The sequence below is a fragment of the Notolabrus celidotus genome, chromosome 13 (assembly GCF_009762535.1).
Source record: "Notolabrus celidotus isolate fNotCel1 chromosome 13, fNotCel1.pri, whole genome shotgun sequence".
Lineage (NCBI taxonomy): Eukaryota > Metazoa > Chordata > Actinopteri > Labriformes > Labridae > Notolabrus > Notolabrus celidotus.
This window is the reverse complement of record NC_048284.1, coordinates 22214846-22347210: the sequence shown is the minus strand read 5'-3', so window position 1 is coordinate 22347210 and position 132365 is coordinate 22214846. Positions and strand designations below refer to the sequence as shown.

Below are 132365 nucleotides of genomic sequence, written 5' to 3'. Positions count from 1 at the left end.
CTTGAGCATGAACAATAAAAATCTCAATGATGTTTAATCCTAAAGTGTTCATTTTCATGACTGTCGTTTGCTTCTTTCCATTGTTAAAGCTCCTCTGGGGAACTCTTCATTAATCTTTGCATGAACAAAGTGGTAGCTCTTACCTCATTGCTGACTTTGTCCTATACATATGGAAGTGGTGTTGTTTCTTAACAAAATATATAACATCCTAATGTCTTCCAAAACATATCTCTAGCTCCTGAAAATGTAAAGGAAGCAGGTTGCAGGTACTCACTTTGTCTGACACGTACCTCATGGCAGCCGTTTCAGGCTTGAAAAATGACCATATAGAAATAATAAATCTTGTTGCTGATTGACTCTGAGTGCGTTTCATAACCAGCTAAAACTCCTATCAGGAGCTTTAAACCAATTTGGTAACATTTTTCTTTTACCTTGTAGCAAAATTAAAACAATATAATTTATTTGGACCCTTTACACATCAAACTTTTTGATGTGTAAAGGGTCAATTGGCCACAAAATTATGGAAATTGTAATACTAGCAGTGATGAACCTACACATAATCCTCAGCCGACAGGAGTTGCCGGCCTGTGTGAAGAGTTTTAGCATCTTTCTGCTAATTGTTTTTGCTTGAAAGCCCCTCTATGAGGATTCTTTCAAATAGTCAGCAGTCCCTGCAAAAAGGCTCAAGTGTCAGTAGGCTACCTGACGAGTGACAGAGAACACATTTAGTAAGTAAATGACAACAAAACAGATATGTTCCAGTCCAAAGCCCAGCATAAAGCAGATTCAAGATTAGATTTTACTTCTTCAGGGCATGAGCATGACCCAAGAGGACGTGAAGGTTGTTCTGCTTGCTTATTAGGCAGCTTTCTCCTGACATGTTTGACATTCGTCCATGTTGTGTAACTAAAAAAAAACAATGTGTCCTGGATATATATTCAGAATTAATGTGAGAGTGCAAACAATATCAAAGACCTCTGAAGAAAAGAGGACATTTTGTCATTTTTCATACTGAAAAAAATGGCCAAAAATGTGTTTTCGTGAAAACTTTATCCTGACTATTTTTAGTTTTGTTTGTGTACAAAAACATCCTGCAGTCATCACTGAGTTTGAGCCTTTGCAGTGTGTCACTTTTCTCTGAACCTGCTGTTTGAAGTTTGAGGCAGAAGGACTTTTCTCTGGCTGCTGCTGTGAGGTGGCTGCGCAGCTCCTGTGGGACAGTGAAATGACAGAATGGCAGATAAGACGTGACATTTGTGAAATCATGTGTTTCCTCTCTGTCCCTTTAGGCAGATGATGGAGCAGCAGCAGCAGATGCAGGCACATATGGAGCGGGAGCGGCGGTCGTCCAACTCAGGTACTCGAGCCAAAGACCCATTTCTTCTTACAGGAAAGATTTTGTTTTAAATAAAGATCACCTGAACCAAAAATAGATGATTATAATTTACAGATCACCTCACACTCTCCCTTCAGGTTCTCCTTTCCAAGGCCACCCTGCTGTTCTCTCAGTGGCGCCCCCTGTAGTACCTCCTCCTATGAACATGAACATGGGTGGTCCTCCTCCGCCTCCACCTCCGCCGGGACCTCCACCACCCTCAGTAATGGCACCCCAGCCTCCTCTCCCTCCTCCTCTTCCCCTCGGTGGAGGGAGTTTCGGGGATGAGCCTCCGGCAGCGACAGGTCTTGCTGCTATGATTGCAGGAGCCAAACTGCGGCGCGTTCAAAGAGTGAGACACAGTTTATCTTTGATGTGTTGATGAATCTCCTTCAAGTCAGACAAGATGTAACAGCATTATGAGCCACCTGACATAGCTCACATATTTGATCAGTTAACCATTCTATATTTGAAAGTAATGCATAGAGCTAAATGAGGTTCCTCTCCTCTCCTCAGTCTGAAGACAGCTCTTCAAGCGCCAAAAACGATGCCAACCGGACGAGTGGAGGAAGCGGAGGACTGATGGAGGAGATGAACGCTCTGTTAGCACGAAGGTCAGAGTGATGAGTCCAGAAACCACATTACTGATTTGCATCAATACATAAGTAGTCTCTGAAGCCTTAAAATCAATGTGTGGTTAAGGATTCATTTTATTTAAACTCAATGAAACCCTGACATTGACTGTTCTTACTTGAGGCTTCTTCTTTCTCCCAGAAGGAAAGCAGCTTCAGAGAAGCCTGACGACAGCCAAAATGTGAGTGATTTAAAAACTGTAATGATTTTCATGTGATGTTCAGTATTTAAGATGATAATAATATGTTAATATGATGTTATTACACAAATGAATGCTTATTAATCCTTGTAACTTCCTTTAGGATGACCCAAATTCTGCGTCACCCAGCACCCGCGGACAGAATGCTACAGGTAGGAAAACTGAGCACAACAAACCAAACGTTCAGTGGATGTTTAATGATTTGTCCTTAGCTTTAATGTATCCAAAAGTGGGGAATCCCTGAGTTGGACTACAGCTCTCTGCCTTTTGGTGTATGTTAATTTCACTCTCTTTCCCTGTATCTTATGTCTCTATCCACTGTCCTATCTAAAAAAAAAAAGCAAATGCTACAAAAATAATCTAAAAAAGAGAACATAAAATAAACACGCAGTGCCCGACTGACAGTGAAAAAGAGACTTTTTTATGTTCAGCAGTCAACCTCTGCATACATTATTTATTTGCTCTGGGTAATAAGTCATGAAAGATGTTATGATGCCTCTTGATATGACTAAGGTTTCCTTAAAAATGAAATGCTTATCTTCCCAGTGAGAGCCTCACTCTCAAACTAAAGGCAGTATAAAACATAGAGAGAATAACACATCATACACTGTGGTGATGCAGAGGAAGAGAAAAGTGCATTCACTCAAATACTTGAGTGGGATGTTGAGGGTTTTGAATTTTGACTGTTTACTGCTTCACAATACTAGGATTCACTTATAGACTCTTTACATACGATAATACATTTTGTTTAATTGCTTTAGTTAATAGTTACATATGAGGATTTTACATTTGAATTATAAAACAAGCTTATAAAATATAAAGCATTTATGTAGGAATACCTTCTTAAATGTAAAGTAATTAATGGGACGCTGATGGCCTAGTTTTTTCAGTGTCAGTGCACCCCATGTACAGAGGCTGTAGTCCTCATTGCAGCAGTCGCTGGTTAATATCCTGGTTCTCTTCAGCTGTCCTATCAATTAAAGGTGAAAATGCCCATAAATACAACTTTTAAAATAATAATGATAATAATTAAAATAATCTCCACTTTGGCGCACTGGTTCAGCTAAGCGGTTAAACCACATGCCCCATGTACAGAGGCTACTGTCCTCATCCCTGTTTTCTGACTGTATCTCCTGTTCTATCCTCTCTACAAATGCATGAAAAGGCCTCTTAACTTTAAATTAAGCTTCATTTATTTCATTAAATAAGTGAATGAATAAGTAATAATCCCTCTCATGATGATCTCATTTTTAGTAAAATGTAAGTAAAAAATATCTCTTATAGCAGCACTTTTTCCCCATTATGGATACTTTTACAGATTTTAAGCTTCTTTTTGTCAAAATACTGTTCTGTAAATTTTAGACATGTCAGATTCAAAGGCAGGATTTTTACACATTAACAAAGGGGCACTACATAAACTTAATTATGAATCTAATTAGGGCCCTGGTTGGCCTTGCAATTTAAGCCTGCACCCTAAGTTCAGATGTTATCATTCCCCACATTTCCTGCCGTTCTATCTAATTAAGGTAAAAATGCCCCAAAACAAAGAACCAAAAAAAGAAGTATGAATATGATGACTTCACAGATGTAAGGTACATCTTGAGGATACTCTGCTAAATGCAGGAATTTGATATCCAAAGTGTCACTGCATATTTGTACTGTACTGTACTCGGGATAAGAATCTGCTCTGTTGAAATGTCAGTACGTCCCTGCAGATTTCTCAGTCTAACCTCCTCTCCTGTTTTCCAGACGGTGCAAAGAAGCCGTGGGACCGAGCCAACTCTGCAGACAGGGCGATGGCTTCAAGGTAGGAGCTTGGAGCAACACAGCTTATTTGGTACAACAGTGGAGCAGAGACACAACAGTTCATCTAACAGAGGATGATTGTTTTTGTGTGCAGGGTACGGGCCGGGGCCGGTGGCGGCGACACAGACTCGTTAGACCTTGATAGAATGAAACAGGTAATAACTTTCACAGCTTTCAGTTGAACCACCAAACAAAATATGAGTTTTTCCTTTTGGTCTTTTGGTGTACACGTTTTTACAGGAAATACAAAACAAGCAATGTATCAATTCTGATGTTGTCATTATTTTCATTAGGAAATCTTGGAAGAAGTGTTTCGTGAATTGCACAAAGTGAAGGATGAAATCATTGATGGTATGTTTGATTTTCCTCTCTCACACTCAAAGGGGGGATTAGTCAACATAGGAACACAGTCTCTCATCTAATTTATGTTGAATAACATTGAATTAGAAATCCCAACCCTGTGATGACGGGAATTGGACTGTTATGTGGAGCTCTGACCACTAGATTGCAGTAGAGTCCCAAAATTTGTCAATGGAAAATTCAAACATCAAATCCTACAATACAAAATAACTGCATTTAAAAACATGGATACACAAAAAAACCTTTGAGTCAGGCAGATAAAGTTAATAGAAACACTTTGGATAATAACATTCTTATTTGGATATGATTGTTAATGAAATATGTGTTCAATAATGTTAAAGGAATGTGTATAACAGCCAGGAGAGTCATCAATGTCATACTGAAATCATTAAATAATAAGACTTTTTAGGATGTACAATGCAGTGACAGAAACATTATTATTGTAAAACATTGTTATTTTAACCAAAGAGATACATACAGTGAAATATGGTTCATTACAAAGCATTACTTATAAGTAAACAAATATTTCTTCATGATATGGAAACTGTGTTTTGGTACGATGGTATGCAAAATTCTTGTTATACAGGACTATTTTGAAAATATTATAGTATTAATACATTTTAGATTCCAAAGTTGAAAAGTATAGATATTAATAACAAGAATATACTGATCACATTTTTTAAATCTCACCTCTTTGACATTGAACCCTCATTGAATCATTTTGTTTAAGACACTATATATATATATTTTTTTTTTTTTATTACTCACTACATTTTTATTCTGGAAATCACACTTCACATTTTCTTAAAAGGCACACAGCAGTAAGAAATACATACACAAAAAATGAACAACGAATACTGAGATATTGCCAGGTTCGCCCACACGAAATGCTGGGCCCCTGGAAGGCCCCGTGAATGGACCCTCGCAGTTGTGATGTAATAACATCAAAAGATGCTTTGGCTCTCTCTCCTACACGAACACATAATCCAGTCCAGCCACGTGTTTTTGGTTCTGGCTACTTTTCACCCAGATGCTCCACTTCATGCCTCCTCTCATGGGCAGATGTCAGGTAGCTCTTTTCACTTACACTAGCTGATGCTCAGATCTGCTTTTGGGGCTGAGTGAAAAAAGTTTGTTTGAAAGACATTGTCGGGGTTAATTTCCCCAGCTAGCTCCTTTCTTGTGCTTCTCTTTTCTTTTCTGACATCCTGAGTTTTGTGCAGGTCCTGGCATGGGCATCAATGACATCATCAACCTTAGAAAAAAATGACTCATGCCTTTTTAGGCAAAGGGGGTTCACCTTTTAAAAACAGGGTACAACTTACTGTAGTAAACATTAATGAATATGAATTTATGTTGCTTTAATCAGTTACGGTGAGAATCTAGTTTCCGTTACATTTGGTTGTCATTGCTTTAATTCAGGATGGAGCGTGTTATTGCTAACCTCCATGACATCCCTTGGCTCAGAAAGTTTTCCCCTTTTTCCCCACCCTGGATATTACCACTTTTTCTGTCATTATAAAGGATCCTGTGTTTACCCTAATGTAATATAGCAGCATCTTTCATCAAGACATTCCCTGCTCTTTAAACCTGGAGCTTGTCATGCAGACTTTCTTACAAATATTTTAAGTCTCAAACTAATTTATTGCAATATGATGTAAACAGTGTCAGCAGAGATCATGTGAGTGTTTTATAGTGTTCCTGTGATATAATCAGTAAAGTAGAACTTTATGTAGTTAAGAGAGACCAGTTGAGACAGGCTGTTACATTATGTTATGAGGATGTGTAATCAACCTGACCTTTTCACTAAACCTAACGCAGTGTCATGTTTTCTCTCCTTTGCCTGCAGCCATTAGACATGAACTCAGTCGAGTTAGCACGACATAATCTTTCAGAACCATCCCCCGACATGAACCACCTTTTGGAAAAAACCATTGCCCCTGCAGCAGCTGCCGTGGCCCTGAGGAGGATGAGGAGGAGGTGGAGGAAGAAGTGGGAAAATCAGGAACAGAGGCCCAAACTGTGATATCTACTCATCCTGTTCAGCTCCGGTGTTGAAGCAACGCAGCCTCGTTGCTGTAACACCTCAGACATGTCTGTGTAGCGTTTGGTTTGTCTGTTTAGAGAAAAAGGACGTGGACGGGGCACACTCTCGCACTGATTCCTCTGATTTAAACATTTTCTGTCTGTTTGTCTGCCCAGTCCGCCCCTCTGTCCTCAGCCTGAAGGAAAACGGATAAAACTCATGATTTTTATTTGTTTCACTTTTTTTCTCAAGTTTGTTTAAACATAATTTTTTTTATCATTGCTATCATTTTCATTATTATGACCATCATTTTTATGATTGTCAATGTATTGTTGATATGATTAGTAGTAGTGTAGTAGGTACAATGGTAATAATGAGGAAATGATAATGAGGATCTGATAGTAATGGTAATGTTGATTATTATTATTATTGCACATCATTTTATGTTAGCCTTTTGTATTTTATATTGGTCATTTTCATTTGTTTTTGTTTAAAATACATTCAAACGTTAATCCAAAAAGGTTGTTTTTCCATAATCTAACCTGAATTTTTAAAGATTTTTTATCCTTTTCGCCAACACAGCTATGTGGCAGACAAAACACAGCCCTGACCTGAAACCGAGGGTGGAATAAACTTCTTTGGATATTGCAATCTTATGAACAAAAAAAAAACAAAAAAAAACTAATACACCAGAGTATTTGTGATCATGTTGTTAATAAAATGTTTATTGGCTGCAAGGATATGGTGAAGTATTGTTCATTTTATTCTCTCCTTTTATGACCAAGTGCTTCCTGGTTTGACAACGAAAAAAAAAAGAAACACACCAAGTTTAAAATGAATTCAAATAAAACTGTGACCAATGTCTTGGATAAATGAGGCCGTCTCTTTTCTGTTGTGCTCATTACAGTGCTGTTTCGGTGTCTGTGCTGCTTTTTTTTCTGACTGTAGTTTTTTCTCTCAACAGTTTTTTTTCATCATAAAAACCTATGCTTTTTGAATAGGTGCCATAACTGACAGCTGGTGCAGCACAGAGAAGTGTGAAACATGAGCTTCTTCTGAGCAACGGTATTGTTTATTAAGTGTTTCACACAATATACAATGTGATTAGTGTTCTACTACTAGCTTGATAGATTCAAAATGACCAATTTATGTTGCCGCGGTTTTATAGATTAGCTTGTTCCTATGCTAGATTTTCATTTAAGGTCTTATATATGGATGCTCAATTGCAGTTATAACACAACTCTTGGTGTTTTCTATTAGCCGTACAACACCAGATATTGCTTTAAGTTCAATTAAAGAAAGACAATAAATTGTGATTTTGAGGGTGGAAATTCACTATTCTATTCAGTATGTTTGTCAGTTTGAAGTACAAGCATGGCATCAAATGTAAAAACAGCTAAATAACCCCACATGCATCATACTACAGTAACTAATATCACAGCAGGTGTTTGTTAAAGGCTGTCCATGGTAAATCACATGCTTTGAAATCAGTGATTGAGGTGTGGTTACAGGTGCAGCAGACATGGAAGCCTGAGCAGTGCAGAAGAAGTGTTTCATTGCAATTGCCCACACTATAGCTTTACATTACATTATTGCAGTCACAGACATAAAGCTTGGGTTGATGATCCATTTTAAAAGATTGTTTCATAAAATGTCCTTTACATTCAGACATAATAATCAATTAAATACCAAAAAAAAACCTATGTTGCTTGCTCGTGTATGCAATACATCCTTCCTTGTGATTATTTAATTAGGTTAAAAGGTATGAATGCAAACCTGCCCATCTAACTACAGTACCTACAGACTTATAGCTGCCAAACTGTGTATCTCTCCCTTTAAAGATCTAGCTTAGTTGCATAGGTTTGTTGAAAAATGTAAAGCTTTAATCTAAGGCATTAAATGCATTAAACATTTATCTCAATGTTTTTCAAATGTCATGCTGACATAGCCCAAAATGATATTCAACACTTATCTTTGTGAAAAAAATGGTCAGGTTTTAACCTGTGCTGGACTATTAAAAAGCTGAGCCAGGGACCACCATCACTAACCTTTATTAATCCTTGAGAGACCTTTAGGTTTCCCACATTACTAATAATTACTACTAGTAATTTTGGTATACAACAATTAAAACAAACCACAACAGGCAATAGACTACTTTGGTGGGGAAATGAATGCACACTGAGATAAAGTGATTTTTGACTGTTAAAGAGAGATGAGTGTTGATCCTGTGTGTGAATAAGTCCACATGTTTGGGGCACAGAAACTAAAGACAGAAGTTCAGAATAAACCTGCTCAAAGCATTAGACAGCTGAAAGTGTCAGTTTTGTGAGGTGGTCCAGTTTAAAGTAGCTGTTATAAAGGGTGATGAACATCCAATAAGGAATCGAAAAGGATGAAATGATACGAGTGTTTATCTGGCCTCTGTGCAAGAGAAGACCTACCAACTTTGTTCAACAATGGTGAGTGTTGTAGGGATCTCCAGTTACCAATCTAAGAGCAGAGTCATACACTGAGGCTCTTGGATTTGAAAGTCCAAGCAGCTGCAAGATGATATCACCATGATCTAGGGGTGAAAGACAGGCTGCTTCCTTTACACTTTCCAAGAATCAAGATGGAAGGAATCATGATATCAATTAACAAAGGTCATTAAAAAAAGAACATTTGAGGGATATTCTGCGCAAACTTTTTCATATATTCCAATCATTTTAATCCTGGCTGTGGGTCTGGATTAACTATTTTTATTTCAAAATTTTGAGATTTGTTTTGTCTTTCTGCAGCCAGAGGACACATTTTTCAAGACCTCTGGTGTTCGCTCCTCTCCAGCCTTGGGGAGGGTCTCTAGAGGAAAACATTTAGTGCTGGATATGGATATGGTGGTATACAGATACGCATTGGTCTGTGGACCTTAAGTGCTATGTTGCTGTCTTTGTCTTGTCAAATGTTGTTGTGAAAGTCTGTACATGTGCTGCCTCACTTCAGAAAAATAAGGAAAGAAGGAAAAACAAAAATATTTGTATTAAAGGGCCGGTAGATGCAGTTCTTCTTGAAAAAGGACTAAGAAATATTAAAATATTAAAATACACATATTCTTGATGAAATTATTGCCGTTGTTGCAGTGAGGCATCTTTTGAGTTGTGAATGAACAATATGTGTTATTTTTATTTTCTATCAGCTTACTTTGCTTTAAAGAGCGCTTGTTTGTATGTGTTGCTTTTCCTGTTCTCTTTTGTTTAAATGTTTATTTATTTGTCTCATTTGTTCATATGTTATGGTGTATATATGTATAATGGAAAAACTAAATTAAAAAAAATAAAATGAGATTTGGTCACTTCTGAAGCTAACCTTAGTATAAAGGGAGGATCAAAATTAGCTGCTGAAATTCCTGCCATATAAAGCATTCTTCTTACTATGACAATAGATGGGTAATGACTAAAGTTTATTTTTATTTCTGTGCATTCAATCAATCAATCAATCAATCAATCAATCAATCAATCAATCAATCAATCAATCAATCAATCAATCAATCAATCAATCAGACTTTATTAATAAAGCACTTTTCATACAATGACATTGTAACACAAATTGCTGTACATAACTTCAAAATAGAATAAATTAAGAAAAAGATCCCACCCCCAGTCCCGACCCCAAACCCACCCCATAATCCTAAGGTTAACAACATAATATGCAACAATAGTAATAAAAACAATAAAAATAAAATAAATAAATAAAATAAAAAAGGAGTTGCTGAACGAACTGAGGAAACGCTCTCAAGATATCTTAATGAGAAAAAATTAAGATCACCAAAATTAAGATCAGGAAATTAAGATCACCAAAGTAAAATACATTTCTAAGATAATAAAAGACTAAAATATTAAACCATTAAAATAACTTAAGATGCTAGACTTAAAATAAATAAATAAGAGCATAAATAAATAAAGTAGAATAAAAGTGACTAAAATGGAAATAGATAATAAATAAATAAATAGAACTATTAAGAATAAAAATAAAACTCAGTTAAAAGCAAGACTAAAAAGGTAGGTCTTGAGTTTGCCTTTAAAAATATGTATGCTCTGGGCAGCCCTCAGATCCTCAGGCAGGGTGTTCCACAGGCGTGGGCCATGATAATAAAAAGCTGCCTCACCGTGAGTCTTAGTTTTTACTTTTGGTACAATTAAAAGTCCACTACCTGAAGACCTGAGGGCTCTCACTGGCTCATATGATAAAAGCAAATCTGATAAATAAGAAGGGCCAAGACCATTAAGAGATTTAAAAACCAATAAAATAATCTTAAAATCTATACTAAAAGATTCAAATGCAGTTCTGTCTGAGTGTTTTGTATAAATACTACTAAAAACCTCATGTGACTAGAGTTGGGGAACCCCCAGCACAACCAGTAGCACCAGAGGCACTGGTAACTGCTTGAACCCAAGTCTCGCGATGTTTCAGTGCTGGAGAGCATAGTGGCGACGAGAAGTGGCGTGGGACGGAGTGAAGAGAGTTGTTATCGAAGAAGAGGGATCGCAGACAGAGGCAGGAGCAGAGCAGGGGGTGTGTGAGTGTGTTTGTGAGGTCAAAAAAAGGAGCACAACACGGCGTGAATGAGAGAGGCAAGCTGGCGGAATTCAACATGGCATCCGGAGATACTCTGTACATTGAGACAGACGGCTCGGAGATGCCGGCCGAGATCGTTGAGCTCCACGAGATAGAGGTGGAAACGATCCCGGTGGAGACGATCGAGACCACGGTGGTCGGCGGGGACGACGACGACGACGACGAGGACGAAGACGACGACGACGACGACGGGCAGCCCATGATTGCTCTCCAGCCTCTGGTTACAGACGATCCTAACTCCATCCACCACCACCACCACCACCACCAGGAGGTGATCCTGGTCCAGACCCGGGAGGAGGTGGTCGGTGGGGATGACTCGGACCTGCATACGGACGGGGGCAGCGGGTTCGAGGACCAGATCCTCATCCCGGTGCCTGCCCCTGGAGTGGAGGACGAGTACATCGAACAGACTCTAGTGACTGTGGCCGGGAAGAGCTCCGTGGGTCGGGTGAAACGGGGAGGCGGCACAGGGGGCAAGAAAGCTGGCAAAAAGAGCTATTTAAGCGGTGCGGAGGCTGGAGGAAGAAAATGGGAACAGAAGCAGGTGCAAATAAAGACACTGGAGGGGGAATTCTCTGTTACAATGTGGGCATCGGGTGAGTAACGCTGGCCCAGCCGGGTCTGTTGTTAGCCCTTGCATGAGGCCTCGTTGCCAGGGCGTTGTCCTGCTGCACCAGACTAGTTCCTGGAGTGGTCCTATTGCAACGTTGTTAAAGCGTCAAATAATGCAAGATTTCGATGTGAAACACTTCTTTATGATGGCCAAATGTTTTTGTTTTGAAGGGAGGCCATGTTTTAGTGTTGCTGGGCGCCGCCATATTCCCCGAGACTAGTAAGTATGGCGGCGGCCCCGAAAAAATGGCGATAGTGTCGGCCAGGCAGAGATGGCGGCGGTGTGGAGAGGGAGCTAGACAGCTGAGTCTGGGATATTAACAGGCCTCAAAACGGAGCAGAATATGGGGCTTTAATGCACATAATGTAGCGTCGGATGGTTGTCCGAAGCATTGGACGGTGTAATATGCGTGTATTATCAATTCCGGGGCTTTTTTTTGCAAGCAGTGAGTCTTTAAGCAGTTAGCTGTGGTAGCTGCTGCTGGTAACATCATCAGACAGCTCTGCGTCTGCGTCAGGTCAGAGAGCTGCCTCATACCACACTGTTATGATTCGATATGATACCGATTACTTTCATGGCGATTTACTCGATATTCGATACCGATACTTTCAGGGATTTATTTTTATTTTTATATTTCAAGATTTTAATTGATTTTTCACATTTTAACAAAAGGGACAAGACATAAGATAAGATATTACTTTATTGATGCCCCGAGAGGGGAAATTCAGTTGTTACAGCAACCCAGACATAAGTACAATCAAGAAAGAAGTTTCAATAAGTAGTTAAAATAAGATAAATATAAGTAAAATAAAATAGATAAATAAAGGTAGAATACAATTTAGATATATACAGTGTTACAATGGAATTTAGATTAAATAGCAGTAATTACAGGCAGTATTAAAAAAAAAAAAAGCAGTAGTGACAGGTTGACATGGTGTGATTATGGTTGGTAATAACAAATTAAGCAATAAATAAAAATAATATTTGTATGTAATATGACCATGGGTTGCTGTTACAATAATAATGTAATATAACATAATATAATATAGCAAGATAATTATATAATACAGTATATTATGCATTATAATGCCAGCAGCAGTCAAGAGAGAGTTCGGGATGAGATGATGGAGTGTGACAGACAGAGCAGGGATGGTATGGATCTGTCCATGGAAAACAAGACAAAACAATAACCGCAAACAACCGGTGGTCAACCTTTCGGGCCAAGACATATAATATTCCAACATCCAAGCTAGGGCGTCCTCAAAAACATACAAGAGAACAACAAGCAACACTGACAACAAAGAAAGAGAAAATATTACTCAATTCCTGTGCTGTGTTACTCCAAAATCTAGAAATCTTGGGGCATTCCCAAAAGTAATGGAAGTGTCCCCCAACACTTTCTTTACATTTAATGCACAAAAGGGAGATCTGATTGTTTATTTTACTGAGTATAAGTGGAGTTATTCATTAGGGGGGATTTATTTTTTTTAATAAAGTGCAACCCTTGAAAGACAAGTCCCATGACAAATACTGTTAATTTAAAAACTTTAACATGTACATCCTTTGCTGGCCTTTTTTAAACAATGAAATACATTTAGAAAAACACATAAATAATCAACATCTTCTATTTACATTCTCTGAGTGGAAAGCTTAAAGCAGCCTCTTCACCATGACTACTAGCAATGCACCGATTCGATCCTGGTATCGGATATAGGCCAGATCGGACTTAAAAAGCTAGATCGGATATCGGTGACAAGGGGCCGATATATAGTGCCGATCCATATGGCAGATCTATTCATCTCAGTGGGAAACACTATGTTGACATATTTTTGATTTTCTCATTTGAAGCAGTTTTTTTATACAGAATATTTAATTCCTCTTATCCACTGCTGAGGTTTAAAGTTGAATTGTAATATCTGTTGGTTATGAAGATAAACTCACCAAACTGCTGGTACACATTTATAATCTCTTGAATAATGATACTATCAGTTTAAAAATGTTCATTTTATTTTGATTTACAAAGTCAGAGAAGCCTGAAGTTGCCAAAACATGATTCTATCCTCACATTAAGGAATAGAGATTTTTAAATCAATACCAGGATCGGATCGGCTAGTATCGGTAGATAACAAAGTCCAGGTATCGATATCAGTATCAGGACCTACAAAGTAGGACCAGTGCAGCCCTAGTTAAAATGACACTGTGATCATGATGTCTCTGAATTTTTCAGTACAAGGCTCTGGAGTAAGTTACCCTTAGACAATCAGAAGTGACACATGCGCATTTATTAACTAGTATCAATAATTTATTAGAGTTATCGATACTCAAATAAGTAGCGTGTAAATATCGATATATCGATACGCCCACCACTAGGCTCTGTGCATTGTGTTGGTACTAGGGTTGCAAAGGGGTGGAACATTTCCATGGGAAGTTAGGCTGGGGAATTTTGGAAATACTCCAAATTGGAAATTATGGGAATTAACTGGGAATTTAATGGAACGGTATCATATCCAAGCATAAATATTTGTTTTGTTATAAGCAGACATCCATCCAAAATAATACAATTAAAACAGATGTATTTGTAAGTATAGCTTTATCAAGTGACAAATATTTTATTGAACAATCAATTCTTTCATTGAAGAACAAAACATGACTGTTGAGTTAAATATTACTCATCCCCCCCCTGACCCAACCCATTCAAAAATCAACAAAAATGCAATCCCAACAAAGTCCCATTCAAAATGTTAAATGAAAAGAGCCCCTCTCACTCCAAAAAAAGTCCCATTCAACCATAGACTGTATAAACAAGCATTCAACATGCAAATCAAAGGGGCATGTAGGGGGCGGGGTCTCAATAGCCCTGCAGTAAGCAGTGTGCTATATGCATGTGATTTGAGAAATAGCATAGATATTCAACTGTACTTGCATGAAATCTGCTTGTTTTAGTCAGGATGATGCTAAAATATAATTTCCCCAAATTTATTTAAGTTTCCTATTAAGAGCCAACCTTCAATTTAGTAAATTCCTGGTTTATTCTTGTTAATTCACATGGAAAGTTTCCAACTTTGAAAAGTCTCAGAATTTTGCATCCCTAGTTTGTACTGAGTGCGATGTATTGATCAGGCAAATTATCACATTTGATAACATCCCATAATTAGGTCAGACTGGGCCTTACATTTCTGTGTTGTCTTTGACAGCGAGATACAAAAGGAAGTCTGTATACTGTTTAGGCAGAGGGTTCTGTTTCATGTTGCCCCTGAATACACAGAGCTGTATTATTTTTAGAGCACTCTGCTTTTGGGGTGTAATGGTCATATTAGGTTTGCACGTATTGTGCTTGGATGAACACAATAATTCAGTATTCAGAGTCAAGTCTCCAGAATTGGCTAAATTGTAGCTTTTATTGTCACATATTAAGCATTAATTTCTTTTAAGTTTGGTTTTAGTGCAATGACTGACTGTGCTGTTCTTGTTTATAACAGCTTTAGTCACGTTTAGTTTTATTTCTACTGGTAGGATGTTACAAGAATCAAACTAAGTAAATGTTCTTTCAAACTGTTTTCTTTTTTCTAATAAATGTTTGAACATTTACAATACACTAGGAGAAAGTCACTTGCAGCGTAGAGGAGTTGAATGTGTATTGTATTAAGGAACGGGTCATTTTCAGTTTCTGTTTTAAGGTTATTATGCAGCATGATGTGGCTGTTGGTTTAACTTGAAGGCAAGTGGAGATGCAGTTGTTTTACCTTTCCCCGCATTCAATGCCAGGGGAACTTTAGTATGTTATCCGTTCAGTCTCTGTAATTTGTGCCTAGGTGACCTTAAAGACATCGACCATGAGTCGGTGGTGGAGGAGCAGATCGTCGGGGATAACTCCCCTCCAGATTACTCGGAGTACATGACGGGCAAAAAGCTGCCCCCTGGTGGTATCCCGGGGATCGACCTCTCAGACCCAAAACAGCTGGCTGAGTTTGCCAGGTGAGTGTGTGCCTTTAGGCTCTGCATCCTGTTCCTAAATGTGTAAACACACCTGTTTCCTGAAAGACACACCAACTGTGAGCTAGTCTGAATGAATGAACAAAAAGTGACCGGACATGTTACACAGTCAGAAGATATATTGGTTATATATAAGATATATGAGATTCCTTTTTTGGTATACATTTTTAATGTACTTTTAGTCTGGTGATTTCATCTTTTTATGCAGAATTCAGAGATTTTGTTTGTCTCATGCTGAAACATGAGCAGTAAAATGCAGCATAGGATACATAGGACTCAGATTTAGGACTAATATGGAAGGAATAATAAGTATATGAAAAAATTTGCGGGAAAATAAAGTATCATATGAAAATAATTTAAAAATGACCTTCTTACATGTTTACATATTTGCATTTTTTCCATGAGTTAGCTTATGTATAGTTTTTTGGAATATCTTGACAACTTCAATGTGCATATGTAAGGTTTAAACAAAAAGTAAAAGAGTATAGAAATCTATAACATTACATTTTGTTACTAAAAAGCAAGAAAAATCTTGCATAAAAAAATCAAGTGCATATGGCCCTGCTCTCCTTATGCCAGGTTGTGTTGCGGTAAGCTGATAACACTTGGGAGACTGTGATATGTGATTGATTTATTCTGACTGTTTAAGTGCAGGTCAGCTAAATGATAATCAGACTCATTTATTGGTGAAGAAATACATTTTCCCAGTTCAGATTATGAAATAACCTTCTATACACTTACACAGGATCTTTTTACTTGTCTGTGACCATATGAGGTGAAATGTCAGGTAGGGATGTTCCTGCTGTATCAGACGGCTTCCATCAGAACAGATTCTGGTTATTGATTAACTGTAAAAATCAACATTAAATCTGGACCGGTAAATGACACTGGGGATTGTGTAAGAGAGGTGGCCATGCGCCAAGCATCTTATTTTCCCTTTTTTCTGTTTTTCAAAACAGAATGAAGCCCAGGAAAGTCAAAGAGGACGATGCCCCCCGGACGATAGCTTGTCCTCATAAAGTGAGTTAAACAATGTTTTCTGTAAAGGCATCTCGCCACCCCTCCCTTAAAATTCAAGTTAATTCTTCCTGATTGATCTAGTAGGTATTTATGCTGCTTTATTACTGTGGGTGTAATTGAAATTTTCTGTAAAGGTTATTTAAAAGTGGAGAAAGCACTTAAGTGTATTGATTTTCACATACTTACGAGCACAACCAAGCCCTATCCGACCTTTGCATGTTTAGCTAATGTGAAGGCCTTCATTGACTCTATGAGCCGTCTGCCATTAGAGCGTGAAGCAGGTAATAGTGCATGACCACCTCTGGAGAAAAGAGGCAGATTCATTTATTTTCAAACATGCCACTTGATTAAAAGAAACTGTACAAAAGGCGGAGAACACTTTTATAACTTTAATATTTGTGAACAAGAAAACCAAAACCCTTTATTGTGCACCACTTTAGAGTTTACAAGCCTGCTGCAAAGACCCGTCCGTTATTTGCTGTTTGTCAACATTGTGCTGCACTTACTTTGCTCCCCAGGGCTGCACAAAGATGTTCAGGGATAACTCAGCCATGAGGAAGCATCTCCACACCCACGGACCTCGCGTGCACGTCTGCGCAGAGTGCGGCAAGGCTTTTGTCGAGAGCTCCAAACTCAAACGTCACCAACTCGTTCACACAGGGGAGAAACCCTTCCAGGTTGGCAACAGGACGAACTTCACACTCCCACATGCAGAGACACACTTGCACTATATATATAATATTTTTCATCTTAAGCGTATTAGCCTATGACTATTTTAAGCCAAGCCAAGAAGAATGGGATCATAATTAAACGCTCACTCACAGAGTTCAAATAATCACCCACCAACTACCCAAGTCATTAAAACATAGTGTTTGGTGCATAAATCAAAGGTCCCTTATCTCTCACTGAGTCTGTAGGATATTGTACATTTAGATTACAGTCCAAAAATCTATCGTTAACTGAACACTCTCTTTGCGATAACTGACATATTATTAGCAACATTCTATTTTCACTGTTATTTTCCACATGTAAATCAGCGCTTTAGGTTGCCTGTTTGCCAAACCATGCTCTCTGAGCTACTGTTACCAAACCTGTAGGCTCTGTCTTTGGATAAAACACAGCCAACGGCTCACATTACAATGTTTCCAGTTGACTTGGAGCTGAAAACAAGGAACTTGTCAAACAATCTCTGTGTAGGCTGTATATCTGGTATCTACATACACAGTACTGCTTTTTAAGGCTGATGCTAAAGCTCCCTCCTGGCAGGGTCCTCACTTTCCTAGTGAAAAGAGAAACTGTTGTTTTTGTACCATAGTTTAGTTCTATTGATTGCTAGTTAGAGCAGGGAAATAGAAGATCACACTGCTATTTGTTTTAATATAACCCTGTTAGGCTGATTATTTTTTTTTTTAAATGTATGTATAACCAAAAAGTAAACGCTTAAACCGAAAAAGAAACAGGAGTTAGGCTAAACACAAACTTAATATTTTGGTATAAAGGGTATAAAGTACATGGTACCGTTTGATTTTACGTGAATTGGTACTCAGTAGTATTGACGGAATGCGGTCGGTACCTATGAAAGTACCAAATTCGGTACCCATCCCTAACCCCAAGCCTCCTAAAGAGGAATACAAGTAGCTTAAGTGTATGTAAACTAGTCAAACATCCCCAGTGACTTCCACACAGTGTGTAAATATGACACTGTGGGTCTGCTGGTCATAAATCAAGCTTGAGTTACAACTGTTTTTTATTATCACACACTAATGTGCCTTAAAATGAATGTTCATATACTGTCTAAGTTGGAGGGTAAATTAACCCTCGTACATTTTTAGCCTAAGTTAGAGGGGCTAAAGACATTGTTTGGCCTGCTCCATTAACATGCAGTGGTTTATTGCTAAGTGCTGCTAAATAATTGATCAGGAATGTGATTCTTCTGGATTCACCTGGACTGCTAGATTTTTGACCTGAAGAGGTAATCCAAGTGAATCATCATGATAAAAAAAAAACCTTTTTGAAGGCTGAAAAAACAGTCAGAGTCTGAAAATGTTTTGTTTTAACTCAATTCTCACTGACACCAGAGTTTTATAATTAACATGACAACTGACTCCCTCTCTTTCTTTCTTGTAGTGTACCTTTGAAGGCTGCGGGAAAAGGTTTTCTCTGGACTTCAACCTGCGCACACACGTGCGCATCCACACTGGAGACCGGCCCTACGTCTGTCCCTTTGACGGCTGCAATAAGAAGTTTGCACAGTCGACCAACCTCAAGTCTCACATCCTCACACACGCCAAAGCCAAAAATAACCAATGAGAACCCACCCACCACCAGCGTCAAAAACCTACAGAGAAGAAAAGAAAGCATCGGAATTCTCTTGAAGATGGAAAGAGAAAAAGACTTACTGATTTATATGAAAAAAATCTGACAGATAAAGAGACTTAAAAAACACTGAAATTCAGCTCGCTTTCCTGCGTCCCCTTTCTTCTGCTGTCACATCAGATGAGGAACACGGTGACTATTCCCCAAAGCCCAGACCAACACGGTCCCTTTTTTGTTCTTCAGTGGCACTCAGCTTCCAGAAGATGGAACTCACGGACAAACATCAGAGACTTATTTTTACCAGAGCGAGCTGAGGAAGCAGCAATCTATTAGTACTTTTATTTTCTCACATAGCTTTTATTTTCCTCGAGTGTGCATATTGTACACTTGTCTCAGGCTATGTTTAGTAAAATGTGATAATTATTTTTCCCCCTCCTGCATTATGAGATCGTACCTATGATACAAATGTTTCACATGTATGAGAAGTTTAAAACAGCTGTATGTTTGCATTTCCATACCTTTGGTTGTATTTTTCTCTAACCACAGAATAACCTTGTATACTTGTATTGTATGGCTGTATTGGAATTACGTAGACATAGATAGAGGTGTGATTTAAAGTGTTAACCAATTAAACTTTTAGTCATGAGTTGCTTTATATTTTCTATGAACTGACTTTACCCAGATGAATGAGAAGTGTACTCAGCTGAAGTATCTGAAGCAAACATGGAGTGGACTGCGAGACCATCACTTTCTTTGTTAGAATGTAATGTACAGACGTCAACCATTAACTTCCTTTGTTGATATTTACACTCATGTATCTCAGCTGCCCACAATAAAATGGGTCATTCCAACCCTGAAGAAATATAAAACAGCTTTTATTAGGTGTTCTTTTTTAAGTGACTACTATTCATTTGTCATTACAGACATGTTTCCATGGTCAAGTAAGTCTATTCTTTCTTTTGTTACACATTCGACCCATTGTTTTTTGAGTTTCAGCACAAAATTGACCTTTCAAATACATGGTTAACAAGCAAGTTCCACTCTGAAAATTGGGTGGATTTGCTGCTTTGTGCCATTTGTGATTATAAAATAATATTTCGTGATCTCATTAAATTAGGATACTTTCATTGTGTTTGGACATTAAATTACCCAGCAAGTCAATTAACTGAGGAAAATAATCATTAGTTGCAGTGTTTATGCTGTTGTACGAGCAAACATTTTTAGAAAGCTCAGTGCTCTGTTTAATTCTACTCGTGAGGAAGCTGTCATAACAACTTTTAGCAGTCATGCTTGGAGATCATTTTTCACACTAATAAAACCTGTGTAATAAAACAGGAACACTGTGAGCTGACAGTCAGTAACAGGTTTAATGCAAGATGCTGTCATCACTTACATAGAGTGTACTTTATAAATCTCCGAAGGGGGAAATTCAGGTGTCTGTCAGCTCATCTCCCATTGGCTAGAGAGTTATGAAGCCTAATGGCTGCAGGGATGAATGATTTTCTGTATTTCTCAGTCCTGCAGCGCACAGAGATGAGCCGTCCATATCATTGACTTCTATTGTTAGTTTTCTTTAGGTATGACTTTTCCACACATGAAGAGGTTGAGAGCAACTAATAACTCTAAAAGCTCCTGCGAGGAACTTTCAGTTTTTGTGATTTTGTGGACAAATCAGTGTCTTAATCCAAAGCTTGATCTGTAAGGCAACTGGACTGGTAGAAATTCTTGAAGCAAGTTCAAGAATTTCTACCAGTCCAGTTGCCTTACGGATCAAGCTTTGGATTACCATGACCTCGATGACTGAGAACCTTTTGGGTTTTAGACCTAAGAAAATAACTCTATCGGAATAAACAACCGTCATGCTGATGATCTTGTTTGCTTTTTGATCTCATGCGGATTCATTTACATTATTCTCACCCAGATTTTCATAAAATGCTAAATCTCCTGACAGGAGCTTCAACATAACTTACATACTGTATGTGATTCTGTATCTCACAATGATACTGCTGTTATGTTGCTATATCAAGGTCAGTGTCACTCCAATATATTTCTGAAAAAAGCGTATCTCTTTGACAACTCTGCAGGTTAAAACTTCAAGGGAAATCATATTTCAAAATATGATCTGCTACTTAAGTATGATTTGTTGCTTTGATTAATATGCAGGTACATAAAGCAGTTAAAATTAGCTCCCTCTCCAGTAGGCTGGCTGCAACATTAAAGCACTGCTGACATGGTAATGCATCAGGAGGAATGATCTAATGATATACTGAGCTGTTCTGCATAATAAGTGGATTTATTTTTAATTCTTGATCAAATGTATGCACTTTCATTCAAGTGCTTTATTCAGTGAAGGGCCATCATTTGAAACTGAGTATTTTTCCAGCATGTAAAGTAATTATCTGAACTGCTCATTCTGCATCTGTGTTGTTACATTGGTTTTTCAGAGGATCTTTCAGCCAAACCCTCCTCAAACAGAAACATTAACAGTCCAATCACACAGAGGCTTTGGCCACTGTCCTGTGTCTGTAGGCACATTTCAGTAATCCATCGATTACCGCACAATCTTTTTCACTAAGTGTTCCCAATGAAATCAAGAAATAGCTACAGGATGATAATAATACAGGATCACTTTTCACAGGATCTTTCTCAAACAACCCGTTCAATTTTTGGCCTGAGAAAAGTTAGAAAATGTTTTAAATTTCCTTGCAAAGGTGACAGTTTTACAGTGTGTTGCCTTTTGTATTCATGTTTTGTTTACCAAGTACACTGATACACTTTTGAGAAGCTTCAACCAGTAAAAGTATTTCTTAAAAACTGAAGCCAGCTTTACAGAATTCACCTTTGTGGCCTCTGTTTTGTGGCAAGTAAACACACCGCATGCTTCTCCAAGAGTATTTTGAAAGAGAAATTGAAAATAAATGAAAACCTCTCTGTCATTCTCCATTTATATTTGACTCAGGAGCAGTCTTTTCAAAAGCTGAATCAGCCAGTGGAATTTTACTTCTTCACTTCTTCCTTTCCTCCTGTCCTTATTTCTTTCCTTCCCTTCCTCAGGTCTCCACTTGCACTTTATTGAGTTTACCCATAAGTCCTTTCCTTTTTGTGCTCAGCCAGCAGGATTAGCACAACTGTCTGCCTCAGCTTCCTGCTCAGATCCTCAGGTCTTTAGGCCTCCTGATCCTGGCTGTCCTGCTGCAGACCGCCTCTCATTACTGCCCCCTTCTGGCTCTAATGACTTTATTCAGGTTACGGTGCTGTCCATGGTGCTGAACCCCAGGCTGTGCAGCTAACTATAGCCTCACAGAGCTTATTTGTGTGTTTGGAGACATCTCTTTGTATTTGATAACTCGTGTCCTCATTCTCAGTCACACAGGACGATTCAGAAGGAAGAGAAAAACAATAAGGGGCTGTGTTGTTTCTGCAAGAGAATCAATTGATTCAGCTCCAGGGCATTCTTGATGTCTTATTGGCTTTTTTAGCTTCCAAACAACCCAGACAGGCTGCTTGAAATTCAGAACCAGGCGTGTTTTATCTCTACCTGAGACCAACTTTGAGTGGAGGGATGTGCAGGTCCATCCCCTCTCTATGTATGTGTGTAGAGTCGGATTCAGGTATGATTCCACTTGGGGGTCTCAGCCTGCTTTTGTATTTTTTTTTCCTTCTAAGAGAGCATTTATTCACAGGATTGCTTGTTTTGATTGACAAAGGCAGGGGAGAGTAAATGCGCTACTTGTTATGCAGCTGAAGTCTGTCAAGCCTCCAACACCTGCTCTCTTTCAGATGCTTATTTCATTATGGCTGCTCTCTCCCAGGAGTCAATGCACTTGTGTTTTTTCCCTTCTATTTTTAATTCCTTGCTGCATGTTTACCTGAGTGTTATTCCTCTCGTTGCTTGTTTCCCCTTTCTCCAGCTTTGGACAAGTCTCAGCTTATTTTGAAGCCCGGGCTGATCTCACCTACAATCTTGAACGCCTGGATTTTCTTTCATTAGTTTGACTCCTGCTCTGTTGCAAGCAAACAAAGGTTTATCACACCGAAGCATAGCAGGCAGCCTCGGCAAAGTCAGATCCTCACAGTCGCAGCGCTAAAGCCCTTCATCTGTGAGTGGAAACTAAATCAGAAAAATCCTCACAGATCAACCCGCAGCCCTGCATGGTTTATTATTTATTTTACATTTCTTAATAAAACCTCTGCCAGGATCTTTCCCTCGCTTGTGCTCTGCTTGTCAAGAGCTGAATTTCAGAGTCGTTTGGATGTAAATAAAGCCTGAGGCAAGCTACCACCAGAGTAAACATTATTTTTTTGTAAGCTGTGTCGAGCAGTAATGCAGTGTATTCTACTTTAATCTTCATATAAGGAAGACAGATTTAAGCCTATTAAAGGAGACTTTATCTTGCAAATACAGAGTCATACAAATTGATTTAACTGTAGATTTATCTTCCCTCTGTGCATATAGTAACGGCCTGTCAGTGACTATTATACTTAGCTCCTCCATTGCTCCGTCAAACAGCCAATTGGATGGCAAGACATGCAGAACAGCACAACTCAATTCCATCCAATCTGCAGGTCAGATCTCTGAACTTAAAACTGTTCCAGACGTGTTTAAATCTCTTCAAGTGCCTCTTTTTGCGTTATGCACAGCCAGAGATGCTATTTCCATGCAGAAAATATGTTGCCTAGGTAACAGAGGAGAGAGAGAGAGAGAGAGAGAGAGAGATACCCCCTGAATACCAGGACTGCCGCTGCAGACATACAGCTCATCGCTCCACCCTGTCAGCATCGCTACAGCAGATTTTCTCTATGTGCAATCCTTTCAAATCTGAATCCTGTCTTTAAACGTATAAATGTCAAGACAGTTGTGTTTTTGTTTCGCCTCCATATTTGCTCAGCTGTCACACCAGAGAGCGTTACAGGTTGTAATTCATCTTCCAGTTCCCTGCTCTTCCTGCGTCTCACCCTCTTCCTCACCTCTGCTCTCCCTCTATCAGCCCTCTTTTATTCTGAGTCTGTCACTACCTATATATAGACCGCTTTTCTTTCTCTCCTCTGCCTTGGTTTCAGTCTCTCTCCATCCGAGTACACCTGTCTTTTTCCTTTTTTTTCTTGCTCGGTCTGTCAAACTCAAATTTTCTTCACTAAAGAGGCCATAATTGACTGCACTGTTGCCGAAGGAGGTTGTGCAATGTTTGCAAAGTCAGTATCATGATTCAGGAAGTAAAAATGGCCAAAAGTGGTTTGCACATTACACACTAACAACTTCACACCCAAAAAAATATTATTTATTATCTTTATTATAAAATTATCTTATCACCTCATATGCTGGTTGAGACTGTTTTCATTTTCTAGGTTGTTTCGGTGAAGTTTTAGTGTAACCCAGCTGCTCCAGCTGCTTGGTTAACAGTTGGGTTAGCCTTCAAATACACCCAGCCACTGGATCAACTGTGAGGCCTCTGCCAACTTTTAGCTCCCTTTCAACCAAAGAAGCAGTTAATCCCTCTCCTGGCATCTAAACTCAAAGTGAAGAAAAACAAAAGGTAAGAAAAAACTTTTATAACACCTTTAAAGCTGCTGTCTGTAGGAATGGTTTAAAAAACGTTACTTTTTTTCTGCTGGGTTTGGAGAAAAGGTCATAATACCCATCGGTACTCATCGGTAAGTGAAGTAATTTGAGACTGTCACGAAATCTTGTGTTTTCCAAAGCCTTTGTATAAAGCAGTGTTATTATTCCCCTTGTTCCCGTTATCACGGACCAATCAGAGCTACTCCCCACCCTCTGTCCTGATTAGTCGAGTGGCGACCCCACTACGTCATCCTGATTAGCTGAGAAGCCACTACTTCCTCATATAACGTGCACAACCATCTTTTGTGAGCAGGGTTACGAAAGCAGAGAGGGGAGGGGTAGTTTTGACATTCGAAATCTCTCTCCGAACTGATGTTTATATCACGACTACCAACAGCAGCTTTAAGTCATGCACAAATATTTTGTCTGTGTAACGTACTTCCGTGTTTTGGCAATAAGCTAACGCTAGCTAGTGTAACGTTGCCTTAGTGCGTGGTTCGCTATCCTTTGGTTTGCCTATTTTTGGCTAGGTAGCTAGCAATCCAAAAATAACTAAAGTACGGTTAACTGTTGAAAGGGTTCAGGAGATGAAACCAACAGAAAGCAGACTGATGAGATGTGAGTTCAGGGAAGCACTGAAACACTGAGGTTATCAAACAACACTGTGTTGTTGTGTTCTATTAAATGTTATCTTATATTATTGCCAGACACCTAATAGCTCAAATGACAGCTTATGTTATTTACATAATGATATAATTCAAAAGTGTGATTAGGTGATCAGATATATTGACGAGTAGTTTTTTGACTTTTTTTAGTGTGAAACTATTCGTCTCATGAACTGTTCAAGCCAACAGATTAATGTACTGATCATCTGAAAGGGAAACTCATATAGATTTGCTATCCCAACTGCACTCTTACTCTTTCCTACTTAATTCATTATCCAGAATCCCAAGAAATGTATTTCATGACCCTTGTGAGAGGGCCAAACCATGGTTCAAATACCATTTTACTAAACTACAACTTTATGAGGAACTGTAAGGCTTCATTTTGACCAGCAACAACGATACAAATTTGCTTGAGAATGTGATCATCAATAATCTTAGTAGTACTTCTGTACTTTGAAATGAGTCTTATTTTGTATGCAAGGTTTTTATTTATAGTACGCTGAGTTCATTGTCATCTTTAAGTTCTTCTCTGAAAGAACTTAAAGATGGATTAAGAAAACATTAAGAAAACTGTAAATGATGTCAGTAGTAATTAGTTGCAGCTTTACAGAGTTTTCTGTTATAATGAAAGAAGTGCTTTACAGTCTGAACGTGCAAGCTTCTGAGTAGCTGAGTTTTATTTTGATAACAAGCCTGGTTTGTCAGTCGTCCTACATGCTGTTGTGTAGCATTGATTGTTGCTCAGTCTCTACCTCTCATTCTTGGCAGACTGACTCAATCTCTCTTCTCTGGGTTGCCAGATTTGTCTGTGTCCACCCGTCTCAATGGCCAAATCGTGAACATCCTCTTTGTATTTGTTTTCTGGCTGTGATAAAACAATCAGCTTTCTCTTTAGGAGCTCTCTGTTTAATAGGTTTGAGTTAAAGTTGCGTTTTCTTATTGGATGCTCTTTATGGTCAAGATTGTGTGAATGTTGTACAATTCTGTTTCTCACTGCAGTTTCTATCACTTTCCTTGACTCTCCCCCATCTGACACCAAGTGTCAATCACAAATCAACCTTTATTTGATTAATGCCTCATTTAAGGATCCTCGTCACGTCTCCGCTTTGCTGCAACCAGTCACTAAAGGTGAAATCTCTTCAAAAGAGCACAGCCGTTACATCTACATTTCAAACCACTGACTGTACGCCTGTGCAGGGATGTGATGGGCCTGGGGGCTCTACATTACAAACGTGGTCACAGTCAGATCAAAAGACCTTTAAAGGCTTGTTTATGTGGAGCTACCTGACACTCTTGATTCTAGCCACAGTGGCTCTGTCCTGTCAGCTGCGGGGGGATGACAACAGATCAAACAATAACTGAAGGGCCACTGCTCTGTTATTCTCCATCCTTATTCCCCCATGTGTTGGCATATAGGCTTTATATGCCCAATTAGCGTGAGATTTGTGTTAAGTGTGACACCATGGTTTGATATCTTAACTGTACAAGCACACTTAGATGCCATCACTGAGTAACAAACAAGATTAGCTCTCAGGAACACAATTCATAATCTGAACTGTGAGCTGGTTAAGTAAGCCCCAAAGCCCTGCAGATGTATGCAGTGTGGCTGTACAAAATATTCAGCTGCTGCCAAGTAAAATGCAGGCATGCATGCAAGAACATGTTACAGTTTGGGACCTCTTGGTGTTTATGCCAAAAAAAGAAAAAAAAAAAGTGTCCCCGACCTCCCAGCAGCTTCCTATCCTCTATTACCAGCAGCCTAAAGAGATAACAAGATTAGCATAAGCACTTTTGGTAACTCACTGAGAATGGGATCCTTAAAGAGGCTTAAGCTGTCCCCCCTCTTCAGCAGCTGATAGATGGTTTGGGGCAGGGGTGTGTTCAGGAGGGGGCCCGGGGGTGGTATGGGCCCCTAATTGAAATCAAATTAGTCCTAAACTGCAATTCACCAGGTTTAATGTTTGGATTAATTAACTATTTTCTTTTAGCAATTGTTTATTGAAAGACCTACCTACTCCTATATCTTTTTGTAACTGTGATTGTTCGCTCATCCATTGTTATCATTGCGTATTTCTAATTCACTTTTTTAGCGTACAATCTCATCCCAAAAAAAACCCAACAACTAAAAGTCCCATTAGAGGTGGTACCTCAGTTTAAACCAACATACTGGACTGGGTTGCGACAGGCTGGTAGTAGTTTTAGCAGCACTTCAGTGTTGCAATTTTTCTTCTCTTGGTACTTTTTTTATTGTGAACTGTAAAGATACATCCTTTAAGTTTCAAACAATTAAGCTTTGAAGGTATACTTTGCTGTGTTATTTGTATACATAAGAGTGTACCAGTTGTAAAATACCCCAATGTTGCTTAATAAAGTGAAGTGGCAACCTCTGCTGCTAAAATATGAAGCCAATGCAAAAGTACTAAAAGTTGCAGTTACCCAAGTGTCCACTTGGGTTCAAAGCCCACAAAACCCCCATTAACACCCATGTTAAAATGCTCATCTTGACAGCAGGAATTTGTTCATTTGAATAAATTAAGGGTACAAGTTTTGTATGAGGCAAAATTAGGACAGCTTTTGACCTGCATTGTTTAGGACTTTGGTGTTTCCGTCAATCCTGAGCCCCAAAGGTTGCCACTTGAATCATACATGTGTATGAGCGCACATATACATCCCTCCACCCTTGCAGAAGTCAGAGCCTCTATTGGGCTACCTCTAAAAAAAAATGGATGCACCCTAAGTCTCTAGCTGATTGGCACATCTACTTGGTAGATGCACAGTAATCTCAACACTTGCACATCAATGTGTGATCCATCATTGGGGACACTCAGTGCAGAGACAGAGAGCAAATCACTGCTATAAGTGATAGCAGCTATCAGGCAAATGGGCAGAAAATGGTTCCTAATGGTGCCTGGTATGTCTGGTGTAAACTGCAGCCAGCCTCTTTGTCGTCCATCACCCCGGAGCATGTGTAACCAAAGGAAGGGGAGGCGGCAGGAGAGGAGAGGAAGAGGAGGAAGCATCTGTTCGTTCAGCGTGGGAACCCCTCAGGGGGGTCGTGCGATAATCTGGGTTCACGTCAAACAAAATCTGGTGCCTGTGCTGCTGGATGACGTCGCGTCACTCAGTGCTCCTGCATGTCAAACAGGGGAAGTCACTCAGTCAGCAACCCCCCGCTGTGTGACCTTCAATCAGCAGCCTCCTTCACTTTCTAATGGGATTTCAGAAATGCTCAGTCATTTTCTCTCCCAGCTTTGTCAGAAATCCTGTTGGTAATTGAAGCACAGTTGACTCGAACGCTGAGATCATAAAAAATGAATGGCTCCAACCCTTTTCCAAACTCCTTGAACCGGCAGAGTCAGAGAGCGCTGGTCAAGAGGGGAGCTGAGTGGTTTTCAGTGTGAGCTTTCGACATCATAACAGGACACTTGGCAGTATTAGTTACCAGCTTTAATCATGACGGTAACAGTTGGTGCTGAGTAAACAAGGAAGTCATTCGTTTGGATTTGACCAGTTCAATTATAGTCCCCCTTTGCCCAGACTGCTGTTTTCCCAGAACCGGTAATCACATTCACTATTAATGAGCCATGATGTTCATCCTGCACCCATTTACTCCTCTCAATAATGCATACTCTTGGAATTGCTTGTGCATATTTTACATGGTGCCACCTCCCCCCTTTAAGAGGGATATCCAGGGTGTTTTGGACAGGTTCGCTCTCTGGCCTCGGGCTCTCTCTCTACATGTTTCTCCAGAGATGAACCTCGTGGGGGTAACACTGTCTCGTGTGACTCTGACTAAGACCGCCTGCTGAGCGGAGATAATGAAACTATGAGCGGCTGCATGGAGAGCATGAAGGTGCTAACACACTTGTTGAAAGGCCTCAGTTTTCTTTAAGCATTCATATAACCCCTCTTTAATTCTAATTGGGTCTTCAGTTTGTTGAACGATCACTTTAAATAAGACAATTGACCACAAATTGGACACATCAGTGCCCCCATGTGATTCTCCCCACATCATGATTGTCATTAAAAGCAAGCAATTGTGGCATCGCAGGCCGTGTTGGTTAAGTGCTTCGTAAAGAGACTCGTCCTGTCAGAAGCAACTGAAACTCACACAAAGGAATGAAAAGCCCATTAGCAGTGACAGCAGAAAATGAATTTAATCAGCGGAACATTGACGCTACTATTGAGAAGTGGAAGAGGAGGGGGACGAGAGTTAATCAAAATGCTTCTGACGATCACTCTGACCCTGGTGGCATTTGAGCAGCATATCAAATCAGGCCAGACTGAGGCAAGATTGGCCAGTCTGTTTGTAGCAGGCAGGTCAGGCTCAGGGAAGATTGGCAGGTTCAGCTCTCAAGTGGGCCCGCGGGTGGGTGGTGGAGGTGTTGAGGGGTTGGATGTGTTTGGCAGCATGGCAGGACTCTTGCAGTGGAGAGGAGTGAGTCAGCATGCTACAAGACAGTAGACTGAAGAGGAGGAGGAGGAGAAGGAGGAGGAGGGGTCAGGTGGTGGTGAAGGGAGGAGGAAGGCCAGACAAGGGTGAGGAGACACATTATGGGGGGGGGGGGGGGGGGGGGGGGGGGGGGGGTGTAAGCGGGCCAGGCTCATGCGACAATGCGAAGGGGGGGCGTGTGGTGTCAATGTGGCTGCAGGGTTCACTCCACTCTGCTCGATGCCAGACCTCCAGCCGAGGTCTCTCACCCGCAATCACCCCGCTGCTGCCCTCTCCTCCTCTTCCTCCTCCCTTTTGTGAAGGTGCACTGAATATCGAAGAGCCAGAGGCTGCACGGCTGGCTTACAAAGGATGCTCTTTTCTCTGTTCCCTGCTCTCCTCATTCTGTTTCGCTCTGCTTTCTCTCTTACTCCCTGTGCCCTCTTCCTCTTTTCTCACATTTTCCCTTTCTTTCGCTGTCTCGCTTTCTTCTCTGCAACTCCATTTCTTGAATCCTCACCCCTGCCTCTCAACCTCCCAATCTCCTCGACATATTTGTTTCACAAAATCTGCTCCTTCTCCACTCTCTCTCTCCCTCTCCCTCTCTCTCTCTCTCTCTCTCTCTCTCTCTCTCTCCCAAAAAATGCATCTATTATTAACACACACCTCTGGCTCTCACTGAAGACTGAACCAAGGTTCAGGCCAAGCTCCTCAGCATTTTAATCACCCCTAATGAGTAAGAAATAATGAATACACATGCTTGAATCCAGCCTGTTTGTGTGACAGCAATTAATTTATGTCTTACATACAGTATGTGCAGCTTATCTTAACAAATTCACCCTGCACAGTGTTGTATTTCCGTCTGACTGTGCTGTATCCTTAGAAGTCTCCTGCTGTGAGACACATACCAGTGCATGTGTATAAAAATCAATCAGACTGCATCCGACCACCAAGCTACACGGAGAATCAGAGCTAGTATTGCAGCGCATAATGCATATCATGTCATGTCAGACGTTACTGTAACTGGAGAATTAGCCGTGCACTGGTTCCCACTGCGGAGCTCGTGTTAAAGCTCTCCTGCGGCAGGTTTCCACAGTCTGAGGGCACACGCACGCCGCTGTCAAGCGAGCAAGAAGATGCGCAGGCGAGAAGCGTCCCCGGTGACTAGCATGGCCTCTTTTCATCATCTGCTTCCCTCTTCTCTTTGAACAAACATGAGGGCTCAAGGCATGGATCTGTCAGAGGTCCACCACTCGCAGAGAAAGGGGAATTATGTTGCTGCAAGACTACTGAAACCCCAAAATTCATTACCACACTGGCTGGTGGAGCTTGACAAAGTGAGGGATGCATCTTTTGTTTTGTTCTGACACAACTTCATGGCACGGAGAGGTCTGATTCTCTCTTTCTTATTCTGCTGCAAAAGTTGTGAGAATTCATTGGCTGAGAATGAGAAAAATCTGAGTGTGTCCCTTTTATCACTGGTTTATTTATACTGGTAAACATCAAACAGAAACAACAGCAAAATCAAGAGCTGACGTCCTCCCATACTAGTGATTATCATTTCTCTTACATCGACAAGTTAATTTACAACAGTTGTCATCGGCGTGACAAGATAACGTCAGTAAGTAAAAAATATGTAAATGAACCATTCCTCTGGATCTCATCCACGCATGATATCAGATTACTCCCCCCACCTGTCATGCTGTTGTCGTTGGCTCAATTGTTGCTCGAATCAGTCACGACAGGAATCCTATCAGAGTGGAGTCTTTATGTAATTATGTGATAAAAATGTATCGATTCAAACCCGAGGGCAGTATTAGGCTGAAACGACTTGTGCCACAAAAATACTGCATTGTGCTGCGTCTGGGGGTGTAGGGATGAAAAGATGGAGGACTGTCTGTCTACTACATTCTGTTCCAACACCTCTGGGATATAAAGCACATTCGTAATCTCTCCAAACCACCGCCAAGGTAATTAAGACATGTCACCGTCTGTCTGTAGAGCTGGAGATAAGAATCGTATTCAAAGTCTACAGAGATTGCATCACGTTAAGTAACAGGCGATGAGAATGGCAATATGATAACCCCACCTGTGTGTTTCTTTCTTTCTTATAATACAGTATGTCCAGGTTACTGCATTCAACACCACATGAACACTTATGGTTGTGCTGAGATATACAGTACCTCACACAACTTAACATTTCTGTACATGAAGTTGTTTTATACATTTTTGTGCCTTTCTCCAAAGTTTGACCATTACAAAGAAGACTTTGATAGGTTATAAGGTAGAAAACAAATGTGAAACCTTTCCCATAACCCTGAACGCCTGCCTTGCCCTCAAATATATGAGAGAAGCTTACAGGTCCCTCTACAGAGAGCACAAAGGCTCAAAAGAAGGCATTAAACCTCCATCCCAGTTTCACAATGGGCCACAAATCCAATCCAAGAAAGCAAGAGAACACAGGTTGCAAACTCCAAATCATAAAGTGCTCTCCAGCAGCCACTCAGACCTGGAGAGTTTGTCCCTGGCCCGCTGAATGTTTGTTGTGCTCTCCAGCTGCGGCAGCTCTCCGCTTATTGACAGGCTCCGCTTGGAGCGCAGACTAGCCCCAGTTTTGGGATAGGCCACATAGCAGCGCTCCCCAAAAGAGTCTGCATTTATGGAGTGCCTGCGGTTCACCCTCACGCCCCCTGCAGGCACAGTCATGTAATGGCGGGAGGATTGTTGGGGCCGTGGACCCCTGGGTGGTGCTGCAGTCCATTTGACAGGCTGCCCGGGAATAGCCAAAGCAACAGCGGCGTTGGCCATTTTAACCTTTGAGGAGTTATTCCGGTTCATGTTCTCAAGCTCAACGTCTGCCAGAGCTTCACTCCGTCGGGCTTCCGGTTTTGGAGCACCAGAACGTTTCGGCCTTGGAGCACCCGGGGAGGCCGGGTGCCAGCTGTGACTGGCAGCAGAGGTAGAGACGGTGCAGTCAGGGACAGAGGTTTTGGTGCCTGCTACGACGACCGGCGCTCGCTGCTTGGCTGGCTCTGGGGGTGGAAGGGCAACTCTGAGGGAGTCCTTGTCACTCTTCTCTGGACGCAGGACCTGCTTGGAGAGGGACTTTGGGATCCCACAGCCCTGTAGCTGTCCATCGCTGCTCAGAGAGCGAATATCCCCCATCTCTAGAGCCTGACAGGATAGGAAACAAGAGGAAACTATGTGAGAAGAGAGGAGAAGGAAGTAATTTTCCTCTTACATCATGCTGAAGATGAGATGTGCAAATCCTGTTGTAATCTCACAGTGTTGTCTTCCTGATTGTAAATGCTTTCACATTTAGGCATCCTCCCAATAATATAAAGCCACTGCTTTTTGACTGATTAACAGCTGAAAATAAGAGCAACAAAGAAAATCTGGAGGATAATTGACCCATGTGTTCAAACCATATACTGTGTCAATCAATGACAGTCTCAGGGATATCAGACAGTGTTTTCTGATGAGGCCTTATGAAGCCCAGCAATGGCGGCCACCATATTGAAAATGCTAACTCAATCTTACTTTCAGTCAACCTCGACAAAGATGAAGAGGTAGAGTTGAAGGACATTGTGCTCACTTGTCAAATGACTTTGCCATGCTTCTAATTATTCAAATCTATGCATAACTCTTATCTTGAATCTCTTTAAAATGGATGAGTTCTAAAACCAATTCACCACCCGTACAGTTTGTACAAGTAAAGACATTAGATATTCAGACCAAAAGTGTTTTCTGTAACAGGGTGTAGACATGTTTCATTTTATAGTAAGAATTTGGACATTTGAACATGCTTCTATTGTAGATTCCTTGTCTTTTGAAGCCAGTCTCAAGCTGACACACAAGGAACTGCAAATGTTTACTCTTCCACATTGGTTCTTTTTGTAACACAATAGGTTGCCACTTGGTTCAACCAACATATTTGATAAACGTTAGCTATACTAGGAAGAGCTAGTTAGCATTCGGCTACTTATCAACACACAGTAACATTAACTAAAAAGTGGCTGAAAGCTAATTTAACTGTTTGTTAATGTAACATAATACCATGAGAAAGGTGGAAACCCTTATTTATTTATTTATTTATTTATTTATTATTTAAAAGGACCATGCATATCAATTAACACTTCTGTAGTTATGCCATTGTTAGCCAAAAGGCTAGTTTACATCCATAGTCCCTTGCCAGATGTTAAAAAGGCTCCCTACAAAGATCAAGATTAAACAAAGATAAAATAGGTTAAAATAAGATCAGAATAAGAAGGTAGAGGAGAAACCAAAACACAAACAAACAAACAAAAAGAGAAGAAAAGAAAAGTACAAATAGCACCATAACTTGGCCTGTGTCATGTTAGCAATACAGTTAACTCCTAGTTTATATAACAGTAGCTAGAATGTAAAATCCTAACTAATGTTTTCTATAATAATGTTGTGCTTCCTTTCAAGCTGATGTAATACTAACATTAAGTTTGTTCATTGTGTTTGGATAAGGTTGGATTATGTTCAAGATCTATATCATTTGTCATCTAAGCTGCTTCTCACTGGAGACGTTGTGAAATAATTACAAGTGTACAACAGTACAACATTATCACAGCATTTGAGCCTTCCACCCAAAGCATGAAAACAGAGGTACATGTTTGCAGTGTGATTAATTCTTTCATGCTGCTCTGTTTCACTTTGAATAGAAATAATGAAGAGCAGAGAAATAAAACAGAAGGAATCATGCCAAGCTGACCTTATCTGTATCTCCTTGGTTACACACCCGGTAGCGCACAATGAGGAAGATGATAAAAGCCAGTACTGAGGCCACTATAATCCCTCCGATAATAACCACGATGGTACCGCCGAGAAACTGGGACTGCATGAAATGACACCTCAGGTACTGCGGCTCTGTGGTGAAGTGGACACAGCCAATGACACGGGTGGCGGTCAGCGCGGTCACCTGGTCATCGTAGATAGCCAGCACACACAGGTCGTAGTGTGTACCGGCGGCCAAGTTGTTCACCATGATGCTCTTACTGGTCGGGGGAATCATCCTTTGGAAATAAAAGAAGGGATTTGTGAGTCATGACATAGATTAGAGAGGGTTAAATCAAAGGAGACAAAAGCAAATCAGATTACGCAGTTTATTGTTTTGTAGGGATAAAATGACAAGACAATCATTTATCTCTCAGAGGGCTATTTAAGATCTGTCCGGGCCTAATCTTTTGTGACATTTGATTTATTCTCTCCAGCGTCATTACTGATAAAAGCTTCAGTCGCTGGGGATGCAAGATACCTCATTTTTTTTCACCACATTAGGATTAGAGTCAACTCTCTAATGTCATCTGAATTCAGTGTTTGCTCCTGAAAAACATATGGTTGTTGACTTCTAAGTTCCTTTTCTCAAAAGCGGTCTTTGCGACGATCCTATCACATCACAGTGATTGGCAGTAAATATGGAACGAAAGAGGGTAAAGATGAAAGAAATCTGTGCGCGCCAGTTTCTCAGATGGGCATGTGTGACGCCTCTGATGCTTTTTTTTTGTAAAACACTGGCTGACTACTCTTTCATCTTCTATCAGTCCACAGCTTAGTGCTGACATTCTGTTTTGATTTTGTTGATTAAGCATTATCAAGGTTTTGCACATAGTAAATGATACACTCCGGCAAGAAGGGGATTATGAGACAAAGAATAAGATGTCAGATAGAGTGCATTAGTCCATCTTCCCGATAGGCTTGATAGACACCACAAATAATCATGTCGACAGCCAGGTCCACTTCTTAATGACTGAATATCCAAAGGGATTTAAGCATTAAAAGGATAATATAAAGGTAAAACATGGGTCAAGGGATTTACTCATACATGATTCCATTCAGCTTAGGTTTATTCACATACCTTGGTTACATCAGCTTCAGATTTCAGATTTAAGGTTTATTTACTGTTTAAAATTGTATAACACAACATTGAAAAGTTTGTTTTCATTGCTGCTGACCTGTTGTTTTATCCCAACCCAAATCGACAACATCTACAAGATGTTGTGTTTAACAGGGCCTTGAGCTAGCAATAAAGACCTTAAAATCATCTGGAAGTTTTTACCGAGGCAACTTTGAAGAGGGATCATTTTCTCATTTGGTTACATACAATCATACTTTCATTTGCGAGTGAAGTCGCCCCCTGCTAGGTTTGAAAAATTCCGGGAATTTTCAAAGTTGAAAACTTTCCATGGGAATTAATAGGAATTTATGGTAATTAACGGGAATAAACCAGGAATTTACTAAATTGAAGGTTGGCTCTTAATAAGGGAACTTAAATAATTTTGGGGAAAATATATTTTAGTATAATCCTGACTAAAACATGCAGATTTCATGCAAGTACAGTTGAATATCTATGCAATTCCTCACATGCACGTAGCACACTGCTTACTGCAGGGCTATTGAGACCACGCCCCCTACGTGCACTTTTTATTTACATGTTGAATGCTTATTTACAGTCTTTGGTTGAATGGTACTTTTTTGGGATTGCATTTTTGTTAATTTTGAATGGGTTGGGTCAGGGGGATGAGTAATATTTAAATCAACATTCATATTTTGGTCTTCAATGAAACAATTGATTGTTCAATGAAATATTTAACACTTCATAAAGTTCTATTTACAAATAAATATGGTTTAATCGTATTATTTGTATGCTTATAACAAAACAAATATTTATGCTTGGATATGATATCTTTCTATCAAATTCCCAGTTAATTCCCATAATTTCCAATTTGGAATATTTCCAAAATTCCCCAGTTTAACTTCCCATGGAAATTTACCCTACCCCTATTGGCCATTAGGGGAAAAAACTGGTTTAAGGCGCTTTCTTGTTTGCTTACATTTTTAAACCAGTCTACATCCACTTGTTATGTCGACTCTGGTATCAGATCAACAGGTCAGTGTTCTATGTTTACCTGTAAACCAGTGAATCGTCGTAGCTGCCGTTGTATTGGATCTGGAACATGCGTATCCCTGGGATACTCCTCTGGAAGTTAAACTTGACTAAAGCGGAGGTGGAAGTGGCCTCAGCGATCACTACTTTCTTCTCTTGGCTTGTCTTTGCGTTACCTAGTGGTAACCCTCCGGAATCTGCCCCTGTCTTGGTCACAGTGGCGATATCGGAGGATCCAGGGTCTGGCTCCTGCTCTGCCACTGTGTTGTTAGTAATGTGTGGGAGTTTAGCAATGACCAGATCCACGGTCTGCTGGGCCTCACCTGCCGGGTTGGAGGCCACGCAGGTGAAGGAACCTACAACACAAACAAATTAAATCATCCTTCCTGATATTTATAGGAAGTAGAGAAAACGCAATAAAAACATATCTAATCAAATTTAAGAAAAAGTTTGACATTTGGTGGCCTATATGGAGCCCAAGAAGTCTTTATCTTGGCACACATGATAACAAAAATATTATCAGGGAGCAGTATTTCTCTGGAATAATACACTTTTTAGTAATACACAGGCTGGCTGTTTCTCTCTGTTTGCAGCCTGTTAAGATAAGCTTGCTGTCTGGCTGCTGGCTGCACTGTAGCTTAATATTTAATGGACGGATATGAGAGTGGTAGCAATCTTCTCATCTAACACACAGCGAGAAAGCAAAGAAGTATAATTCCCAAAGTGTCAAAGTATAGCATTACTATGTTGTGATAATAGAATTCTGTGTGTTAATCTAACCACTAAAACATAAAAGTGTCAGAAAGTACATTCTCATACATAGAAGTCTATGACAGAAACTTGACGGCAAACAAGGTGAAAAAGTCATTTTCCCTTCCTTTGTGACCTTAATCATTGTAAGCCAACACTCTCCAGACTCTAAACTTTATCAACCTGATGTAGGCAAATACTTTAGCCTCATAGTCTTCAGCCTGCACAAGCAAACAACTCATTTCATTCAGTAAACAACACTAGCACAGCCACCGGGGTGTAAACAAACCGGAGTCCTTGACGGTGCTGATGAGGATGTCCAACGTGCCGTCTGTGTGGACAGCCGCCCTGGAGGAATTGGACATGAGGCGCCCGTCTGGGGCTATCCAGTGGATAATAGGGTCGGGGTCGCCTCTGGCCTTACAGCGCAAGGTCACACTCTGACCCTCCAAAGCTCGCAGCTCCTAAGGGAGGGAGAGGGTTTTAGCATATGTTTTATAATGAGAGATGCTGATTTGAAAGAACACTTTGGACAAACAATTATGCTTTGTACAGTCATTTTTGCTTGGAGTGAAACACTCTGAATAACTGAGATAACATAATTAACTTTCACATTTGTGATGTTGTGCTTTAAAACTTGATTCCCTGTAAACATAGGCTAATCAGCAATTGATTGTGTCATGATATTGAATTAGCATGATTATGAGGCCAAGATAATCAATATGACAGTACAGTGCAGTGCATATGATTTATAATTTTCCCTGCAATTATGCAAAAGATGTCAGCTGAATTTTAATGTGATGACATAGCTGTAGTTATTTGGCAAGGATTTGATCAGATAATTCTGTTTGGATGCATGAATCAGGGGCTAAACCAGTGTAAGCTTTCACTGTGTAATAAGAGCTTCACTGGGGATCCATCATAAACCTGCAAATAGCTTTATTGAAACTGAAAATCCTGCTAAAGATCTTCTTTAAAAACTCTCCATAGACAATTTGATTACATTTTTTTAGCAAGTCCTATATATTTTACAATATTGGGTTGGCTGAGCTGCCCAGATGAGTCCCAAAAGTCTTGTAAGACTCCTTTGGCTCACTCGCAAAGCTAATATTTGCTGTGACAGTCAAAGAAAGCACAAAATACCACCTTGGATTAATTGAGACAGAAAAAGATGTCTGTGTGAGTGTAATATCTGTAGCGAGTATTCTGTCTTGCAAGGGGTTTTACCTGAGAGTGCCGAGTGATGAGAGGAGGCTCACACAGGAACTCCTCCTCTGAAACCGTCCAGAAATAGCGTCCAGCCAGGTGTTGAGGTGAGGCACAGGTCTCCAGATCGTCCTCCCTTCGTAGTCTCCTGAGCCAGAGCAGCTCACAGTTACACCGCAGTGGATTCCCTCCGAAGCTCAGCGCAAATGACGTTGGTCCCATGATCCCCGAGGTGGCCAGGACCCCCGCTCTTTGGAAGACTGGGTCAGGTGGAAGCTTCTGGAGCTTGTTGGAAGTCACATCCAGCCTCTTGAGCTTCTGCAGCCCAGAGAAGGTTCCCTCTGGAATGTAGCTTAGCATGTTGTGGTCCAGATTGAGAGTGTGGAGACTGGACATCCTCTGAATTGCGACCCATGGAGCACTTTCCAGGTTGTTGTAGGATAAGTCCAGCTCTTCAAGCGCTGTCAAATCATTGAAGGCCCCAATATGGATATGAGTGAGCTGGTTGTTGTTGAGGATGAGGTGGTGCAGCTTGGACATGCCACTGAAGGTGTCGTTTGTGATGCGGGTAATCCGGTTGCTGTCGAGATGAAGTGCTCGGAGGTTCTCCAGGTCTTTGAAAGCGTGAGGCGCGATGGTACCGATAGTGTTCCTTGAGAGGGTCAGATCTACCAGCTTGGTCATGTTGGCAAAGTCTTTTCGTTTGATGCTGGTTACAAAGTTATCTCCAAGGCGCATCTCCACTGTGTGCCTGTCGATGTTGGGGGGCACAAAGAGGAGACCCTTTTTGTCACAAAGAGTGGCAAGGTTTGGGTTAAGCACCTGGCAAACACAGCGTTTGGGGCAGATCTGAACTTTGTGCGCCTTCACAGCCACACCAAAGACGATGAGATAAACCAGGAGAGACTCCATTTGGCTTTTCAGTCAGGTTAACACACCTAGAAAAGATCAAAGAAGAAAGAGAGAAAAAGAAGGGCAGGCTATTTATCAAGCAGTTAAAGAAGGCAAAGCGTGAAATATGCTATTGTAGTTCGTCTCATCTTTATCAAACTGTAAATTCTGTAGCTGGATAATCACCCACAGACTCCTTGAAAAGGGAACTGGGGTATTCTGCTCTGTCAATTTAAAGCTCTCCCACTAGATATGAAACACTATCAATGCCAGCTCACAGCTGAGACTTACAGAGAGTCCAAATTCAGAGCAGGCAGCAAGGAGAGTTAATGCCTGAACAAACAATGAACGCTGTGCAATTAGACATGAATCTAATTAGTCACCTGCAGACTTGAGAGTGAAACATCACCAGTGATCTTATGTGATTTCTCTGACAGCATTCCTTTTTAGCCTCTGTTCCCCCAGTCGTTCCCTTTTTGAAATTATGATGCCAATCCTTTTATGTTTGTGTATAGAGGGATGAAAGTCTAGACCGGCAGTCCAGGGCCTCATCAGAATTAGACTGATATCTCCCAGGATCATATCGCCAATAGGAAGGGGATGATTGGGCCCAGTGCCTCGGTGAGGATGTGCTGTGCCTCGCTATTGATTTTCTCTCTGCTCTCTCGCTGCTACTCTTACTTATGACACAGCTGAGATGGGGGATAAGGATGGGATCTATTTGATGAATCCTGAGACCTTGTCAGGGATATGGCATGTCATAAAAGTAAGACAGTGGAGATCAGATCACAGCTCTGCAGGTGTACCCAGGCAAGAGCTGTGATTATTTTTAGCTATGAAATTTAGTGTCATTTTGTTTCAACATGCAATATTCAAGCCCCTGGGTGTCCCGTTACAGCGCGCAAGAAAGATCAACAATCCAATCAAACCAAAGAACATGAGATCCAATCCCACAACTGTAGTAAAAATCCAAAGGCTAACCTTTAAATACCAAAGAGAATGTCTGATTTATGATCATGGCTCTTTGTGGTGTGCTGGTAATGCTTCCATTGTCTGTGTTTGCGTCTTGGAGAGAGTCTGCATATAAAAAAAGTCTTGCCTCAGCACAGAGCCTGCCAAATGAGTGTCTTCATGCTTCAAAAGCTTCTGTTGCATCGGAGCAGTGACACACAACTCGAGGTGTAATAACCTTGACAGTCGGAGTATATGAGGAATATATCATTGAGCAAAGAAAACATCAGACAGGATGGGAGTGACATGCCTGTCGTGTGGGGGCACATTTTCCAGCGCGAGGAGGGGAGCTTAGGAAGCCGTGTGCCATCGGCTGACAACAGGCACATTTTGACAACTGGGTAAAATGTTTCACAGCCCGACAAGGAGGCAGGGAAGAGGTCGCCGAAAAATGGCCTGTAATAGCAAAGGGAGGGAGGGATGGAATCACTGGAGGGAGCTCCCTGGGTGTGACATTTTCATGAAGACTGCTGATCAAGCAGCAATGAATCAATGTCTTTCTTGACCCATTTTTACAAGGGACAACTTAGACACACATGAGCCCTGTTTTTGGGGATGTCATCTGCGGTGCAGAGCTGCACAGGGTAGTTTATAAATGTTGCCATAACTCTTGTTAAGGATGCCAGATGATTTCAGTGTCAGGCACAGCTGCAGAGCAATGTGCAGTCCTCTAAGTACCTGAGTGGAAACTTTTTATCTGTTTTATGTGTGTGTGTGCAACCAAGGAGTGCTTCATGTTCATGTTGCCAACTGCCTTCTTCTCTGACTCTAAATGGCACGGCCTGTGGATGTGCAATGAGGCGGACAGGACCTGCTACTTCCACACTGGAATGGCGCTGAAGACGTGATATTGATTCACTCGGTGGAGATTGGGCCTTTTTTTCCTCTGCTCAAAACTCAGCCAAACGTGAAGACAATGGTTGCAACGGTAATCCCAACCAAACCCGCTCTGTGAGGGGTAAAAGGACAGCCCCTCACAAGCTCAGGCCAGGCAGGAAATATCTACCACCGTCTCCCTAATTTGCATTTAATTATGGTTGTTCCATGGGTGATTTGCATAGCAGGTTGCACTCATCAGGTACAGGGACAAATAAGTAGATAATCAATCAATGCATTCATCAATCATACACTTCATCTTTAAATGTCACACCCCCAGAAAATCATTATCCTTCATGTTGGGCTGTTCATTACAGCGGGGCAACTTGGGAGGGCCACAAATAAACAAGAAAACAGATAATCTACTGATGCATTAACCATAATCTCCCTCTTAGTCAATCAAATGTACGTTTACTACCTCTGAGCAGGTCTTTTTGGCCCTCAGAGAGCAGAACAGACTGACAGCACACACCCACACACGCGCACCGGTGGGTGGATTTGTGCCTAATAGAGGTAGCTCACTACACAACAACCCCCAGCTATGGAGACAGACATTCATGTGCAGCAGCAGCAGCAGCAGCAGCAGTGGTGTTGTACTGTAGGAGAGGATATCTATGCTCTCCCTGGGGCAGCATTCACCGAGAAAAGCCTTATGCAGCACACTGCATGCCAATCGGCCGGTGAGGTCATGGGGGATATGTTTTCAGATGGTCTAACTTATGCTGGAGCTCATGTGAGGAAGCCTCTGCAATCCACGTCTGGGCAGGGAATCAGGGAAAGCAGCAGAGTTAATGAGATGAAGTCTGCCTGGTTTGCCTCCTCGCAGGTTGACACGATGGCACATGGCGGCGTCTCAGCATGCAACGTCTCACCTGGTTTACTCTGGGTGGGAAGCAGCCGGACGTGAGCCTCTGCCAGAAATAAGCTCTGTTGTGTCAAGGAGGTAAACTGATGCTGCAACATGACGGTAAAATGGTATCGACAAAGCAGTGAAATGGGTCCTCAGCCCGCCTGCTTTATGAGACCAAATGGAGCTGCTGCATCTGCTGGAGTGGATCATATTTTGACTGAAATTCCATTTTGTCGGCTAAATGCTGGTGTAGTCTGAGTCCAAACATCCTGACCAAACACTGATGCAGTTACGGACCGTCTCACTAACACATCTGTGTTTGTGAATGTGTGCATGTGCTATGACACCCTTTTTTCCTGCAGAGTCTGCCAATGTTAGAGTGCGATAGCTCTTGGGTGACAGCCTTGATGCCATGGCAACACAGAAAAACGTCAGTTTTAGGGTGAGATGAAATCAGTGGCTCATTTTCAGATCACCTAATAACATTTCCAACAAAGAGGCCTCTCTGGAGGACGGGGGGGCCTCAACAATTGAGCCTCTGGTTGGCGGCCAGAACAGACTCATTGTGGCGTTTATGAGCCTGTTGTGATGAGGAGAAGAGAGATTGTACATTCAGCTAATTTTCTATTGGATTCAGTGTTTGGAGTGACTGAATCATTATTGTGTTCCAGTCTAATAAAAACCAAAATGACTGGATGTAGAACTCTGATGAAGTTGAAATGATGTGTGGGGATGTGCGTGTGTGTACTTGCGTTTTTGTGTGTGTGTGTATGCCAGGGGGATAGCATACTAAGCAGACCCCACTGCATCAATAGAAGTGCTGTTCATCAGCATTTACAACTCCCCCTTGTAGGTCCAAGTGTTTTCCTTCACACGCTATCACAGGAAATTCTGATACCTTGATATGCTGCAGATCCCCATACTGGAACACTAGTCTAACAATTTGACAAACAAACAAACAAACACTTTTTTAGATTCAGACTTGTATTACAGCAGGAGGCCAAATTTAAATGCTGATCACTGACTCTGGATCTTAATTCCTGCAGTGGTGTGACGTGCCCTGATGTGCGAGGGGGCTTATGACCTGGGATTTTCTTCCAGAAAGAGGAATACAGAATCCATGCACACTACCTCTGAATATCAATATGATAGACCCAAGTGTACATTCTTCACAGTATGGGCCCGCAGGTCTGAGGACTTTCAAATCAGCTAGTTCCTGAGTGCAATTTCAGGTGCAGGAAGTGTAACAAAAAGCACAATCCTTACCCCTTTTTTGTGCAAACACTATGCTCTGTTACATGGGATTTGATTTCACGTGACAGTAAAAATCCAGGGGAATAAAATACGCCAAAACAAAACCCACAGTCAGGCATCCATTGAGTCATTTTCCCCTTTTTAAAGACCCCCAGGTTGCTGTGTTTTCCTCCTCACACAGCAACAAAACGGCTAAATAATGCATCATCTTCTCCTCTTATTTTGTTGTGTAATCAAATAGCAACTCTCACACACTCACACATACACATATACACACAACATGTGGACCAGAGGTATGTGCACATGAAAGTCTGTGACTTTCAAAAAAACTCAAGTGATTCAAGTCTTTTTAAAAGCACTTCTTCTGCAAAAAAAAAATAACGCTTATTTTTGGCAAGTGGAAAAAAATTGGGTCAGTGAATGTGGAGCTGGTCTGCAGAACAACCTTCCATACATATCAGTGCCTGCTATCAGGGAAGGTAGCAGCTCATGAGCTACATGACTGAGAGCATTAACATAGCAGTGAGAGCAAACAGAAGCAGCAAAATGAGGCGTGGGCCTGATTTCACTGGTGTAGCTGTTACAATGGTGCCTCAGGCGCTCATGAATAATAAGATATGTGATAACTAACACTCGACACAAGACCAGGACCATTAGACTCCATCCTTTATAAGAAAAATCACCGGGTCCCCATCAGTCACCACATGCCCACTCACTCATCCTATAATCAGATGTGTTACTTGGGCTAATTTAGACTTTATCACACCTTAATGACTGCTCTGTAATTTGCATAGTGGCTTAAGCACAGCACAGAGCAGTTAGATAGCCTATCACTGGATCCTGTGTGCTGATAAAACACACAATAAAACAAAGCAACATCTGACATCAATCATATCCTGCACGGATCACAGAGCGGGCTGAATAATGGCCACATTAGGGATGATTCTCACTTTCACCTGTAGGGAAAAAAAAACAACACAGGATGCAGCCATGTGAATACAAATGCTACAATTGTTATTTGACAGCGTTCCTGTGCAATTGAGGAATATTTTTGACCTTGCGGTGCAGGTCCTAGGCTGGTGGGTTACAGCCACAACCCCTGTCACGAGGGAGAACCTGAACCCTTCCAGATGGGTGCCGAGAAAAGTACTTTAAGTCAATAATGAGAGTTCAGAGGCTGAATTCAACCCCAATCGCAGAATATGAGATGTCAAATATTGAAATTACCTTGCAGATGGAACATGAAGCCAAGTCAAAGGAGGGTGTGTTTGAGCTTATTTCCTCCGGAGAGCATCCTGAGAGCGTCTTGCCTTAAAATGGGACCGACTGTGAGATAATTCAGGTGTCCCGAAACACGCGCCTCGGCTCCTATAACATGTGACGGCCTGCGAAACCAGCGATGCCCTTCAAGAAATCCATGAGCAGCTGATAAAGGACGACTCCTCTCCGCTCCCTTCTCACCGGAGAAGTGTATCGCCGTCCCCCTTATTTCAGTGAAAAATAGGCAACGCTTTGCTCGGAAATCGCAACCTGAAGCGTCCCGGCGTGCCGCTGAGGGGCTGCAGCTGTGCGGGATCGCCTCTACTGCGCATCCGCCTGTATGCACCTCCAGAAGAGAAAACGCCTTTTGTAGCGACAGGCTGCTTGAATATCCACAAGCAGCGATGTGAGTGACTGCGCTGCTGCTGCTGCCGCTGCTGCTCTGAATCCAGCCAGATGTTCCTATCGCTTTCACGCGTTTTTTTTTTCTTCCTGGCGACGCACGGCTCACTGCGAGTTAATCCAGATTGACGGAAAGGTTGCTGCCATAATATGCCCCCCCTCTCTTCCTCCACCCTCCTCTTCTTACTGCCCCCGGACTACTGTCAACCACCGACCCGGCTCCATTTCTGACCAGAGGTGCTGTGCTCGGAATGGTAATCAGTGCGCTCCGAGCTGCACAGAGAGCATTTGTGTGCACAGACAGATGCAGTTGCCTCCCAGCCTCTCTCGCAGGCAAGGCATCATCATTTATTCATGTAGATTGAACTCTACTGCACGAAAATGCAGCAGGGCCTCTAATATTCTCTAACTATTCAACTAAATTGAAAAAAGGAGCAGAGAAATGTTTATCAGATTAGACAGGAGATAAAAAAAAATGAATCAGGCAATAAACAGCATACGCCTAAACTAGTCTTTTATTGAAAATCTATTCTGCTCTGGATAAAAACCTGTGCTGCACTGGCACATCTGGTCTGAGTCAAGCCAAATATATCACTAGAGCTGGATATCCTGCATGTATTACATAGATTATTGGCAACGAAGTGTTGAGTTGGCTGAAAGTCGAAGCCCCTCGCTCCCCGTGGGTCTTCTTGGCACTGGAGCCATCACTATTTGATGCAATGATCCCGTGGCCTTTTGTGCGGCTTGGCAAAGTAGCCTCTGTGTTGTGCACAAGTCTATACAAAGTATACTCGGGGTTTTGTTATTCCCAAAGAACAATGACCCCACGCTGCCCCCAGAGCCTCCTGGTGCTTTGAAATAGGGGTTGTTTGGTCGTCAGACACAGAATTACTCTGAGGATTTCTGCAATAGATCAATAGCTCAATCTAGTTACAACACTACCAATTCAGATCAATGGGAAGAAGTGGTTTAAGGTTGGCCGGCTTGATAGAGACCTGAATGGCAGGAGCTATTTAAACTGTTAATCAGATAGAAATCTAACATTATAAGCATGCAGATCAAGATTTCAGCAGTTCAAATCTAATATTATCTTTAAAATGAGGACTACCCCCACGGAAAACATGGAGAATAATTGATTTATTTAACAACACACTGGTGTTTGGCTGGTTGGTGGTGTTCTTTGAAATGTTTTATTTAACATAATTTCATGATCTTCTTTAAATTTTTATTCTAGCATATTTTTAATGGTGTTCTAATTCTTTGAAAATGTGTACTTTCCCTCTGTTGCCCGACTGACCTGTATTGATATTTATTTTAGAACCTGATTATTTCATGACCTGCCTTACTCTGCTGCCTCTGTGAAGTACTTCTCAAAGTACCCTTTAAATAAAGGTTGTTTATCATCAATAATGTCAAGAGCATGACTCACTGTCAATCAATCAATCAATCATTTATTATTTACATGGCACATGATCACAAGAAAAAGTTATCTCACATAGAATAGAGAGAGAATGTCTCGTCCGTAGTCTTTAAGTGATGTTATATAGCAAAGTTTCAGGAGCAGGACCACCCTCAACTGCACCTCTCCCAGCATTCTCATAAAATCCAACCTATCCCTCTCCTCCCCTCACAGTCCACACCATCCACTGGCTGCTTTTTCTCTATTTCTCCCCCATCAGCAGGGCCCCAAGGGGATTTGTTGTGTCTGGGAGCTGCAGTGCACTCCCTAATAAGCTTTCCCAAATCGACAGCAACAAGAAGTTCAATATCTAATTTAGAATCATTATTCCGATACAATCAATAAATAATTGTCAAATAACGTCCAGTTGATGGTTGGTCCCTGCTAATAAAATCTATTAATACAGATCAAACTTCTTCCACTTATAGCAAGAAAAAAACACTTATTTCAAAGAGGCAGAAACCTCAAACAGAACCAGACTCATTGGTGTAATGTCATCTGCTATGGCGGCCTATTGTAGCAATGCCATTAATTAAGGTAAAAAAATGACTGAAATTGGCAATAAGAACTATGATAATGATAGTATAAGTAGCTGTGAGATCTTAGCACAGTTGGTGTCTCAGTAATGGCAATATATGATGTGAAACTACACTTATTTTGGTTTTTGAGCAATTTTACTTATGTGATTTACATTTAATCTGACGGCAGTCACCCAGGAAACCGCTGGTTGTAGATGAGGCTGTCTGCCTGTTCACCTGTCCGGCTCTTCCTCTCCAGAAACAGGCCCATGCGGTCCCTTGAAGGGTCAGCAATGCTGCGACTCCACAGGGTCTCTGTGATGCCCTGCAGCTCACGCACATGAGCAGAGATGACCTGCAGGGTGCACAGCAGGTTTGAATCATTTGATAAAGTGTATGTTTACGACATCTAACCTTCATTTAATAAGGTAGTCACTCTTGGAGTGAGAGTGTCTCCCCTTTGAAGGAGATCTCACCAAGAGTGTGGCATCAGAGGAGAAAATATGACAGTTACACCCCTAAAAACAAATAGATCAAAGTGTAGAGGCTAAACAACTATAAAATCTTCACTAAATAGAGATTCTTAACTGAGTCGGCCTGTCTGTTGATGTGTGGTTTGATGCTGCTACACTGAAGCAGTACTGAATACATACAAGTGCTTCCAGCCAATTTAGCTGTGACCTCAGGGAGAGATAAGAAAAACACTCTCTTTCACTGTAAACAGCGTATATGTGTTACATCTGATCTGAGGTGTCTGCTGGCAGTGATGCTTAGTTACAATACACAATTTAATTGGATGTCACACTCTTCAAAGAAAAGAGTGTTGAGGTGCCAAGCGGGATGTGCAACTGAGTTGGCATAAACAAGACAACATTTTTGTGTGTTTGCAGCATAACTTGGGTGATGTTTGGTGTACAATTTTAGTTTATTTTCTGCAACTGTTAGTCTTTATTTTGTAATATGATTTTCATGTTCTTTATTTTTTGATCAATACACTACTACAACATTTGATTACAGGTTGAATTAATTCTAAAAGAATCCTTGGTATATGCAGTTGTAGAATTAGGGCACTTAAATAAGGATCAGTTCTCAGGATTTAAATAGAAGACAAACTTCCTAAAGAAATATATTTTCAGCACCAGATGGTGAGAGCAGGTTATGCAGAGTACAGTGGTTTCAACAATAGCATCATTATCGTGGTGCTACTCAGCCTGTTGAAACTTCTTTGAACATTGTGTGAGCCTCCATCTTTGATATGTAAACAAGTCCCCATAGCGACATCAATCCCTTTTTGAAGGTTAGAATCAAAAAACTCCTGCTTCTCCCTCTTCCTAATACCTGCATGTCTTTAAAATCTGTGATTCCAAGTCTTGGCAGGTAGATGCAGTTTACATAAATGAGCTTCCTCCCAGTGATGAGGTTGTCCGTGAAACATGCCTGTGACGGAAATGAATAATGAGGTCACAGCTCCTGAAAATGAAATATCATCATGAAAGGTGACAGCCACATATGCTGTAATGATCTCTGTTTAGCAGTGGTGGACAGTAACAAAGTAAATTTACTCGAGTACAGTACTTATGTACATTTTTTGAGTATCTGTACTTTACTTGAATACATTTTTTGGGGGGGAACTTATCACTTTTACTCCACTACATTCAGAAGACAATTATTGTACTTTTTACTCCACTACATTTATATCAATGCTCTAGTTACTCACTACTTTTGCTTTGAAGTCAGCTCATGAATGTCCTTCTTTTTTCTGAAATCTGATCCATAAGACAGTAAACTGTGTTTGTGTAGTTCTGTTTATCGCAGTGGTTTAGCCGTACCTGTTGTCTCGTGAATGTGGAGCAAACACAGAGCAGATTTCACTCAGATCAGGCAGTTCATTTAGAGGTGGTAATGATGTCTATAATTCTCCACCTGAGCACCCATGTCCATATCTTCAGCCCATGTTAGCCCGAGGTTTTTAAAATGAAGAATGATACGTATCGTTTGAAATGTTCTCTCTGTTTCCCACTCTGCCCAAACATACAAAAATTCACTGTCCACCTGAAAAAGCGTGTTGAGCTACATAACATTTGTTTAATTCCAGATGAACATTTCAAACTAAGTTGTCTGTGCTTTGAGTAACTTAGTTGCTGTTTTTTTTTTCCATGGTATAGTCTTTAGAGATTTCAAGTAATGGTTTCTGGATAAACATGATGTAACAGAATGTACTTCTATGTATTCTTGACTGCCATCATGCTTTGTGAAAATACGAAGTTTTGAGGTATTTTAAAAAGTACTTTGAATACTTCATTATTTTTAAAAGCACGTACTTCAGGACTTTAACTCAAGTAATATTTTAACAGAGCAACTTTCACTTGTATTGGAGAAACATTTGACCTGGATGATCTATACTTTGACTTAAGTAATGAAGCTGTGTACTTTGTCCACCACTGCTGATTAGTGAGGTGATAGTTAACCTACTTTATATTGAGGAAATCCTAAAGACGCAATCCATCTCGCAACATCATGAGAGCTCCAGTGTAGAAACTCCATGTTGCCCGTAAGCATGTTGCCATGGAAACTGTTACCTGGGTGTTAGAAAGTATGTCTTCTGAATTCTGTTCAGTCAGAAAACATGCCAGAAAGTGAGTTTCCGCACTAAGTGTCGGAATTCAGACACCAAAAGGGAAGCATATGAACAATGAGTTACCGAGGCTGCTTTTTTAAGGTTTAATAAGCACCAAAAACAACGCTAGTTCGTGTTTGAAGATACAACCAATCAGCTTGTTATAATTTGGGGCGGTTGGTTAATCGGGCTCACTGATTGGCTCTTCAATCGAGTTTGTCCCGCCCATAATGCATGGAAACAGCGAATACCGCAGCGCGAGCCTTTCGTAGATCTACATATCATGTGGACTGGTCACAGTCTATGAAAAGCACAAGTCATGTGTTTTATATATCGCCTTTCCACGCAGCATTATATCCCACCGTCCCATGCTCTGCTATTCTCCTGCTAGCTAAAGTTCTCTTTGCACTCCAGGATTTCGTGGGTCGGTTGAAGGGCTTTGGAGCAGGAAAGTAAACACCTGACACCTTCGCAATGGCAGCAGTTTTCCTTCGGTCTCTTTCGGCCAAGAAGGTAAAATAAAATGCATTTACGTTTTACAAAATCTGTTTGACGCTTATCCAACTCAAATAGCTAACAACCTCAGCTGCTAGCTAACTAAGTCGTTGCCTAACATGCAGGTTTCTCTCAATCACTCAGCCCTCTCCTTCTTCTTGGGAAGTATTTATTATTTATGTGCAATGGAAGGTTGTTAGGTAGGCGCAGGTTTGATTTGCATGTGGTAAACAGTACTGACAATCAACGAGCACTCACATCATAAACAAATCCGTGGCTTGCACAAAGAGTTTGATATGACTGATAGCTGATTAAATAATGTGGTGTGTGTTTTTTGCAGGTTCCCCTCCAGCTGGGTCGTTGTTACTCCTCGTCCTCAGTGGTAAGAGACTCACCAACTACCATAACTCAGCGATTGATCAATTATTGTATAACTATATGTTATGTATTCAGCACACAGGCTCTCACATTTGAGACGCCACATACCTCTTTTCTTGTGACACAGTGGTGGACAAAGTACACGTCTTCACTGCTTAAGTCAAAGTATAGATACTCCTGGTCAGATATTACTCGAATACAAGTGAAAGTTGCTCTGTCAAATTCTTACTTGAGTTAAAGTCCTGTAGAACTTCCTTTTACAAATACTTAACTATTCAAAGTATTTTTTAATAAATCTTAAAACGTTGTATTTTCACAATTCACAAGTGCAGTCATACATAGGAGTACATTATGTTACATTACGATTATTTAGAAACCATTACTTGAAATCTCTAAAAACTATGCCATGGAATAAAAACAGAAACTATGTTACTCCAAGCACAGACACCTTAGTTTGAAATGTTCATCTGGAATGACACAAATGTTACGTAGCTCAACACGCTTTCTCAGGTGGACAGTGAATGTTTGTATGTTTGGGCAGAGTGGGAAACAGAGAGAACATTTCAAAATGACACATATCATTCCTCATTTCAAAAACCTCTAACACGGGCTGAAGATCAGAATCAGAATCAGAATCAGAATCAGCTTTATTCGCCAAGTATGCTTGAACACACAAGGAATTTGACTTTGGTAAACTGTGCTCTCTTTGTACAAGGCAGAATAGGAATAAGAATAAGAACTAAGAACTACAATAAAAATAAAATGAAAATATAATAACAATAACCTTAGCTATAAATACAAAGAAACAACAAATAGGCTTGACTAATATGTACAGGCTAAAATAATATGATAAAGTGCAGTGGTGAGTTGCAGAGGTAGTTTTACATTATAAAATAGAAGTTAAATAATACAAAAAATAGAAATATGGAATTCTGCTTGAGAATTGTTGCATTGTATATCTACATGTATATTTACAGAGAGTATTTATCTGACAGGTATGACACTGTTATGGTTTAGTGTTCATCAGAGTGACAGCCTGGGGGAAGAAACTGTTCTTATGGCGGGTTGTTTTGGCGCACAGTGATCTGTAGCGCCTGCCGGAGGGGAGGAGTTTGAAGAATTTGTGTCCAGGGTGTGAGGGGTCAGCGGTAATGCTCCCTGCCCGTTTCCTGGCCCGGGACCGGTACAAGTCCTGGATGGGGGGCAGGTCGACACCGATGATTTTCTCTGCAGTCCTTATAGTCCGCTGCAGTCTGTGTTTGTCTAGTTTGGTTGCAGAGCCAAACCAGACAGTGATGGAGGTACACAGAACAGACTGGATGATGGAGGTGTAGAACATGATCAGCAGCTCCTGAGGCAGGTTGAACTTCCTGAGCTGACGCAGGAAGTACATCCTCTGCTGGGCCTTTTTTCTGATTGTGTCTATGTGGGAGGTCCACCTCAGGTCCCGGGAAATAGTGGATCCCAGGAACCTGAAAGAGTCCACAGTAGACACAGTGCTGTTCAGGATGGTGAGGGGGGGGAGTGGGGGGGGGCTTCTCCTGAAGTCCACTGTCATCTCTACCGTCTTGAGCGGGTTCAGCTCCAGATGGTTCTGACTACACCAGAGGGCCAGCTGTTCCACCTCCTGTCTGTAAGCAGACTCGTCTCCGTCCTGGATGAGACCGATGACGGTGGTGTCGTCTGCAAACTTCAGGAGTTTCACCGAGGGGTCCCCTGAGGTGCAGTCATTGGTGTAGAGGGAGAAGAGCAGTGGGGAGAGAACACATCCCTGTGGGGCGCCAGTGCTGATGGTCCGGGTGCTGGATTTGATGCTCCCCAGCCTCACCTGCTGTCTCCTGTCCGTCAGGAAGTTGGTGATCCACTGACAGATGGAGGCCGGCACTGTGAGCTGGGTGAGTTTCTGGTGCAGGATGTCTGGTATGATGGTATTGAACGCAGAGCTGAAGTCCACAAACAGGATCCTAGCGTAGGTCCTGGGGGAGTCCAGGTGATGCAGGATGTAGTTCAGACCCATATTGACTGCGTCCTCCACCGACCTGTTTGCCCGATAGGCAAACTGCAGGGGGTCCAGCAGGGGGCCTGTGATGTCTTTCAGGTGGCTCAACACTAGTCTCTCGAAGGACTTCATGACCACAGACGTCAGGGCGACGGGCCTGTAGTCATTGAGTCCTGTGATGGTGGGTTTCTTTGGGACTGGGATGATGGTGGAGCTTTTGAAGCATGAGGGCACTTCACACAGCTCCAGCGATGTGTTGAAGATCTTTGTGAAGATGGGGGCCAGCTGCTCAGCACAGACTCTCAGGCAGGAGGGGGACACGCCGTCTGGTCCTGGAGCCTTCTTGGTCTTTTGTCTTGATGTGGCCATGGGTGAATTATAGCCGTCATTACCACCTCTAAATTAACTGCCAGATCTGAGTGAAATTTCTTCAGTGTTTGCTCCACGTTCAACCGTGGAGACGCACGATATACAGGGATGACTAAACCACTGAGACAAACAGAACTACACAAACACATTTTACTGTCTTATGGATCAAATTTCAGAAAAGAGAAGGACATTCATGAGCTGACTTCAAAGCAAAAGTAGTGAGTAAGTTTCCCCAAAAATAACACTCAAGTAAAGTACAGATAATTTACTCTGTTACTGTCCACCACTGGTGAAACATTTTTATTATTTGACTCACACGACCCACATAATATCATAACAAGACTGTGTTTTCTTAACATGTTTTCAAAGTTTGAAACTAAATAATGCATCGTCAGTTTTTCTATCGTCAATAAAAGTTCACATGTAACAGCAATATCACTTATTTTTATACCTTAAAACTCCTGTTCTGATTTTTTAAGTTGGTTATGGGACAAATTACATCAATTAATACTGACACCTCAGCATGGGCTTCAAAAGCAAGAGAGACCATTTGTATAAAGATTTACTGCTCCCTTATTTTACATGCCTGTAATCCCTGCTGGTAGATTTTTAGAAATTAACTTCAAGACAAAGGCCCGTATGATTCTGATATTTGATTCTTGTATTCTTAACATATACAATGCTAGTAAATTGAGTGGTATATGTGCTTTAACAGACAAGTCTTTCATTGCGATCACGAACATTTGGTTGTTTAATGAGGCATATTATAGTTGTTTTGAAACAGGAATGTTTCAAAGGATTTATTCAAGTGAGACATTTATAATGACGGTTATCTTGGTATGTCTCATAATTTTTATTTACTTTTTAACTTGATAAATCTCTGAAAAGCAAATATTGGCTGACTTTTCCAGCTTTGTCCACTTATTGGTCTGGCTCTACAAACTACATTTTCAGATTCTGTTTGTCGTGGCATAGTTATTCAACTTGAAATTATTTAGCAAGGCAGATCTCCCTTTATTAAGGTTTTGCAATAACCATAATATCTATGCATAAAAAAAGTTAATATTAAATCAAAGCAAATGCACTTAGACTTTCTGGCACAGATTGTGCTTAAGCATCAATCCAAAATGAGGCTATTCAATTTTTTCCTCGTGAATTTTAAGTAACCAGTACTTTTTCTAAGACTGAGGAGTCAAAACAAATGTAGGCATAAATTATTGCGTCATTTATGCCATTAAAAAAGTTTTATTAATATACAAACTACACACTTTATTCGCTTTAATTAGAGAATGGAAGCATCTCATGAATGCACTTGCAGACGACACATGAAAGTAAATTATGAAAACCTTTTACTAGCAGCTCATTAGCTGCAATCAAAGCTTAATTAGTTTTGAGACCTTTTTTAAGAAATATGTCCTCGTATATTACCTGCTTTTAATTTTCTCTTCTGGCTCCTTCTTTTTGGCCAGTTGCAACCATTGTTATTGAGGTTGCATATACCGCCACCATGACCTACCATTGTTCTTGAGGTTGCATATACCACCACCATGACCTACTACCACCTAGTACCTAAGGCTCTGTTGCCTCTGAGTAACATATGAACAGGCCTTCAAAATACAAGACCCACAAGAAATAATGACCTTTTTTCTGACTTAGTTTAATTTCAATTACTAATGTTGTCATTTTCACAACTTTAAAACATTTCTCCCTTTCTTCTTCTTTCTCACAGTTGTAGCTTTATATTTTGTTGCTAATTACACAATGAAATTAAACAGAAACGAAACTTCACCAGCTTATTCTATAATAATTAGAATAAAGATGTATGTCAAAGAAATGAGAACAAAAACCCAAGTAGAAATGTTAGAGAAAGATAATAGGCATAATGATAAAAAAAAAAATAAAACATTGAAAAGGGCGGAAAGGAAGGGAAAGTAAGTTGTCAGCGTGCATGGTTGTGTTGGCATGAGTGTATTGTATGCAGAAAGAGGTACGTTTTGGAAAGGAAAGATGGGAATATAAGTCAGAACTTGTGGGTTCAAATGACTTCACTGCATTACCGTAGAATTCCCAGGGTTTAAACTTTTTATATATATATTTGTTTAAACTCTCAGGGCGTTATATGCACCTTTTTGATACATTTCCAATAGCTTCTCTTACTTCCAAAGTAATGCCTTTTTTAAATCTCACTTTTCTTTTGTTGTTGCATTGTTGGGGGAAATGTGAGTCAGTTACAATTTTAGAAAATCGCCTTTTACAGTACTAGATATCATCCCTATTTCAGTGAACTTGCAGTATGAACTCAGAAGCTGCTTGGGATTACTTTGTAAAGTTGAACGGTATGCCAGCTGTTGAATCAAGGAGACCGTCTTAACCATTAACTCTTTAGACAGCTCCTCTCTATGCTGTTGTAATGTATGGATGTCCTTGGTGAACTCAGTAATGATGTAACTACGCAGACATGGAGTAAATGATATGCTTCTGTAATCCTTTAGCCCACCACCAAGCTGCTCATTGACGGCAAGTTCGTTGAGTCCAACACCTCTGAATGGCTTGACATCCACAACCCTGTAAGTACTCACAGATGAACTATTTCCAACCTGTGAAGAGACTGTAGTAATGAGAGCTCTAACATCATGTGGCTGTAAATAACCAGTGCAGGCTTGTAGTGGTAACTTCTAATAATTTACAAGGGGAGAATAACTCTGATAGCTTAATTTGCAAAGCAAGATGAATCAGGGTCCAGTCTGCGCTCAACCAGCTGTGTTTTATTTTTGTCCTGGAGCCCAGCCCTGCTGTAGTTCAGCCTGACAACTATGAGCCTCTGGCTAAGCAGTGATTAGTGATAAAAGCATGCAGATACAGCTATCACATCAAATATCAAACCTGGAAAGGATAGAAAAACAAATATGTGTTTATTAATATTAATGCATTAATGGTATTAATGGTATCAGTCAATGACTGTCCCTGTTCTAAGTCAGCCTGTCTGTACGGTCTGTCTCCTGCTCCTCAGGCCACTAATGAGGTGGTAGGACGAGTTCCCAAAGCTACACAGGGGGAGATGCTGGCAGCTGCGGAATCGTGCTCCAGAGCCTTCCAGTCCTGGTCTGAGACCTCCATCCTCAGCAGGCAGCAGATCTTCCTGCGCTACCAGCAGCTCATCAAGGACAACATTGTAAGGAGATTTGTCTGTTGCAGTAGTTTGTATGTGTACAGGAAGGCGGCAAAACAGTTGTTTTGATTTTTGATTTATCTGCTAGTTATATTCATGATTAAATGATCAACTATTTTGTGCAAACAGTTTAAAAGCTCACCATGATTTCTAAGCACCCAAATTGTGCCTAATTTTTTTTTGTCCTCCCAATGCTCAAAACCAAACACAGATGACAAGAAGAGCTGCAAAGATTTGAAAAATGTATAACATAGAAATATACTCAAACAAGCAAATGTTTGACATGTATGCTTGAATATTTGACTGAACCTTTCAATCATTTACCAAAAAGTTGGATTTCTTGTGATCAGCCAATAAATAAGTCATTGCAGCTCTAGAGAACATGTTGTTTCTTCTGTTATGTATTTAATTTAACATTGCCTTTAATATTTCAGAAAGAACTGGCTAAAATAATCACCTTGGAGCAGGGCAAAACCCTCGCTGATGCAGAGGGAGATGTATTCCGAGGACTCCGTAAGTAAACCATGGATCCCCCCCGCTGTGCTGTTGGGTTTTGATGTCCTGATTAGATTAGAGTGCAGGTGAATATACAGCAGGGATCAGATTCCCCTGTTCAAACTGTTGTCTATAGTCTCTGTATCTCCTGATGAAAAGTCTGTGTCTTTGGCAACCCTTTATTCCTCTGCCTGAGTGAACTGAGTGGCTGCAGGATGTCAATTATCTGCGTGAAACCCAACACTCTTCTCACTTTTAAATTAATAATAGGGCAAGGGTTCTTTTTTGGCCATATTGGCATACAGAGGCTTTCAGAGTGTCTAATTATAGCAGAACAATGGCTGGAGAAATGGTATCCCTGCAGTGAACATTGAGTCTTTATTTTAGCGAGACCTTCTAGTTTGTTTTTATCCCAAAACACTGCAAGCTCAGCTTTTAGTTGAATTCTATATAAAGATACATTTGCTTCACCTCCCCCTCCTTTCTGAACATACTGTACATGTTCAATTTGGGAAATTTGCATCAACAAGAACCATGTTGAGAAATCAAAAGAGCCACGCACACTTAAAGTCAATAAAGATATATTTTTGTTATTCCGTGACGGAGCTGCCAGAGTTTATTTGTACTTGGTACCGCTCCCAGATTGGGGATGCCCGAGTTATTCTGGCAGACTCACTCACTAACTTATCAGCTGAAAGTCAGGCTACATCTGCAGGTGTGCTGCCAACATGAGAGATTTCCCACAGTGCTGGGACCAGTGATGCATGAAGACTTCAATACTTCTATTACAGTTCATCCATGGGTAGAGCTTACACTTACACGTTGTTATTTAATTATTCCATTACCATTTCTAGAGGTGCCTCTATTAAAGTTAGATAATGTTTATTATTATCATTACTATTAGTGTTTTCGAAGCTTAATTTTTTCTTTTAGTCTCAACAAAGTCTTGATTATCATTAAGGGTAAGTGATTATTTTAACTTTCAATGTGACCCATCTTCTCAGCTTTTACAGAATCATCATAGAACATGGAAAATAGAACATGGAAAAAGAGGTACAGATCAAGCGGCAACATCCAGTTTAAAATTATAAGTCCAATGCGGAAGTGTTAAAAACTGCAGTTCATCGAGGATCTGCTTGAGGCTGGCTCTGGAAGTACCGGAAACCACATACACACCAATTTAAAAAAAAAAAAAGGCAGATCTTTACAGTAGAAATAAACATGTTTACAGCCTGGTACAAAAGACGAGTGTAGTCTGGATAGCTCAGCTCTTGATCAGCACACACTGTAGGGGTGGTGAATGTTTTTCAAACGCGGCAATTTCGAAGATATTGAGATTACAAGTCTTCTAATGAGAGACACAGCTGACTTGATTGACAGGCGGGAACACTGCAGCTGTTGGCTAGGAGGCTCAAAGCCTGCCTCTTTACGTCACAATCACTTGACAGCAACAATATGACTGCTGTCAACGATTGGCCTCAAAACAGCACTTCAGAAACAGATGGGTGACATCACGGATACTACGTCCATATTTTATACAGTCTATGGTACAGATATATAAAAACAAAGTATACCCTACTACCATAAAGGGATATGAACAGAAGAAGAGTATTTAAGGGAAATACGTGTGTTTTCCACGTCTCCCTCAATGTGAGGATGAATCATAAAGATTTCATAAATGAAGTCGAGCCATTTCTTTGTAGTTGCCATCCTGACAACTCAGTGTTCCAGATGAAAAGTATTTAATTAAAGCATGTGGGGATTAAATGAGTAAGTCGTTTGCAATGTTTGCAATGTAAAGTAATTTTAGTCCAAACTTCATTTGTTGATTAGTTGTAAATCTATCTAAAGAGTAATTTTAGACCAGCCCATTATCCTCAACATTGTTCAATTGTTTATTTAATTCTCTGTCCTCCCCTTCACCCCCCCAGAGGTGGTCGAGCATGCCTGCAGCATTCCCTCCCTCATGCTGGGCGAGACCTTACCTTCCATCACCAAGGACATGGACACTTACACCTACCGCCTGCCTATTGGCGTCTGCGCTGGCATTGCCCCTTTTAACTTCCCCGCCATGATCCCCCTGTGGATGTTCCCCATCGGCATGGTATGTGGCAACACCTACTTGATGAAACCCTCTGAACGGGTCCCAGGATGCACCATGCTCCTCGCCAAATTGCTCATGGACGCCGGGGCACCAGATGGTACGCTCAACATCATCCACGGCCAGCACGCAGGTGAGTGCCCGTCTCTGTGTGCATTGAGAAAAACACAATCTGTGTGTATAATAAGCTGTGGGTAAAGGTCCAAGGGTGATTCAAACACTCATCTCATACCCCTCCAGCCATATGTAGATCAGAAATTTCCATCATGTGCACACAGCTTATATCTGTAAGTAATTCACAAGCGTTCCAGACAAAAGGATTTGAATCACTGGATCTCACCCTTTGTAATCTCCTTCTGTGCCCAAAGGGTGGATCGCAGAGAAACAGAGGGTTTAAAGTCTATGTTTGTGTCTTCGTGTAGCTGTGAATTTCATCTGTGACCATCCCTCCATCAAAGCCATCAGCTTTGTGGGCTCCAACTCAGCCGGAGAGTACATCTACGAGCGGGGATCCAAGAATGGCAAGAGAGTGCAGTCCAACATGGTACACCATCTGATCTTACTGTATTTAGTTCAACATCCTCAGACTACTCATACAGCTGTTGGACTGTAAACCCTGCCAATCTGAAGTGCTTGGTTTCCATAATAATCCACATATTTACGTTGTCCCCATATGGACAAAAGCATATGCAAACTATCTTCTGCTACAGTTACCTAGACAGCAGCTCAGTGCTCAGCTGTCAAATGCTGATATGTGAAGCATATGTGATTATCACCATTCTGCCTCTGTCTGAAGTCTCACTGTGAAACTGGAGAGAAACCCGACTGAGCAGTGTCCTATATTTTCCATTTTAGGGTGCCAAGAACCATGGTGTGGTGATGCCTGATGCCAACAAAGAGAACACCCTCAATCAGCTGGTTGGTGCTGCATTCGGAGCAGCCGGCCAGCGCTGCATGGCTCTCTCCACGGCTATTTTTGTCGGAGAGTCCCGTGAGTGGCTCCCAGAGCTGGTGGAGCGCTCCAAATCACTCCGAGTAAACGCAGGTAGCTTCGCCGATAACTTTGTCTGCACTGAAATAATGTCTATGACAAGAAATTAACTCAGTTCTTTACCCTCTGTAGCATGAATCTGTCTTTTATGAAGAGATACGTTTTGTGTCTTTAAGGTGATCAGCCTGGAGCAGATGTGGGTCCCTTAATCTCTCCTGAAGCCAGAGACAGAGTGGAGTTTTTGATCCAGAGTGGGGTGGATGAAGGAGCCACACTGATGCTGGACGGGAGAAATGTCACCGTCAAAGGATACGAAAATGGAAACTTTGTAGGACCTACCATCCTGGGAAATGTTAAGGTGAGATTTGGGTGAGAGAGAAGATGAATGAAACACGCAAAATTACATTTTCAGCAACCATTAAAATCATCTAAGAGTTAAGACTGTTATTTGAAAACTTAGAGCTTCAAGTCCAAACATTTTAAGCGAGAACAAAATGTGTCCTTTGTAGAGTAAATCACAAGCTGAGTTTCTTCTCTTGTGAGTCATCCAAGATCAAATTTAGCCCCAAAACTTTGATTTCAGTATTTCTGATGATACTTTCATTATTCATAAATTAAATATCAGCAGTTTTTCTCCTTAAAAATGTCATGAATATGAAACATTTTTAGTCTAAGGCTACATCCTAATTTGAATCTTGTGCCATCAATATGAAAACTCCTGCTTTGCATACCCTTGTATCAATAAGAGTGCTTGGCTACATTCCAGTATCTGTACTTCTTCACTCTTTAGTGTACCAGACAAAATACATGAATGTGAAATCAACTTTGCCAGATGTGCTTTTATGTCCCACTGCATCTGTTCACACCATGCAATCTGCAAGGTGGCATGTTTTTGACCTTACATCCTCTGCTGCCTGAGATACATCATAAATCCACTGAGACTCTAAATACATCTCTGGCAATCTCTGCAAGTGATTTTTTTTTTAAATCTCCAGTGCAATTATTTAAAAAATGTGTTCAAATGAAGTTTGGGACTTTAGCCTGCGTCAGATGGATGAGTAAGAAGGTCAGATTTAAGAAGTCCGTCCCAATTGCACACATACTGTGCTCAAAGGTTGTAATCTGTAAGTTCCGCTGCAGTATGAACTGTTACAAGAACAAAAAGTAGACAATCTCAAAGACAGGATGTTGCTTCCCATGAGCTCCAGGGGTTGGAGACTTGTAATCATGGCAGCAATGTACCTATGATTGAGCATTTTCTCATAATGTGTCCAAACAATCAACTTTTAAATTTTGTTAGTGATACAGGCAGGAGTGGACAAAGTACACAGCTTCATTACTTAAGTCAAAGAATAGATACTCCAGGTCAAATATTACTCCTATACAAGTGAAAGTTGTACTGGAGTACTTGCTTTAAAAAATACTTCAGTATTCAAAGTATAAATCTCAAAACGTTGTATTTTTACAAAGCATGAGTGCAGTCAAGACTACATAGGAGTACATTCTGTTGTATTATGCTTTTTTAGAAACCATTACTAGAAATCTCTAAAACTATACCATGGAATAAAAACAGAAATAAGTTACTCCAAGTACAGACAACTTAGTTCATCTGGAATTAAACAAATAGTATGTAGCTCAACGTGCTTTATCAGGTTGGATAGTGAATATTTGTATGTTTGAGCAGAGTGGGAAACAGAGAGAATATTTCAAACGACATGTATCATTCTTCATTTCAAAAACCTCTAACACGGGCTGAAGATATGGACATGGATGCTCAGGTGGAGAATTATAGCCATCATTACCACCTCTAAATGAACTGCCTGATCTGAGTGAAATCTGCTCTGTGTTTGCTCCACGTTCAACCATGGAGACACATGATATACAGGTACAACTAAACCACTGAGACAAACAGAACTACACAAACACATTTTACTGTCTTAGGGATACGATTTCAGAAAAGAGAAGGACATGCATGAGCTGACTTCAAAGCAAAAGAAGTGAGTAACTAGAGCATTGATAGAAATGTAGTGGAGTAAAAAGTACAATAATTGTCTTCTGAATGTAGTGGAGTAAAGTCATAAGTTCCTCCAAGAAATAATACTCAAGTAAAGTAAAAATACTCAAAAAATATACTTAAGTACAGTACTCAAGTAAATTTACTCTGTTACTGTCCACCACTGGATACAGGTAAAGTGAAACCTCAGTTACCCTTCTACTTACCTTACTCTAGTTACAGCACTGTTACACCAGAGCTGCCTCATTAGCTTTCCAACACTATCTGTTGCATTGTGGGATATCTATGGTGCTCTTTATTTATGGTGGTAATTTGAAGTTGGTTTCTTACTAATGTTGTAGTAAAATGTAATTGACTGTCTTAGAGTCCCGAGTAATGCTTGGTATGGAATTTTAGTTGAGTCATAATTGTATGATGAGCACAGGTTGAACCAGCTCTACAGCTCTGCTTTACCCCGAGGAGATGAAGTTATGTTCCAGGTTCAGAAGCTGATGAAATGTTTTTTTTGCTCCTTGTAGAGACTGTAGGTGCTTGTGGCTCATTTTCTTATTCAGACTGCATGAATGTCACAGGACAGACTTGGAAAAACTCTCACCTGATAATGTGTAGCTTCCTGTGTGACATGTTCTGTCACATCGAAATCTCATGTAGTTTCTACAAAGCTTGATCCGAAAAGGCAGCTGCACTTGGTAGAAATGTAGTAGATTACCAAAGGAAACTCTGGGATGACGTTTCTTCTGTTCCATCCAGCCTGGCATGAAGTGTTACAGAGAGGAGATCTTCGGTCCAGTGCTGGTCGTCCTGGAGGCCGAGAGTCTGGATGAAGCCATTTCTCTAATCAACAATAACCCCTATGGCAACGGCACCGCCATCTTCACCAACAATGGAGCCACAGCACGCAAATACACTCATGAGGTGGACGTGGGCCAGGTGAGAGCAGTATTTTCAAAGCTCAATAACATGGCACCGAGGTTTCCTTATAAAAAGCTGATGTGTTGCATGTTTTCACACCGTTTGTCATGATCCAAACTGACAGTCACCTTTTTGAGTTTTATTTTGGGTCCTCAGTGAATCACCTGTGAGTGACTTTGATGAGTAAACAGATTTGTGTGGGAGGCGTTCTGTTTCAAAAAGAGGAAACAGACATTGTTCATGTGAAGTGGGAATATTTATTGGAGTGACATGAAAGCTCAGAGGAAAAATGCTATGAAGAATTCATAAAAGGGAAACACCCAGTGCTGATTTTCCTTGTCTACATTTAACAGTTCCTCCTTTAAAGACGAGACTCTTCTGCTTATCTTTTGTGACATTAAAGTCTTTTAAAACAACAGCACAATCTTTCATGTGCATGAAAAGCAAGTTACGAAGGCATTTTTTAAGTGATGAATTGTTGTAACAGGAAAAATAGTGAGATTCAAGATAGATTTGAAAAACTTGAACTGATTCTTTATTTTCTATTCTATCTTATAAAGTATGTTTTCTTTTACCTCAGTGTTTACTTTTACTAAAAAAATTATGAGGAAGAAGCAAAGTCTCAATACATTGTCTACCAGATGCCGGCTGACAGAATATAAATTCTTTGGAACAAAATCTAAAACCTGCATTAATGCGGAAAGGAGCCAATTTGCAGCAAGTCTGGTCCAGAATGTGTGACAATGTGATAATGGAGTCTTGTTCCAGAGGACACGATGTACAATTTGATATTTGTAATGTTTCTCTTGCTGATGGATGAGAAATAGTATTTTAACACCTTGTTTCTTAAGGATTTAAAAGGAGGAGTGTCTCCCCCATGTTGACTCTTAAAGGGAATTCAGGGGAACATGCATTTGTGTGAAGATGAAACAGTTTTAAAATGTCACACTTCCTCCCAGATTTAAAGGGTTTGCCAAACAAACACACACTTTACAGCCTCATCCCCTCGGTGTTTGTGCCCCTGCATTAGTTGAGTATAAATTCTTACCCACATGTTTATGCGTTTGAACAGATTGGCGTGAACGTCCCCATCCCCGTCCCCCTCCCCATGTTCTCCTTCACTGGATCCAGAGGCTCGTTCAGAGGAGACACCAACTTCTATGGCAAACAGGTGACAAACAAAAACCAGCTGTTTTAGACCATAATGAAAAGACTCGCACATTAACTGGCTCGCTGACACAGAACATATGTCTCTTTCTCACCAGGGCATCCAGTTTTACACGCAGATCAAAACTGTGACTTCCCAGTGGAAGGCCGAGGATGCCACTGTGACCAGCCCAGCTGTTACCATGCCAACAATGGGACGCTAAGCTAAATTGACAGCGAACACATCACTGACCTCTCATATGCCTTAAGAAGATGCCCAAGGAGGGGATTTGGGGGGGAATGGTTAACTTCCTTTTTACTGGAGGTTATTAGTTGGTGACTGTAGACAACGTAGACGATGCTGCACAAACACATAAAAGCAATTTCAGCCTCATTTGGAGACATCATGGACTTACAGAACGCTGTCAGCCTCTTCATGTGTTTGTCACTGTTTTCTTTGTTTCTGCTCTTTTCTCACTGGGTGGACCATGATTTAATCATGTTCAGTCATTTCTTGATCTGCGGTGTACTGTACTGTGGTGTCATTTCTTTTAAAACCTACAATAGAAATCGGGTTCAGGGATCGTCTTTAAAGCAGCAGCAGTAATTGTCTTCCACTGATATCGACTCGGGGTCTTTCCTTGTATTTTTTATCAGAGCTTTGTTTAGACACCCCAGAAGTTGACATAAATTGAACAAATGATACACAACAAAGACCATGCTGTCACTCCATCAGACTAAAATAATGTTGCTTTCCTCCATATGGATACTCTCCTGTATACTGTGTTAGGATGTGTCTTCTGTGTACCAGATAGAGGTTCATAGGTTTGTACTGTATTTTCTGAGTGATGCCCTTAAGTACCCATGAATGGCGTAGATGTTCAGTTGCAGTGTTTGAAATGACATGGGCCTCACATTAATATGGTCTTTAGGAACCATTATAAAAAGCTGTTACATAACAGTGTGTGCTAGACTTCCTTTCCTCCAATGTATTTGAGCTACTTCAAACTTTGCTCATTTTTCACTTCTCTGTTTGGAGAAAGAGAGAACAAGGGGGTTGACTCTGTGCTCCACTGAATAAAGATACTGTAATTTGACTCCATTGAATACTGATTTGTGTTGCGATTGTATGTATTGTTCATTACACATAAATACAACTTGGCGGTGAGCTGGAGCAGAGAATGCACAGATCTGAATGCTGCCTAATGAACCCTACAGATGAAAAGCATATAATAATGTTTGAACTTGAACACATTCTGATTCAGCAATGCAACCTATAATTTTTACTGTTGAACGCTTCCTGCTGTTTTGACTGCCAGTAAAATGTAAACACTAGAAACAATTCTGCCACTGATGGCCTTCCCACTGGTAGAACAAGCACCATGTGGTTCTATTAGGTCTACTGTATTCAGCTGTGTTTTATTGTGACAGTAGTGAAGGTCTTTTTTTAAATTTTTATTATTATTCAAGAGTAAAGGTGTTCATATACAGGTAATAGAAGACAGTAACAGATAAATCAAGTGAAGACAAATATAAACATCATATATACAGAAGACAGGACAACAATACAATATATAGAGGGTAAATAAGATAAGATACTTTATTGGTCCCCCATTGGGGGAAATTCTTTTGTTACAGCAGCTTACAACACGGGTCAGGGGAAAACAACAATGTACTAACATAGTTAAAAAATATAATAACAATAATAGCAATGATAAAGGTAAAATAGAATAGAATAAAATATGGAAACTACTATGGATACACTCATGACAACAAAAAACTGAAACATATACAGAAATATGTCAATAATGTTTACCTAGGAGTCTCAGGGAAAAGGGGTGTTATAATAGTTCATGAATTTGATGCATTTTTTTGCCATGAACTAAAAGAAATGATTTAATAAGGGACTTCAATTCCAGAAGGAAAATCGAAAACTTCGGACATTGAGAGTTTCTGTTTGTAAATGAAAAACTTGGCATATAGTAGCCTATAATCAGGTTTATGATAAATTCAAGAGCAATATTTTCCTTGTTATCATAGTGGCAAACAACGTCTTTGAGTTTAAGACAATAAACATAATTAGCAGCCGAGAATAAATGAGATTCATTGTCTTTCCAGAATCTTTTGGATAGTTCACATTAAAAAAAAAAAGGTGAGAAATTGTTTCTGTGTCGTTTTTGCAAAAGTTGCACTCATTCTAAATATCTGTAAACGTAGCTCATTTTTTATCCCAGAGCAGTAAGTGCACTAAATGCCAAGTAATGCAGTATAAAATGGGACTGTGCAATCTTCCTGTTTCACTGAATGCCTGCCTGTTGAATGCTTGATATGTCTCGTGTTTTTATTTATTTTTATTTAATTTTGTTTGTCCACTGTTTTTATGGTTTTTATGATTTTCTTTTACTACTGTTCTTTTTATGCATCTTTTGCACTGAAAGGAGTTGTACAATGTACAATGACAATAAAGATATATTCTATTCTATTCTATTCTACTCTATTCTATTGTATTCTAGCGATGAGGCTGTTAACAGGGTACATTTGATGTAGTATTTTGAAGTGTGCCTCCTTAGCTTTGTTTGTGATACAGTGTCTTTAAGGTAAAAGCCAAGCCCTCCTCCAGTTTATGTTCTCAATCTTAGATCTCCATAAAAATGTTGCTCTTGGAACCAATTTATTGACTTTGAAATATCTGTCAAACATGCTTATTGTTGCATTTTGAATCTGTCAGCTTGAGTCTATCTAACATCAGTTTTGGTTGTGTCACGTGAAGGTCTCTGAACGAGACTTCATTACAAGATGACGTCACGGGAAATCAGCTGCTGTGCTGCTGCTGCTCGGACATCATGGTGAGCCAGAACTATGTTTGCCATCCAGTAACACCCCAAACATTCATCTTCTGTAGTTGTTTCGAGTTTGTTTGAGGAGTTTTGCTGTTAACCTTTGACATTTTTAAAGAACTAGTCTTACCGTGCGGAAGTCAGCTAACAAACTGAGCGTGTCAAACTTCACCGGGTAGCTTTCTGTGCTGCTAGCGTCTATAAATGAGCCTCAGGGTTAACATTGCGGAAAAGCTAAGCAATTGTCAATTACGTTGAACGTAACCATAACTTTGGGACTATTTAGATTCATGACGCAACCATTTACGTACAGCGACGTGTTAACCTACTGAATGCACGTGAAGGATCAGCTCTTACTCCAGCTGTTCAAAACATTCAACCTGTCTGTGCGGTCTGCTAAGTTATAACTCGAGTTTGCTTCCTGTAATATTACTGCTATTACTCTGAACCTGCTCATTGAATAGAGGACTATAGTTAACCAAATGTTTAGTATTCTATTAAATCATATCTATCTTTAGTATGAACATCCATTCAGAGTAAACGTCCTTCCTCTCTTCCTCTCTGTACTGACAACCAGTCAGCAGCATGGCATCACTCACAGCGGATTGTTAACTTCATGCACTCAGCAGCTTTAGATTTTTATGCAAAGATTTGCAGCTTCATTTCTGTTAACGCTTCAGTAAGAGTCAGTTTATTTTAGTCATAAAACTCTCATTGTCTGACAAGTCACTGAGGCTGGCTGCAAAATAAGAGATCCAGAATTTCAGATAACCACAAAGCGCTCAGATAATGATTTTGATATGATCAATAGATGCAATTTATCTCCCTTTATGGAGATACAAGTTCATAAAAAGGCTGAGATGCTAAACAATACAGATTATGACCTCAAACAAGTTGTGAATGTCTTTTTATATTGATATTTAACTATGTAGAATTTCGAAAATTGTTTCATTGAGTTTGTTAATTCACAGCACTGAGAAGTCTCAGCAGAATTTGTTTACTGGTGAGTTAGGCTGTTCAGGAAACAACAGACAAGAAATCTTGAAAGGACATTTGGTAAAGTAATTATCTTTAGTTTAACTCAAAAATCATTGAGAGCGAAGCCCTCATTTACAATGACGTCGAGCATATAAAAGAAACATTAAAATGCATGACAAGAAAATAAAAGATGAAACCTTAAAATAATGATGATCAATTAAAAAATTACTGAATTGCAAAGTGTTCTTCCTTTTTGGAGCCACAGATTTACTTGATACCATGCAGGTCAGATGAGATATTGGTAGAATGATCACATATGTACTAGACTTGTCATTTTTAATGTCTGCTCTTCTAGCAACCGAGTATATGACATGTCGTATGTCACTTTACACGTTAGCCGACACTGGTTAGTGTTGTGACAAAAACATGATTGCACCAAAAACTTTCATCAATGTCTCTGAACCATATAACTTATTCTACACATTTTTGGGGGGCGAGCTCATTTGGCACATTTTTGGACAACCACTAGCCAAAGATTTAGTCTTTACTCCAAACTCTACCCTGTTTTATACAACGTAGCTTTTTAAAACACCTGAGTGAGAGAAAATATAGATGATACAAAAGGGACAGAGAAAGAATACTGAGTCCCTTCAAAATGTCTTTATCTTTGAGTAGCATTTTCACCACATATCCTGTATCTAGTTGTAGCATTTCTATTAATTTGTGTTTCTTGCCTCAGGCGGTTGTGCGAGGGAATTGGCTGGAATTTGAAACTTAATTAGGTATTTACAGGCAGTAACATTTCTCCTGAGATCCTGCTCTTACTCTCTTTATTTTCTGTTAGCAGAAGGTTGACATTGTCTCAGCAGGGTTCTCCCACACAGCAGTGTCTGACTGAGGCTCTGAAGACATCATAATTCCTCACATTTCAATTCTGACTTTAGCAGAGCGATGTAGAAACACGCTTCAGTTGCCGCGCATCGATTGAACATCGAGATCAAAGGATTAGAGTTCACCAATTTAAGTCCTACATGGTGAAAGTGTGATGTTTTCCAAAGCGTCCTCCAGAGTCGACTCAGCAGGTAGGAGAGTTGATTGTGGGATTTGTCTCTGTGTGGTTGGCTGGCAACTCTTTCAGGGAGTGGTCAAATACCCTGGTGTAAATAACTCTATTGCATCTTACTACTCTGTTGCTCTGGCTGTTATCAAACAACTTCCACTACTAGTCAGCATCGACTTGAAATGCTTCTTTATTAGAACAACTGTGTGACTGTGCTGTAACAAGAAGCCCTGTTGTGTTTCCTCCAGAGTGAAGATGAAGTTCTCCGTGCTTCTTCCACTCCTGGTCCTGCTCGCTGTGGCAGACCTGAGCCGAGCTCAGGGCAAGACCTCTCTCCTGGATTTGACAAACAACATTGGGAGCATCCTTCCCAGTCTGAGCCGACCTGCAAATCACAGCAGGATCTTCTATGCGGTGATGTTTGATGCAGGGAGCACGGGGACACGCATACACGTCTACACCTTTATCCAGGGGTACTCAGGTAAATCCAGGTCAAACTCTTTTGTGCTTTTCTGATCATGTTTTATTTCAACATGCAGAGTGACAGTCAGGTTAAATGATCTGTGTTTTCACTGCAGCAATCATATCATGCATTTTATTTGCATTGCTATTTAAAGATAATAGATTTATAGCAGATTAACAAGCTTTCTCTTTTCATTTCTTCTGCTTTCACTTCTGTAAACCTGCAGGCTTTAACTTCAGGGGACAGAAGTTATACTTGACTTCATTAACTTTTTAAGTAATAATCCTATTTTGTCAGATTCAAGTCAACATGCCTCATTTTTTGAATAAGGGGATATAGTCAGCGCGTGTATGCTAAGCAGATTTAAGCGTCTTAATGCTTTTAATAGCTTGCTGCATATTTGATGTGGGTGGGTCTTGTATCTTTTAGCGGAGCTGCCTGTTTTGGACAACGAGATGTTCCATTCCATAAAACCGGGTTTGTCTGCGTATGCTGACTCTCCTGAAATGGTGAGTTCATTTTCAAATCTAATCAATGATATCGAGCTGAAAGGAAAGGTCTGCTGGCTCTACATTGTATTCAGAAAAGCTGCTGATAGCCTCCCTCTGCGGGAGTCACATTTCACTAATGAAAGTAGGTAGGAAGTGAGAAGAGCAAAGTGACAAACAAGTGACTGATATGTAACACTCCAAGTGTTTTCTCAGCTCTAGCCAGTCACCCTGTTGTCAGTGCTGAGCAGTGCTGTGTCATACTGTTTCTAAAGGCTGCACACACAGTGAGGATGCTGCTGAAGGTGGCCAAGAAGACTGTGCCTCGTCTGGAGTGGAAGAGGACTCCAGTCATTCTCAGAGCCACAGCTGGACTTCGGCTGCTGGCCGCAGAGAAAGCCAAGGCCCTGCTGGAACAGGTATAGGAGACATGACACACTGTTAGGAAGAGTGGAGTGCAGGGTTTTTTTTATCATTCATAGGGGAGTTGTTAGGTGCTACATTGTCTGACACTTTCAAAGGAGAATGCATCCTCTTATCCAGAGGAGGAGCAGGCGGAAAAGAAAGGAACATTTTCTCTGCTATGGCAGGTGGTTCAGACACAAGAGGAAGAGTATTGTTATCAGAGTGGTGGGAGCTTAGAGTGGAGGGGATAAGATAGTAATGGATGGCCCTGGGGCACCTTGGAAGATAAGTGATACTTTATTAATCCCCCTGAGGGAATTAATTAATCCCTTCAAGCGGAGGGCACCTCTGGATGAGCTTCCATTACAGTAGATAGCATTAAGGCCATCTCCCTGCTGCTCTCCTCTCTCCCTTTTCACTCTGCCTCTCCCCCATCCCTCTCTTCTTCCTCTCTAGGTTCAACATGTGTTCGATGAATCTCCTTTTTTGGTCCCAGACAACAGCGTCAGCATAATGAATGGCACAAATGAAGGTAACGTCTGCCCCGACAAGCAACACTTTTGTCAGTAATCACAGCCACTCATGTTCTCTCTGCAGCGCTTTGGAGGTGGCATCAGAGATCCCTCTGCCCTACTTTCAGAGCAGGGTGTAATTTCTGTGAGGAATCTGTGTTTACTGCAAACATTTAGCTAAATTGCAGGAGATTATGGCTGTCGTTTTTGATGACTCTTAAGAAAATGAAGTCGCTCTTCACCTCAGAGTAGTTGAGAATTTAAAAGCTGTGATTATGCTGAGAATTTGTTTTCGTCTGTTGTGTTGTGGTGAGAATGATTTGTCAGCATTTCAGCCTTGTTGGTAGAAATTTAAGTGTTTGCTTGTTTGTTTATGTGCAGACTGAAAACAATATAATATCTCATGAAATTTTGATCAGCTTGTTTTCAGATTAAGTTGTGTGTTTTACCTGAAATGTTCTGTGTCTTGGTTTGCTCGTCTCTATACACAGGAATCCTGGCTTGGATATCTGTCAACTTTCTAACAGGTGAGTGCTGTGAACTCACGTCTACACAGTCTGCAACATAAAAGAGAATACTTCTCATGATTATATTGTGTTTCCTGAGCTACTATATACCCAGATTTAACGTAGAGTTTGAATTCGTCAGTGTCCTATAATAGACCCTGGTTCACTGATACAGGCTAAAAGTGATAACAATAATTCTGTAGCCTAGAGGGGATAGCTGTGATCTTTATCAGGCTGACTGTTGGGATATTTTTTAATACTTTTTGGGTTGCACATTCTGTATCAAACTGGCCTTTTGAAGATAACATCTTAGGTGTGACCGATTAGCTCCTCTGTGGGATTACAGTGTGAAATGTTTTTAGGTCACCTGAAAGCACAAACCAAGAAGACGGTGGGGATCTTGGATCTTGGAGGAGGATCCACGCAGATTACTTTCCTGCCAAAACACAGCGTCAGTTCTTCTCTTTTTTTCAGATTTTGTAGAAATCAAAGTCATTACTAATGTCTTTCTTATTCTGCTGTAGAAAACCATTGAAAGTGTTCCTGTTGATGACTACGTCGCCAGATTCGACATCATTAACTCGACATTTGAATTGTACACCCACAGGTAACAGATGCAGTAAAAGTGTCATAGAACAGTTTTGTACTTGTTTATCATTTATGACTGCATCAGCGCTTTCTATTTAAGGTGATTCTCTAATATTTTAAAATGTCAAAGTAGCCTACACTCTTGATTGCCGTGGTACAAATGCTGCTGACTCTGCTGTTGAAACTTTGAACTCTACTCTGTTTTTAAATGAGGACAGTTTATATTCTCTGATTAGTCACTGGGATGTGAATAACAGGCTGACCATTTGTTTTCCTTATTAACAGAATGACTTGTTACATACACAGTCTGTTCCTGTTTGCTCTTCTAACAACAATCCTTTGTCTTCATCCAGTTACCTTGGACATGGTCTGATGGCAGCTCGGCTGGCCACACTGGGCGCTCTGGGTGCAGAAGGTACTGTGCTTACACAATGAAAAGGTGGCCTGTTGCCATTAACTGTGGGTCTCTGTTGTTCACTGTGAGTGAGTCAGTTCTCCAGACACCCTCTACCGCCTGCCTCTTTCTCCAAACACTGAGTAAAAGCGAGTGAAAAGTTGTTTTTGTGAGATGTTCTTCAAGTCTCTCTTTCTAATAAACAATTCAAGTGAGACCCTGAGATGAATCACCCAAGAGCTCCAGAGGAAATTGTGCTGGTCCCCAGTTCTGGAGACAGTCTCAGACCACTGTGACCATTTGTGAAGCAGCTGAGTTTGAAAATGAGATGAGTCATGTGTGTGCTCTCACAGGGTTGGAGTGGCGGGTTTTTAAAAGTTCCTGCCTGCCGAAGAAGTTCAAGGACGAATGGAGCTTCGGAGGGCTGACCTATCAAGTGAGCGGGCACCTGGATGGTAAGATCCTGTTTCTATAATGTTAAAAAAGTGTGTTAAGTTTAGAAAAGTTGGAGCTGCTTAGTGTTGGATTATCATTTTTAAATATATATAAACCACGGCTATGAGCAAACAGGAAATCAGAATGACACATAAAAGCAAATACAAAATTCCTGACTTTAGTGATCGCTACCAAACATCTGCAGAAAAGCTTTTAAAGCCCATTTAAATGGACTTGGTGATATAACGCATCATTTCATTTTGTTGTTCCACTGTTAGATGCATAATTCACATCGCCGTCTCTGTTTCCTCTCCAGGTTATTCAGGATACAAGCTCTGTTATCAGGAGGTACTCAAGGTGGTGAAGGGGATTATTCATCAGCCGTACGAGCTGCAAGACAGCAGCGTCTTCTATGCATTCTCCTATTACTTTGACAGAGCGGTGGATGCAGGCCTTATCGGTGAGCACACACTCTCTCACACACTCCTTACGTAATTATACACACCTAGCAGGATGTTATTACCCGTCCCAGAGCCAGACAGAGGCAGGACAATGTGAGTCATCAGCACCTGTCTCTATGGATTTGACGAGCCATAGGTGTGTAGTTATTAGAGAAATTGCTATCCTCTGCCAGTCTGAGCTGAAAGGGCAGCAGCTCTGTTATTAGTATTGTTAAAAGGTGAATGTAGATCTCCTCTGTAGTATTTCAAATGCGTGAAAATAACCTAAATCTCCTCCTCCCATGCTTCAGACGGGGTCCAGGGGGGGATGCTGGAGGTGAGACACTTCAAGAAGAGAGCTAAAGAGGGTGAGAAGCAGTGCATGGTAACAATGACAGATCTGCAGCCCCCTGTACTTGAGACACAGTGTGCATCTCAATAGTCTGGACTAGTGTCCTCGCTGCTTTCTGAAATCCTGCCCTCACCCTCTCAGCAGAATACAGATGACTGATTACCCATCCTAACAGACATGACTCCCCTTCTGTCTGCTCAGTGTGCAATAAGATGACCAAGTACCCTCCCATCAGCTCTTTCCTGTGCATGGACATGACCTACATCACTTGTCTGCTCAAGGACGGGTTTGGCTTTAAGGAGAGCACCGTGCTGCAGGTAAGGCAAGGCTACACAGCAGAAGACACTGAAAGGAAAAGAGTTGCGTTCAAAAGCTTTCCAGGTATTATAAAATTCACTTCTCTGATGAAGTCGTGAAGCTCGGACTCAGAGTTGTATGAATCATAAACTGCTAATTATTATTAAAAAAAACAAAGAGTAGGTTTAAAATAGACGGTGTTGAGCATTTGTGACTACCATTGAAATAGATGGTAGATAATGAGTGAATGACTCATCAGTGACATTTGTAAAACAAAGAATCCAGTTTTTGAAATTATAGTTCACTGTTAATAATCACATGAAAAGATGTAATGGCCCTGACTCCAGAAATAGTTAACTTAATCTCTCACAAATAAGAGACAAAAAAGGAGTCCAAATTTAGCTAGAGCAGACACTCCATGTACAGACGCTACAGTCCTCACTGCACTCTCCTCAGGAGTGAGTTTCATTTCCTGTCTTTCTCAAGCTGTCCTCACCAATAAGAGCGAAAAAAAAACCAACCTATAAATAATCTTTAAGAAAAGAGAAAGAGAGACAAAAGTGATGTTACTTTTTTTATTTCAATAAATACAAAAGGCATTTGAGTGATTTGGTGTCGGGTTGTCCCTCCTCCTAGTTGACCAAGAAAGTGAACAACGTGGAGGCAAGCTGGGCTTTGGGCGCCACGCTGGACCACTTCCACAACCTGAAGATCCACTAAGGAGGAGGAGGAGGAGGAGGAGGAGGAGGAGGAGGAGGAGGAGGAGGAGGAGGAGGAGGAGGAGGAGGAAACACTGCTAGTAGTGTGCACTACCTTATCTAACAGCCCCAGACATCTGCTGTTTGGTTTTTTTTTTCTAACCTCATGAGTAATTCTTCATTTCATTTTAAAAGCAATTATTCTCAAGTGTTAATACATTGAGCTGTAAATGAGCAATGTGTGCTTTACTCAGAGAACAAGTGGAGCAAAGGAGGTCGACACCGAGAGTGGAAGAAGTGAACCAACAACATGCTGAGTGGAGCAGCTTTGGGTGTTGGTTTGAGATGGATGTTTTGTTTTACTCAGGATGATAAACAGTGCGGCTGTGACCTGTGTTTACATGCAGCAGTATACTGTGCAGTAGCAGTTCTTTAATGTCAGGTGTTTTCTTATTAGTCACACAGATAATGGAGTATTGTGTCTGGTACATTTCACCAGTTTGACTGTCAATCATATCATATAGTCAGAGTTAAACAATAAGTGGGACTCGGTTAAAGAACATCATCACTGCATTTCAACCTCATGTTTACAATGATACTGCTCAGAACAATGCATTGTCATTATATTTTCATAAACTTTGAAACCCGTCTCAGTTTTTCTTTGGGAGTATTTAAGTTCAAAAACTTGAGGAAAAAGGTTGTTTGTACAAATGTTGCCATTTCACACTCAAAATAAAACCATTATCAGAAGCTAATTACAGATATCTACAGGGTTAAAGTCAGTGAATAATCTATGTACAGATAGACGTCTATGTGTAGTCCTCTCTGGTGGACAGTCTAGTGCTGCAGAAAACGGCAGTGTGTGTAATATTTCATGATGGCAGAGACTACAGCAGCGCCACCACATCTTCTCCATATGCATGGCCTTCGGTCGTCATGGTCACCAATTCATGTGGCTGGGAGAGGACTACCACTGAGTCTGCGGAGCCTAGGAGAGTTAAAGAGAAACCACTAGGTCACATGAATACTATACGAGTGAGTCACCCGTCAGTCAATCTGAACATGTTCTTTATGTCAGGCGGCAGTCAGAGTCAAACACCAGGTTTCATGATAGATGGACTCCTAGGCGTTCTGACCACTCAATACTTATACACTACTCGTCACCTTCACAACCCAGACACGCCGATAGCAGAGGCTGCCAAAGTAAGAGACCATGAGTATGACAGCTTATTTATACAATTCACCCACCGCTGACCATGTCACCTCGAGCAATTTGGGGTTCAGTGTCTTACCTCAGGACACTTCGCCATGTGACTGCAGGAGCCGGGATTGAACCAACAACCGACTCTACCCCAGCCGCCCCACGATCAAACTACTTACACATTTGTCCTTGAGTTTTACCTGCTCTTACAAGGTGTTACTTCTTGGGTTTAATGCTGATGGGCCAAATAAGCATAAAAACTGAAGGACATTCAATCATCACTTTAACCCTCCTGTTATGTTGCGGGTCAAATTGACCCATTTAAAAAAAATGATAAAAGTATTTTTTCACTATGAAACGTATTCTACTTGGCTTAATTAGCATGAACAACATATTAAATGAAAATGGTTAATTTCACACATGTGCAACCCCTCCTGCATGTTTATTGTACATACAGTTAGGCCCAGAAATATTTGGACAGTGACACAATCTTCATGATTTGGGCTCTGCATGCCACCACATTGGATTTGAAATGAAACAACTACAACGGAATTGAAGTGCAGACTTTAAGGTTTAATTCAAGGGGTTGAACAAAAATATATGATTAAACATGTAGGAATTGTAGCTATTTTTATACAAACGCTCCTCATTTCAGGGGCTCAGAAGTAATTGGACAAATAAACATAACCCTAAGTAAAATGTTACTTTTCAATATTTTGTTGAGAATCCTTTGCAGGCAATGACTGCCTGAAGTCTGGAACCCATGGACATCACCAAACGCTGGGTTTCCTCCTTTGTGATGCTTTGCCAGGCCTTTACTGCAGCTGTCTTCAGTTGCTGCTTGTTTGTGGGTCTTTCTGCCTTAAGTTTTGTCTTGAGCAAGTGAAATGCATGCTCGATTGGGTTGAGATCTGGTGATTGACTCGGCCATTGCAGAATATTCCACTTCTTTGCTTTAAAAAACTCCTGGGTTGCTTTTGCAGTATGTTTTGGATCATTGTCCATCTGTACTGTGAAGCGCCGTCCAATCAACTTTGCTGCATTTGGCTGAATCTGAGCAGAAAGTATATCCCTATACACTTCAGAATTCATCCGGCTGCTTCTGTCTTTTGTCACATCATCAATAAACACAAGTGACCCAGTGCCATTGGAAGCCATGCATGCCCATGCAATCACACTGCCTCCACCATGTTTTACAGAAGATGTGGTGTGCTTTGGATCATGAGCTGTTCCAATTCTTCTCCAAACTTTCTTCTTCCCATCATTCTGGTACAGGTTGATCTTAGTCTCATCTGTCCAAAGAATGCTGTTCCAGAACTGGGCTGGCTTCTTCAGGTGTTTTTTGGCAAAGTCAATTCTGGCCTTTCTATTTTTGAGGCTGATTAATGGTTTGCACCTTGTGGTGAATCCTTTGTATTTACTCTCATGAAGTCTTCTCTTTATGGTAGACTTAGATACTGATACACCTACTTCCTGGAGAGTGTTCTTCACTTGAGTGGATGTTGTGAAGGGGTTTTTCTTCACCATGGAAAGGATTCTGCAATCATCCACCACTGTTGTCTTCCGTGGACGTCCAGGCCTTTTCGAGTTCCCAAGCTCACCAGTGCACTCTTTTTTTCTCAGAATGTACCAAACTGTTGATTTGGCCACTCCTAACATTTCTGCTATCTCTCTGATGGATTTCTTCTTTTTTTTCAGCCTCAGGATGGTCTGTTTCACCTCCATTGAGAGCTCCTTTGACCGCATGTTGTGTGTTCACAGCAACAGCTTCAAAATGCAAACGCCACACCTGGAATCAACTCCAGACCTTTTAACTGCTTAATTGATGACAGGTTAATGAGGGAAGAGCCCATGCAGCCTTGTTATTTTTTTTTGCAGCCTTCTGAGTCAATTGTCCAATTACTTTTGGTCCCTTGAAAAAGAGGCGGCTGCGTATTAAAGAGCTGTAATTCCTAAACCCTTGCTCCAATTTGGAAGTGAATACTCTCAAATTACAGCTGAGAGTCTGCACTTTAAGCCCATATTGATTATATAATTGTATCCTGAATATGTTTTCGTAAACAGCTAAAATAACAAAACTTGTGTCACTGTCCAAATATTTTTGGGCCTAACTGTAGATACTGTTCATGGGTCAATTTGACCCTGCAGTCAAAGTGGAGGCTAAAAGGAGTCAGAAGTGTCAAATACTAAATGTTTCTTTGCAACTGTGATACATATTTCACCCCAATCACTTTCCAATGTACATAAGAAAAGTTTTAACATAACTTTTTTATAAAAAACAAGTGAATTATCCTCTTTGAACTATGATCTGGGAGAATTAAAGACCACAATGAACTAAATATTGATTTAAATGGTTAGTAATGGAGTTAATAATGACATTTTAAAAAAAAAAATGTGAATTGGGATTTTTTGGGGTTCTGACACTTATATAATTAAATATGCCCCGGGTCAAGTTGACCCAGGAACATTATTGCTGTCCCTAAGAAACCAACATAACAGGAGGGTTAATGAGTGTAAAGAATATAAATAGAACAGTGAATTGAGGAATTAAACCTTTTAAAGTGTGTTTCAGAGAAAAAAGTGCAGAGATCACAAAAACCAACACATTGATGCTACTAAATTTGTTTCTACATGCAAAAAAAGTGGCACTATATTAAAACTACAAATACAGAACAACTATAAAGCTGTCGGAATACCATTCAAAAAAATGGGTCAAACATGAAACACAACACAGGGATACATACAAAGTATTAAATAAGGAGTGTCGGCTGAACCCTAGTTGTTACATAAGTCCATACATGACTTACATAAGTCCCCATTATGTAAATTGAGTATTTGGTTATAATTTTCTATTTCTGACCTCTGTTCTCATTTAGCAGTGAGCTCTTTGGAGTTTGGCAAAAGTTGTCAATACTTCTTTGAAGTTAGGATCACAGAAAATCCAGCCAGATGTAGAATACCGGAATGTCAGCCAAGGAAATAAAGTAATGATATAAACAGTGTTCTCCTAATAACAACTAACACAAACAAAAAACATCTTCTTTTTTAAGAAGATGACTCTTCTTAAAGGGGCACTGCAAAAGGTGGATAAAGACTTGAAGTACGAACACATGAGCACACAAATTAAAAAGGGATGACGCTGTAGTAAATTTGCAGAATAGGACCAGTGTAAATGAATGAGCCTCACCACTGGCTGCTTCAGTTGTAAAATATGATCGTAGGTAACGGCTAAAGAGTTTAGTAAATCATAGCTGCAATGGAACCAGCTCTCAGGGGTATTTCTGGGACAAACCACAGGACTGTAATAAGGAAGAAATAAGGCGACAGATGGGAAAGAAACATCCAGAGTATAAATAGCATCACAATTCCAAAACATATGCATTCATGAGCCCACAGCAGAAAAGCAGGTGTTACATTTAACAGAATCACAAAGGTTCATCCTGAATCTACGAGCGGGCTGAGGTTAAGATGCGTCATCGCTGAGCTGGTTGGCAAAGATTTTAGAAAAGAAAATTTCTGTCTTTTTTCTCTACAAGACAAATTACATCATTGTGTTTACAGCTGATTTACTGTATACCAAGACTTCATGAAGCGAAAGGAAACGCTCCATTGAGTCATTCAGCAGTGAGGTACCAACAGGTTGTTACAACTCTGACAATCACCACTTTCAAATCAAGTTTTCAAGGCAACAAGAGAGAAGAGCAGAGGATCAGACACTTGAAAGTTGTTGTCTGACGGGTTCATTTGTTTGAACACTTTTGAGAAAACGTCTAAAAGTCATCATGTCTAACATGACACAGATCTGGACTGTCATAGAGCAACTGATCACCTGAGGACTGACAGATGAATGACGGAGAACAGCTGAGAGGCCAGCAGCAGCTCCACAGGTTGACTCAGCACCTCTGACATTAACAGAAACCCTGTTTGGCTTCACTGACTCACTGTTTACAGCGGGGTCATTGTGCTGTGACGGGGGAAAAGCCTACCTGGTGATCTCAGCATGGCGTGGTGAAGATTCATGGGCTCCACAGTTGTTGTCATGGTGACCATATCATCTCCATTTTCGCCGTCCGCCTCGAGCAGGCTGCTGTGTGTCAGAGCCTCACCTGTCGGACGAGAAACGGTGATTTTCAACTTAGAATACAACATTCGGCTTTTAACATTCCATCACACTCTAGACTCAGACTTATATATAACAAGACCATGTGACTTTAGATGGCAAACACTGTGATGTTCATGTGATCAATCTAGATGTACTGTATGTTACTTTCTTTTTAATCTATGTTCTGTTGCTTATTTCACACTCTGATTAAACATCATGATGCCAGTCTGTAATTTTGGAATTGCTCATCCAACTCTCAAGAAATCTGCAATCAAGAAACTCACTCAGACACAAAAAAGTTTGAAGTTGTTGACTGTCAATCATCTCTGCCCACAGAGGAAGTTCAGTCATTTTAGCGATCAAATATAAAACTGGAAAAAGAAGGGAAATAAAATAATATTGTTCCCTCATATTTTCTTATCTCTTTTATGACTATTAACAAAAAGTGTTCAATAAAGTTAAACAGTCTAATTTCCCTCCATGAAACACTATGTATTCTCTCTGTCCATTGAAACAAGGATAAACAAATCCCTTTAAAGTTTTTACACACAGAAAAGATGGAACAGTGTTTTTCCTCATTATTATCCCACACAGAAATGTTCACTCTTTACTTTATGCTACTTCTATTGCCATGTACGTCAAACATACTACATTCTTGTCTGGTTCTGCTCGAGGTTTCTTCCTGTTAAACGGAAGTTTGTCCTTGCCACTGTAACTTGCTGAATACTGCAAAGTTCTCTACTCATGGTGGATGAAGATGAGGTCAGACTGAGTCTTACCCTGTCTTGATGTTGGGTCTTTGTTAATAATCTAACACAGTGTACGGACTAGACTTGCTCTGTTAGCAAAAGTAAAGGTTTATCTTGCCAGAAATGATTTCGAGAGGGTTATTCACACCTATTACTTCACGCTGAGATTATTGTAACTCTTTGTTTGTTGGTCTCGACCAGTCAGCATTGCGCCGTCTACAGGTCGTCCAAAATGCAGCTGCCTGCCTGCTGACTGGAAAGAAACAGCGGGATCACATCAGTCCTGTCCTTGCATCTTTGCACTGGTTGCCTGTGAACTTTAGGATCCAGTTCAAGGTTTTATTAATTGTTTTTAAGTGTTTAAATGGTCTGGCACCGTCTTATTTATCAGATCTTGTACAGCCTCACAGTACTTCCAGAGCACTTAGGTCATCAAACCAGCTGCTGCTGGCAGTACCTCGGTCCAGACTCTACTCATGGGGACAGAGCCTTCTCAGTGGCAGCCCCAAAGCTGTGGAACAGCTTACCTTTCCAGGTTAGAGCTGCACAGTCTGTTGAGCACTTTAAAACACTACTGAAAACCCATCTTCTCTCCTTAGCGTTCAGTCCCAGTTAAGCAAGAATCCTTGGCTTTTTACTTTTTTACTCTTTTTATTTCCTAAATTGATCTCTTACTATTCTTTTATTGTTTTTATTTATTTATTTATTGTTATATTTGTGTATGATTATATTGTACTTTAATTACTGTACAGCACTTTAATGCTAGCTGATACAAACAGCTTTTTGGGGGGGGGGGGGGGGTGTCAACACAGTTAATTCACTGACTTACTCAACGCTATCTAATTCTAAGCATCACTATTAGTATTAGGAGCATATTCTGCTTTCTGTATTGTAAAAACTCTTGCTTCAGTTTAATTAAGAAAAGAAAGAAATCCTACTTTTTTGGCACACACCTCATTCCACTGTCACAGGCCAAAACCTTAACAACCTCTCCACCTACGTCAGATCACACGCAACACACCTTGGTGTTAACCAACACGCAAATTCCAGCTTCTTTCAACTCAGAGCCGTATTTAAATCAGGCTTTTCCTCTCACCCTCTGATCCAGAGAGAGTCATTCATATCTTAATATCATCCAGGCTGGACTTTTGTGACTCAAAGCTGCAATTTCCAGTCTACATCTAGTCCAAAATGTGGCTTGTAGACTGAGTTTTTTCTGAAGCAGTTCTCGAACAACCTGCTGAATAACATAACAGAATAATAATGTAACAGAACAAAAACAAACAATAAAGAAAAATAGAAAAACCAAGGCCCCTTCCGCCTCCATCAACCATCAAACCAGTTCGGCTGTTTTAATTAATTGACACTTGTTGTTAATTGCTATAGTGATATTAAATAATTTTCCAGTGAAGCACATGTTTCTGTGTATTCCTGCTCGTTATTTTGCAGCCTGAAAGCAACCTTTTCTAACCTGGTTATTTCTATTGCTTAGGTGATCCATTCTTTATAGGATGGTGCGTTAGATTCAATCCAGTTTGCCATGATGACTTTTTTTGTGACCATACAGACAGAGAGAAACATTTTTTTGTCCTTTGAGGAAACATCATTAAGGCTATGGAGGTCTCCAAGTATACATGTTCGTGCTGTGAGTGGTATGACTGAGTTAATATGGGTCGGTGCTTTTTTAGTTAGATCAAACCAGATGTCTTTAATTTTAACACAGTCCCATAGTAGATGAAGGAATGTTCCCTCCACAGAACTACATGTAACACAGTTGGTATTGTCTGTGGTGCCCATTTTACAAAGTTGTGAAGGGGTGTAATAAAGTCTGTTCAGTATTTTGAATTGTGTTAGCTTATTTTTTATAAGTCGAAAAGGTTGTCTTACGTTGTTCCAGATATCACTCCATGAAATATTGCTCTCATGTATATTTAGATCCCTGCTCCATTTTTTAATGCATGTTTCAAAAGGATCCTTGGTGCTTTCATTTAATGCTTTCTAAGTTTTTTGACTATAACTTTTTTGAACAGGTTGTAGTTGAAAAGGATATTTTCTAAACTGTGAATTGTTGTGTGTAATTGTTCCATGGGGATGTTCTTTTGGAGAGCATGCTGAAGAGTGATGTAATTTAGAGTTTCACCTTCAGGGATGCCATATTCTGAGACCAAGTTGTTAAATGTTTTGAAACAGTTATTTGAGAGTATGTGGCACAGCTTAGTGATTCATTTGATTTTCCATCTGTTCCAGTTGAGAATCTTTTAGTTGTGTTTAACCCCCTTTACGTGTTTCTCTTTTCTTCCTTGTTATTTCCATAACCTTTACTATACGTTGTTAAGCCTGCCTTTGTCTGTCCATTTGAAGCACCTTGGTGCAGAACTTGTTTGCACTTGAGATGCTCTATAGATTAAATGAACTGCCTGGTTCTTGCAGGTATAAAGAAGACTACTCAATAAATTGCAATTTCACCATTATCCCTCAATGAACATTTGCAGTAAACACAGCACAGAAGACGGAATTTCTCGCAATGAATAAGAAAAGGTATGCTTTGTTGTGCTGCATGTGTTACATTCAGCCTGTTGGATGGAGGCCAGAGTATCATGGCCGTGCTTTCGCATCATTCTGCAGTTATATGAAGATAAGCCAGCTATAGGCAACCTTTAGATGAAATGAAGCTGATATAGTGGCACTGTTTGAGACATGAACAACTGGATGGACTGTGAGTTTTAGGTTAAACGTATATTTTGATAGCCTGTACATTTTTTCACTTTATATCATGATTGAAATATTGCATACGCATATTTTTCTTATATCCTGCAGGTCAAGTTAGAAAGTACTTTGAGCAGAGCTGTGATGTAAAGGCAGCTCTGAAGAGAGGAATGTGGTGAGTTACATTCTTTACATCCTGCTCTCCAGTACTATCGCTACAATGTTTGCCTGTTTTATATAATGTGAAATACACTCTGCAAGATTGAGCAATTATTCTTAATTTTATATTAACATAAAAAGAATAGGGACAGCAGTCTTCAGTTTTCCATATTCCCTTTTTCTTTTTCCATATTTATCCTTACCTGGAATGGCTGAAATGAGATAGTATAATTTTCATACTTTGTTTGAACCCATTCTTTCAAAAGAAATTCTAAACGGCCAAACATTTACTTCAGTGTGAGAAATCAGTGTTCAAACTGAAATCTGCTCATTACGCCTAACTTTCAAGTTACCTTTTGACACCTTTTCTTGGGATTGTTTTTAGGACTGCCCTTATTCCAACAAAGTCGATTAAATAATTCATCCGGTATAAATAACACAGAAACTACCCCTCTGTTGTGAAGCTGCATCTTTCTTTTGCTCTGCTTTTTTACAAAAGACCAGCCTCTTTGGGGAGGCTGACCCGAATAAATCTGCTGTTTATAATTAGAGCTTTGGCAGCCGTTTCCTCCTTGGTGATTCAGCTGCTGTGCTTCCCACTGCTACACAAATGTGACAAGGAGGAAAATACTCTGTCTGCTCTCATGTTTCACGCCAAAAAGACAACCTAATTTAAGCAGATTTTGTACAATTAGACCTTATGTTGGAACGTAAAGAGCTCATTGAGAGATGCTTCTAATCTGAAGAGATACTGGAGCTGGGACTAAGAATAGAGGCAGGGCTGAACTGGGGTATATTTCCCACAGCTGCAGAGGGAGATTTACACAAGCACCCACTCATTTATCTAAGCAATTTGTTAGGTGAGGGCAAAGGGAGCTTGAAGACATGAATTTGAGTCACTGTGCCATTTTGACGTGGTGATTACAGACAAATCTGACCCCATCACAACACACCCAACAGGCCTGTTTCTGCAGCAGAGTTCTGATATCTCTAATTTTCCACAGATATGAGCTGTCTGAAACAATTCAGCTACTGAGCCTGAAGAATTAAATTCTTGATGATTAATTTTTAACTGCTCAAAAGGCATTCATTATTCATGAAATGCTCCTAAATGTAACTTAAACCAACACTTTCTCAGTGTACTTCTTAAAATGTATGGGCTGCTTGAAGCTACATAATCCATGGATTAGCATTACCACCTACTGCACGGTGTGTGTGTGTGTGTGTGTGTGTGTGTGTGTGTGTGTGTGTGTGTGTGTGTGTGTGTGTGTGTGTGTGAAAGAAAAATAATGGGAGACCTGTTTCTCTGCTTTCAATGCCGAGCCCCTCCTCTCCGTGCCTCTTCCTCATGTGGACGTTTCTGCTGCCCGACTGAGAGAATGTCTTTCCACAGATCCCACAGTGATGAGGCTTCTCGCCTGGCAGACGACACACGCACACGCACGCACACGCACACACACGCACACACGCGCACACACACACACACACACACACACACACACACACACACACACACACACACACACACACACACACACACACACACACACACACACACACACACACACACACACACACACACACACACACACACACATTAAGAGACATGAAATCCTGTGATCCCGTTCTGAACGGGAGCAGGATAGCATGTCTTCAAGGCACATCATGATATAGTGGATCCTGATGCACGCTAATTACAGAAACAGCACTGGGCCGTTCCAGCTGTAAACTGTGTCCCACTCACCAGAATGTACGAGCATGTGTTTCCTCAGACTGGAATACTCTGCAAAGGATCGCCCACAACCATCTGCTTCACACAGAAAAGGCTTCTCTCCTGGAAGCAGCCGCCCACCACACGCACACGCACACGCACACACACACACACACACACACACACACACACACACACACACACACACACGTTTACCTCCATGTTACAAAGATTTACAAATGTACAAAGTATTACTTTGCAGAATTGCATTGAATTCTCCACTAAGAATGTGGGAAAGTGATTGAAACTGCTCCAAACACTCTGGAGGAGTTGAATGCAGCTTTTTCTTGTTTATGGTTCCCACAGTGACAGCTGACCCAATTTGACACAAACTAACTTGTAAAATATAAAAGAACCTAATACAGTTCAAGATGTTCCAGCATGCCTTATCTCTCTCTGATTGCAACTCAGGGACCTGACCTTGTTTACTTGCTGATACTCTATGAATTCAATTCCAGTACAATAATAAATGCAATATATATATATATATATATATATATATTTTTTTTTTATTATCTATAGGCCTGCAAGACATGAGGAAAACCTGGGATGTGCAATATCATTGTTAAATTTGGTAACAACGATATGCCCTGTTTGAAAAACAGTGAAATAAGCAGATCACCAATAACACACAGCTTATATGTTTAGAATGTTTTACACAGACTCACAAGTTGGCCTGCAGTGATCCAAAATAACTTCAAATAGAAGATGTGCTCCTCTTTTCACTTAGAAGGATTCATCAACCACATTCTGCTCGCTCTTCTCCCCTTTTTCCATCAAAATGATCCAAATTGGTCCAAGTTTAGCTGACTGCTAGTTAAGGCTACTGTGATGTGAGTGCACAGTCCATGAATCAAGGTCTCTGTGTGGTTGGTTAGTTCTTTGCATGGCATGGGACTGCTATGTGCGTGTACCTGTAAATGTAATAGTGTGTTTGTTTGTTTTTTATTAGCTGTTGTAAAGACAGTATTCTCTAACATTTATATTGCTTTATCACTTTGATGCTGAAATAACGATTTGTAACAAAGCCTGTATTAGAGCCTACACTGTTAATACAGAGATCCTCTGGTTGGATAATAATGAAAAACTTGAGCTGTACATTAGAAGAGAAACTTTTGTTTGTAGCAGATTTTATCGTTCCAGACTCCAGCTGCTACCAAAGTGTTGGACTCGGCAACAGCTACTACTATCCACCTCATCACTGAGATCTTTCGCTCTTAATCTCCTCTCTCGCTCTTTCCAACCCCAACTTGGATCTCAGCAGATGGCTGTCTAACATGAGTCCGGTTCTGCTTGAGGTTTCTGCTTATTAAAAGGAAGTTTTTCTGTGCAGCTGTAGCTTGCTAAATGCAGCAAAGTGCTCTGCTCATGGTGGATTACAATGAGTTCAGACTGAGTCCTGTCTGTAAGATGGGACTGGATCGTAATCCTGTCTTGATGTTGGGTCTCTGTTAATAATAGGAAATAGAGTCTAGACCTGTATGTTTGTAAAGCATCTTGAGATAATGTTTGTTGTGTTTCGGCGCTATACAAATAAATATTGATTGATTGATCTGTAAAGGGAGGAAAAGTAGAATACAATGTTTTAGACCGGGCTGTAAAAGGAACATAAAACTTTGTGATGACTTGTATTGAATTGTTAAACGACTGCAACTGTACTTCTGGTGTCCTGTAAACCCATGAGGGTTGGGACTTTGTGTACATGACTTCTAAATAAAATATTATCAATCAATTAACTACTCACCTTGTATAGCAACACTATTACTAACCTTTGCATTCAGTACACGTGTTGTTTTTCTGATGACTTTTCCCCTCAGTAAATATTAAGTTACCATCTCTTTTCTCACTCAGACTGGTGTGACACCGTCTGCTGATACTACACAAATTTACTTGAACTTGAACAGAAGTAAAGCAGTAGGTCAAAAAGAGTTAGCAAAGTGTGACTTCCTGTGTAGGCTACTGAAGTTATGTTTTGTTTTTTGATTGATTGCTTTTTCTGCCTTCTTGCTTTAATTGATTGAACAGCTGAGTAAAGATATCTGAGAAGAAGAAAGAGGGGTAAACATGCATCCAAGGGCTGGAGCAAGGTACTGAACCTGTGGCTGATGCATTGAGGCCTGTAGCCTCTGTTTATGGCACCCCTGCTCTGCTGCTAAGCAAAACCGGCGCTGCAGAAAGATTTCTTGATACTGAATATAAGTGATTTACTTAAGGTTTATAAAGTTAGGTCATAAAAAAAGCTGATACCAAAGCAGCATTTTGGGCCGTACTGATATTTGTATCAATATAAAACAACTTAACATTCAATTAAGTAGATATTATGCCACATAGAAAGTTGTTCTCCCAGAGCTGAAGGTGAATATAAACACAGTTTAGTTGATCTGCTGGAGGGTCCCTAGAAAAACGAAGCAGACTGTCTATCAGAAATCTTAATGTTACCTTAAATAAAACATGACAGAGTACTGATACTCTGCACAGCAGTGAATCTGAGGCGCCAGTGCTGCTGACTCTTCACATCTCCACCTTGACTGCACCATGGAAGCATTAAATGAGCAGAGTCTAATGGCCTGAGTCAGTTATTGCTTCCAGCATGTTGGGGCTTTTATACCCATGTATCCCTCGCTCCCCACCTGTGTGTGTGCGTCTGTGGTTCTTCAGGTTCCCAGCAGTGGTGAACTTCTTGCCGCAGTTCTTCTCCTTGCAGATGAAAGGCTTCTCGCCATTGTGGGTCCTCATGTGAACCTGCAGCCTCTGCAGAACATAGAAGCTCTTCCCACAGCCCTCCGCAACGCATCTGTACATTCTGTCGTTCCTGAGAGAAAATCAAACAGACGAGCCTCAGCGTATTTTGTGTGCACGATTCATTTGCAGCAGCCCACCTTGAGGTCAGACCAGGCAACCTTAAGTACATTTCCTTCACTGGTGTTAAGAGCTGCACGACGGCACTCTCCCTTCCAAGTCTCAGCTGTGTTTCTCCTGTCTGCCTGCAAGTTAAACCTGTGGAAAACACTGTGATCACTCAGCTGTAAGACATCTGTACTGCTCTGCGCCAACACACAGTCTCAGAAGCCTGAAAATGAAGCCTGAGGATAAAATATTTAATCACTATTTACTCTAGGTTCTCTGGTTTTATTCATTAAACATCTAGGCAGAAATATTATATATTTTATTCAAAAAAAAAAGCTGCTGAAGTCTGAAAAAAAGCAGTAAAAATGCTTCAAAAATCTTTACTTTGGGGACTTTTTGGGTAATTATTCTTAATGATGTGTAGGCAGTAAATCTAGTTTATATAAATTGATTGTGTGCTCGGCTTAACAATAACATCTGCTTTCCTAATTGTGTTTTACAGGTAATAATAGCTGTGACTTACTATTAACAGCTGAGCTTTGATTGCACATATTATATTTTAAAGTGACAGTGTGTAATGGCAGTATTAGCCTGCAAGCTTGTATTATTATTTTTCAATTTGGTAAATGTTTCCACATTAGCCAGGCTTTGCACAGGGTTGAATATTGATGCTTTGGCAGCAGCAACTTGTTGGAACTGCTGCCTGGAGCCATTACCGTCAATTGCAGTGTGTGTATGTGTGTATGTGTGTGTGTGTGTGTGTGTGTGTGTGTGTGTGTGTGTGTGTGTATGTGTATGTGTATGTGTATGTGTGTGTGTGTGTGTGTGTGTGTGTGTGTGTGTGTGTGTGTGTGTGTGTGTGTATGTGTGTGTGTGTGTGTGTGTGTGTGTGTGTGTGTGTGTGTGTGTGTAATGTGTTTATGTGTGTTAATGTGTGTGTGATATGTTAAATGTGTGTATGATGTTTTACCTGTGTGTTTTGAGGTGGTATTTCAGATGAGCCGGCCAGGTGAATGTCCTGCAGCATCCCTCAAACGAGCAGCGGAGGATCTGCTTGGAGAGGGGGCGGCTGGTCCGAGGAAGCGGCTCTCGCTTGTCCCCCTCTAGTGTCAAACTGTGCGTATGGTCGCCTAGGCAACAGAAAGAGGAAAGTGAGCAGGGTTGTGCAGAAAACAATCCAGGAGTTACCAGGTGGTCGGCCTCTGGAGCCCGGCTGTTTAAAAAGCTAATCATCAGGTAGCGACTGAGACCTGCTGAACAACTGCCGCCAAAGAAAACAACCCGAAGCCGAAGGCAATCACTCTCTTTTCACCTGTGCGGACTCCCCGCTTTGAATGCTGTTAACAGGTCCAATTTTGCTTACAGCATCTTGGCAGTAATGCTGCCATAACTGGTACCCCACTGCTCGAAGAAACTTGTCTAATCTAATGCGAGTTGGTGGGAGGGGAGCTATTACTGCGGCTCAGATAGAGTAGTTTTAGTCCCGCACAGAATCCAGTAACAGTCTGCTGCAGACTCCTAAATATGGGGAACTACTTCAGACCACACCAGCTCAGGATAAAACCTATTTCACATGAGTCAACTTGTGTAAAATACTTCACTGTGGTCTTCATAAACCAGATAAAAGTATCAAAGACTGAATCAACAAAATGTTTCCCTTTGAATGTTCTTATTTGACAGTGAGACATACAACTGTATTTATCAGTGTTTCTAACACCCAATATCACAACAACACTTTTTGTGCAATCTGAGAAATTGACTATAAGTGTATTCAAAAAACCTTGAGATGTTCAGTATTGATTTGATTGATTGAGAAATAATACAATATAAGAAAACACAATATCTGTTTAGGGGTCATAATATTGATTTGCATGTCTTATTTGTTTATCATGATTATTTCCCTTATTATGGTTGTCTTCATTTCTGGATTTTGGTTCGTGGGTGTGGTTTTACCTTTTAAGTACCTGTTCAGTTGTGTGGCAGAAGGCATACAAAGAGGGTGAGTGGGGTTGAATATTTTTTGTTGACCGCCAATGTCAGCGTCATTATCATCGCTTATTTAGATCTTTTTTTAAATTGATTTTTTGAGTGTTTTGATGATGAATAGAAAACTTTCCATGGACTTTGATTTTGATTTATGGCAAGACGCGTCACAAACACGAGCCCACTTAGTCTCTGCAGCATCTTTCAATCTTAGCCGCTTCAATCTGCACACTTAACGTTATAACCATTTTCTTACACCTTAAAGAAAGCAAAAACTGCAAGCGCTTGCACTCTAAAGCAGCTCTAAAGTAAATGAACACAAAGAAAAGATCCTGGCCTGGATTAGAGGAAACACATTCAGAGCAGGCAAGGGTAGGAAGAGGATTCATTCCTGCATCACTTTTCTAACCCGGGCCTCTGGCTGCAATTTGGCTTGGAGGAAGTTCAAAGATCAGAGATGAAGCTAGAAGACACGGTGCCCTGAATGTCATGGGTGATATCTTTATCTAACAGGCTGCCTGTGGAGGGGAGTTAAAACGTGGAGCGGTGTAGTGCAGATTCCTGGCGCGGGTCAACAGCTTTCTACGGCACCTTGTGCTGCAGGAAAAGGAATGTGTGTCGCTCAGATCAGAGAGGGGAGCTTTACAGTGAGGAGAGTAAGAGGAGATTAAGGATGACTTTGAACTGAGAGGGAGCAACACATGAGGAGGACATTTTGGCGGGTTGGAGGAGCTGAAGTAAACAACTGCTGACAATCAAAGCCGGACTAAAAAACACATTTTTAGCATTTCTTATTTATAGCTGGTACCAAAAACAGTCCCACTCTAGTGTTTCCATAACTTTGATCGTTTCTACGCTAGCTTTTTCTCTGTTTCCTGTATTTGTGCTAAGCTAAGCTCCCTACTTGCTTTATTTTTAGCACACTGACATGAGGATGGGATCAATCTTCTTGTCTAACTCTTTCTTTAAAAAAAATAAAAAATAAGTAAGAAGCTTATTTCCCAAAATGTCAAACGACTCAGAACAATCGTCTGCTCCATCATCCTTCATGTGGCATTTTTCTGAAGGCTTATTTTCCTAATCAGCTGTCCAGATCTTGTCTCAACGCCTAACCCGGGCCTCTCCCTGCTAACTGATGCCTCGTACCCTCTCTACCTCTCTGTAGCCTGCATTAGTCATATTACTAAACGCACATTAAATCAGAGACACAGCTCACTGAAAACTACTTAAGAGTGATCAATGTTTCAGGATAATGCGGCTTTGACGACTCTGCTGGATATTTGCAGGCAGATTTGTAAATCAGTGAAGACAAAGCTACAAATTCATTATGATTGAGAGACTTCTGATGAGGAGTGCTGAACACAGTTTCAGTCAGTGCTGATTACACCACATTTTCATCTCACTGCTGACCTCATTTCTCTGCTTTTTGTCTTTGATGCCTGCCGTAAGTAGACTGTTATCTTCTCACTAAAATGTGCTGCTTCCTGCACACCAGCTTCATTGCTTTTTCATTTTCTCTTTTTTATTTTTTTCTCATTTTAGTCTTTAACATCACAGATTGCTGGCTTTGATGTACATGCAGCAACCTCTGCCCACATCCATGAAAGTTTTTCTTCAAAGAAAAACCTTGGTGTGACTTCATTTAGCAACCATTCCTGCTTGCGTTGATAAAACAAAGTCACTTTACCGTTATTGACGCTCGCAGCCCTGGCGTCCTGGCTGGCCTTGGCATCTCTCGCGAGCTGCGCCCGTGTGGCAGCAATCAGGCTGTCATGTGCCAGCTCCTGCACCCGCAGATACCAGGGAGCACTGCCATCCATCCCATAGTCCCCCGATGAGACCCCCTCATCGTCATCCTCCCCGGCGCCATCTGCAGCAAAGATCAGTGACTCGGAGGAAGCTGTGATGCCTGCAAGGGATGAAAAGGCAGGAGGACAATCACTGTGAAACAAAGAATTCAAGGCCATTACAAAATTCTGCAGGATCATCAATGGTCCGAGTCCCTCAAGGTCATGTCCCTGAATTCCTTCACTATTGTTCCCCTATCAAGCTCAGCAGCTTGGTTTAATGTTACTGCTTAATTTGAAAGGCTGTGAGGATAGTAGCAAACAGACACACACGTAAACACACTGAAAACAACACAATCCTCTTTATTCAAGATTCAAATTCATTGTAACAAAAGACAGAAAGTGATTCTGCCCTCTGAAAAGTCTTTTCTATCTGCCACATCGCTCACTGAGTCACACACTCAACACAGCGCGCTGCACAAAAGGTGCATGTCAAGGGACCAAAATTAATTTTCGGGCTCTGCTGCCAAAGGCTGATGAACCAAGAGAATGTGCCTGCCAAGGATCATTTCTTCCAGCCAAAATAATTCACAGTTTTCTTCATGAAAATGTGTCACCCCATTTCTTTTTAGCACTCTGTGTGGAATCAGAAGCCGAGCGAGACAGAGAGTGCAGACAAAAAAACAGATTTAAAGTTCTAACGTGAAACTTCTCAGCCTTTTAAAGCGTTGTTTGAAATCCATCAGGAAGTGACTCGTCTCTCAGGGATAAAGATTTGATTTACTGCAAAGGATACACCAATCACTCCTTGACTGAATGAAGCAGAGAGGAGGAGGAGCTGTTCTGTTTCACTTTTCTAAACATTGTCCTGATTTTGTGCATGGTGTGTGTGAATGAAGGACTCTGCGATACACCTCCTGTGACTCTTTTATGACTACCAAATTCCCCTTTTAGGCCGTACTGGGAACAGAATCAGAAAATCAAGCTATAAATAAATGAGAAAACAGCATCAGCAGAACTGACACGATGCAAGTCATGATTCTGTGATGTGCTTACTGAGTCAATTTAAAGTACAAGTCAAGAATCTGCAACATCAACTACTGTATATATTTCTAATTGAGCAAAACCCATTCATGACTGAGGTTGATGAAACTATGCAAACAAGCAACCGGCTTGGACTTGTGCAGCTTCAAATGTAGTTTGTGGAGTTGAAGGACTTGAATGAACTTTAGTATCAGTTTGTGATTAACATAGACTGTATAAAATATGGACGTAGGATCCGTGACCTCACCCATCTGTTTCTGAAGAGCTGTTTTGAGGCCAATAGGCGGTGGCAGCCATATTGCTGCTGTCGTGCGATGGTGAGGTAAAGAGGCGGGCTTTGAGCCTCCTAGCCAACAGCTACAGTGTTCCCGTAGTCAGCTGTGCCTCTCATTGGAAGACTCGTGATCTCAAAATCTTTGAAAGTACTACGTTAGAAAAAACTCAACTCCGCCCCTTTACGTCACACTCTGCCTGGTTGAGTTCCGCATTTCCAAAATGGCTGCCGCCATCAATTGGCTTCCAAACAGCGCTCAGGAACAGATGAGTGACGTCACAGATACTACGTCCATTATTCATACAGTCTATGGCAATAGTAGAAGTGAAAGTCTGTGACCCTTTTTCTTCTGAACGGGAAGGGGAACATCACAGGAGCTGATTAGGGTGATGATGCTGACAATAGTAACAATATTAAATTGCAGTTATTGCACTTTGATAATGCTTAATCAGCTATAACTATTATAGGACAAGGTTGAGTACCACTGAACAAAGGGTTGGCTGTTGTTCACAGATCTTTTACCTTTTGCTAGGTTGAGCAGGACGTATGATGTGCTGTCTGACTGCTGCAGGTCGTGCAGGATGGGTGGTGGGCTGGGTGAGGCCCGTGGAAGAGTGTGTGTCTGGACCACTAATGGGCTTCGCTCCGATACACCTCCAAACTCTGACAGGGAGGGAGAGGTCTCAGGCTCATGGCTCAGGACACCACCTGAGGGGAAAATCAGAGTGTGCTGGTTTAAATAAATCATTGCAATATATCTGCAGTTATCACCAGAACTGGGTTAAATGCTTGATACTGACTGGCCAAAACCCCACAAAAAAGGTGATTAATTCTCAACCTTTTTAGGGCTTTTTGTTTGTATTTTGAAAGGACAGCTTGAGAGAGACAGGAAATCTAGAGAGAGAGGAGGGGGGCCTGACCAAGAATGTATCCTACAACCAGTGCAACAAGTACTGAAGCCTTTGTACATGGGGGGCTTGTTCTACCAACTGTGTTAGACTGGCGCCCCAACATAACTCTCATTTAGAACGAAGGTCTGCCAACTGCAAAGCTCTGAGAAGGAGAGCTGAATGATAATTATTCCTGCAGAAGTCCCACTCATTTGTGTAGCGTTACCTTCGATGGAAATGTTCAATTTAACTTCTATCCTAAGGAACCTGATCGGAATCGGTTGCCTCTGAAGCATTACTGACCGTGTTTCTGCTTTCTGTAGGGGTCCTGCCTATCCTGTTGGGGCTATAATTTGGATAACCATGTGTTCACTATACATTATCCCTTTCATTGATACCCCAACTAATCAGTCTATGGTTCCCATTGGTGGATGGTAAATGAGAAGTAATCGCTTGAATTACAACTGTGCCAACACAATGAAAGTAAACACTGTATTCATAAAAGTAACATTTTCAATCCTATAATAAGCAGAAACAAAATCAACGGTTAAAAAGGCCTGATGAATGCACAGAAAGTCTTCTGAAAGGAATATAAACATATTCATATTTTCTTTTAAAAAAACTCCTCAGGGCACCTGCATACGCAACAGCTGCTGAGTATCTGAAGCAGGTGATGCTGTGGTGTTTGTTTTTGGAGGTTACAGCTACACTAAATGCTAAAAAGCATTCTCCCCTCAGCGTAGTTTGGGCTTGTCAGATGTTTTATACACAGGATTTAAAGCACTTCACTTAAATAAGGGCATGGAGTTATCGCTAAACTTGAATAATCTAAACAAACATTATGACAAACTGCACATATAAACAAACAAACAACTACTCACATCAAGAGATGTGTTCAAAGCTTTTTGAATTTTTTGAAAATGTAGCCTTTTTTCTGAAGTATTTACCATTTTGACATGGACTACTGAACTTTGAATCTCAAACATCCAACATCTAACCCAAGACTGTCACATATGTGTTATAATGCAGAAAAAGATCCATTTAAAATGAACAAATATATTTAGTTTGGACAAGTTAATATTAATTTGATTTCAACTGTTTTATTATTATTATTATTGCTATTGTTAGTATTGTTATTATTATTGTTATTGGTATCATTATTAATATTATTGTTATTATTATTATTATTATTATAGTTGTTGTTATTATTATTGCTATTATTTACCACTTTTGAGCAGCTGAAAAAAACTGTAAATAATACAATGACATATCAGTAAATGTTATTCTTCTGAACTTGTTTACAAACACTAAACAGTATTTCATCTTACTGGCTAGCTGGCAAAACGGAGTCCAATGTTTTCTCTTAGAGCTCTGTTTTGGTCACTGTTGTGGTGAATATCTATCCTCTGTAGATGCTCAGTGCTCCATTATTTTCACCTCTTGATGACTCACTCTGTCTCTCTGCTGTTTGGTGGTTACCAGATTTAGTGATTGATCATAACCTCACCCCTCATATGTGAATGCGCTCATAGAAAATGGCCAGGTTGACTCATTGTGATGATGATCAGCTTTGTGTGACCGTATAGCATGACCTCATTTGTCCATTTACGAGAAGCCGGATACCCAGGGTGTGATGAACTCACTACAGGTGCAGGCCTCAGGAGGTGTGGATTGGATTTGGAATTGTTTTCACTTCATACTAACATTAGCCGTGAGAGTGAGGGAGTGAGACAAACAGCTAATGTGCAGATAAATGTACCGAATGTATAAACAACAATATGGAACTAGCAATAAAGCTATATTAAAGTGAGGGTAGCTGCAGATTTAGGTAAAAATTATCTTTAGCTTCATCACTTCAAGCAACTACTTACACGTTTGTTTATATTTTCATTTGATATGTAGTTTCATATATTGTCATTATAAATGAATTCAATTTACAGAACATTGTTTTGAGATTTTTGATAGAGCTTCTAAGAAGATCCAGAAACGGTGTGGTACAGAGCTGATCCTTAATACAGACATTCTGATTGTGCTACACTTCAGCTCCCTGACACTTCAGCTTTTACAAACTACAACTACTTAAAGCATGATGACAGCGCACAATGTTAGGGTCGAAATAAAGCCATAAAGTAGAGAGGATAGTCTTTGAATACAAATTGCAAACTCACACATGGCATAAACATCATGCTGAAGTACACTAGGTGTAGTGAAGGTGTCAAGTATTTCAGGTACAGCTGTTATACTACAACTGTAGGCTTTTTGTGCAAAAATAAAGCATATAGTCATTCTACTAAATGACTGAAATTAATCACAAATGGTACAGAGTGACGTGTAGCAACACTGGAAATGACTGAACTATAAGAAATACTGCTGGTGGACAGGAGGAGAGGGTGTTTTTAAAAGTAAACTTAAGACTCACCTTTTTAATCTAGCTTTTAATTTGGAGTAATTTATTTTTAAACCTGGACTGCATTATTATTTGTATTATTAATGAATCATTATTATTTGAATAATTGCTTTATTTATCTTATTTATTTATTTATTTCTTGTATTCATCTGATCTTGTTAACACTACCTTAATTTTAACTTTCTTTCCAATATTACTTATTGTATTAATTTTCCTGTATTGATTTTATTTTATTTTTAAGTATTTTATTTATAATCATGCCCTTTATAATGTTACCGTTGCTGTTGTTTTCTGTCTCTCTGTCATTCTGTGAAGCACTTTGGGCTGCATGTCTTTTTGTTTGAAAGGTGCTATATAAATAAAGTTGAGTTATTAGTTGCTGACCTGTGAGCTCTAACGGGCTGCACAGTGAGCTCTCAGCCGGGGACAGCAGAGGCAGGCAGGAGTGTTTGGGGTCCGAGTCTTCCAGACCCTGAACCAGAGGGATGGATGCGTTCTGTACAAACTGCACCAGCAGCTGAGAGGAGAGAAGAGACACAACACAGGAGAGTCACACAGTCAGGACGTAAGGCTGTTGTTATCCAAGATGTCACATATAAGTCTTCTACTGTGATAGAGAAGGAGCATGGCAGTGATGCCAGGTTTACCTCTGGTTTGGAGTCAAGCTCATCAGAAAGCATGGATCACCCTGTGTGGAACCTGCAGAATCAAAGGAGTACACATTGAAATCAGAAGCACCCATTTCTGCTGAGATTGACTGAAGTTTAATGTGAACAAAACTAACCTGAAATGTGACCTGCTGAATGTGAGATTCTTTGTGGGTCATGCGCGCAGGTCGTGGGTCATCTTTGAGTCCAAACCATCACACAGACTACGAGACGAGACAAAACGTCAGATTTGAGAGTGTGTCGGCTCAACAACATGAAAGATACATAACTTCAAATAAACCACTAGTTGGACTATGTCATTAAATGTTTCTTCAGATCCAAAGTCCTGCGTCAGTCTCAATAGTTTTGCACAAAACAAACAGATATCAGGCTGCGTTATTAACTCAGCTAGCATGGTTAGCACTTACTAAACTAGCAGACAGCTGTGAACAGCTCTGTGTCTAAGCCTCCCACAATTAACTGAGTGCATCTTTAATACTGTTCAATCTTAACAACATGTTAAAGTCTTCTTTACCTCGTAATAGCTGACCAATTGAAGCTATAGTGTGACAGCTGCAAGAAGATAGTTGTCCCAAAACAGAGTAGCAGGTTTATTCTACGGAGTCTCAGATGGAACAATGTTGGGACACTTCCGCGTTTTCCTCAGAGGGATGCTGTATCTCCGACGCCACCTAGTGGACATAACTGCAAACTACATTGTTAATAAAAAATGAGGCAGAATTCACTCTGGTATCAAACATGCAATGAGGCATCAATCAATCAGACTTTATTAATCAGACTTTATTTATAAACTACGGTGGCCCTGAAGGACAAAACAAATTAAAAAAAGATGAAACACTTTTACAAAGTTGGAGACAAATTTACATTTTGGAAAACTTTTTTACATTTTATAAAACAAAATTACTTCAGCAAAACACTTTTACCAAGGCCAAAACAAATTTACACTTTTACCATTTCTGAAACAAAGTAACATTCATCTGAATTCTGACACATGATGAAGGTTTTCCAGAGATATGACGGAGCTTTTACAGAGACATGATGCTTTTTCATCTGAGGTCTGGCCCTCAGATCTTCAGGTAGGTTGTACCTATGCCCTTTGCACTGTAAATGTGTCAAATCATACAATTCTAAATTAATTCTAAAAGGGACCGAGCGCTTGCAGTGAGGGGTTTGAAACTCAGGCAAGTCTGATGGGTCAATAATCTCTTTAAAATCTCTTCTTAAAACCTACTTTTATCAAAGAGCCTTTCCTGATTATGTCTTTTAAAATGTATAATGATTTTATGATCTGCCTTTTACTCCTTTGTAAAGCACTTAAAAATGGTTTTGAAATGTGCTCTATAAAAAAGGTTTATCATATTATATTATTAGCATTATTATTATTTTACAAACAAACATCAAATAATAATTTCAAATATGTAATATTTTTATTTTATTCAATTGTCTCAGTGGTCATCTACAGTGAAGGTGTGTAAATAGGGAATCGCAACTACTCTTTTTATTAATTTCGAAAGTTAAAACTCTTAAAAGCTTGATTTGATGCCCTGCATTTCAAATAGACATTTCTGTTTTATTGTCAAATAAAACCCTCAGATTTATTTAGATGCAAACATGCATCCATAGATACATGTTATTTACTGTTTCCCCATGATAAAGAGTGAATTTCAGATGTCAAAACCTCGACTTTTCTCTATTGATCCGGGATAACAAAGCTTGTTTTCTCCTGATAATTGGATACTTTTTGTGAGATCTTGAAACAAAAATTAGTCACTCTGACAGATCAGACCTAGACATGCTATACTGCCATTGTCTACTCTAATGAGGAAAAGTTAAGTATCAGTATTTCTGTTTGTTTTGTGCTTTGCAACTCCGGTGAAACAACTTATTATCATCTTCCATTAAATTAAGATCTGAATAAACCACTGAAATGAACTTCTCATCACAGGGAAACTGAGTACATAAACCAAATGGTTTCATGTCCACTTTGGGCTTCTGTAGATTTAGATAGCATTGTGGGAAAACTACTTGTTAAAGGGATTACAACCCAAACTATTCTCCTCTTGTCCTCTGTAGTTACACCCAGCTCCAAATGATTGCTAAACATTGCTAAAAATTAACTGCCAATTATTCTATTCTATAAGCTTGTTTTTAATATTATGAGCAGGTGTACTGGAGTAAGTAATAAGGTATAAGCAAACATAGAGGTTGAAGTTTAGCTAAATTTGACTGCATAAGAGTATAAATAATAAACTGTATGTTTCCTGATGTGTGATCCTTCGCTCGCTGCCTCTTAGCTTGCCAGTGTGATTAGAGAGGTGAGTGGAAAACTCCAAAAATAAACATTTCCGTCCTCTTTTCTCACTTCTATTCAAGGTTCAGAACGGATCATTTTACTGAAATCATGAGACAGTTACACCAATCCCGACTGATATCTCTGTAAGAAGGGACAAGAACATTTTCTTTGGAATGACATTTATTACATAAGCAAAGAGTCTCTTACTTGAACTGTACAAAAAAAAGCCCTAAAAGTCACTACATCAAACCCTTTTAATCATAATGTATTGTTCTTTGATTTGTAGAGCTGAAGAGTCAGAATTAATAAGTTCAATTTCACTTGTGTTTTGGTAAATCCTCCACAGTGGTGAGTCTCATGGAGATTTCAACATTTTAATATTTACATACTCAGAGTGGATTAGAAAAAGGTTGCCACAAAGTCAGACTACATTCAGTTTTCCTGATTCTACTACAGGAATTGTTTGGGCTACTGATTATGTTGCTGGTGCATGACTAAAACATGTCGATAAAACAATCAAGACTGACTTCACAAACATTTTCAGCATCCTTAAAAAAGACAGGTCAACTGAAAAGCACTGAGAAGACAAAGCTGCCGACACTTACATGAAAAACTCCAGTGTTACAAAATCACACGTATCCCACTGTACAAAGTCTTTACTCTTTTAAGTATTTGTTTAGAATTTTTAAACACAACAAGCGTTTGTAATAATGACAGAGCAGTCCATGACACAGCATGAAGCAGACATATTCAGAGACTTGTGGTTTTGTAGGTCAGTCATCAGTCGAAACCATGGACGGGATCCGAGAGTGACCACAGCAGTGTGGATCCATGTAAACCAACCAAAACTTAGATTAAAGAGAGCTGATGGTATAACTGTACTTTGCTTAAGTAAAAGCTGAGGACGAGGAAGAAAAGCTCTTTGAAAAGATGGACGCTACCAATGTTGTTGTGCTTTAATCAAACAAAACATCACTGAGCTTTGTGATGTTTCAGTATCCTCACTCATCACTCAAACATCTGATTGAAGAGAAACTGGTCCATTAAAGTTTAATTACTTGTGTAATGATGATGATGTTTGAAGTGTGCGATGTGTTGTGAAAGAGAGAAATAAACTGCACTGTTAAAGAGTCTAAACTCAGAAGATTGTGGCAGTTGTAAAAAGAGCTCAAACATGCAGGCAAATTATGAATAATAATCTCTTGTTGCTGTCCTGATTCAAGTGTCTTAATAAGGCCTTTGTTAAGGACACATGGTATATAATCATAACACAGATCTTTTTATTGGGATGTAAACCAGTTGTGGCTTTTGAATACCTTGATTTTAGAAGCAAATCTATTTATAACTGAGATCATAAAATTCCACCACTAGTTATGGCTGGAAAGATTTTTTTTCATTTTTGATGTTTGGAAAATTTGCAAGAATTTGTATTAGTAATATAAAAAAAACCTGAGGTTCTGTTCTGTCTCAAATCTCCTGAAGGACTGCTGAAATAATAACACAGCATTCTTGTGCTTGGAAATGTGGAAAGATTCAACATGTCATCCTGACACGACCTTCACATGATTGTTGTTGCTGCAGTAACTTCTGTGACTGAACAAACAGAGACAGTTTGGCTGTGCGTGTTGGTTCATAGTTGTGGAATGACACAAGAAGCTCATTTAAGATAAAGCCAAAAGCTGATAAATCATAACTTTACTTTCAGCTAAATAAAGTATGAAAACCAAATTCATCTCTTCAGCTTTGTTTTGGAACCTGTTAAAACATACACCGTGATAAAAACATACACGGTCTATTGTTGACAAGCCAATCTGCTACTGTGTCCTTCTCAGAGTGGACGAGCCTCTGATTCTCACATGGCTGTTGACTTATCCGTAAATTCTTTAGACTGTTCAAAAAGCTGGGACAGCAAAAGACATTTTCATTTTAGAAAATAACCTGAACTGCTGAGTAAGTGACAGCAAAAAAAATCCACATGATCCCTTTTACATCAACATATTTTTAAAAAATCATTACATGAAATATTACAACATGGTTAAAGACAGAATATGCACAACCTTATTGCATACTGAGGAAACCGCTGGTAGAAAAAAAAATCTGACAATGTAATTGTAATGCATGGCTGTAGAATAGGAAACATGTTTATACACTGGTAGTTCACTCTTGATGCCTCTCAGTGCGATTCAAGTACTGTAACTTAGACAAAAGAAAGAGCTTTGCAGTCGGCATTAAATAAGCTACCATAGCTGCCGTTAAATTCTGCCCAGAGCTTGCACAGGAGCCACTCTCAGATTATCTTAGTGCAAATACAGAGCTCTGCAACATACATCTAGTTTGGATATTAAGGCCATAATTTATATAAATACAACAAAACTCAGCAACTGGTCCTAATTTGGACGTTGTAGCTGTTGGACTTCCTCTGTGACTCTGGACTCAGAGACTAATCACAATGACTAGTCTTCATCAGCAAACCTGGCTTGATGGTTGTGGCAGAAAGGTTCACATTAAACAAACAGAACTTAAGTCAGACAGTATCAACATGTTAAATAACATCCATGTGTACAGTATACAAAAAGAGTCATTGATAAAACAGATACAAGTCTCTGACAATTACCACTGAACGAAAGGAAGCACCCTTTACACTGGGATGATACCAGGGAAGCATCTAAATGGCTGTTAAGAGCTTTCCTCCATCCAGCTCACTCTGGTGTACAGCTGCTGTCAACACGATGGGAATGCTAAACTTAAAACCCGTTAACGAGATGTGCCAAATCTTCCTCACCGAGTCTGAAAATGCAGCTGGAACTAAAATGACACTTAAGGCGCATGTTTGTTTACTTCAAAAGTCTGACTGGTGATGGGCTCTGGATGCATTCAGTGACATGAGAGTATTTCCTTAGGCCTGTCATAATCATCAGTTTTACATAACTGTAACTGCTGCATATTAATAACTCTGATGGTGTACATGCTTTGACTGTCAGCTGCAAATACATCAGTATTACACTTTAGAGACCTTAAATGAAGACGCAAAAAAATAACAAACACAGAATTGTCAACCTGATCAGTTCATGTTCTGAGACACTCTGTAGTCAGAATGAGCAGTCTGATGTTTCAGTCTTAGATAAAAACACCTTGCCATGCACCTTTAAAGTTTAATATGGAGCCTCAGGGGTTTTCATCAAGCTTTTATATTCTGCGCCTGTATTGTGCGTTCAGTCAAATAAGGAGTTTTATATCCATCCCTCCATGCCTCAGATCCAAATCTCTCAGGGCTTTAAGGTCTTGATTGCAGTTGAGCAAAATAGTTCTGCAGCAGAGCAGAGTAAAGGTTTCAGCCGAGGCGACGTACTCAGTGTGGTAGAACAGTGAGCTGTACTTCTGGTCTTATTTAAACTTGGGTCTCTGATCAGATTCAATTTGTTTGTCCAGACATCATGCACTTTGCCTCAGTTGCTGTGGATACAATGCAGACAAAAAATACAGCTTTACAAAGAGGAACCATGGGAAATGGTGGTTTACGATCTCACCTCCAAACACTCTCTCTGACCATTGACTGTTGTTGTTTACGTTTTTCAAATATTGCTGTCCTTTGAGTCTACACTTTCCAGACTCAGGGTTTAAGGTTTATGAATTAAGAGCATCTGGACTATGATGCATTTTTGACCACATGCACACGCGGCTTTGATTCTCTTTGTAAGATTCAAACTTCTTGTGGTTTTGTGAGATCCTTGCTTTCTAAAATCAGGATCTTAAAGATCTAAAACAAAACAACATTTGGGCTTGAAATAAGAACAACAATTTGGAGAAAGGTGCAAATGTGGAACAGTAAGCATGTTTTCTTTTCACCTCCATTTATTTCTTTTAGCACCTCATGCTGATAACATCAGAGAGCAGCGACGCAAAGGGCACCATTTCCACTGAAAGTTTCAAAAAAGGATGAACTTTACCCTCAGTCTCTAATCTGAGCATAAAATTAGTCTTTTTTTTTTTTTTTACAAAATTCCAGGGAAAATAAAAATGGTGGGGTAGTTTGCTTGGTTCTCCCTCTGTGAAGTTTTATGGATCACAAGCACAAAGCTTCCATTAACACAGGTGCAGAACATATGTGCATGTTGGCGGTCAACTTGCCATCAGCTACACTTTTCAAGTGCACTTTTTACCACTAGACAAGAGGCAACTGAGAGTCTTTTTTCTGCACCAAATCTTTGAGGTCTCCATGATGTATCAGGGCCCTTAGGCAGCTGACAGCCAAAATGTAGGCCACAGCTCTATCTGTGTGAGTGTCGAGTCTGGGGGTGTGAGTGTATTGTGGAGCACATTACTTTCGGTCCATCTGTCGCCACACGCTCCAACCTCCCACCCTGGCCCCCCTCCCTTTTCGGTCTAAAGGATTACTGTCTAGCACTAGTCTCAGTCTAATCTTCCTTCAAGCTGGACTGAGCAGCTCTCTCCCTCTCTTTCTCTTGGTCTTCCTTTTGGAGGCTGGCCTGCAGTTTCAAAAAGATGCTGGTGTCATTGCTCCACGCGGCCTGGAGGAACAGGTCTGTGTGCTCCTTCAACTTGTCCAGGTCGCTCTGGGTGCGTCGGTTCTGCCGGTGGAGCTCCTTGGTGCGGAGCGCAATGTCTAGCAGGCCGGATTTGCTCAGAATGTTGTAAGTGTTGCAGAAGCGTTTCCTCTTGGTATCGCTCTCATTGTCTTCTAATGAGTCGTTGTCTTGAGGGGTCTCAAAGGGAACCAGCAGAGCCTGTTTTTTGGAGCCTGACGACTGGGTGAAAGACAGGGAGGTGGTAAGCTCACACTGGCTGACAGCTGGTGAGGGCATCTCTCTGGTAGGGCTGCTGCTGGCACTGGTGTCCACTGCGTGCAGGGAAAGTCGGTTCTGCAGCAGTGGAGACATGGGGCAGGGGCTCGCAGGAAGACTGGGAGTAGACGAGGCCGAGCTAGTCGATACAGCACACAAACTTTTCTGCTGTTTCTCTCTCTGACAGTGTTCCCGGTGGGTGGAGGTCGAACCACTGCCTCTCTTTGACTCTGTAGAAGAGGAGGAGGAGGAGTAGGAGGAGCAGGAGGAAGAGGAGGAGGAGGAACATGATGAGGCAGTCCCTCTCCCTGAGGAACTGGAGCTGTCTCCAGGATGAGGAGCAATTTTGGGGTAGGATTTCAGGATCGGAAGATACTTCTTAGGACGTCTGTGTCTGGAGGAGGTGTCTTTAGAGGCTGGGGAAGCCTGACGAGAGACTACGGGCTGGAGAAAGACCACCTGAGGCTGCTGGACCACAGGCTGAACCACCTCCACTGTTGGACTGAACCTCCAGGGCTTTAGTGCTGGAGGATTATCTCCAGGCTACAAAAGCAGAAAAGTCATAATTAAGTACTTTGTAAAAGCAGGACGCTCAAAACCACGTCCCAATTTAACATTTTTTCCTGCTATTTGTTGTTACAAAGACAATCAATCAAGAAAGATTCAGAAAACAGGAAATTACAACAATCATGACACACACACCAAACACAACAAGCAAATATTTCTTCTCCAATTGGTTTCTTATTTATCAGAAACAAACAACCTTCCAAAACATCTTCATATTTCATTATCTCTACAAATGTATCTGAAATAATAACCAAAATCATTTATACTGTTTATAATTTCCCTGTCCATCAGTGGTTAGCAACAGCTTCAGCACCACCACCACCACCACCACCACCACCACCACCCACGATGTTGTCATGGCAACGTAGCAACCTGAACAGATGTTTGATGATAACCAACTCCCCTCCCAGGACTTGCCTTCTGATCTGGGTCTACTGACCACAGGTTCATCCTGCCTTTCACCCGTTCATGTGGCAGCTGTTACGGGTCAATATCTGGTTTTCAGTCTCTGGTTGCACAAACTGCTGTCTGCATTGTGCCGCCATTCTCATATAATTACATTAAATAATGTCATAATAACTGACCCCTGGTTGCTTTTGAGTCCTGTGTTCTCTTGCTTTCTATTTACAATTACCCTGTCCAAAATGTCTGTAATGCACTAAAACTTCAAGACAAATTCCTTGTTTGTGTAAACCTACTTGGCAAAATCCCAGATTCTGATTCCTTTATTCATCTAAACTCAACCAGGCTGGTGGGAAGTGAGGTTAACTGGAGTCTTTCCCCCCATTTTTATTGTTTTATGAAATCTCAATGTATTTTTGACCATCTTCTATCCTACTGTTACAGCTCTGCCACTGGTCAGCACTCAGTACTCTGCCTGTGTGAAAGGTCAATCTTTTTTGGTCACTTTCTAAAGAGTTCTGACTAGACCACACATCCAAGTTAGTCACAGGGACTTTAACGTTTGACTTCATTCTTCTTGTGACCTGCTCATACCTCTACCTAAAGTTCAAAGGTTAAGAGCTGAACCTGGGTGGAGCCAGAGAACAAGTTCATCAAGTTTACCTGCTTGAGGACAACGTTGTTCATGATGATCATGGGTGAGAGATTCGAGTAGGAGCCTCCCACTACAGTTAGCTGAGAAGGTTGGGGCCCCGAGCCAGACTTCTGCTGTCCCTTTGGTGCTGCAGGGCGGGGTGAATCCTCAGAGTCTGTGGTGTCCATAGTGCTTGTGTGCTCAGAGCTTGTATCTGCAGACCAGAGAGACGAAGAATGAATGGGGTTAAACTCAGTGGAAAAACTTTAATATCCATGCACATACAACTGTAGCAAGATCAAGTCTCACCTGAGAAGCCGGAGTCTCGCTCTGAATCAGCTCGGGAGCCTCCAGACTTCATGATGCGAGGTCTGTTTGCTGCCCTTGAGTGGATCTCTGCCTTCCTCTTGGTACTCATCTCCTCTCTGCACAGATAGCTTTGGCTCGTCAAGCTCTCACTGCAACTAAATCAGCATATAAAAGACAGGAATGAAAACAACACTAAGAACAGCTTATATTCAGCAGTGACAGGATATGGAGTTGAGACAGGATAGCTAACAGTTTTTCTTAGTGTTGTAGTGCAGGGGTTCCCAAACTTTTCAGCCAGTGACCCCCAGCTGTCCCTCAAAGTGATTTAATGTGGCTTTATTTAGCTGGTCTGCAGAAAATTAGCCTACCTATATGAGCATGTGGCTGTGTTTCCTGTGCTCTAATGAATTAACCTGCTGCTACTGATGCTTTTGATAATTAACTGTTCACTAACCCTAAACTTAGGAGTCATCGGGCAAAAAGAAAGGCAGAAAACTCTTAACATTTTCTATTTTCAATGTTTTATTTCAAGGTAAGCTACTATTTTTGTCAATATATTTTACTATAATTTGTAAAATGTACTATTTTTAGATAACTTTCATAAAAAAACATCCTGGAAGACATCTCACGACCCCCCCATTGGTGTCTCGCGACCCCTCAGGGGGTCCCAACCCACACTTTGGGAACCCCTGTTGTAGTGTAACCACAAGAGAATAAAAACAAAGAAGTGGTCACACAGAACACGTTTCACCAGTTCCGCTTTATATTATCAAGTCTGTTTATAGTATTCAAGATTCAAGAAAGCTTTATTGCCATGTGAGCTCCATTATAAACGTAAACACAAATTCTAAATAAAAATACTATCTGTACAAAGAAAGGTGCAGAAAGTACTTTTAAAGACATGCAATAAGTTAAATTAGCCTAAGCCAGTGTCCACATATAGTAGATGAATATAATAATAAGATGTGTTATGGAATAAATTACAATATTGCACATGGATATTGAGGTATCGCACATGTATGTGTATGTGTCAGAGGAGTCACAAAGACAGGAATGAAAACAACACTAAGAGCAGCTTATTTTCATCACAGTGACAGGATGTGGAGTTGAGACAGTTTCTCTTGGTTTTGTAGTGAATCCACAAGAGAATAAAAACAAAGAAGTGGTCACAGAACACGTTTCACGTTGCACGAGTTCCGCATTACATTATCAAGTCTGTTTATGATATCAAAATAAAGGTGTTGAAAATAGTGAGTTGGAGGGTTGTCTTTGGAAACATACACGTCCATTGTGAGTGACTATCTTAAATGTCTCATCACTATCACCGCTCCCTCTGTCTCTTCTTCTCCTGTCTGTCTTTCCAGACCCAACTCGATCGAGGCTGTCTAACATGAGTCTGGTTCTGCTCGAGGTTTCTTCCTGTTAAAAGGAAGTTTTCCTCGCCACTTTAACTTGCTACAGACTGCGAGGTGCAATGCTCATGGTGAAATAAGGTCACGAGTCTCTGTGATCTAGACCTCCTATGTTTGTAAAAGTGTCTCGAGATCACGTTTGTTGTGATTTTGCGCCATATAATAAAGATTGATTGATTGACCGATATTTTGACATTTGATATCAGACAGACAGAAAGAAACTTGGACAACACAAACAAAACAAAAGCTTAGTTCAGGTTAGCTCCGAGGCTAGCTTCACAGAATGTAAATAACCAAAGAAAACCACAAAAGGCTGTAAACACAGAAAATGAGGTGCATACCTTATCCTTGAGGATGTTTCCACGATGCTGTCTTCAAATCAGGGGAATAAGTTGGCAGGTCAAGGTGTGTGTGTGTCTATTGTCGTCTAGGAGACTCTTCCTTGGTGTGGCTGTTGGCTGGTCTGCTCTCTACGCGGACTAGGACTCTGTGTTCCACGGTACGATACACGAGACTCTCCGCCCCGCCCCTGTACTCTGTGTCACATGCAGAGCACGGTGGCACCATGCGTCAAAAACGGCTCTTTAATTTTCCTCTGCGGGCATCAAAACAGACTGTAGGCTTATTGACATCCACGCTTTTCACTCACGTATCGAAAATTGCTCCTGGACCTTGAATATGCAAGGAAAATGACATTTGTTCACACAGCCACTCTGCCATATTTGGTAGTAGGAGGCGTGGTCTTGTCTGGAGTACCTGACGCGTCATAGTCTGTACGTCTCAACGGCCTGTCAGCTGTTGTGTACTCGAGCTTCTGATTGGCCAGCGAAGCCAGCAGCTGAAAAACGTGACAGCAGCCAAATGTGTGGCAAGTTGAGGACATTGTGTTCATCGTGCAGCTAGGAGGTGTACAGAACAGGGCAGTGCAGGCATCTCAAATGTACAGTCGGGAAAGCCCGTGACGAGAGGTTTCGAGCGTAATGTTCTTGTGTATTACATAATAGCCTGGCTGGCCCACAGCTAACCTAGGCAGAATCTTCTCTGCAGCATGTTTTAATAAGTAAACAAACCACTGCTACTAGAACAAAACGTCCTCACGTGTAGGCCTGTTGCTCTTAACAATTCTTGTACTCATACTGCTTTTATTTACACACTGCAACAAATACGATTTGGAGAAGATGAGGTTTCTAATGGTGGTGTGCTTACATCCTTAGGGAGAAAAAGCTACCAAATCAACAGCTTATACTGTAAAAGCAGTATAATTGTCCTTTTACATACTGTTTTAGTATTTTTTCACACAGTTGTTGTGAAAGCCTCTGGTATCCATTTCAAATCTTCAAACAATACCTAAAGTGGGCCCTGGTCGTACAATGAATCAATTCATGAATCGTCTAAAGTTCATCTCACCTTAAAAAGCTGTCCAGCAACTTTTATGATACCGTTATATGGAATACTAAACATGGCTTATATGATGTTAAATCTAACTACCTGCATCACCTCACATGTATCTGGAAGGCTGTGAGTGCGATACAACTAAGGGAATACAACGTGCAGAACCTGGTCATAAAAGAAGCCCAGAGTTTCCCCAAATGATAACCCTTTCAAAAGCACCACCTATGTAACTGCAAATAATCCACAGGGTCTTTTTGTGAGAGATTTTATTTCACAAACTTATTTTTAGGCAGGATATATACCACTTTACACACAGAAGGGATTGAGGAGTTTTTATCCTCTCTGTGAATGTTGTTTGAATGATCAGACAGTTAATCAGGGAACACTTGAGGCTGGACAAAAGCTTTAATCCTTCTCCTGGCAGCCGACGAGCTTGCTGCATTCCACCCATTATCTCTATACCTGTTTTAATCTGTCTGTGTCTGCCATGAAAACCTCATACAAAATCAACAATTGTAAAAGCTATCTTTAACATTTACCTTGGTCCTTTCAAAACAGCAGTTACCCGTTAGTACTCTGCATGACTTATTGTTTTCTTTGGTAATCAATCAGAAGAGATAAGAGTGTCACAGACAAGATGGAGAGTAGGAGAGTCTGATAGTTGATGGATGTAGGGGTTGAGGAAACAAATTAATGGACATAGAATGAACCATGAGATATAATAAATGTACAAATGTGTTGTTCGCTCCTCAAAACTCCTTCAAATTAAACTTCGGACCAACGTGGATCAATGAAGATTTATCTTGGTTTGAGGGAACTGGCACCTGGAAAATACAAAACCATGAAATAAATTGGTACAATGTTTCCATAATGAACTACATATCGATAACAAGCATCTTTCAATTTCAACAACTGTTAATTTAATTTCTAATGTCCTGACCTGGCTCAGAGGCAGTAAAATATTTGGTGCTAATAAACAACATTATTCAAAAGCCCTATTGCGGTTTGCTGGTAGATTTGCCTTTCCACCATAGATGAATTCTGGCTATTTAGCCAAAGTCAAGACCATAGTAAAAACACACAAACCCTTGCAGACACCACATTGGAAGAAGTGGTAAGTGGAGAGAATTTAGCTCTCAGAGCAAGAGATACATTTACACAGCTTGTTCAGTGGAATCACTGAGTTTGATCCAAACACAGGGGAATCAATGAGCAGTTCCTGTTTATATTTCAGAGCTTTTGTCTCGTTGTAACACTTTAGAACTGAAACTTGAAACTGGCTCTGTGTCTGATTTTGATATACCATTTTAAAAGTTACATAATTGACTATGACGTCTTATTGTTTCCCCAGGGTAATATTTTCCACTTAAATGTGAGCTTCTTAAACTTTCTGAACTGTTTTTCAAATTGCAAGAAGAGACTAATTCAGTGCTACAAATCACCACCACACATTTGACACTTCATGGATGTAATACAGAACAAGCACAGGTAAAGGGACTGTGTCTTGAAGGATATATAATCTTTAAGATAGAGTGACTAAGTGAGGTGAAATGACATTTCTTATCACTTCAAGAGAAGTCAAACTTCCGTCTTAACCACTGCCAAAGTTAAATGTTCAACATTTACTTGAGTTTGTTACAGGGGTGAGGCCACCATGAAACAATCATTGTGAATGTTTACTCCAGCAGGTTTTGTGTAGGAAGTTTTTCTCAAACTCAGTTTATGTTCAGTTCTGGCATCATGTTATTTGATCCCTCCAAATGTTTTGGAACTCATTTAAGAGTCTGCAACTGTGTGGTCCTCATGACCACTAAGGACTGGGTTGAGGGGCTACATGATGACGAGCCACTGATCCTAAATCCTGGTTTGATTTAGAAATACTACAAGTCATGGTACAGCATCAACATTATGAATGACCAGAAAACAGCAAAAACAACGTGACCACCCAGGTTATAAAGATGATAAAGTAGGGGAAAACCACAGGCACCACCAAACACATCCCTTCTTTACAATGACTCTGAAACCAGAGTCTACATTAAGCTGCTCTGTTTCTCAAGATGGCTTTTTATGGGGTTTTTTTGCAGAATGAGATGTCCTCTCACTCCACTACTTATGAGATGTGTCAGTGAAACTTGAAGTCACTCCCTTCTTGACTCAGATGACCTTGCTCTGTCAGTGTGATCTGTTCCCAAAGAGGGAGTAAGTTTTGGGTCTTAAATACCTATTCAAGAAATATTTAACTTATTCAAAACTCTGTCCTAAAACAAAACGCATATGCTTTTTATACAGTTGTAACACGCTGCATATCGATTCCCCAATCATGTGATGGTAACGTAATGCAATGGAGAACAACATCCACAGTCCTCCTTCTTGGCAAAAATACAATCTCACCTTGATCTCAGAAATCTCCTCAAGTTAGTTTTATTGGTGTGAGATTTTCTACATGTAACACAGTGTTTCTGAGCTGAGCTGTGATGCATGGATACCAACACAATGCCCCTAATTTAACTAACTTTGACTGCAAAGCAACATTTGCATACCTCCATCTAATGTAGGCTATTAGTTTGCCAGCTAAATTTGAAAATGTAAATTTGCACACAAAGCGTGAAGTGTATTTTTTCCTCAACTGCGTATATTCAAACTGTTTCACAGAATGAGCTTTCAGAGACACTATGGTCAGGAGAAATGATAAAAGTTGTATGATGTTTTAAGAGCCAGTTGTTTTTACATGTTCTTCTTTGTGGTAATGCCACTTCTAATAAGTTACAGATAAACTTCTCAAAACGAAAGAGAAATAAAGTGTGAGGGAGGTGTGGAGAGGGATTACAGTTAACAGACTGACCTCTGACCTTAAGGGGTCAGCAGACAACTAACAACAAATTCATCACACTTACACCTTCAGATCTGACTGCAGTTTGTGGTTGTAATTTCATTTACTGGCATGTCCTTAAATGTACATTGATTAAATCATAAAAAAAAACATATCTTACTCTAGTTAAAAGGATAGTTCTATAGAAATGGTTAAGGATTTTTTTAGTTCTTCATCTGACAAATACAAACTGCAGTTGCACCTTAACACCTCCAGTGTTGATCAACTGTTTGAATCTGATAAATATGACTAAGTATGGTGTGGATGAAATTATGTAAACATTATTTGACATGACTGGACACGACTGAGCCGCCTGCTGCAGACAAGAATGTGATTTCAAAAATACATGAAGAAATTAGGCTGATGTAGATGCTACCTGCTATTTATGTGAACTCCCTTATAAGAGTTATTTTTTACTGATAGGTGAACCTTATTTTCAGACTAAACCTTCACACTGGCAGTCCTTGGTCAGCTCTATCAGCAGCCTTGGATTATTGTCTTAAAACTTATCTGTGGCCTTAAACTGAACCACGCTTCAGGAAGAGCAACACAGCAGACATTGCAAGCATACGGTGATATGGTTAAATCTCATCTGTCCTTGTGGTCTGACAGAGTGGAGGAAACAGTGATGAATGCAGCACTAAATGTCCAAACATTATGAATTAGTGTGTGCATTTGTTTATGTGCGCCATAGGAGAGTAATTAATCTCTTACTTCCCACAGCCGTTTCCCGTCTTCTTGTGTTTCCTCCTCCGAGGCCTGTTTTTTATAGACTCACTGCTGCTGAGGAAGAAGAGCAAAGTGTGATAAAAATATCGATCTGAACCTTGTTATCAATGCAATGTACTGACCTTTTATCGTTTGGAAGCTTCTGACGGGCTCTAAAACAGGGTAAAACAAGGACAATCAGCACTTCGCTGCAGCAGAAGATTACTGATCTGCATGTGATTTTTTTTTTTATCACCTGCATTCACATGTCTGATGCTCCACAAATGTGAGTTCCACATGGTGCATAGATATCATGGGATGAAGCCTCATCACCTGGAAACAAAAGGGAAAAGTCACAATGAATAAAGAAAACAAATGATGCACTTAAAATAACTTTAGTCTTTTCTAAAAATAGTGTTCTGGTCATGACTTTTGCTGCACCTGCAGAGTGATGTTGCTCTCAAGTGTAACCTGGCACTCCAGGTTTTCATCCCCACAGCAACCGGAGCATCGCCAAAGTGGGACACAAGCAGGCATGTAGATGTACTCCAACTCTCCAGGGTACTCCTGCTCCACATCTACCAACTGCTCCATGGGCCGACACATGCTCCGCGCCCACACCTCCTGGAACGGCATCACTGCAAGTTTGAAAATATAATCATCAAATCATTTGCAGGGAGTGAAAATACCAAATCAGATGGATATATTCAAGAAGAGGCATTACCTTTCGAGTCACCTTCTTCTGGGGGACGTAAAACCTGCTAAAATATGAACAAACAAAGTGAATTTAATTTCTTTAATAATGTTTAAAATTCAATTTCAAACATAGCTGTAGTGATTACGTGCTTGCTGTCAATCAGAAAACTGATACAGGTGAGAAATGAGATTTGGCTTCAGTAACAGAAGGATCACTGAGCTGTTGCAGAGCGTCCTCTAGTGGCAGAGGAAAATAGTGCACACACAATATCCAGTAAAAACAATGATGCAGCATGATGTACCACTGTGCCGCTGTTTGCAAATCAGCACAAAGCAGTAAAGTGAGCCAGCCACCAAAATAAAACCCACTTGATTTCTCAATTTGTTGTAACGTTAGAAGGTTTATATTAAAAGCAGCAAAAACTCTCAAAGTATGCAAAGAATAACAACAAAGAATAGCTGCTCTTGACTTGTGGGAGATCTGCAGACAATAAACACAGAGGAAACAAAGGCAGTACAGAGGAGTGTCATGACACAGCTGGATTTTTTTTTCTCACAGCCCAGCATCTAAACTCAAGATGGGAACGTTAGCCAATTTTGAAAGCCAAATTGAGCAGTAAGGCAAAGCGCTAAGTTGATCTTGGCTCTCCCCTTCTTTTGAATATCAACAATCTGTTTCTGAGTCCTCACCTCACTCTGTGAACACTGATGGGAACACTGTAAATGTCTGACACACTGGTTGCTTCAGGGCTGAGATAACAGCAGGTTTTATTGTGGGATTTTGAAGGTTGCTGTCAATGAGTCAAAAGAGTGAGCTGCTTCTTTAATCAGAGAACAAGATGAATTTTAGTGGCTGTAAATATTGCAGACAAACAGACATATAAGACAAATAGTGTGGCAGTGAGAAAACTGGCTGTATAATAGTGTATCTAAAACTGTTGGTTAGCTCAAAAGGATAAATGGAGGCGTTCAACACAGAAAAACTAATTTTTTTTCTGTGTCCTATTTTCTCTTGTTTCCTTATAGTCAGCAAAAAAGCTAAACGCTTATAAGCCAATGAAGAATGGATCACAGAGTGAGTTTGTTCTTGTCATTTTTCTTTCCATCAACTTTCTCTCTCTTTTTTTTTTTTTTTACATCTTTCTTAAATGTCAAGTGTTGTGGTTCATTACTTGTATGAAAAATAACATTTGCTACATAACTGCACTATAAACCATTCCCAGGAATCTCCTCTGGTATGGTGGTAGTCTAGATAATGCATAAAAAACATACAATAAAACATTAATAAGTAATAAAACACACAATCTGTAAGGGGATTTTGTCATTTATCCAGTTATGAATCTAACAAACAAATTGTGTTTAAAAAGTGGTGACCTAAAATGGGATTGAGCTTATTTACCTCAAACTCTTGTTTCGTTCTGATTGAGAAAAGAAGTGGCAGGTAGTTCTAGCATCTCACATTTTTGTAGTGTTCAGGCTTACAAGACCTTGTCATTTGAATGTGCTGCAACTGTTGCCATCTAAAACACTCGCTCCTCCATGCAGACTATACATATTATTGTACAAACCATGGGCACATTTAAGTATGTTTGTACATCAATTTAATTCTAACCTGTTGCATCTGAACAGTCATCATGACATTTTGTTTCCAACCCTACTCTGTGTTAAGGATGCTCTGCAAGAATGAAAGATTCTTGCAGACTCATCCTGCTTCAGTACTCCTCTAGAAAGGTTCCTGAACTATACTGTGCTTTAAACTCTTTATGTTCTCCGTGGTACATACATATATGAGAGACAACTTTATAGATTAAGCAAATTTTAGAGCTCTTTGTTATTCCCCACAACAAGAACAAAGAGCTATCAGTTGATGAAATTGAGTGTAAATCTTTCTTCCTTGGGTGAGATGTTGCTTCCAAAGAGAAGGAATTAAACCAGAACAAGATGGGGAGAATAATACACCTTAAACTGATGTCACGTATCACAGAGGGACCTTTATCTAAACTCTCTGCTGGTTGACTTTTAACAGATATGGTCTGTTGCGCAGCAGTGAAACTAACCCTATCTTAACCTGATCAGTAATAAGCATAAGTTACAGTAGCTTCTGTTTTTGCATGATATGCATTATTTCTAGGTATATGACTGGAAACATATAAAACCCAAAACCACGAAATGCAGTGAATTGTCAGATGTGATGTGCAGAATATAACATCGTAAACTCAAATTTAAACTAAATTAAACTTTGAATAAATGAATAAGAACATTTCATTAATAAAAGTAAAACTTCTCCAAAACATTTCAAACTAAATATTCTAAACACGTCGTTTACTCGTGACCATAATTCAATTATAATTTTGAAAATATTTTGAAATGTGTTGAATTACCTGCGTAGGTACCCGCTGAAACAGAAGAGCCAATAAGAGATGCAAGAGAACGGTGAGACGTTTCATGTTAGTGTAAGAGAAGAGTTACCTCCCCTCGTCTCCAGTCTGTCACTGAACTATGACTGAAAGGAGCAAAGTCTCGAAGAGGATCCGGTTTTCTGATGTGCGCGGGCTGGGATGGAGAGCGCGCACCGGACCATCCATAACCGATTATCAACTGGAAACCCTTTTCAATATCAAACGAAGAGAAAAAAATGTTCTCTCTCTCTTTCTCTCTCTCTCTCTCTCTCTCTCTCTCTCTCTCTCTCTCTCTCTCTCAAATTCAAATTCAAATTCAAATTTAAAATCACATCAAACAATATATACAATCACAAATAAATCAACAAGAGTACAACAATTAATATCAATGCTTATTCAGGATAAAAAAGTATATTCAATATAGTTAAATATTAAATCATAGAATGAAATCTCTCTCTCTCTTCTCCGTACACACTACACATGGTCTATGAAGAAATCAAACAAACTGGGCATTAAAAACATAATAGACTGTATATTGAAATTGAGTGACTATGAAGCCAAAAGATTTAGAGCTCCCTCTGCTGACTGGCTGTAGGACAGGACACAAACCCTGCCACCTCCATTCTAACCAAAGCGTCAACCTCCAGTCTAAAAATATGAGTCCAATGCAGAAGTGTTAAAAACTGCAGTTCATCGAGGATCCGCTTGAGGCTGGCTCCAGAAGTACCGGAAACCACATACACACCAATTCAAAAAAGCCGATCTTTACAGCAGAAATAAACATGTTTACAGCCTGGTACAAAACAAGAGTGTAGTCTGGATAGCTCATTTCTCGATCGGCACACACTGTGGGGGGGGGGGGGGGGGGGGGGGGGGGGTAGTCTTCCAATGAGAGGCACAGCTGACTTGATTGACAGGCGGGAACACTGTTGCTGCAAAAAAAAAAAAAAAAAAAGCAAAAAGTTTGAGGTGGTCCTGAAAGGCAAAACACAGCAACATTTCACAAAACATGACTTTACAGAAAAATTAATGACATTTCACAAAGCACAAGAGGTTATAATGTTCTGTTTTTCAGCTGTGTAAAGCACTTTTAATTGTGTTATGTATGAATTGTGCTTTGTAAATAAACTTGCCCTGTTTTACCTAAGGAGTATAATATATGAGTGTTTTTTCTGGCATCCCCAAGTGGCCAAAAATAGTAACTACACATTAAAATGTCCCTCACTTTGGTATCCACTCCTCTCAGAGCTTCCAGCTGCATGTCTTCATGAGCTGATGGAGCTCAAATGTCAATGAGAGTCAGGAGTTTATTCAAAACACTTTATTAATAAATATAGTTGTTACAGAACAATAAATTAATACATCACAATAAATGTTTAAAAAAATATGGGAACGTATATCTGCCACCTGCATGCTAGTAGTCTTTAATGTGGTTCCGGCAATAGAGTCCTTTTATTGCAGCTTGTTCATTTTACTCACTAGCTATAAAATATATAAGCAAATGTGCAAGAATATATTTGGCCAGTATTCCTATCTACCTTCTCCACAGTCCCTATCCTTATACTGGGGAGTCCCAGCACATCACAACAGTGTAGACAGTGATCAGCCCTACAACTGGCTGACAGTATGGAGTGATGGTTAATTTTTTTTATGAATAAAAATTGTTACATGTTTTATTTATAGAACTGTATCTGAACTCTGGGATTTTTTTCCCCTCTTAAATGGGTATTGACCTCAAGAGTCCCATATCAACCTCATTCTTCTTAATTCAAACCCTAATTTAAATCATGTACTATGTGACACAAACATGGCTTTCCTTACACAAGCACCTTGTTGCTCCCCTGCACAGCTTGCATGGAGTGAGAATCACCATCCATCTTTGTTTTCTCCTCCACTGAGGCTGTTTTTCTTAACACAGCAGACCAATTACCCCCTAAATCACACTGGCTGTGAAAACCCATCTGAGCCCTCCAATAAATGAGGGGGCACTTTGCTATATGTCAGTCAAACCCTGCAGAACGAGCAACCATGAATCTCAATGTGTCTGCTATCACTGCACCTGTTAGTCTTAATGGAGACAAGATAAGGAACCAGCGTTTTCAGTAAATTAAATCTACAAACAAGAAGAAGACAGATGTTGTGTGATAGAACACTAAATTTATATCACAGTTGTGTCCAACCCTCATACCAGACATATACTGATGATATCAGGTGTATTATCATTAGGACACAAGTGATTGTGCAGCAACAGGCCAAACTCATGAATCAAGGAGGCATTCTGCTTATTCTTGTAGAACTGACATTGACAACCTCAACTCTGCTGGGTTTTTGGCAGCTCTAAACAACAGCACATCGAAAGGCTCAAGTGCGGCAAACAATGAAGAGCCAACAAACTTAAACTGAAAACCAGAGCCATAGATGGACCAGAGCAGCTTTGCGTTTGCTGCTCAGAGATATTGGTTCTATGAGTTGACTATGGGCAGGCAGTGTCATCATGACCAAATATCAAGAAATGAAACCACTAAGTCCACTTCTTAATGCCAAGGCATTATATTTTACTATTTAAAACTGTTGGCATTATTTCTAACACTCAAGGCAGCCATCTGTTATACTTTATTTTAGCATAAGTTACTGTTCTGCGAAAATCAAGCATCTTAAAGATGTCATCTTCCATGAGTGATGAAACAGAGCCTTGTTTTCAGCTCTGACAGTATTATCTTTCTATTTTTAATACTTTTTTTGTTTGTTTACGTGGCTGTAGAAGAGACTTTTTCTCATTAGATGACACAACTAATTTTTTTTTTTTTTATTTCGAAAGATAAAAGAACATTTAACCTGAAGACACAAAGCTTTCATACAATAGATAATAGCATAACGATAGCATACACATAGAGTATGCTATGCTTTGCTGTGGAGTTAAAGGGCAGACAAGGGTGAGTTAGATGGAGTTTTGGGGAGCTACAGGGGGATAAGAGGGGAGGTTGTTGGGAGTTAGAGGAGAGTTTGTGGAGAGTTAGAGGGAAGTAAGACAGAGTTAAAGGGGAGTAAGAGGGACTTTTTTGGGAAGTTAGGGGGTAGGTTGTAGGGAGTTTGAGGAGAGTTTGAGTGAAGTTTGAGGGGAGCTAGAGCCTCAATTACCTCTTAACTTATCCCTTTTTACACTCTAAACTTACCCAAAGATTACCAAAGTAAATAGAGGATAGAGGTGTTAATCCTATGGACTTCCTTTAGATTCTCACAGAAATATCCACGTTACTGTTATGCAAACCAGTTTCTTGAGATGGTGCCCCTCTGAGTCTGAGAGAGATGGCATTGTACAGAGGGAGCAGATCCGTGCGCTGGTACAGGGAGGCTGAGATTGGAAAGCAGTGTGTCCAGGGTGAAGGACATGTAGGGCACCAGCTCTGTCCTCCTCCAAAGTGGTAAAGGCACTAGTGTTTGGGAGAGATTAAAAAAGGTTGAGGAAATGTACAATGTTGAAAAAATATATATGTGACTGAAAGTATGAGGCAAAAATAAAAGGGGAAGTAGAAACGCTCAAAATTCAATGCCAGGTTTGTAATATGCTTTAAAGTCAGCACTTCATACTCTACTGCATGAATTGTCACCTGGCAACCCAGTGTGTACAGTGGCTAAGTGTCTAGCAGGGGATGGAGCACACCAGGACTTTCTTGTCAAGAAAACACTGGATAAAATGGGAATTCACTTCAGGCAGGTAGTTGATCATATGCTGCTTGTTGCCTGGGACAGAGAAAAATGCAGGGTCATTTAAGGGTGACATTTCTTCTGAGTCCACATCCTGGATGACACCTTACCCCCTGGTGCTTTCCATAATGATTCAGTTATTATTTCTGTCTTGTGTTCAAACCATAGATTGTACAAATATGGATGCACTCGTCAAGAGGTCACCCATTGGTTTTTGAAGTGAGCCGAAAGTTGATTAATCTAGAAACAGGCAAAGAAGTGGAACTTAGGTGGGCCCTCAGACTTGAGGCAAACAGCTACAACCTGACAACTGTGACAAACAAGGAATGACCATCTGAAGGACTCTGGAAAAGTTGCCTCTGGGGTTAAAAGTTCAACATCATTGGGTGAAATCGGGACATTATTTAAAAGTACACTTCATCATTTGTCCCTCCTTCATCTTACCTTCAGCTAGAGGCCTCCACCTGACACTGTGGCTACCCACTCTGGATGGAGGAGCAGCTCTTTGATGTGGGGTAGAGTACAGCAACAGATCCAACACTTTAGCTGAATATTACGTTTAATGTTATGTGAAAAGCGGAGAGGCAAATGTATACACAGAGGGATGTGAAAGTCCTCATACAGACATAGGTCCAGTAAACTCCAACACAAGACAGGTCAACGGGACATTTTATGGTTCCTGGATTATATTTCTATTATAAACTCAAAATAGAGGCAGAAAAAAGGTGTATCGTAAAACAAGGGAGGCTGGCGGGAAATCTAGACAGCATATATATATATGTATATATATATACATATATATATATATACACACACATATATATATATACACACGTGTGTGTGTGTGTGTGTGTGTGTGTGTGTGTGTGTGTGTGTGTGTGTGTGTGTGTGTGTGTGTGTGTGTGTGTGTGTGTGTTTTGCAGGTCAGGAATTGTCAAAGAAAAAATACTAAAACATTGTTCCCAGCGAGCCTGCCAAGTTCAAGAAGAGTTTACACATCCTAATCTATCTGAAAGATCTCTTTATCTGGTGTAGAATACAGATAGCATATAATAATCCTTTAATGTCAGATATCATCTGTAAAATCCACCATGAGCACCCAGTGAACGTGCTGACAGATTTGAATGGTGAACTGTTTTTGAACTTACTTGGATGGTTTCTAGCACTCCTTACAGGCAGGGCTCACTCACTTTCATGGGGTTTCCTCCGAGTCTCAGGCTGACGCAGAGGTCAGACAGACAGCTGCTGCTTCCTGTCTCTGGGAACCGCACTGATCCAGCAGTCCCAGTCCCTGCTGAGGAAGGATGGGGTTTCCCCTGGCTAGAATGGAGGAAGCAGGTGGGAATAAAGCGCACAGTGTATTTTGTGATGTGGACAAATCAGTGGCTGTGTTCAGTTTGATGGCTTAATTGATTCATCTCTTTTGTATTTATATATAGAAATAGATGAGACTGACATGTAGCCTTATTTTACCGTGGACGCTTGAGTTATTCATGTGCAAAACAACAAAATCACATGCACTGTAAACATGTTTTCAACAAGTCTGCTGTCACTGAAGAAGGTAGGAAGACAAAAAGGTTCACACATCCAACATTCATCTACATTTCTTTGGTTCTCTTTCACTTGAACTGGCTTTCTATTTTTATGCCTGTGATCAGAACCCAAACTCCATCTGATTTCCCACACTTTTTGCCAGTCTAGATCCGCAGGTGCATTGTGGGTAATGATGCTACTAGTTCCCAAGCCCCACAGTAGCCAGACAGACTGACCCTGATGATGAATGTGACCCTAAAGGCCAACAGATGCTGCTCCACTCTGGCATAATCCAATGTACTGTGTGATGGAGGCTCTTTAATAACAGAGTAAGAAAAATGCAACCACCAAGGACATTTCCATGCAGTCTCTATTTACATATAAGAATCTTGGCTGAAATTGGCTTCATTTTGTTCCATGCAACATATTGGCCACAATATCTACCTCAGTACTTAACCCATGAAATGCTATTATTTGTTAATACACAGAGAAATCTAGTTTGGCTTGACTAACATCGAAGACATGCTGCTAACTGCTGCAGTGCTTTCTCTGCGTTGTAGAAAAATTCAGAATGAGAAACAAAGGAAGACACAAAACAATGAAGCACTATGATACTGTGCAAATCTATAGCTCAGAGGATAAAGGGGAGAGAACAGAGATTTTAGAGGCAGACGCAAAATACTCTGGGGAAATAGTTACTGTGTGGGGTTTATTTTGATCTTCAGCTTAGACGAAACTAGATGTGATTCAAACTGAACAAAGTCTGGGTCTTTTTAGTTTGTTACTGGGGTATATATGAGCGGTGGTGAAACATCAAAAGTTAATCGCTTCTTTTCTAGCTGTTCAAAAGACTCATTCAAATGTTCACACTTTGGGCTGGTATGTAGAAGCTTTTTACACCAAAAATAGCTGCTCGAGCAGCTGCTCTTTATGAAACACAACCCCAATTCCAAAAGTTTGGGCGTTGTTTAAGATGTTAAACTATGATTCGATGGTGAAAAATGAAAATATTAAAGCTGCTGTTGGTAGTTGTGATATAAACATCAACAAAAGATGGTTGTGCGCATTCAATGAGGAAGTAGTGGCTTCCCAGCCGATCAGGGCAACGTAGTGGGGCCGCCACTCGACCAATGAGGACGGAGGATTGGAGATTAGCTATTATTGGTCCATCATAACGGGAAGGAGGGGAAGAATAACATCGCTTTATATAAAGGCATTGGAAAACAGAGATTTTGCGATAGTCTCAAATGACTTCATTTACCGATGAGTAACGATGGGCATTATGACCTTTTCTCCAAACCCAGCAGATAAAAAATAATGTTTTTGACACCATTCCTACCAATAGCAGCTTTAATTCATTATAAATTTGATGTCAGCAACATGTTTACCATTGTGTTGCAACGCTTCCTCTTTTAGTAACACTCGACTGGAGTTGGTCCTGGATCATGTTTATACTGTATATGGTCTCCTCTTTGCATGCCATAGTTTTAACCTGCATATAGTGATGCAGCAACTAACTGTGTTCACAGACAATGGTTTTAAGATGTGATTTTGAGCCCATGCAGGGACTTCTACTACAGAGCCATGTCTGTATTTCATGAACCGCCGCCTTAAATTATGAACTTTTGAACTATTTGCTCACGCAGTCTCTCACAGAGTGCCAAACGTCTTACTATCTTTACTTTTGAAAGACTCAGCCACTCTGCCGTTTTTATACCGTCATGTTACTTACTTCTTTGAAACGTGTTGTGAGCATCAAATGAAAAATGAGCTTGTTTTTAATTAAATAAATGTTTTAAGTTTTAACATTTGTTGTCTTTGTACTGTTTCGAATGAAATATAAGGTTTAAGTGATTTGCCCAACATTTACAAATATGTTTTTATTCCCCATGTATGCAGTATGGCAACCATCTTGTGAAATTGTGGGTATATTAAAGTTATTTTTTTCTTGGGTGATGTTGGCCTAGCAGTTTAGGAACTATTAAACAAATACAAGGTAAGAAAAAACAGAAAACTGTTTGCTTGATTGAATTCTGAATATTTATTTGTTGTAATAACTGAATTCAAAGGTACAGAGCAAGATGGCATCATGTCGGCGATGTTTAAAACAACACTTGTCATGTTGGAAAAACTGAGGTGGAGTGCATCAGAGTTTGGTCAATAAAAACTCCCAGGACACCTTCACCCTGCTGAATCATGATAGGCTGTTTAAAACATTGAATAACAGAACACCTGGGTGAGTATACAGGGCATCCAACATCCAACCAATAAATAAATAACTTTGTTATCAAATTCCATGGGACATTGAAACAAAAAGATGGATTAAGCTTGACTTTGTTATCACTTGAAACATTTCCGATGTATGTAATTTGTTATCAGTTCATCTGCAAACAAAATCCAAAATGAAGACATGTGAATAAACACATAATGGTTCGGTGTCTTCCTTAATGAAACTTGACATGAAACAGTAAACACAGCTGCACGTAGCACTGACACTATTTGAAATACTGTAATCCTCGTTGAATATTAATTCTACCGCCATAATTAATCTGTTCTGTCTGTTGAGATCAGAAACCAAGACACCTGATCAGCCAACTGTCCACAACATGTGCATATAAAACGTAGGTGTGACTAAGAGACATTTCAAACATCTAGAGCTGTTTGTGTAGTTAACATATGAACAAGCTTTGTGTTTAGAGGTTTCATTTAGGATTACTGGACTGTTCTTTTAGGTAGAGGACACTGAGTTATGTTCCAGCATGTTCTACTTCTCTGTGGAGAACGCTCTCTTCATGAGCGGAGGAGGGGTCTTTCCTGCTTCATAGAAGGATTCAGGAGGAGGAGAGCTCAGGCAGCACCAGTCTGGGATGCGTCCTGTCTGGTTGTAATAATCCCGAGACACCGACCTGCTGCCCAGGATGTCTTGCAGCGCCCCGAAGATGGCACCTGGTGAATGGGGTAAATAAAATATGAATAAAGACAGGGTTTTGGAGATTACATGAGAAGCCACAAATTTATGTTTTTCCCATTATAATGTCAGCTCTTTTCAGTTTTTTAAAGTATGCTTATGACAGAAAAATATTCAATGACAGTGCCAAGTTCTAAATTATGCACATTCAGATAGCCTTCAGCTCGGGATAAATATTTAATGAAATCTCTTGTATGACCTCCAAGCCAGGCAGTGCAGTTGGGCTTTGCAGGTGGAGAGTGTATACGCAGGCTCCTGCTGGCCAGCACTTCGCTGTACTTGGGTTTCTCCACCAGGAGGCGTAACTCTGCCAGCAGACGGTGCATGAAGCCCGGCAGCATGGCTGTGCCTCCAATCACCACCAGGTTCTCTGAGAGCACTTTGCGTGCGTCAATGGGGCACTGCATGGAGACAAACACAGCAAATCAGATTATAATGTTTGAAGCTCTTGTTTATGCAATGAATTGATATTTGGATTTCGTTTGACGCCCTGATGCCTATTGAGCGATGAAGGGAATAAACTCAATTTTATTAATTAAACAGGGCAATGAGAAGAAATGGGACTGCGCTCCGGTTCAGAGTTAACTGACTGCGCTCCGGTTCAGAACAGGTGCAATGGAACAAAGTACTTGAAGCAGGTATTGCTGCAGCACCTTGTCTCATGGGGAGCTCTAACTCAGTACCAATATCTAAATATCCCATGCAGGTTTAGGTCTAACAAGTATTGCTGTTACAGCCAAAGTTCTCTGCTCCTGCTGATATTTACTAGACTGTCCTGAGCCGGCTTGATATCCACATGGAAACTCTGCTGTATGGAATGGCTACCGAGTGTAACCATAGCAACATCACAGATGAAAACTGTACACTCAACTCCACGGCTGTTCACTGTGGATAACAACACAGGGCTGCTGCATTCCTCCGGCTAGAGATACTGAAGGTTTACAGCAGGATAATGCAGCATGAAGTGTTATCCAATTAGCGCAAAATAAGTGAGGCAAAACCAAATGAATGACTTCAACCAAGGGGCAAAAGGAAGGGCAAGAGATACTACAGTACAATAACATGTTTTAGAACAGGTGAGATTTTAAATAAAGAGATATTATATACGTAAACAACTTTAATACTCTTGACACTGAAAGGACTCTACTGTTTTTAAATCATTCATAGGTTATTGAAGTTTAGACTGCATCGACCGAGTGATTACACACCAAACTGTCTTCTCATTCTCCAACATCTCATGAGATACAGAATTAGGAACTTTTTCTTTACCTTGACCAGGGCATCAAGTATCAGAGAGGCCACACTCTTCTCTTCATTGTCCTGCTCAAACAGGATCTCCATCACAGAGTCCCTGAAAAGAAAGAGAGCGAATCTGACCAAAGGCTACAAAGACAGGACAATCTCACTTAACAAAATTACCCTCCTACCAAGTTCGACAAATCCTGGAAACATCACAAGTTGAAAAAATTCTAGTTAAGAAAACTTAAATAAAAAGCTCTGGGTCTTTCTGCTCAGTTCAAGACATGCTGAGCTACCTGATCGATCCTTTGACGTGCAGGATCTTCTCACCATCCAGAGGGTAGTCCACGTCTGGAGGAGGAGCTGGACGCTGCAAACACATTCAGAAGAATAAGCAAAACATTCCTTTGTGCTGACATTTGTTTACAGACCAAGGACACAATGACATTAACGTCTCACTCACCTCTGCCGTACCATCCAGGTTAAACTTGGCTTCTTGGATCTTGAGACCTCTCTGCAGGTCACTGACGAAGCCTGTTCGCACTGAAGAGAGCAAAGGAATGTTTAGGCAAATATACGTACATTACAAAAACACAAAAAGTACTTCTGGGGTATGGGAGGTTTTATTTGGAATATCCTTGATGTCTATAATCAAAGTTAGAGACAAGCTAGAAAATAAAAGGTTAGTAGACACAAGCTTTTTGAGGCACAGTTTGTTTATATATCTGCATTATTATTTAATACAAGAAACCTTAATTCACTTTAAATGTAATGTAAAACAACATTTCAATGCATCTCACTGGATTGTCTTGCTGACATTGTTTTAGATGAGAGAGAACACATAGCCAGTCTAGTACAACAAAGGGCTTTAGCCTATAAATGATGAAAATAAAGACCTCTCCCATTCTGGTTCAAAGTGTGTTTAATCTGACTGTTTTGATTTCAGACAACTAGCATACTTATGGATGCACAATTTGAAAAACTGTTTTAATTTTGTTTTCTTTATGGTAACTTTTTATTCAACTACAGTGTCTTAAACAAGCGTCTGCTTTTAACCCTGTTTTTTAACCCTGTTTTTATTCTTACTGTCCCTTTTTTTATGCCCTGTAGCACTTTGAGATTTGTTCAAAATGTAAAGTGCGTGATAAATAAAATGTATTATTATTATATTATTACTTTTAACTTAAAATTGATAAAAGTTTGATCCACTAACCCCCATAAGCCAAGCATGATGAGATCTGGAAGTGAAAAACAAAACTATAGAAACAAAAGAAGAACTGAAAAAAACATACCCTTTATGTCCTCCACAATCTCCTCTGGGATGGTCCCTGTAAAACATTTTAAAAAGAGATCAAAATAAGTACTTTTTCCTGGTGTGCATACGTCAGCATTTCCTCTCAGTTCAAGGGAGAAATTTATGAGAGTCTGAATCCGTCTATAGGGACTGAAGCAAATGACATAACTGCAAAGCAATAGTAAAAGCTAAGTTTTAGTTTTCGTCAATTATCAGAGTGATGACACTGATTGTTTCCCTCAGAACATACAGAGTGTAAAGGGTTAATTATAGAGACCAAAGTCTCTTTGTGCTTACTGCAGAATTGCAGCTCGTTTACTAGTCCAGTCGAGTGAGTCAGCCTGCTGTCTGTCTCAATAATTGATGCCTGTATGTGTATCTCCTCTCACTATGCGGCAGCTGGAGTTCACACAGCTGATTCAGTTCAGGTTCAAGAAAAAGTGTGCCGAAAAAAATCTAAAATAGAGTGTATATGTATAATTTACTCAAATGTCACCCAGGAACAAGTTCTGCTTATGAATAGAAAAAGAAACACACTGGGACAAAGCCATTATCTTCTTCTGCTCTCTGGATTTCAAATAAATCAGCGGTCCATGTTTAGATTTTAAGTTTCTGCATTTAAAAAAAAGGCACAGTGTGTGGTGTTTGTCCTTATTACCGATGGCAGCTGGTACACTCTGGCCGGTGGTGGTGTCTGTGTCCACAGTGCACTGCTCCACAAGAAGAGCATCTAATTCCCTACAATAAGAACAGTTATGAGGGGAAACAGGCACATCTTAAAGTTCTCATTTTAGAGAAAAGATTTCCAATCAGACATGCGATCAGCAGCATGCCAAAAAGAAATGTTCTTTTTACAACCAGCATCAAATCTGTTAGAGCTACGTACTTATGGATGGCTTTCCCTCCCAACGGCAAAGCTTCCCAGGCTGGCAGAATAGGAGTGCACTCATAAACCTGATTTCACAGTCAAGGTGACAAGTTCACACACAAAACAATAAAACTCATTTTTGTCTTCCACAAATTCAGAACATTAAAAGCATGCACCCATTCATAGAGAGACAAGTGTTTTGGATCTCCCCTTCTTTCTTTGTTGAATCTAAACTTGTCCTGGTCTTTCTATTGGACAGATATTTCACTTATAAGCACACTGTCACATTACTTCTGTTAAGATAGCTAAATAATAACAATTTCCTAAACAGCTCGGTCTCTGCTTTTAGGTCACAGACTCTGTAACGATGGGGAAAGGATACAGGCAGGACCAGAGTCTCTGTGTAGCCGCAGTCCATCACCAGGGCAGAGTTGATGCCCAAAGTCATGATGGCCATGAGATGACTTGGAGCAAACAGAACTGAGGGCACCTGGAAAACAACATCAGAGGCAACAATTTAAAAACATATAACACATTGTGTCCTCCACTAACATTAACACTGACTGGCTAAAGATTTTAAGCACACAGTCAAACCTATATGAAACCCCAAAATAAGCATTTATAAATAAGTAAATGTGTATAAATATTACTGACAGGCATGCTCCTCATTCACGCTTTTTCTAAACCTGTTCTGTAGTTTCTATTAATAAATAATCTTCTTTCTTTTTTTTCACCTCAAACTGTTTGAAGAAAACCTTGGTGAGCGTCTCTCTGAAGTGAGATGGGCAGAGGATGGACTCGATGATGACCACTCTTCTGTCTCGAGGGTTCACCAGCAGGTGCCTGATTGAGACAAATGTGAAGAAATCTTTGTTTTAATAAAACCACTTAACTTTCTAGAACATGAGTAATTACTAAAGCAGAGGAGTCTCACCTGAAGTACAACAAATGGATAAACTCTTTGAGGATGACATAAAGCTCTTCTGTGTTGATGTTGTACTGAACAACTTTGGTGGCCTGAAAGCAAGACATCGCAAATATAATCAACAAACATCATTCCACATACAAAATCCTCCCAAATGATCACACTCTGCAAGTGAGCAGCGTATCACCTGTTGCTGTCCCGGTTTCCGGATCTCGCTCGGAATTATGAACCTGGGCCCCGTTTCCCCTGCAAAGCCACATCTGCACAGAAAGAAGACGGAAGGCTTAAAGTGGATATTGATGATTATAATAATAATAATAATAATAGTAACTTTATTTATATAGCACCTTTATTAACAAATGTTTACAAAGTGCTTTGACAATCAATGCATTGTTCAAATAACATAGGAAACATTTCGAACGACAGGGAAGAGGAATTTTAACAATGTAAAACAAAATGCAACGTAAGAGGTTAAAAGAAATACACGTCAATTAACAGAATGAAGTGGTATGACAATAGACCAGTAAATCATTGTTGAGAGGTTTTTGAAGGATAAATAAATAAAATGGATAAGTAAATAAAGCATCACAAGGACAATAAAAGAGGTTTTCAGAGTAAGAGGACGACATCACATCGGGAAAAATAGAAAAAGTGTTCAGGATAAATTAGGAACATTCAAATATTAAATGAAAAAAAATAAACTAAAACAACAACAAATAAAATACAATTTAAAAAAATTAATTAGTTTGATAAAAATTGAAATGAATAATAAAATAGAAGTAAAAGCAGTTAGAAAGATAAATCCATAAAAGAAAGTCTGTAAAAATGGGTTTTAAGAAGAGATTTAAAAGATATACATGTATGGTTTATTTTTTGTGATTGTTAATAATATTACATTAGATGAATGAAACCATTAACCATTTGAAGGCTAATAGACATACCTTTAATATGAATAATACCATGAAACATGATAACAAGCATTTTTGAGAGGAACTATTTTTACTTGAGGAGGAAACATTGGGCTTAAAGGGTATGACAGTCTTTTAAAAATAAACTGTTAACTCTTTAGAAGTGAGAGAACATTAAAAAACCCTGCAGGCTGTCAACTCAAGACAAAGATGCGATTACTAAAAACTAAAGGCAGTCTTCCTTCTGATTTTCATGTGACTGGCCTCAGGCCTGTGTCTCCTCTTTGCTACATAAGACCTTTGATTATATTCCCAGGAAGAGTCACGTTGCTTTACAGCATCACTTCCATCACAGTGTAGAAAGAAACGAAATTGTAGGATAAATGTTGTTGAAATGTGTAAGGTGCAGTGATATAGACTTTTAGTGTGTGACGGCTTTAAGATTAGCAGGTGCTTAGATACAACTATTTAGGTCAGTGGAACAGCAGACAGTGTGAGAGGAACCACTAACAACAAACAATGAAGAAGCTCCATCTGATCTTATGACAATAGATTCAATGTCATCGTTCAGCTGACCTCTCCCAGTCTCATCTATTTTCCACTATTACAGAAAATACTTCTGAGTTCATTTACTCTTTTCTGTACAATTCTGAAAACTTTGAATACCATCTTCAAATAGGCTCACTGGCTTAAATTATAGCAACCTGCACCATCAAAAAGACCCTAATGTAGCAGTGAAGCTACCTTTAACGCTTATGTTTTTCAGATGTTGTTTCTTCACTGACTGGATTTAATCTGAGCTCTTTTGGAAATTAGCCGTCGCTAGATAATGGAATATAAAACGATCAGTCTAGTTAGCATTGAAAGCGTGGTCTAACACAAAACACAGATGAAGAATTTAAAATTGTCCCTGCTTGTTTGTGAAGTTTAACCTGTCAAAACGTACAAGACACGACTGGTTAGTTCAGCTTTAGATACAATAAATATTGACGTTAGCTTTGCATGTTGTGCTAACCTGTCGTGCTAACAGCTCATACTCACTTTGTGAATGCTGCTCCTAAGTCAATGACGATCGCAGTCTTCTCTCCTCCACTTCCCAACCCATCAAATAAGGGCATTTTAATAATTAGTATCCCTTTGGGCGAGAATATTGTTAGTATTCAGCCTTGACAGTAGCAAATTTGCATCGTCTCAATAAGATAAAAAAAAGAATCTGTTGTCTTCCGGTTGGGTTGGGCTGGGTCCTCAAAAACGTAATGACGTCACATGCTGTTGCCTGATCAAAAATGTTCAAGAAATTGAGATTGAGGAAACTCTCCCATTTCAGTCAGCACATTTTAGATAAATCAACGCAATGGACACTCTTCTAAAGACTCTTTTTCAACACTACTGAAGCTTATTTATAGGAATGGTCTCATATAAAAGACCTGTCAAACAAATTTAGAGTCATTAGTAAATCTCTCTAAACTATTTTTCTTTTTTTTTTAGAGAAATCAGTGCTATACTTAGTTGGGGTGGAGTTTTTTTTTAACACCAGTTAGTTTAACTTATATTGAAGAGGGGACTGGGAACAGTTGAACTTGTAAGAGCTGTAATTAAAATTAAAAACAATTAAATTAAAGCTGCTGTTGGTAGTCACAGAGTAAACAACTGTTCAGAGGGAGGGACTTCGGATGTCAGCACTATCCCTCCCAACCAGATTTTCTCTTAGCCCCCCAACACAGATCGGTGTATGTAGTCATGATAGTGCCGGACTCACGCTGAGGTGTAAATCAGCCTTCAGGGGCTGCCCCTTAACCAATCAGGACAGAGGATTGGAGATTAGCTCTGATTAGTCCTTCATAATGGAAAGTGGGGAATAATAACATTGCTTGATGCAAAGGCATTGGAAAATGCAGAGATTTCGCAATAGTCTCAAATTACTCTACTTACCGATGAGTACTGATGGGTATTATGACCTTTTCTCCAAACCCAGCAGAAAAAAGTATAAATGTTTACACCATTCCTACCAAGAGCAGCTTTAACAGGATACGAATTTACTGTAAATTGCTTCTCTGTCATTACAAGAGGCTAATAGTTTATTTATTTTTTTAGCTGATTGTTGCCTGACATATATATGTAACCCTTGGGCTAAAGGGGAAACATTTATGACCAGCCAATGAGGACGACTGGAACGGCTTATCATATCATTATCAAACTGTAACCAGTGTCATAGTTGGAATTTATTTCGCATCTCACTGTTGTCTGTGATCAGTTTGAACCAATTAATCGGTTTTAATCATGCATTTGCTCTGACCTATTGGATTAGTTAAGATAATTAGAAATTGATTGTTGTAATTATGAAAATGCAACTAGTGCTCATTTATGCACCTGCTTTTGCTGAACTATTTTGGAACAACTGTGCTAATTGAATGGGCCAAATCAGACAGACACCAATCTGATGTCCCCAAAATAAGTCTCTGGGGTTTTTTAAAAGTAGCACAATAACCCAAACATGAAGTTGAGCCCAGATTCTTTGCACGAGGAGTGTCACCACCATGTAAATGTGGGTACATATTCTGATCATGATTATAACCCATATCCAATCTCTGTTTATCTAAAAAGAAAAGTTAAAGGTAATTTATTTTTTTAAGCATTAGAAACGGACATTCAGAAAATACTGTGACAGTATCCACCTCTCTGTAAGCAGCACGCGACCTCTAAACTGAGGTTAAGGCGCTGTCCATTCAGCACCACCAGGAGTCTCATATGACCCAATGGGAAACACAGTGACATTAAAATGTATTAAAGTTAGCATAGACGTGAACAATGACTCAATACATTTACAAACACGACGTAGTTATTAAAAGCATATTTCAAAGTCTGTAGTTTGAAATAATTATTCGTGCAGGTGAGAAGCATTCAGTGAGAGCTCTTCAGGAACAGGCGGACATACGTAGAGAAGACGGAGACTTCGAGTCAGTGACGCTGAGCTGCACAACAACAAGCCTCTCCTTCAGCCTGCTGAACGCACGAGACTCTCCGGAATCTGTATCGAGCTGCAGCCCTGCGTCTACATGCACGAGGATCCGTCATGAACTGTGGAAGGTAAATTTAGTTTTAATTTGTAGCCTCAAATGACTTAAGTGTTTCATTTTGAGCGAATTTCAGTGCAATACAACAAGGTGATGCACTGAAGCTGTGAAAAGCTCCAGGATTGTAATGTGTGAAATCTGATACAGCACCGCAGTGTGTTTACAGTTTTGGACTGCAGGAGCATTCTGTCTGAGTGCGTTAACTATATTGATCACAGGGGAGGTGCGCAGGGAGAAAAGTGGGTTGCACAGTGACATTGTTGGACTGATCATCATTAGGGCTGGGTGCTGGTTCTTCTCAGACGTTCATCTGGCTCCGGTAACATGAAAGGGTGTCACCCTGTCAACAGCACTGCAGTTTCCCCCTTCTTCTTCTTTTGCCAGATCAGAGATTGGTTATTAGCTGATAATTGCTGTCACACTGATTGTTGCAATACATGCCTCATGCACAGCTGTTTACTTAGTTTTTTCCCCCATTTAAAAAAAAATGTATAATGTGCATGTATCCTGTTTAAATATGTTCCCATTAGCAGTAGAGGTGCAGGTTTGTGTAATGTGAAAATGTAGCATTCGTGGGTCCTTCTGTAGAGGCTCCTGGAGAATAGAAAATCTGGTGCTATTTATAGGTAAAGTGCGGAGGGG

At 40.3% G+C, this 132365-nt stretch overlaps 11 protein-coding genes across 21 annotated transcripts in view; 5 read left to right on the top strand and 6 right to left on the bottom strand.

Moving 5' to 3' along the window:
- Positions 1 to 7275, top strand: part of evlb (Enah/Vasp-like b) — a 65932-nt gene extending 58657 nt beyond the window's left edge. For 3 of the 4 annotated variants that reach the window (XM_034698822.1, XM_034698825.1, XM_034698824.1), the window contains exons 5-13: positions 1290 to 1357; positions 1474 to 1727; positions 1892 to 1989; positions 2150 to 2189; positions 2311 to 2359; positions 3957 to 4014; positions 4108 to 4168; positions 4307 to 4364; positions 6223 to 7275. In XM_034698822.1, the coding sequence (XP_034554713.1) occupies positions 1290 to 1357; positions 1474 to 1727; positions 1892 to 1989; positions 2150 to 2189; positions 2311 to 2359; positions 3957 to 4014; positions 4108 to 4168; positions 4307 to 4364; positions 6223 to 6260 (724 nt within the window). In that variant the 3' untranslated portion in view covers positions 6261 to 7275. The remainder of the gene's footprint in view (positions 1 to 1289; positions 1358 to 1473; positions 1728 to 1891; positions 1990 to 2149; positions 2190 to 2310; positions 2360 to 3956; positions 4015 to 4107; positions 4169 to 4306; positions 4365 to 6222) is intronic. The other variant, XM_034698823.1, reaches the window with a different exon arrangement.
- A 3551-nt stretch (positions 7276 to 10826) lies between these two features.
- Positions 10827 to 19821, top strand: yy1b (YY1 transcription factor b). 2 transcript variants are annotated; one of them, XM_034699988.1, is made up of 5 exons: positions 10827 to 11606; positions 15436 to 15598; positions 16576 to 16636; positions 17155 to 17313; positions 18764 to 19821. In XM_034699988.1, exons 1-5 carry the CDS (start codon positions 11027 to 11029, stop codon positions 18944 to 18946), a joined length of 1146 nt encoding a protein of 381 aa, XP_034555879.1. In that variant the 5' UTR covers positions 10827 to 11026; the 3' UTR covers positions 18947 to 19821. The 2 variants fall into 2 exon arrangements, with proteins under 2 accessions (XP_034555879.1, XP_034555880.1); XM_034699989.1 differs by having other exon boundaries at positions 10831 to 11606; positions 15448 to 15598.
- An 11254-nt stretch (positions 19822 to 31075) lies between these two features.
- Positions 31076 to 45334, bottom strand: lrfn5b (leucine rich repeat and fibronectin type III domain containing 5b). Its single transcript, XM_034698937.1, has 6 exons — positions 44588 to 45334; positions 38500 to 39416; positions 37562 to 37736; positions 36545 to 36878; positions 34351 to 34651; positions 31076 to 32783 (listed from the first exon to the last, which is right to left on the bottom strand). Exons 2-6 carry the CDS (start codon positions 39388 to 39390, stop codon positions 32088 to 32090), a joined length of 2397 nt encoding a protein of 798 aa, XP_034554828.1. The 5' UTR covers positions 39391 to 39416; positions 44588 to 45334; the 3' UTR covers positions 31076 to 32087.
- A 1802-nt stretch (positions 45335 to 47136) lies between these two features.
- LOC117824284 (sterile alpha motif domain-containing protein 15-like) lies at positions 47137 to 49578 on the bottom strand. Its single transcript, XM_034699741.1, has 3 exons — positions 49472 to 49578; positions 48338 to 48436; positions 47137 to 47354 (listed from the first exon to the last, which is right to left on the bottom strand). Exons 1-3 carry the CDS (start codon positions 49556 to 49558, stop codon positions 47190 to 47192), a joined length of 351 nt encoding a protein of 116 aa, XP_034555632.1. The 5' UTR covers positions 49559 to 49578; the 3' UTR covers positions 47137 to 47189.
- A 340-nt stretch (positions 49579 to 49918) lies between these two features.
- LOC117824198 (methylmalonate-semialdehyde dehydrogenase [acylating], mitochondrial-like) lies at positions 49919 to 64787 on the top strand. Its single transcript, XM_034699626.1, has 12 exons — positions 49919 to 50129; positions 50452 to 50493; positions 55350 to 55424; positions 55868 to 56029; positions 56461 to 56539; positions 58453 to 58755; positions 59045 to 59166; positions 59478 to 59667; positions 59790 to 59971; positions 62378 to 62557; positions 63612 to 63710; positions 63805 to 64787. The coding sequence occupies exons 1-12, from the start codon at positions 50091 to 50093 to the stop codon at positions 63907 to 63909; spliced, it is 1578 nt and encodes a 525-aa protein (XP_034555517.1). The 5' UTR covers positions 49919 to 50090; the 3' UTR covers positions 63910 to 64787.
- A 1663-nt stretch (positions 64788 to 66450) lies between these two features.
- LOC117824200 (ectonucleoside triphosphate diphosphohydrolase 5-like) lies at positions 66451 to 74199 on the top strand. Of its 6 annotated transcripts, XM_034699630.1 has the most exons (15): positions 66481 to 66531; positions 68445 to 68582; positions 68809 to 69041; positions 69453 to 69532; positions 69787 to 69930; positions 70373 to 70448; positions 70920 to 70955; positions 71297 to 71385; positions 71459 to 71541; positions 71876 to 71937; positions 72270 to 72371; positions 72668 to 72811; positions 73103 to 73159; positions 73345 to 73460; positions 74077 to 74199. In XM_034699630.1, exons 3-15 carry the CDS (start codon positions 68816 to 68818, stop codon positions 74158 to 74160), a joined length of 1299 nt encoding a protein of 432 aa, XP_034555521.1. In that variant the 5' UTR covers positions 66481 to 66531; positions 68445 to 68582; positions 68809 to 68815; the 3' UTR covers positions 74161 to 74199. The 6 variants fall into 6 exon arrangements, 5 of the variants coding, with proteins under 5 accessions (XP_034555522.1, XP_034555521.1, XP_034555524.1 ...); XM_034699631.1 differs by lacking the exon at positions 68445 to 68582 and having other exon boundaries at positions 66451 to 66531; XR_004633541.1 differs by lacking the exon at positions 66481 to 66531 and having other exon boundaries at positions 67689 to 68582; positions 73103 to 73128; positions 74077 to 74183.
- znf410 (zinc finger protein 410) lies at positions 74002 to 97371 on the bottom strand. Its single transcript, XM_034699628.1, has 12 exons — positions 97241 to 97371; positions 96843 to 96929; positions 96706 to 96757; positions 96443 to 96575; positions 93284 to 93469; positions 91344 to 91565; positions 88644 to 88803; positions 87457 to 87638; positions 84800 to 84889; positions 84354 to 84473; positions 79326 to 79445; positions 74002 to 75126 (listed from the first exon to the last, which is right to left on the bottom strand). The coding sequence occupies exons 3-12, from the start codon at positions 96736 to 96738 to the stop codon at positions 75026 to 75028; spliced, it is 1347 nt and encodes a 448-aa protein (XP_034555519.1). The 5' UTR covers positions 96739 to 96757; positions 96843 to 96929; positions 97241 to 97371; the 3' UTR covers positions 74002 to 75025.
- A 1810-nt stretch (positions 97372 to 99181) lies between these two features.
- cipcb (CLOCK-interacting pacemaker b) lies at positions 99182 to 107892 on the bottom strand. Its single transcript, XM_034699647.1, has 4 exons — positions 107487 to 107892; positions 105734 to 105888; positions 105454 to 105638; positions 99182 to 104364 (listed from the first exon to the last, which is right to left on the bottom strand). The coding sequence occupies exons 2-4, from the start codon at positions 105840 to 105842 to the stop codon at positions 103435 to 103437; spliced, it is 1224 nt and encodes a 407-aa protein (XP_034555538.1). The 5' UTR covers positions 105843 to 105888; positions 107487 to 107892; the 3' UTR covers positions 99182 to 103434.
- Positions 107893 to 108788: 896 nt separating this feature from the next.
- pgfa (placental growth factor a) lies at positions 108789 to 115445 on the bottom strand. Its single transcript, XM_034699807.1, has 7 exons — positions 115280 to 115445; positions 112839 to 112875; positions 112556 to 112752; positions 112371 to 112447; positions 112258 to 112287; positions 112121 to 112189; positions 108789 to 109361 (listed from the first exon to the last, which is right to left on the bottom strand). The coding sequence occupies exons 3-7, from the start codon at positions 112748 to 112750 to the stop codon at positions 109325 to 109327; spliced, it is 408 nt and encodes a 135-aa protein (XP_034555698.1). The 5' UTR covers positions 112751 to 112752; positions 112839 to 112875; positions 115280 to 115445; the 3' UTR covers positions 108789 to 109324.
- A 7024-nt stretch (positions 115446 to 122469) lies between these two features.
- actr10 (actin related protein 10) lies at positions 122470 to 129917 on the bottom strand. Its single transcript, XM_034699801.1, has 13 exons — positions 129691 to 129917; positions 127929 to 128001; positions 127751 to 127833; positions 127551 to 127659; positions 127199 to 127306; positions 126835 to 126902; positions 126607 to 126686; positions 125947 to 125982; positions 125118 to 125197; positions 124951 to 125024; positions 124685 to 124766; positions 123615 to 123816; positions 122470 to 123393 (listed from the first exon to the last, which is right to left on the bottom strand). Exons 1-13 carry the CDS (start codon positions 129765 to 129767, stop codon positions 123212 to 123214), a joined length of 1254 nt encoding a protein of 417 aa, XP_034555692.1. The 5' UTR covers positions 129768 to 129917; the 3' UTR covers positions 122470 to 123211.
- A 1336-nt stretch (positions 129918 to 131253) lies between these two features.
- The window catches only part of LOC117824038, a 9769-nt gene continuing 8657 nt past the window's right edge, over positions 131254 to 132365 (top strand). The window contains exon 1 of one of the 2 annotated variants that reach the window (XM_034699385.1): positions 131254 to 131736. The gene's annotated coding sequence lies outside the window, so the exon portion shown is untranslated. The remainder of the gene's footprint in view (positions 131737 to 132365) is intronic. The other variant, XM_034699384.1, reaches the window with a different exon arrangement.

What these genes read in the sequence shown, in the direction of transcription:
- yy1b (XM_034699988.1), top strand. Translation starts at nt 11,027, where the DNA reads ATGGCATCCGGAGATACTCTGTACATTGAGACAGACGGCTCGGAGATG. An exon ending in TGTTACAATGTGGGCATCGG is followed by an intron (nt 11,607 to 15,435) that starts GTGAGTAACGCT and finishes ATTTGTGCCTAG; the next exon opens with GTGACCTTAAAGACATCGAC. An exon ending in CAGCTGGCTGAGTTTGCCAG is followed by an intron (nt 15,599 to 16,575) that starts GTGAGTGTGTGC and finishes TTTTCAAAACAG; the next exon opens with AATGAAGCCCAGGAAAGTCA.
- lrfn5b (XM_034698937.1), bottom strand. Translation starts at nt 39,390, where the DNA reads ATGGAGTCTCTCCTGGTTTATCTCATCGTCTTTGGTGTGGCTGTGAAG. An exon ending in TCATCACTCGGCACTCTCAG is followed by an intron (nt 37,737 to 38,499) that starts GTAAAACCCCTT and finishes TCCCTCCCTTAG; the next exon opens with GAGCTGCGAGCTTTGGAGGG. An exon ending in CAGCACCGTCAAGGACTCCG is followed by an intron (nt 36,879 to 37,561) that starts GTTTGTTTACAC and finishes TTTGTGTTGTAG; the next exon opens with GTTCCTTCACCTGCGTGGCC.
- LOC117824284 (XM_034699741.1), bottom strand. Translation starts at nt 49,558, where the DNA reads ATGCTTACGGGCAACATGGAGTTTCTACACTGGAGCTCTCATGATGTT. An exon ending in TAGGATTTCCTCAATATAAA is followed by an intron (nt 48,437 to 49,471) that starts GTAGGTTAACTA and finishes TTTCCGTCACAG; the next exon opens with GCATGTTTCACGGACAACCT. An exon ending in CAGATTTTAAAGACATGCAG is followed by an intron (nt 47,355 to 48,337) that starts GTATTAGGAAGA and finishes TGCACCCTGCAG; the next exon opens with GTCATCTCTGCTCATGTGCG.
- LOC117824198 (XM_034699626.1), top strand. Translation starts at nt 50,091, where the DNA reads ATGGCAGCAGTTTTCCTTCGGTCTCTTTCGGCCAAGAAG. An exon ending in AGCTCATCAAGGACAACATT is followed by an intron (nt 56,030 to 56,460) that starts GTAAGGAGATTT and finishes TTAATATTTCAG; the next exon opens with AAAGAACTGGCTAAAATAAT. An exon ending in CATCCACGGCCAGCACGCAG is followed by an intron (nt 58,756 to 59,044) that starts GTGAGTGCCCGT and finishes GTCTTCGTGTAG; the next exon opens with CTGTGAATTTCATCTGTGAC.
- LOC117824200 (XM_034699631.1), top strand. Translation starts at nt 68,816, where the DNA reads ATGAAGTTCTCCGTGCTTCTTCCACTCCTGGTCCTGCTCGCTGTGGCA. An exon ending in CTTTATCCAGGGGTACTCAG is followed by an intron (nt 69,042 to 69,452) that starts GTAAATCCAGGT and finishes TGTATCTTTTAG; the next exon opens with CGGAGCTGCCTGTTTTGGAC. An exon ending in AGTGAGCGGGCACCTGGATG is followed by an intron (nt 72,372 to 72,667) that starts GTAAGATCCTGT and finishes TTTCCTCTCCAG; the next exon opens with GTTATTCAGGATACAAGCTC.
- znf410 (XM_034699628.1), bottom strand. Translation starts at nt 96,738, where the DNA reads ATGCTTTCTGATGAGCTTGACTCCAAACCAGAG. An exon ending in AGCTTGACTCCAAACCAGAG is followed by an intron (nt 96,576 to 96,705) that starts GTAAACCTGGCA and finishes CTCTCCTCTCAG; the next exon opens with CTGCTGGTGCAGTTTGTACA. An exon ending in GGCTGCGAGCGTCAATAACG is followed by an intron (nt 88,804 to 91,343) that starts GTAAAGTGACTT and finishes TCTGTTGCCTAG; the next exon opens with GCGACCATACGCACAGTTTG.
- cipcb (XM_034699647.1), bottom strand. Translation starts at nt 105,842, where the DNA reads ATGAGTACCAAGAGGAAGGCAGAGATCCACTCAAGGGCAGCAAACAGA. An exon ending in GCGAGACTCCGGCTTCTCAG is followed by an intron (nt 105,639 to 105,733) that starts GTGAGACTTGAT and finishes TCTGGTCTGCAG; the next exon opens with ATACAAGCTCTGAGCACACA. An exon ending in ACAACGTTGTCCTCAAGCAG is followed by an intron (nt 104,365 to 105,453) that starts GTAAACTTGATG and finishes CTGCTTTTGTAG; the next exon opens with CCTGGAGATAATCCTCCAGC.
- pgfa (XM_034699807.1), bottom strand. Translation starts at nt 112,750, where the DNA reads ATGCCGTTCCAGGAGGTGTGGGCGCGGAGCATGTGTCGGCCCATGGAG. An exon ending in CATCAGACATGTGAATGCAG is followed by an intron (nt 112,288 to 112,370) that starts GTGATAAAAAAA and finishes ACCCTGTTTTAG; the next exon opens with AGCCCGTCAGAAGCTTCCAA. An exon ending in ACGGGAAACGGCTGTGGGAA is followed by an intron (nt 109,362 to 112,120) that starts GTAAGAGATTAA and finishes TGTATTTTCCAG; the next exon opens with GTGCCAGTTCCCTCAAACCA.
- actr10 (XM_034699801.1), bottom strand. Translation starts at nt 129,767, where the DNA reads ATGCCCTTATTTGATGGGTTGGGAAGTGGAGGAGAGAAGACTGCGATC. An exon ending in ATCCATTTGTTGTACTTCAG is followed by an intron (nt 127,660 to 127,750) that starts GTGAGACTCCTC and finishes TGTCTCAATCAG; the next exon opens with GCACCTGCTGGTGAACCCTC. An exon ending in ACCTGGATGGTACGGCAGAG is followed by an intron (nt 125,025 to 125,117) that starts GTGAGTGAGACG and finishes ATGTGTTTGCAG; the next exon opens with CGTCCAGCTCCTCCTCCAGA.